The sequence below is a fragment of the Heptranchias perlo genome, chromosome 41 (genome assembly GCF_035084215.1).
Source record: "Heptranchias perlo isolate sHepPer1 chromosome 41, sHepPer1.hap1, whole genome shotgun sequence".
Lineage (NCBI taxonomy): Eukaryota > Metazoa > Chordata > Chondrichthyes > Hexanchiformes > Hexanchidae > Heptranchias > Heptranchias perlo.
In genome coordinates, this window is record NC_090365.1 from 12,726,073 (window position 1) to 12,857,235 (window position 131,163).

General features: G+C 43.7%; 2 protein-coding genes across 4 annotated transcripts; both read left to right on the forward strand.

The window, feature by feature from the left end:
* Nucleotides 1-24,652: 24,652 nt before the first annotated feature.
* Nucleotides 24,653-46,751, forward strand: LOC137306063 (THAP domain-containing protein 5-like). The gene is made up of 4 exons (XM_067975119.1): nucleotides 24,653-24,837; nucleotides 27,278-27,470; nucleotides 41,624-42,739; nucleotides 46,489-46,751. The coding sequence occupies exons 1-4, from the start codon at nucleotides 24,755-24,757 to the stop codon at nucleotides 46,612-46,614; spliced, it is 1,518 nt and encodes a 505-aa protein (XP_067831220.1). The 5' UTR covers nucleotides 24,653-24,754; the 3' UTR covers nucleotides 46,615-46,751.
* Nucleotides 46,752-50,371: 3,620 nt separating this feature from the next.
* LOC137306064 (uncharacterized) lies at nucleotides 50,372-120,019 on the forward strand. 3 transcript variants are annotated; one of them, XM_067975120.1, is made up of 29 exons: nucleotides 50,372-50,504; nucleotides 51,159-52,036; nucleotides 59,336-59,579; nucleotides 61,150-61,254; nucleotides 64,701-64,856; nucleotides 65,842-65,967; nucleotides 67,187-67,641; nucleotides 69,498-69,612; nucleotides 70,948-71,384; nucleotides 72,813-72,960; nucleotides 74,213-74,539; nucleotides 75,587-75,811; nucleotides 76,826-77,658; nucleotides 79,179-79,282; nucleotides 80,020-80,068; nucleotides 80,245-80,406; nucleotides 81,750-81,861; nucleotides 82,794-83,242; nucleotides 87,191-87,352; nucleotides 89,214-89,325; nucleotides 91,066-91,541; nucleotides 96,138-96,229; nucleotides 98,258-98,309; nucleotides 99,293-99,451; nucleotides 107,578-107,689; nucleotides 109,350-109,450; nucleotides 109,878-109,932; nucleotides 111,345-111,509; nucleotides 113,417-120,019. In XM_067975120.1, the coding sequence occupies exons 2-29, from the start codon at nucleotides 51,359-51,361 to the stop codon at nucleotides 114,289-114,291; spliced, it is 7,086 nt and encodes a 2,361-aa protein (XP_067831221.1). In that variant the 5' UTR covers nucleotides 50,372-50,504; nucleotides 51,159-51,358; the 3' UTR covers nucleotides 114,292-120,019. The 3 variants fall into 3 exon arrangements, with proteins under 3 accessions (XP_067831221.1, XP_067831222.1, XP_067831223.1); XM_067975121.1 differs by having other exon boundaries at nucleotides 109,353-109,450; XM_067975122.1 differs by having other exon boundaries at nucleotides 69,504-69,612.
* Nucleotides 120,020-131,163: the final 11,144 nt, after the last annotated feature.

Genomic DNA, 131,163 nt, shown 5'->3' on the forward strand with positions numbered 1-131,163 from the left:
TGCTGTGAAGGGTCGAGAACCAGAGGACACAGATTTAAGGTGATTGGCAAAAGAACCAAAAGCGACATGAGGAAAAACTATTTTACGCAGCGAGTAGTTATGATCTCGAATGCGCTGCCTGAAAGGGTGATGGAAGCAGATTCAGTTGTGGCTTTCAAAAAGGAATTGGATAAATATTTGAAGAGAAAAAAATTGCAGGGCTATGGGGAAAGAGCGGGGGAATGGGACCCACTGGATTGCTCTTACAAAGAGTTGGCACAGGCTCGATGGGCCAAATGGCCTCCTTCTGTGCTGTGACAATTCTATGATTTTATGTGTGCAAATTGGTCTGCGTTTCCTAAATTACAACAATGACTACCCTTCAAAAGTATTCAATTGGCTGTAAAGCGCTTTGGGACATCCTGAGGATGCGAAAGGCACTATATAAATGCAAATTCTTTCTTTCATTCCTTTAGTTAACCTTGAAGGGAGCTGTATACATCCCTTCCAGTTTTGTGATCGATCCATGCCACATTTTGTCATTGACACTGGGTACCTCTGTTTAGAGACGCCCAGCAGCTGGATGTGTGTTCCTGGAATTTTTTGTTTTTATTTCAGATTTCCAGCTTTTGCCGTTTCTTTTAATCTCAAGCTTCCTGATATGGGGTTAATAAACAGGTTGCACAAAATATTCCCAGTTCCTTCACACTAAACCTGAAACCTTGGTTCACCACATGCTGATACAGGCAAACCAGGAAACTGCATTGCAGCAGGAAACTGTTGCACTTATTCAGATACACCTTCTACTTAAAATTAATGCAACAAATGGAAAGGTTTCGAACCCTGAACAACTGTTTATAACAACTTGCATTTATATAGTATCTTTAACATAGTAAAACATTCCAAAACAGCTCGGTCACATCACCCCATAATCTTCAATACTCAAGGAAATACAAGCCAAGTCTATGCAACCTGTCCTCGTAATTTAACCCTTTTTAGCTCCAGTATCAGTCTGGTGAATCTGCACTACACCCGCTCAAAGGCCAATATATCCGTCCTGAGGTGCAGTGCCCAAAATTGAACACAGTAATCCAAACGCAGTTTAACCAGAGCTTTATACAACTGTAGCGCTTCTTCTAGGACCCGTGTTCCATTTTGGAAGGCCCCAGCGTTTCACTCGCCACGTGCTGACTTCACAGTGAGCGCATCGTGGCGCTAACCGGCAGGAAGGGCCCCTCACCAGCGTTATTCAAAGGCATCATGCAGGACTTAAGGCTAGTTGCTGGTTTAGTATTTCTGGCCACTGCTTGACTTCTGGGTATTTTTTGCTGTCTTGTATCATTCTGCAAAGTTCATTTTGTCTGCAGAGAGAGAGTGGTTTTGCTGCTTTTGCTCTGTTGATGCTCTTTGCCTCACAAACAGTCTGGCTGCAGACATGGGTGATCTGATAGGGCTGCCTTTGGGGCTGGAGGACGAGCAGGGAGAATCAATGAAGACATCACAGGCCAGGAGAAGCTGCTAGAAGAGGGAGGAAGAGGAGATGGGCACTCTACAGGAGGCCATATCCACAGCGGGTCTTCAGGGAGCACTTCTCCTACATCAACTTTACTGAAGTGCAGTGTATGAAGCGCCTTCGCTTTACCAAGGAGGTTGTCACTGAGCTATGAGACTTCCTGTAGCCACAACTCCAGGCTCAAACCAGGTGAAGGGATTCGCAAAATTTGACATGTTCCCCCCACCCTGAAGATTTATTGGAGTTATTAAAGAAACCCTGGTGTGACTGTTTTAAAAATCCAGGATCTTTCAAAATGGCTGCGGTCAGACTCATGGCCTAAAAAGCCTGCAGCATTCTCTAACAACTTGGCAGGCTTCGTGTCTCAGACAGGTTTCCTTGCACAATGCAGTTGCATTCAAGCCCTGAGGCAAGCCATCAACATGGCCGGCCTACACATCTGTAAACAATTTTACAACACCAAGTTATAGTCCAGCAATTTTATTTTAAATTCACAAGCTTTCGGAGGCTTCCTCCTTCGTCAGGTAAATGTTTACCTGACGAAGGAGGAAGCCTCCGAAAGCTTGTGAATTTAAAATAAAATTGCTGGACTATAACTTGGTGTTGTAAAATTGTTTACAATTGTCAACCCCAGTCCATCACCGGCATCTCCACATCAGGCCTACACATCAAAATTCGAGCAGGAAGTGATCGCAGGACAAAAGGTGAACCATCAAGGTACATTCGGAACAATGGTAAAGCAGTTATGGAACAGATCAATACAGGAACCGGCCATTATGTAAATGGGCCAGAGATGAGGTCCTTTGTCTTAAAGCAGTTATAACTCATCAATACAGGAACTGGCCATTAATGTAAATGGGCCAGAGATGGGGCCCTTTGTCTTACATTTTCGTGCTTAAATCAAACAATGAAGCAAGCTGATGAGGTATGAAAAAAACCTGTTACCAAGAGGGTATAACTGGGCTGCCCAGTATCTCTCTCTCTCTTCTCTCTTCGCCTGGTGGCCGTGGTCCTGCTGCTTGCTAGCAACCAAGAAGGAAGGCCATCCAGTAAACCTCGCAACCACATGTCGACGGCAGCAGCAGGGCACGGAGGCCAGGCCTTTTCATCTGTTTCACCGGTGAGCATTAATTTTCTGGCCGCCACAAGAAAATCTAGCTAGGTATAAGGGTGGGGGTTAAAGGGATATTGCTAAAATTGTGATTTTAGAATTTCCCCTTGATGTGTCCGTTTCTTCCACCCCTTAAAGTGTAAGACTGTATTGTATCTATAGCGATTTCTTTATCTTCTGTATAATACTGTTTACCTTGTAGTTTTAGTTTTCTTATTAATAAACATTGGTTTTCCTTGTACCAATCCACTGGTCTGTTCGTCTGTCTTTGTTACCGCCCGATAAGTCCTCAGCTCAGAATCAGGAAGGGGAAAGCGATTCGCAACCGCACAGCGGGCAGGGAAGCTCAGGAAAAACATAACTGGCTGACCTATAGTAAGCCCGAGAAACAGTAATAGAACCCCTTACACAGGGCATGGACAGCACTGCCTGTGGCTGTCAAAGTCACCATTGCACTGAACTTTTATGCCACGAGCTCCTTTTTCAGGTTGCAACAGGTAACCTCAGCAACACCAGTCCGCAGTATGCCGATGTACCAGGCAGGTCAGCAAGGCTCTCTACACCAGGAGAAACACATCTCCTTCCCTGTGGACAGAGCGAATCAGGACAAAAGAGCACCATGTTTCACATGCATGGCAGGCTTCCCCAGGATGCAGGGTGCCATTGACTGCACACAGATTGCCTTGCGTGCTCCCTATCACCAGCCTGGCATCTTTATCAATCAAAAGGGATTCCACTCCCTCAACGTACAGTTGGTATGCGACCATAGACAGTGCATCATGCAGGTCTGTGCCTGCTATCCGGGCAGCGGTCATGCCCCTTTCATCCTGCGCCAGTCCTCTGTGCTGCCTTTATCCATAGAATCATACAGCACAGAAGGAGGCCATTCAGCCCATCATGTCTGTGCCGGCTCTTTGAAAGAGCTATCCAATTGGTCCCACTCCCCTGCTCCTTCCCCACAGCCCTGCAAATTTTACCCCTTCAAGAATCTAACCAATTCTCTTTTGCTCAGTTTGCTTTCATAGAATCATAGAAAGGTTACAGCACGGAAGGAGGCCATTCGGCCCATCGAGTCCGCACCGGCTCTATGCAAGAGCAATCCAGCTAGTCCCACTCCCCCGCCCTATCCCTGTAGCCCTGCAAATTTTTTCCTTTCAAGTACTTATCCAGTTCCCATTTGAAGGCCATGATTGAATCTGCCTCCACCACCCCCTCGGGCAGTGCATTCCAGATCCTAACCACTCACTGTGTAAAAAAGTTTTTCCGCATGTCACCTTTGGTTCTTTTTCCAAACACCTTAAATCTATGCCCTCTGGTTCCTGACCCTTCTGCTAGTGGGAACAGTTACTCTCTATCTAGACCCTTCATGATTTTGAACACCTCTATCAAATCTCCTCGCAACCTTCTCTGTTCCAAGGAGAACAATCCCAGCCTCTCCAGTCTATTCACATAACTAAAGTCCCTCATCCCTGGAATCATTCCAGTAAATCTTTTCTGCACCCTCTCTAAGGCCTTCACATCTTTCCTAAAGTGCAGTGCCCAGAACTGGACACAATACTTCAGTAGTGGCCAAACCAGTGTTTTATAAAGGTTCATCATGACTTCCATACTTTTGTACCCTATCCCTCTGTAAAGCTCAGGATCCCATATGCTTTTTGAACCGCTTTCTCAACCTGCCCTGCCACCTTCAACAACTTGTGCACATATACCCCCAGATCTCTCTGTTCCTGTACCCCTTTTAGAGTTGTGCTCTCTAGTTTACATTGCCTCTCCTTGTTCTTTCGACCGAAAAGTATCACTTTGTATTTTTCTGCGTTAAATTTCACGTGTCCGCCCATGCCACCAGCCTGTCTATATCCTCTTGAAGTCTACCACTATCCTCCTCACTGTTTACTACCCTTCCAAGTTTTGTGTCATCTGCAAATTTTGAAATTGAACCTGTACACCCAGGTCCACGTAATTAATATGTATCAAGAAAAGCAGTGGTCCCAGCAACGACCACTGGGGAACATCACTGTACACCTCCCTCCAGTCCAAAAAACAACCGTTCACCACTACTCTCTGTCTCCTGTCACTTAGCCAATTCTGCATCCATGTTGTTGCTGCCCCTTTTATTCCATGGGCCGCAATCTTGATGATAAGTCTACCATGTGGCACTTTATCAAACGCCTTTTGAAAGTCCATATTCATCCCATCAACTGCATTGCCCTCATCTATCCTATCTGTTACCTCATCAAAAAACTCTATCAGGTTAGTTAAACATGATTTGCCTTTAACAAATCCATGCTGGCTTTCCCTCATCAATTTCTTTCTTTTTAATATTTCTCCTTTTCAAGTCTCCGATCCCAACCAGGCTATCAAGTTACCGACTGGCTATTGGGTGACAAGAGTTATCCCGTCAGGACATGGATCATGACTCCTGCTCATTGAGGAGTACTTCAACTAAATCAGCCCTCCCATTCCCCATTCACCAACAGTCCCACAATCCTTACCTCTTCTTGCGACCACCATCAGATTGCCTTCCTTCACTCCAAACTCACTGGTCTTGCCCTCACTTCACTACAAAGACAAATACCAGATCAAAAAACAAATTTATCAATAAAATTAAGACAGCTTTGACAGAAAAGAGTGACTCATCACCCTTGTGCAAGACCTTCATGCCTATCTTGTGTGCTCGTTTTCATATCCTGGTGCTCTTACAAGGTGCTTCCCCAGTGGCTACGAGAACACCCCGCTCCGACTGATCAATGTGTACGTCCCGACCCTCAGGAACGAGCGGATGGAGGTCTTCCAGCACCTCCCAAAACAGCTGGTGTCCTCCAGACCGATCGTTCTCGCCGAAGACTTCAACTGCATCATTGATGCGGCTGGATGATCCAGCAGGGGCAGGGTATCCTGGACACCACGTCCAAACTCCTGATAGAGGCGGTGAAAGACGCAAAGCTCTGTGACGTCTTCAGCCATCTTGCAGACAGTGCGCCGCAGAGATACACCGAGTCTATCCGATCCAGGATAGATGACGGTGGATAGGCAATGGCTAACATTTAAGGAACGAATGCATGAATTGCAACAGTTATACATTCCTTTCTGGTGCAAAAAGACAAAAGGAAAAGCTGCCCAACCATGGCTAACAAAAGAAATTAAGGATAGTATTAGATCCAAAGAGGAGTCATATAAAGTTGCCAGAAAAAGTAGCAAGCCTGAGGATTGGGAGCAGTTTAGAATTCAGCAAAAAAGGACCAAGAGATTGATTAAGAGGGGAAAAATAGAGTAAACTTGCAAAGAACATAAAAGTGGACTGTAAAAGCATCTACAAGTATGTAAAAAGAAAAAGATTAGTGAAGACAAATGTAGGTCCCTTACAGTCAGAAACAGGAGAATTTATAATGGGGAACAAGGAAATGTCAGAGCAATTAAACAAATACTTTGGTTCTGTCCTCACGGAAGAGGACACAAATAACTTCCCAGAAATGCTAGGGAACCAAGGGTCTAGTGAGAAGGAGGAATTAAAGGAAATTAGTATTAGTAAAAAAAATAGTGCTGGAGAAATTAATGGGACTGAAAGCCGATAAATCCCCAGGGCCTGATAATCTGCAACCCAGAGTACTAAAAGAGGTAGCCATGGAAATAGTGGATGCATTAGTTGTCATCTGCCAAAATTCTACAGATTATGGAACAGTTCCTACAGATTGGAGGGTGGCAAATGTAACCCCACTATTTGAAAAAGGAGAGAGAAAACAGGGAACTATAGACCGATTAGCCTAACATCAGTAGTAGGGAAAATGCTAGAGTATTATAAAGGAATGATGACAGGACACTTAGAAAATATCAATGGGATTAGACAAAGTCAACATGGATTTATGAAAGTGAAATCATGTTTGACAAACCTACTGGAGTTTTTTGAGGATGTAACTGGTAGAATAGATAAGGGAGAACCAGTGGATGAGGTTTATTTGGATTTTCAGAAGGCCTTTGATAAAGTTCCACATGAGAGGTTAGTGTGCAAAATTAAAGCACATGGGATTGGAGGTAATATACTGGCATGGATTGAAAATTGGTTAACAGACAAACAGAGAGTAGGAATAAATAGGTCTTTTTTGGAGTGGCAGGCAGTGGCTAGTGGGGTACCGCAGGGATCAGTGCTTGGGCCCCAGCTATTCACAATATATATCAGTGATTTGGATGAGGGAACCAAATGTAACATTTCCAAATTTGCTGACGACACAAAACTAGGTGGGATTATGAGTTGTGAGGAGGATGCAAAGAGGCTTCAAGGCGATTTAGACAAGTTGAGTGAGTGGACAAATACATGGCAGATGCAATATAATGTGGATAAATGTGAAGTTATCCACTTTGGAAGGAAAAACAGAAAGGCTGAGTATTATTTAAATGGTGATAGATTGGGAAATGTTCATGTACAAATAGACCTGGGTGTCCTTGTACACCAGTCACTGAAAGCAAACATGCAGGTGCAGCAAGCAGTTAGGAAGGCAAATGGTTTGTTGGTCTTCATTGCAAGAGGACTTGAGTACAGGAGCAAGGATGTCTTACTGCAGCTATACAGGGCCTTGGTGAGACCACACCTGGAGTATTGTGTGCAGTTTTGGTCTCCTTATCTAAGAAAGGATATACTTGCCATAGAGGGAGTGCAGCGAAGGTTCACCAGACTGATTCCTGGGATGGCAGGACTGTCATATGAGGAGACATTGGGTCGACTCGCCCTGTATTCACTCGAGTTTAGAAGAATGAGAGAGGATCTCATTGAAACATATAAAATTCTGACAGGGCTAGACAGACTGGATGCAGGGAGGATGTTTCCCCTGGCTGGGGGGGGGGTCCAGAACGAGGAGTCACAGTCTCAGGATACGGGGTAGGACATTTAGGACTGAGATGAGGAGAAATTTCTTCACTCAGAGGGTGGTGAACCTGTGGAATTCTCTGCCACAGAAGGCTGTGGAGGCCAAGTCACTGAATATATTTAAGAAGGAGCTAGATAGATTTCTAGTCACAGATGGCATCAAGAGGTATGGGGAGAGAGCGGGAATATGGTATTGAGATAGAGGATCAGCCATGATCATATTGAATGGTGGAGCAGTCTCGAAGGGCAGAATGGTCCTCCTATTTTCTATGTTTCTATGTAGAATTGCTCAAGGTCAGATCCACCGACATCCAGCCAGTGTTCTTCTCTGACCGCTGCCTCCTACTGGCCGACTCTCAATCGCAGGAGGACCAGAGAGCGGGCAGGGGGATATGGAAGCCGAACATGAGACTGTTGACCCCGGAGAACATCGAGGAACTAATGAGGGATTACACAGGTTGGAGAACCGTGAAACCCCTCTTCGACTCCACGGTGCACTGGTGGGAAGCGATCAAGGCCAACGTCAAGAGGTTCGTCTTCCTCAAAGGTGTTCAGAAGGCAAGAGAGAAACAGAGGGAAGTGTCACAGCTCGAGAAAAGCATGCAGGATCTGCTCCAGCCGCAGTCGATGGGGGTCAATGTCAGGGAGGAACTCCGAGAGGTGAAGGGCCAGCAAGGCTCGCTCTTCGCCTCCGAGGCCTCATAGATCATCTTCCGGTCCAGAGTCCGCTCTGTGCAGCAGGGCGAGAAATGCTCGCGCTTCTTCTTCCAAATGCTGCACAGAGAGACCTCTGTGATCAGCAGCCTGACAGAGGAAGATGGCTCGCTGACGTCCTCGCAGGCCGACATACTGAGGATCAGCAAATCCTTTTATGCTGGGCTGTACGACGCGTAGCCCACAGACAGCACGGCCTCCCAGTCCTTCCTGTCCTCTATCACGGAGGTCTTAGAGGACAGCGAGCGGGAGAGCATGGATCGGCCACTGACCTTGGACAAGCTGACAAAGGCAGTCCAGTCCCACAGGAAGAGACAGCTTACCAGTCGAATTGTACTCGGCTCTGTGAGACTGGATAGGCCCAGACCTACTGGAAGTGCACAGGGGTAAGCTTCTGGCAGGCAGCATGTCAGAGTCCATGAGGAAAGGCATCATCACCCTCATCTACAAGCGGAAGGGGGAGAGGGAAGAAATCAGAAATTGGCGACACAATTCCTTGCTAAATGTCGACTACAAGATTCTGTCTAAGGCCATCGCCAACAGGCTGAAGTCTGCTCTAGAGTGGGTGATCCACCCCGATCAGATCTGCACCGTACCCGGCAGGAAGATCTCCGATAGCCTTGCGCTGCTCAGGGATACGATCGCCTACGTACAGGACAGGGGGGTGAACACCTGCCTCATCAGCCTAGACCAGGAGAAGGCCTTTGACAGAATATCCCACACGTACATGATGGACATGCTCTCCAATATGGGTTTTGGTGAGGGAATCCGCAATTGGATCCGACTGCTCTAGGCGGACATCCATAGTCCAGTCCTAATCAACGTGTGGGAGTCAGAGAGCTTTCCGATCAGATCTGGAGTCAGGCAGGGCTGTCCTCTCTCCATGGTCTTGTTCGTATGTTGTATCGAGCCATTTGCCGCGTCCATCAGGAAGGACCCAGGTATAAGCGGGGGGTGGCGGTGGGGGGTGACGATCCCAGGCAGCGGAGGCTCTCAGTTTAAGGCTTCCCTGTACGTGGACAACGTCACCGTCTTCTGCTCTGACCAGCAGTCGGTCACACTGATGGGCATCTGCGACCATTTCGAGCTGGCCTCAGGGGCCAGAGTGAACTGAAATAAAAGCGAGGCCATGTTCTTTGGCAGGTGGGTGACCCAATTCTTTGTCCCCTTCACCATCAGATCCAACTACCTGAAGGTTCTGGGGATCTGGTTCAGGAGGCCCCAGGCCTGCACAAAGAACTGGGAGGAGCAGATTGCCAAGACCAAACAGAAGCTTGGTATGTGGGTAGGGCGATCCCGGCAGGAACCTGGTGATAAGGTCTGAGGTACTCGCAGTGTTGCTGTACGTGGGCAGGGTCTGGCCCATTCCCCACAACTCCGCCATCACAGTCACCCGAGCTATCTTCCACTTTGTCTGGAGGTCCAAGTTAGAACGAGTCCGCAGGGCCACCATGTACAAGCCCCCAGACAAAGAGGGGAAGAGCGTCCCCAACGCTGCTCTGATCCTGATGGCCACCTTTGTGTGTGGCTGCCTCGGGATGTATGTAGAGCCCCAGTACACAAACACCAAGTGTCACTTCGTGCTGCGTTTCTACCTGTCCAACACACTGAGAAGGCTGGGTCTGGCCACGCTGGCTGAGCAGGACATCCCGTCCAGCTGGACCGTCCCCACCCACCTGTCTCAGGTGGAGAAGATCCTGAGGAGGAACCCCTTCGACCACAAGGCCGTCAGACAGTGGCCGACACGAAACGTTCTCAGAGTCCTGCAAGGAACGGAGAGAGTGGACTCGATCAGTTTCTTCCCCGATCAGAAGGTCGATGCCATTTGTCAGAACATCTCGTTGCCGGAACTGACCAACAGGCACCAGATGTAGCCTGGACGGTGTTCAGAAAGGCCCTCCCAGTGCGGTCCTTCCAACATGCACGGAACCTCAGCGCCACCACGAGCTGCCCTCGAGGCTGCGGTAGGGAGGAGACTGTCGTCCACCTCCTGATGGGCTGCCCCTTCGCGCAGAGGGTGTTGCGTTGGTATCTGTTCCGGTTCATCCCAAACAGCTCGGTAACACAGGACACTGTGCTCTACGGACTATTCCCCGGGGCTCACACTGAGACGGACATCACCTGCGGATGGAAGACCATCAACTTGGTGAAGGAGGCCCTTTGGTCCGCCCAAAACCTGCTGGTCTTCCAGCTGAAGGAGCTGTCCACGACCGAGTGTTGCCGACTGGCACACTCCAAGGTCAAGGAGTACGTGCTGCGGGACGCACTGAAGCGAGGTGTGACCTACGCAAAGGCTCTATGGGGAAAGGCCACCGTGTAAAGTCACCCCACCTTGTATTGTACAGAATGTATTAGAAAATATGTACTGTGTTTTAAAACTGTAACAATAAGATCATAGTGTGTCTGATTTGCACTGTATTGTTTTGAAGTGCTGTGCTGCATTTTGTACCCTTTATTTGAACTGTTTGTAGACTGTGTGTATCTTTAAATTTTATGGAATAAAGTATATTTTGAAATTTGTAAAAAAGCTTCCCCAGTGGTTACAGCTTGTGAGGTGGAAGGCTACTCAGCTTCTATTGAGGACACTTCACATGGCCTTGGAGGACGACTTTGAGCAGCTGTGGGCCTAGAAGGCCCGGCTGTAGTATCTCAGCGTGGGTTGCAGCAGTCTGGTCCTGCTGACTGAGAGGCTGCAGCGGCGGAGTGTGTGCCAGGGGAGCAGGCAGTTTGTGCTGCTATGGAAGCCATCAGAGCTGTCATAAGAGGCTCCATCATAGCGGGTTCCACTGCGGTGTTGAAGGATCTGATCACTTGGTCCATGTTGGACAGAATGGTCTCCATGATCTGCGCAAATTCTTGAGACAAGTTGGAGTTGGACGCTTCCATGCTCTGAGACACTGTGCACAAACTCTCTGACAGGCTGCCCTGTGCACCAAGCATTTCTCAGTATATGTCCATCAGTCTCCTTCAATAATAAAAACAGAAAATCCTGGGAACGCTCTGCAGGTCAGGCAGCATCTGTGGAGAGAGAAACAGAGTTAACGTTTCAGGTCGATGACCTGTTCTGATGAAAGGTCATCGACCTGAAACGTTAACCGATGCTGCCTGACCTGCTGAGTGTTTCCAGCATTTTCTGTTTTCATTTCCAATTTCTAGCATGATAGTATTTTCGTTTCTGCAAATCTAGATGTTCTGTTTTCTTTGTTTGCTCTGCTTTCTGCTGTTCTGAGCTGCTTATCTTGCCTAGATTGCCCAATAGCGTCTAACAGCCTCTTTCTGTGCCGGCTCGCTGTGGAAGAGAGGGAGACTTTATCCTCCAGGTGAGGGAGATTTGAGCTGGCACAAAGGTCATGGTAACTGAGTGCATCGGCAAAGTGTCTTTGATTGTTGCCAGGAGTTTCATAAAGCTCGGTATTCAGATAGGGGATTTTTTTTTAAGTCAGTCTAACTGAGGGCTGACTCAAAACAGGAGAAGTATGGGTTTTGTTCCTGTTACATAAGAACATAAGAAATAGGAGCAGGAGTAGGCCATACAGCCCCTCGAGCCTGCTCCACCATCCAATCAGATCATGGCTGATCTTCCACCTCAACTCCACTTTCCCATCCTATCCCAATATCCCTTGATTCCCTTAGTGTCCAAAAATTTATTGATCTCAATCTTCAATATGCTCAATGACTGAGCATCCACAACCCTCTGGAGTGAAGAATTCCAAAGATTCACAACCCTCTGAGTGAAGAAATCTTTCCTCATCTCGGTCCTAAATGACTGACCCCTTATCGTGAGACTATGCCCCCTAGTTCTAGACTCTCCAGCCAGGGGAAACAGCCTCTCAGCAGCTACCCTGTCAAGCCCTCTAAGAATTTTAAACATTTCAAAGAGATCACCTTTCATTCTTTTAAACTCCAGAGAATATAGGCCCATGGTTTGGATTAGTCTCACCTATCCTCAATCTATGGTATCTGAACAAATCCCGAAAGACAAATGCTCCAAATAGTTATGTTGTTATATAGGGACAAACCTCCAGGAAACAGTTTCTTCTTCATGTATCCCTTTGTACCAAGCACTGCGGTAATTTACACTGCTAGTTAATGATTATCAGCAAACTCTCTAATCAATTTCCTGACACATGTGAAACAACATTAAGTGCAAATAATGGACTGTAATAGATGCTGAATAGCTCCCATTTGCTAGTCCCGTTTCACATAGAGTTGTGAAAATGATCAAATACCAATCTGCCAACGACGCTTGCATGTTAAAAACGTACTTTTTGGAGTTGATGTCAAGCTTTTGTCTCTGATCATGGCTACAAGGATAAATGGATGGAGTAGTTGTGAAAGGGTGCTATAGAGCTGTAGCTGCAATTAAACTCATTGAACAATAGATAAAGGATGTTCTGTGCAAGCAGTTGAGATTGGTAGGAAAGTTCAGGTCACAGGACAACAAAAGTCTGAATTTTCAGAGGGATCCGTACAAGAAGTTACTATCTAAAACTCAGTTGTGATATTGGAGGGAATCTTGTGGTGTGGCCAGTTGCATCTTGAGAGCTGTTTTTATATTTGATTTAGTGGCATGCCAATGCTGCTAACTCCGAATGCCCAGGTGTCAACAGCCGGAGGCAACCTCAAAGTAAACTTGCCGGATTTGCTAACCAGATCTTAGGAACATCGGAACTCCTGCGTAGGCCATTCAGCCCCTCGGGCCTACTCTGCCATTCAAAAATTCAAGGCTGATCTGTATCTCGACTTCATTTACCTGCCTTTGCTCCATATCCCTTGTTATCCTTACCTAACAAAAATCCAGTGCTCTCAGTCTTGAAAGCTCCAATTGACCCAGCATCCAACGCCCTCTGGGGGAGAGAATTCCAGATTTCTACTACCATTTGCATGAGAAAGTGCTTTGATTTTGCTCCTGAATGGCATGCTAATTTTAAGATGATGTCCCCTCATTCTTTATTCCCTCTGCAGAGGAAATAGTTTCTGTGTCTACCCTATCAAATCCTTTTTAACATTTTAAACTCTCTGATCAGATCAGCCTTCAATCTTATATACTCAAGGGAATACAAGCCAAGTTTATGCAACCTGTCCTCATAATTTAATCCTTTAAGCTCTGGTATCATTCTGGTGATTCTGCGCTGCACCCCAAGGCCAATATTTCCTTCAACAACAACAACTTGCATTTATATAGCACACTTAACGTAGTGAAACGTCGCAAGGTGCTTCACAGGAGCAATTATCGAAAAAAAATTCACACCGAGCCACATAAGGAGATATTAGGACAGGTGACCAAAAGCTTGGTCAAAATGGTAGGTTTTAAGGAGCATCTTAAAGGAGGAGAGAGAGGCGAAGAAGTTTAGGGAGGGAATTCCAGAGCTTAGGGTCTAGGCAGCTGAAGGCACGGCCGCCAATAGTGGTGCGATTAAAATCGGGGATGCGCAAGAGGCAAGAATTGGAGGAGCGCAGAGATCTCGGAGGGTTGTAGAGCTGGAGAATATTTTTTTTTTTTTTTTATTCGTTCACGGGATATGGGCGTCGCTGGCAAGGCCGGCATTTATTGCCCATCCCTAATTGCCCTCGAGAAGGTGGTGGTGAGCCGCCTTCTTGAACCGCTGCGGTCCGTGTGGTGACGGTTCTCCCACAGTGCTGTTAGGAAGGGAGTTCCAGGATTTTGACCCAGCGACAATGAAGGAACGGCGATATATTTCCAAGTCAGGATGGTGTGTGACTTGGAGGGGAACGTGCAGATGGTGTTGTTCCCATGCGCCTGCTGCCCTTGTCCTTCTAGGTGGTAGAGGTCGCGGGTTTGGGAGGTGCTGTCGAAGAAGCCTTGGCGAGTTGCTGCAGTGCAGCGACAGGGAGGGGTGAGGCCATGGAGGAATTTGAAAACAAGGATGAGAATTTTAAAATCAAGGTGTTGCTGGACCGTGAGCCGATGTGGGTCAGCGAACACAGGGGTGATGAGAGAACGGGATTTGGTGTGAGTTGGGATATGGGCAGCAGAGTTTTGGATGAGCTCAAGTTTATGGAGGGTGGAAGATGGGAGGTCAGCCAGGAGATCATTGGAATAGTCCAGCCTGGAGGTAACAAAGGCATGGTTGAGGGTTTCAGCACAGATGAGATGAAGCAGGGGCAGAGACAGGCGATGTCACGGAGGTGGAAGCAGGCGGTCTTGGTGATGGACCGGATATGTGGTCGGATTCTCATCTCAGGACGCCAAAGTTGCGAACGGTCTGTTCAGCCTCAGACAGTGGCCAGGAAGAGGGGTGGTGTCGGTGGCTAGGGAACAGAGTTTGAAGTGGGGACCAAAGACAATGGCTTCGGTCTTCCCAATATTTATTTGGAGGAAATGTTTGCTATATCGAACAAGCAATGTGACAAATGAGAGACAGTGGAGGGGTCGAGGGAGGTGGTTGTGAGGTCCTCGTAATTTAATCCTTTAAGCCCTGGTATCATTCTGGTGATTCTGCGCTGTACCCCCACCAAGGCCAATATATCCTTCCTGAGGTGCATTGCCCAAAACTGAACACAGTACCCAAGATGGGGTCTGACCAAGGCTCTGTACAACTGAAGTATAACTTCCTTCCCTTTATATTACAGCCCCTTTGAGAAAAAAACTAACATTTCAATAACTTTTTAATTGCTTTCTGTACCTGTCTACTAGCTTTTAATGAATTGAGTGTTTGGTCTCCCAAATCTCTTTGCTCCTCTACAGATCCTACTTTCTCACCATATTGAAAATACACCGAATTATCTTTCTTGGATCCAAAGGTCAGAGGCTGGGTATTCTGTGGCAAGTGACTCACCTCCTGACTCCCCAAAGCCTTTCCACCATCTACAAGGCACAAGTCGGGAGTGTGATGGAATACTCTCCACTTGCCTGGATGAGTGCAACTCCAACAATACTCAAGAAGCTCAATACCATCAAGGACAAAGCAGCCCACTTGATTGGCACCCCATCCACCACCCTAAACATTCACTCCCTTCACCACCGGCGCACTGTGGCTGCAGTGTGTACCATCCACAGGATGCACTGCAGCAACTCGCCAAGGCTTCTTCGACAGCACCTCCCAAACCCGTGACCTCTACCACCTAGAAGGACAAGAGCAGCAGGCACATGGGAACAACACCACCTGCACATTCCCCTCCAAGTCACACACCGTCCCGACTTGGAAATATATCGCCGTTCCTTCATCGTCGCTGGGTCAAAATCCTGGAACTCCCTTCCTAACAGCACTGTGGGAGAACCTTCACCACACGGACTGCAGCGGTTCAAGAAGGCGGCTCACCACCACCTTCTCAAGGGCAATTAGGGATGGGCAATAAATGCTGGCCTTGCCAGCGACAACCACATCCCATGAATGAATAAAAAAGTGAATGACCTCACACTTGCCCACATTGAACTCCCATCTGCCATAGTTTTGCCCACTCACTTAATCTGTCTGTGTCCCTCTGCAACTTCATGCTCCCACCTGCGCTACTTACTGATTTCTTAACTTTATGATATCTGAGAACTTGGATATACAACTCTATTCCTTCATCCAAATCATTAATAAGTATGGTGAAAAGTTGAGGCCTCAGAACAGATCCCCAGTTCTCAGGACTGTACTTCAATGTGAGATGATATTTGAAGTACTTTTGTGTTCTTTTGCAGTTATATTACTAAAGTTTGAAACTATATTTTTAAAAGATTTTTTTTTAAATACCAAATTATATTATTTATTTCTCGCTCTTTTTGAAGACAATGGGGGAGGGGAGGGAAGTTATATGGTGCCTATTATTGGGCGCGGATAGCGCGATCCACTATTAGCCCGTGCCCAATTGCCCCTATGCAGGCAGGCCAAGACTTTCCTGACGCCTGAGGACTTACCTTCAAGCAGCATTCCTAATCAGCGAGGACATGAGAATTCAATGCAATTTGCATTTTCCACCAATGGGGGAGCCCCAATCTCTTAAAGGCAGGCTGTCTCTTAAAAATCTCTTACAGGTAGCTGGTACCTGTTATTTGATGAAAATAACAGTCTGCTGTCAGCACGGAGATCAGACATCGCATATGCAAAACACTGATGCAACTCCCGTCCCTATGTTTACAAACTGTTGCGTTATGTTAATACATTGAATAAAGGTTGCGCACTATTATATCCCACATCCTCCAATCTGCACACCAGGCCTCACCAATCTGCCGATCTGAGTTTATACCAGGCCTGTGAGAGTGCATGCACCAAGGTTCTCTGCTGATACAGTCGAGGCCTTAGTGCAAGAGGTAGACAGAAGGAGGCACACCCTATAGCTGTGGGGTGGGGTGGGGTGAGGAGGAGAGGAGGGGAGGGGGCAAGACGCCCTCCAGACATATACCCAAAAGGCAGTGGGAGGCAGCGGGGGACGAAGTCAATGCCAGGCGCACAGCATCATGAACATTGATGCACTGCAGGAAGAAGTTCATTGCTTTGACATGAGTGGTCAAGGTGAGTGAGGTCAACTGTCAAGTGGTGTCTCCTACCAACTGCACCACTAGCCACATCCACTGCTCCACGCACTACACCCCCCATCACCCACATACCAACAAACTCTTTCCATCAGCGCTCAACTCTTCCAATCAGATGCTTCCTCTCACCCTTACACATTACCACTGTTGCAGGTCGCCCACCCACAACTCAGAGCCCACACACACTGGCAGCTATTTAACCATGACAGGCACATCACCCAGACATATGTCCCGCTTTCTTGCAGGAGACGGTGTCGCATATCAAGAGGCAGCAAGTGGCAGTGGCATTCAGCCCCTCGAGCCTGTTCCACCATTCAATGAGATCATGGTGGACCTGTGACCTAACTCCACATTCCCGCCTTAGCCCCATATCCCTTAATACCCTTGGTTCACAGAAATCTATCAATCTCAGATTTAGAATTCACAATTGAGTTAGCATCAACAGCCATTTGCAGAAGAGCTTTCCAAACTTCTCCCACCCTTTGCGTGTAGAAGCATTTCCTGACTTCACTCCTGCACATCCTGGCTCTAAATGTTAGGCTATGTCCCCACGTCCTAGTATTCAAGTTTAGGAGACCTCCAAAAACAGTTACAAATATCTCGACTGCCAGGAGCAATAATCCAGCTACTAATATGTAAATCCTTCATGGTCCCTTTAAATAGCGCTAGTGCGGCTCCTCCCGGCACTCTAGGACACGTTCAGATGGTCGGAGTTAAGACTGTACGTTAAGTTGAGCGTTATGTCCCAAAATGGTGTCTATCACTTCAAATCTGTGTGACACACTGACTGTATTTATTTTCTTCTTACTTTACATGCTTCAGGCGTTCGGTATTTGCGCCTGTGCTAACTCCTATACCAAGATGGCATCGGCACATGTCACGCTGGAAATGTGCGTGCGCAGCCAAGATGCCATCTTGGATGTTGGAGAGGCCGTGTAGCGCTGAAACAACGGGCGCTACACGGCCCAATTTAGCGCCCACTGACTTTTGCTTGGGTACAGTTACTGGCAGTTTGGTTCAATGATAGTACTTTTACCTCTTGAGTTGGAAAGTTATGGTTCAAGTCCCACTGCAGGACTTGATCACATGATCTAGGCCAATCATTCACTGGAGTACTGAGGAAATTCTTCATTGTAGGAGGTGCCAACTTTGAACAATGTGTTAAACTGAGGCCTCTCCTGCCTGTTAAGGAGAACACAAGATTCGAAGATTAGCAGGGAAGTTGTCTTGATGTCCTGGCCAACATTTATCCTTCAACAAACACCACCAAAACAGATTAACTGGCCATTCATCTCATTGTTGTTTGTGGGACCTTGCAGTATACAGATTGGCTGCTACACTTGCCTACACAACAACAGTGACTTCACTTCAAAGTATCTCATTGGTTGTGAAATGCTTCGAGACATGAAAGACGTTATATAAATGCAAGTTCTACCTCTTCTTTGATATCTCACCCAGATATTCATTCTTCTGCGAGAAAAGATGATGAATGCCAGAGGCTATTGCACCATGAAGGGCATTGCAGTTGAGCCTGGTTCTGATTTCACTGATAGCCACACACAGGGTGTACGTGCAAGGGTCCAAAAAGAGCAAAAGGGATGAGATAAATCAGGGTGTAGCAGGTGGATATAAACAATCCCGTGGTACTACCTGGTGTTCTGGCCAATATTTATCCCTCAACCAACACCACTATAACAGATTGTCTGGTCATTATCACATTGCTGTTTCTGGGATCTTACTGTGTGTGAATTGGCTGCCGCATTTCCTACATTACAACAGTGACTACACTTCAAAAGTACTTAATTGGTTGTAAAGAGCTTTGGGACTTCCTGAGGTTGCGAAAGGTGCTACCCACTGAGCCACGGCTGAAACCTAAGACATTGAAACTCTTCAAAAATTGCATTCATGCCAGTTTGGCTCAGTTGGTAGCACTCTCTGTGGGTTTAAGTCTTGCTCTGAGACACAGTGAAGCACTCCCTCGGTACTGCACTGGAGTGTCAGCCTGGGTTTTATCCTCAAGTCCCTGGAGTGGGGCTTGAACTCATGACCTTCTGACTCAGAAGCAAGAGTGCCACAGCTGACACCTGATTATGTCTAATGACTGAATGTTTGAGAGGATGCAGGCAAAATCTACACATTACACCCTTGTTCAAAAAAGGGTGTAAGGATAAACCCAGCAGCTATAGGCCAGTCAATTTAACCTCAGTGGTGGGTAAACTTTTAGAAATGATAATCCAGGACAGAATTAACAGTCACCTGGACGAGTGTGGCTTGATTAGGGAAAGCCAGCACGGATTTGTTAAAGGCAAATCGTGTTTAACTAACCTCGTAGAATTTTTTGATAAAGTAAGAGAGAGGGTAGATGAGGGCAATGCAGTTGATGTGGTGTATATGGACTTTCAAAAGGTGTTTGATAAAGTGCCGCATGGTAGGCTTGTCATCAAGGTTGTGGCCCATGGAATAAAGGGGGCAGTAGCAACATGGATACAAAATTGGCTAAGTGACAGGAAACAGAGAGTAGTGGTGAACGGTTGTTTTTTGGACTGGAGGGAGGTGTACAGTGGTGTTCCCCAGGGGTCGGTGCCAGGACCACTGCTTTTCTTGATATATATTAATGACTTGGACTTGGGTGTACAGGGCACAATTTCAAAATTTGCAGATGACACAAAATTTGGAAGGGTAGTGAACAGTGAGGAGGATAGTGATAGACTTCAAGAGAATATAGACAGGCTGGTGGCATGGGCGGACACGTGGCAGATGAAATTTAACGCAGAAAAATGCAAAGTGATACATTTCGGTAGGAAGAACTAGGAGAGGCAATATAAACTAGAGGGCACTACTCTAAAAGGGATACAGGAACAGAGAGATCTGGGGGTATATGTGCACAAATCATTAAGCTGGCAGGGCAGGTTGAGAAAGCGATTAAAAAAGCATACGGGATCTTGGGCTTTATAAATAGAGGCATAGAGTACAAAAGTATGGAAGTCATGATGAACCTTTATAAAACACTGGTTCGGCCACTACTGGAGTATTGTGTCCAGTTCTGGGCACCGCACTTTAGCAAAGATGTGAAGGCCTTAGAGAGGGTGCAGAAGAGATTTACTAGAATGATTCCAGGGATGAGGGACTTTAGTTACGCGGATAGACTGGAGAAGCTGGGATTGTTCTCCTTGGAACAGAGAAGATTGTGAGGAGATTTGATAGAGGTATTCAAAATCATGAAGGGTCTAGGCAGAGTAGATAGAGAGAAACTGTTCTCATTGGCGGAAGGATCAAGAACCAGAGGACATAGATTTAAGATGTTTGGCAAAAGAACCAAAGGTGACATGAGGAAAAGCTTTTTTACACAGCGAGTGGTTAGGATCTGGAATGCACTGCAGAGGGGGTGGTGGAGGCAGATTCAATCATGGCCTTCAAAAGGGAACTGGATAAGTACTTGAAAGGAAAAAATTTGCAGGACTACAGGGATAGGGCGGGGGAGTGGGACTAGCTGGATTGCTCTTGCATAGAGCTGGCGCGGACTCAATGGGCTGAATGGCCTCCTTCCATGCTGCAACCTTTCTATGATTCTATTAGCACATTGCCTTGCAGGTCGAAGATAAGTTTCTGTAATATGCGCACCCATATGTTTCTATTGCTGGGACATGTGCGATAAATTGCAAAGTCCCCTTTAAGAGGTACAATAAAACATTTATGCGTGTTATCGACCTTTGTCCTTAGCATCTGTGTGGTTTTATTCCTCGATAACAATCTCTTGTCACAGTTTCATCCTGATATTCAAATCTAATAGTTTAATCTGCAGCTTTGTCTGTGTTGCAAGTAGGAGATGTTTCCTGTAGAAATGTCACTCAATTCATAGCGAGTTGCCTTGTTCACCACAGACAATGTATCCAGTGATGTGAAACTTTTAGCTTCTTTGCTCACATAAAGCTACAAATAGATTTGATAAATGCAGGGCCATTGTCAAGTTAGATGTTAAAACAACAGCAACTCCCATTTATACAGCGCCTTTAACGTAGTAAAACGTCCCAAGGCGCTTCACAGGAGCGTAATCAGAGAAAATTTGACACCGAGTCACATAAGAAGGTATTAGGACAGGTGACCGACAGCTTGGTCAGAAGTAGGTTTTAATGAGCATCTTAAAGGAGGAGGAAGAGGCGGCGGTGTTTAGGGAGGGAATTCCAGAGCTTAGGACCTAGACAGCTGAAGGCACGGCTGCCAATAGTGAGATGATGAAAATCGGGGATGCGCAAGAGGCCAGAATTGGAGGAGCTCAGTGATCTCGGTGGGTTGTAGGGCTGGAGGAGGTTAGAGAGATAGGGAGGGGCGAGGCCAGGGAGGGATTTGAAAACAAGGAGATGAGAATTTTAAAATCGAGGCATTCCTGAGCCAATGTAGCACAGGGGTGATGGGTGACTGGGACTTGGTGCGAGTTAGCATACGGTCAGCAGAGTTTTGAATGAGCTGAAGTTTACAGAGGGTGGAAGATGGGAGGCCGGCCAGGAGAACATTGGAGTATTCGAGTCTGGAGGTAACAAAGCCATGGATGAGGGTTTCAGCAGCAGATGTAGGGGCGGAGACGGGCGATGTTACGGAGGTGGAAGTAGGCGGTCTTGGTGATGCAGTGGAAATGGGGTCAGAAGCTCAGCTCAGGGTTAAATAGGATATATAGATTGATAAGTGCTTTGAGACAGTCTGGTTATAGTCAAGTTGGATGATAAAACATCACCAGGCCGATCTTCCTCTCAGAGTCCCTGCTGGACGTGAGACAGGTGCAGTAAACCGGCTAAGGGAGAAGTGTGGCCAATTGTCCAACTCAGGCTCTTGGGAATGGGATCGGAGACAGGAGCAGCCAGAATTCTCGAGGCCAGAAGATCCACCTGCTAAACGAAGAAAAGGAACTTATCTTTGAGCCAGCTCCATCATCCGAGCTTTTTGGGGCACCTCCACTGTCTAGGAGACCCCCTGTTTGGGCACCCCACAATTTGGGACACCCCACTGTTTGGGCACTGCATGGTCTGGGCACCCAACCGTCTGGGACACCCCTACTGTCTGCAACACCCCCACTTTCTGGGACACCCCCACTATTTGGGACATCCCCACTGTCTGAAACACCCCCATTGGCTGGGCACCCTACTGTCAGGGCACCCTACTCTTTTGTCGCCTGTCAGAGGTGTTGTCTTTCGGATGAGATGTTAAACCGTGGGGAAAAAGCCCAGAGTCTGTGGCACTCGAACAAAATCCAGACATCTTTTATTTATTGATGCAACATATGGCCATCTGTTTCTTTTCCTTTCACTCAGAGGGTGGTGAATCTTTGGAATTCTCTATCCCAGAGTGCTGTGGAGACTCAGTCATTGAGTACATTCAAATCAAAGATCGATAGATTTCTAGATATTAAAGGCATCAAGGAATATGGGGATGGTGCAAGAAGATGGCGTTGAGGTAGAAGATCAGCCATGGTCTTGTTGAATAGTACAGCAGGCTCGAGGGGCTGAATGGCCTACCCCTGCTCCTATTTCTTATGTTCTTAAAGTTTTCCAAGTGAACACTGATATTTGATCTTTGCACAATGTTTAGTTTACCCGCTGCCTCATCCTTCACTCAGATTTGATTGGAGCAGGGTTCCTGAAATATTATTCTACGAGTTTATTTCCAACATGCATTGGAACCTGGTTACGGTAAGTCACCGGCCTTGTGTGGAATGGAGGCCTGCTCTCTGGTGGTAGGAGCTTTTCAATGCAATGCAAATATACATTGTTTTTTTCTCTCCTGAGGTTACTGATCCTTGTTGGGGTACAGCTCCATAAAGAAAGAACAAACTTGCATTTATATAGCATGTTTCACAACCTCAAGACATCCCAGAGAGCTTCACAACCAACAGATTACTTTTGAATTCCAGTCATTATTGTTATATAGGCAAACACAAGCGCCAATTTATAGAGTCATAGAGTCATAGAGTTATACAGCACGGATAGAGGCCCTTCGGCCCATCGTGTCCGCGCCGGCCATCAAGCCCTGTCTACTCTAATCCCATATTCCAGCATTTAGTCCGTAGCCTTGTATGCTATGGCATTTCAAGTGCTCATCCAAATGCTTCTTGAACAGCAATGTCCTGCAAATCACCTGTTTTCATTGTGGGCTAAATATTGGCCAGGACACTTGGAGGATTCTGTGTTCTTCTTCAAATGGTGCCATGGGATGAGTAGGCAGGTGGGGCCTCAGTCTAGCATCTGAAAGATAGCACCTCTGACAATGCGGCACTCCCTCAGAGCTGTACTGAAGTGTCAACCTAGATTATACACTCAAACTCCTGAACTTGGGCTTGAACTCACAACCTTCTAACTGAGCCAAGCTGACACTTCCACAGTACCAGAAACTCATTTAAGTGACCATTCTTCACGTGTAAGCTGATACAGGCTATTTGATTATGGAGGGCTCCAAGGTCAAGCACAATCTTGTCTTAAGGTGGATTCACACACAGCTGAGATCATTGGCAGGAATCAGAGGTGGGAAAGTGGCTGATACTTTTCTCCCACTTCCTAGCATACACAGGAACATAGGAACAGGAGTAGGCCATTCAGCCCCTCGAGCCTGCTCTGATAGTCAATCAGATCATGGCTGATCTGTACCACAACTCAATTTACCTTTGATCCATTTCTCTTCATACCCTTACCCAACAGAAATCTATTGATCTCAGCCTTGAAAGCAATAAACACAAAGCAGGAATTGGGAGAAATAAAGATTGAGGAGGCAAAGAGATAGTTGAAGAGGTAAGTTTTGAGAAAGCTTTAAAGATGGGTAAGTTATGTAGCAACGCAAAGGAATGGGGTTTAGGAAGAGAATACCAGATTGTAAAGACATGATGGCTGAAGACTCAGCTGCAAATGGTGAGACATCAAATGGTGAGGTAATGGAGGCTGAATGGGGCGAAGCCATGTAGGGATTTGTAAATGAGGATGAGGATATTGAATTCAAAAAAACACTGGGGAATGCAGAACTATTAGAGGTCAGTGAGTACTCAAGAACCTTTGAAACTGGGACCTTCTCAGTGTCAATCCCTGAACAGCACCATAGTCCATAACGATATCTGCTGAACAACATCAATAACTTTAACGAAGAAAAATCTCCCATGGCGCTTCACAGAGGCATAATCAGACAAAATTGGGCATCAAGCCAAAGGAGATATTAGGGCGACCAAAAGATTGGTCAAAGAGGTGGCTTTTAAGGAGGGCCTTAAAGGACAAGAGGGAGGTGGAGGGGCTTGGGAAGAAAATTCCAGAGCATGGGGCCCAGTTGGTTGAAGGCATGGCCACCAATTGTGGGACAACGGAATGTGGGGTTGCACAAACGGTCAGAGGCAGAGGAACAGAGAGTTGGGTAGGAGGTTGTAGGATTGGAAGAGGTTTCAGAGATAGGGAGGAGTGAGGTCACAAGGAATTCAAACACAAGGATGAGAATTTTAAATTGGAGATATTGAAGGAACAGGAGCCAATGTAGGCCAGCGAGCACAGGGGTGCTAAGTTAGCAGGGCTTGGTGCAGGATAGGATATTGATTTGGATAAGCTAAAATTTACAGAGGGTGGAGGATGGGAGGCCGGCTGGGAGAATAATCTGGAAATGACAAAGGCGTGAGTGAGAGTTTCAGCTGCAGCTGGGCTGAGGCAGGGACAGAGAAGGGTGATGTTACAGAGGTGAAAGTGGGCAGTGTGAGCTAGAGTTCAACATTATTTAAAAATTTTTAAAATCTGGTCTTATTTAGCATTATTCGTCAAGAATAAAACGCCACAATATGTTGTTCGGGTTAATTAAAGATCATTGCAACAATTAAAGTTTACTTTGTAAGATTGCGTAGCAACTAAAAAAATCGCCAGGATAAAGTATGGCGAGCCGATCGCCTGATGTGCTCCGCCACGGGCTGGGTGAGGGACACCGCCATATTTGATGCTGGCGTCTGGTACAGCGATGCGTTCGAGGTCACGTGGTGGTGGAGCTGCGAGGCGCGCGCTTGTTTATCCCCCGCCCCCCTGCGGTTTGAAAGCTGCCGTTAATTTGAATTTGCGAGAGAGGCGGTTCAGGCCGCCTGCTTCTCCCGGCGCGATGCCCAAGAACTGCGCGGTGACCGATTGCTCGCAGCACGCGGGCCAGCTGGCGGCGGACAACCGGAAGATCAGCTTCTACAAGTGAGTGTCGACCGGTTTGACGAGCGGCGGCGGCGGGCAGCGGCGGCGGCGGCTCGGTCCGGCCCGCGGTCAGTGTTGGGGTTTAGACCGGGCCGCTGTGTGGAGGTTTGCAGGCTCTCTGGCCCCGCCCTCGCTGCAAAGCGCACTGGGCCATGGCAACGGGAGGAGGCCATTCAGCCTCTCAAATCTGTTCCGCCATTCAGTTAGATCCCGGCGAATATTTTATCCCTCAACCAACGCCTTAAACAGATTGTCTGGTGATTTATTCAGTTGCTGTTTGTGGGATCTTGCTGTGCCTAAATTGGCTGCTGCGTTTCCTACATTACAACAGTGACTATACTTCAAAAGTATTGGCTGTAAAGTGTTTTGGGACGTCCTAAGGTGAAAGGTGCTCTATAAATGCAAGCTTATCCCTAATGTGCATGAGGCATATTGCAGTACCTGAAAAGTTGCCCTGCTTGATTCTGGATAAGCTTGCCAATCTTTACAGTGGCTTCAGGGTCTTGGAAAAAGCCCAGAATGTTCCCTCTTTCCTGCCTGCCCCATAGCTAGCCCTTGGTGCTGACTGACCAGCCTTGCTATCCAGTTTGAGGTACCAGTGGGATGCTGCTGGTGATGCCTTATGGCAGCATAAGTTGCTTATTATGCTGCTGCTTTGTAGGAAACTATATAAATAGGGGTGCATTCACAAATTTGGTTGATGTAATGAGAGCAGTCCAGGGAAATGTAGTGGGTGGACATTTTCCTGGATCTGCTTAGGCACACAGAATATTGGAAAATCAGATGGTGTATGCCTACAAAGGAAACAGCCTGATCTTCTGATATTTTGCTGCATCCAGGCAATCTGTGCACTGAGGATGGACTAAGGAAAATCTACCCATGTATCATCAGTTGAAGGTAGAGTAGGTTAGAAAGGAAGATGCATTTTTTAAAAATTCCTTCCAAAAATAAAGTGACCTATGTTTGAATTATTGTTTATGGAGATTTCTTTTTAACAACATTAGAACCTCAGTTATCCCCACTCCTTCTGTTCATCATCCTCATTATCCACCAGAACACTTTCCCAACAAACCTTGTGAATGACATTGTGCAACCTCATCTGTTTGTGTTCCATCTTAGTGACTAAAACTGCACAACATTTTTGCTGTTTGTATTGTACTGCTATTCATTCCCATGCATGGGGTATTGCTGTACCATATGTGTAAGAACAAAATTTGTAGATAATAGATTATGCACCAGTTCATTATCCATTGGAGCAGTCCCCTCTTATAAATACTGTATTTCCACTATACTAAGGTATTCCACACAAGTCTCTTTCTCTGAGCTATGTGAACTGGTTCTCTTAAACCACAGTTCTTCAGAGTCTGCGTGTGGTATTATTTACATACCATTGCAATGAATTTTGCATTTTTTTTTGTTGGAGTATAGGGCCAAGAACTAATTCAAGCAGAAGAAACTAATATGGTTTCACCTAAAGGATTGACTAACTGTCACCATGCACTCAAGAAGGATTGTTTGAGCCTGTCTTAAGTTGCCATGAAGTCACTTGAGCAAAGCAAGCCATTTCAACAGCACTAACACAGATCTTTTCCCTCTATAGCACTCAATTTACAAGTTCTATGGATGTTACAACTAAATTTTTACTCTTTGCGTCCAAGTATAGTACGGTCTCATTGTAAAGGTTACATATCACTGATTGTAGAGTGAAGTTATAATGGTGTGGTGAAATTGGAAACTGGGTGACCACTGCATGCAAATGCTCCAATGTAGAAGCTTACAACCCAGGAGGAAGCCTTTTGGCCCATTATGTCTGTGCTGGCTTTTGGCTAGAGCAGTTCAAAACTAATCCCATTGCCGTGTTCTCTCCCCATAACTCTGTACCTTCCTCTGCATCATATATTTATCCAATTTTCTGTTTAAAAGATGCAATGGCCTCTGCCTCAACTATTCCCTGTGGTAAAGTATTTGTTGCCATGACAACCCTCTGTGTAATTAAAATGTCACCTAACCCCTCTCACTTTTTGTGACTATTTGAAATTGATGATCCCTTTGTCACTGACTCTCCAACCAGAAGAAATAGTCCTTTTTTATTCACTCTATAAAATTCATCACAGTTTTAAAAACTGTTAAGTCTTGTCTTTCTCTGCTCTAGCGGAGATAGTTGCAGTATCCCAAGTCCTCAAGCTGGTTGATGGGCTGGTGCTTTTTCTTGGCCAAGTGTAGATTGGTGTTGAATCGTGGAGAAATCCTTGCTGCACTTGAATAATTTCCTAGCTGAAAACAAATGTGTAGTCATGAGAGCTCTGGAGGGTGGGAGTGGTAGAACTATTTAGAAAGTTACTTTAAAGGTTAGCATTGTGGACAAACTGTTATCTACAGTGTCAGGAGAAGTCCTGTGTTTTATTGAGTCTCACAGAAGCAACTTTTTGTTTTGATTGAGGTTTCCATCGAATGACAAAGAAAGACTCGTGCAATGGCTTTCAAATATGAAAAGGGAGAAGTGGGTTCCAACCCAGTACCAGTACATCTGCAGTGAACATTTTACTCCTGACAGCTTTGAATGGAGGTGGGGGACAAGATACTTGAAGGCAGATGCTGTACCTACATTTTTTTCTTTTCCGGAGCAGCCTACGGTACGTTTGCTCTCAATAGGTTTGGATTTTCCTCCATGTGTACTTTATCCCAATATCTGGAATAATGCTAGAAATAGGCCTAAAATTGCTTCATGTCTAGTACACAGTGCAGTAGGGCTCAAGTGACTTGGAGATGGAGATGGTAAAACCTTTGAGTATTCTGACCTGAGTAGCTAACTACAGTTATGGTAGCATTGTGGTTATGTTATTGGACGAGTAATCCAGAGGCCTGGATGAATAATAGAGAATGAGAGTTCAAATCCCACCATGGCAGTTTGAGAATTTGAAATCAGTTTTTTAAAATCTGGAAATTTAAATTTTTTTTTTAAAAAACTGCTACCAGTAAAACTGACCATGAAGCTGTTTGATTGTCTTAAAAATCCAAGTGGTTCACTAAATTTGGGGGAGTAAACCTGCTGTCCATACCCGGTCTGGCCTGTATGTGATTCCAGTCCCATAACAAGGTGGTTGACTCTTAACTGCCCTCTGGCCTATCAAGTCAATCTGTTTTAGGGATGGGCAATAAATAGTGGTCTTGCTAGAGACTCCAACAACCTGAGAATTAATTAGCTCACTGTGCTTTCAAATCTGGGCCCAGGTTTGCATGCAGCCCAAAGAGATATGATGATAAATCTTCCCTCACAGTTATAAGAGTCCAAAGTGAAAGGAGCTTGGTTAGTCTCAACCCATTAGTACAGAACACAAAGTGCATGTAACTCAACATTAATTCATTCACTTCTCCCATCTCTCCTTCCATGGCTCCGCACCTTGGTGTGGGACTGAAATCACATACAGGCCAGACTGGGTATGGACGGCAGGTTTACTTCCCCCAAATTTAGTGAACCACTTGGATTCTTAAGACAATCAGGCAGCTTCATGGCCAGTCTTACTGAATGAAGTGAGCAACCTAATTAGTGCTGAGGAATTTATATCCTAGACTAGGAGAATTTAGATATTTGCCCCTTTTTTTGGAGGGGGGGTGTGGAGGGATGATTTTAGCTTTTTGCGTTAAAGGATATCTGTTGGGAAATCGAATATTATTTGATTACTGTATAGCATCCAGCACACCAGAGTTGGGGAAGATATGGGTTAGATGCAAAGTAAAGCTTGCTCTACTTTGGCCTAACAATTTAATTAACACAAATGTCAGGAGAGAGTCTCCTGCTGCATCAGTGTGATGTTCCTGTTTCCTAAACTAGCCATCCTTGTGGCCTCTCCAAGATTGCCAATTAATCATAACTTACCTTTTTATATAGTACCTTTAACCTAGAACACATCCCAAAGTTCTGAAGAGTGAGGCAATGTGCGGAGCCGTGGAAGGAGAGATGGGAGAATTGAATGAATTAATGTTGAGTTACGTACACTTCGTGTTCTGTGGTAATGGGTTGAGATTAACCAAGCTCCTTTCACGTTGGACCCTTATAGCTGTGGGAGGGAGGATTTTCATCATATCTCTCTGATATGATATCTCTTTGAATGCAAACTTTGGCCCAGATGTGAAAGCGCAGTGAGCTAACTTACAGCACCAAGTCGGTAGAGTACAAGTCTGGGGGTGTCATGCTGAAGCTTTGTTTGGCGCTGACAGGCTGCACCTGAGTATTGTGTTAAGATCTGTTCTCTGAGGCACAAGGGAAACATCCAAGGCCTGGAAGTGATGTAGAAAACAGCCTGACTAGTGTAGGAGGACTGAATTGTGAGGAAAGGTTAGAAAAAACTTAGACTGTTCAACCTTGAAAGGAGGCACATAAGAGGGAATCTTATGTGATATTATGTGAATTAGAATTTCAAGTTAAACTACTGTAGTGGAAGACAACATAGGTGCAACCTAGTAAAAGTTAGTTCAGAACTGATGCCAGGAATCATCATGCAAAGAGTGATTAGTACCACAAATGATCTTCTGTGCCCAGAAACGCATGTGACAATTAATTTCTTCCATTACTTTTACATCCAACGGACCACGCTCTGCGTTGTTTCCATTAATAAAACCCGCATTTACGTGGACGTGTCAATGGCCTGACTTGACTCCCTACCAGGAGAACCGGCTAGATGCGATGGAGTTCACCACTCCACTCCCATCGGACATGAGTGCTCAGCTGGATGTCATCCCAGTATTCAGAGACTGCACTCGCCGGGGCTATCTGGAGTTGGGCTTAAACCCGTAACTTTCCGACTGAGGGAATGCTACCACTGAGCCAAGACTCACTCTTCCAGGAAATAGTATTAGTTTCTGAGAATGTATTTCCCTCGATGGACTAAGCAACTCACTTGCATAGAAGGGGGTGGACATATGAGGAGAGGTTGAGTAGATTGGGACTCTACTCATTGGAGTTCCGAAGAATGAGAGGCGATCTTATTGAAACATATAAGATTGTGAAGGGGCTTGATCGGGTGGATGCGGTAAGGATGTTCCCAAGGATGGGTGAAACTAGAACGAGGGGGCATAATCTTAGAATAAGGGGCTGCTCTTTCAAAACTGAGATGAGGAGAAACTTCTTCACTCAGAGGGTAGTAGGTCTGTGGAATTTGCTGCCCCAGGAAGCTGTGGAAGCTACATCATTAAATAAATTTAAAACAGAAATAGACAGTTTCCTAGAAGTAAAGGGAATTAGGGGTTACGGGGAGCGAGCAGGAAATTGGACATGAATTTAGATTTGAGGTTAGGATCAGATCAGCCATGATCTTATTGAATGGCGGAGCAGGCTCGAGGGGCTGATTGGCCTACTCCTGCTCCTATTTCTTATGTTCTTAATTGTCAGTATGACGTTGTAACCTAGACTGGTTGATTTGTATGCTCTTAGATTCAAACTTTCATAGTTATATAGTGTAATAGGATTCTGTGAGGTTGCATAATTTGGATTGGATCATTTGGTCTGGAGTAGAGTCACTCCAATACAAACAGTGGTGCTGAGGATTGTACATCCTCGTAGAAAAGGTCTGCAAATTTAGATGATAAAACAGAAAATGCTGGAAACACTCAGCAAGTCAGGCAGCATCTGTGCAGAGAGAAACAGTTAACATTTCAGATCAATGACCGGAACATTTTCTGTTTTTATTTCAGATTGCTAGCATGCATAGTATTTTTGTTTCTGCAAATCTAGATGTTCTGTGTTTTTTGTTAGGGCGAGGGAGAGAGGGGGGCGGGAGGGAAGGGCGAGGGAGAGAGGGGGGCGGGAGGGAAGGGCGAGGGAGAGAGGGGCGAGGGAGAGAGGGGGGCGGGAGGGAAGGGCGAGGGAGAGAGGGGGGCGGGAGGGAAGGGCGAGGGAGAGAGGGGGGCGGGAGGGAAGGGCGAGGGAGAGAGGGGGGCGGGAGGGAAGGGCGAGGGAGAGAGGGGGGCGGGAGGGAAGGGCGAGGGAGAGAGGGGGGCGGGAGGGAAGGGCGAGGGAGAGAGGGGGGCGGGAGGGAAGGGCGAGGGAGAGAGGGGGGCGGGAGGGAAGGGCGAGGGAGAGAGGGGGGCGGGAGGGAAGGGCGAGGGAGAGAGGGGGGCGGGAGGGAAGGGCGAGGGAGAGAGGGGGCGGGAGGGAAGGGCGAGGGAGAGAGGGGGGCGGGAGGGAAGGGCGAGGGAGAGAGGGGGGCGGGAGGGAAGGGCGAGGGAGAGAGGTGGGGGGGGGGGGAGAAGGGCGAGGAAGGGCGAGGGGGGGGGGAAGGGCGAGGGGGGGGGAAGGGCGAGGGTGGGGGGAAGGGCGAGGGTGGGGGGAAGGGCGAGGAGGGGGGGAAGGGCGGGCGAGGGTGGGGGGAAGGGCGAGGGGGGGGAGGGGCGGGCGAGGGGGGGGAGGGGCGGGCGAGGGGCGGGGGAGGGGCGGGCGAGGGGGGGAGGGGCGGGCGAGGGGGGGAGGGGCGGGCGAGGGGGGGAGGGGCGGGCGAGGGGCGGGCGAGGGGGGAGGGGCGGGCGAGGGGGGGAGGGGCGGGCGGGGGGGGGGAGGGGCGGGCGGAGGGGCGGGCGAGGGGGGAGGGGCGGGCGAGGGGGTGGGGGCGGGGGCGGGGGGGGCGGGTGGGGGGTGGCGAGGGCGGGGGTGGGGGGGGCGGCGGGCGAGGGGAGAGGAGCAGGGGAGGGGGGGAAGGAGGGGCAGGAAGAAGGGCGAGGGGGGAGGGGGGGCGGGACCGGACCAGGAGGAGGGGAGCGGGGGGGGGGGGGCGGGACTGGGAGGAGCGGAGGGGAAGGGAGGAGGGGTGCCTTGTAGATGGTGGAAAGGCTTTGGGGAGTCAGGTGAGTCACTCGCTGCAGAATACCCAGCCTCTGACCTGCTCTTGTAGCCACAGTATTACGTGGCTGATCCAGTTAAGTTTCTGGTCAATGGTGATCCCCAGGATGTTGATATGGGATTCGGCGATGGAAATGCCATTGACTGTCAAGGGGAGGTGGTCGTTGCCTGACACTTGTCTGGCGCGAATGTTACTGGCCACTTATGAGCCCAAGCCTGGATGTTGACCAGGTCTTGCTGCATGCGGGCATGGACTGCTTCATCGCCTGAGAGGTTGCGAATGGCACTGAACACTCTGCAATCATCAGCGAACATCCCCATTTCTGACCTTATGATGGAGGGAAGGTCATTGATGAAGCAACTGAAGATGGTTGGGCCTAAGACACTGCCCTGAGGAACTCCTGCAGCAATGTCCTGGGGCTGAGATGATTGGCCTCCAACAACCACTACCATCTTCCTTTGTGCTAGGTATGACTCCAGCCACTGGAGAGTTTTCCCCCTGATTTCCATTGACTTAAATTTTACTAGGGCTCCTTGGAGCCACACTTGGTCAAATGCTGCCTTGATGTCAAGGGCAGTCACTCTCACCTCACCTCTGGAATTCAGCTCTTTTGTCTATGTTTGGACCAAGGCTGTAATGAGGTCTGGTGCCGAGTGGTCCTGGCGGAACCCAAAAGTGAGTATCGATGAGCAGGTTATTAGTGAGTAAGTGCCGCTTGATGGCACTGTCGACGACACCTTCCATCACTTTGATGATTGAGAGTCGCCTGATGAGGCGGTAATTGGCCGGACTGGATTTGTCCTGCTTTTTGTGGACAGGACATACCTGGGCAATTTTCCACATTGTCTGGTAGATGCCAGTGTTGTAGCTGTACTGGAACAGCTTGGCTAGAAGCGCAGCTAGTTCTGGAGCACAAGTCTTCAGCACTACAGCCGGGATGTTGTCAGGGCCCATAGCCTTTGCTGTATCCAGTGCACTCAGCTGTTTCTTGATATCATGTGGAGTGAATCGAATTGGCTGAAGACTGGCTTCTGTGATGGTGGGGAGAAGGCCGAGATGGATCATCCATTCGGCACTTCTGGCTGAAGATGGTTGCAAACGCTTCAGCCTTGTCTTTTGCACTCACGTGCTGGACTCTGTCATCATTGAGGATGGGAGTGTTTACAGAGTCTACTCCTCCCGTTAGTTGTTTAATTGTCCACCACCATTCATGACTGGATGTGGCAGGACTGCAGAGCTTTGATCTGATCCGTTGGTTGTGGAATCGCTTAGCTCTGTCTATAGCATGTTGCTTCCGCTGTTCAGCATGCATGTAGTCCTGAGTTGTAGCTTCACCAGGTTGGCACCTCATTTTTAGGTACGCCTGGTGCTGCTCCTGGCATGCTCTTCTACACTCCTCATTGAACCAGGGTTGATCCCCTGGCTTGGTAATGGTAGGATGAGGAATTTGCTGGGCCATGAGATTACAGATTGTATCTGGAATACAATTCTGCTGCTGATGATGGCCCACAGCGCCTCATGGATGCCCAGTTTTGAGCTGCTAGATCTGTTCTGAATCTATCCCATTTAGCACGGTGATAGTGCCACACAACACGTTCGATGGTGTCCTCGGTGCGAAGACGGGACTTCGTCTCCACGAGGACTGTGCGGTGGTCACTCCTACCAATACTGTCGTGGACAGATGCATTTGCGACAGGTAGATTGGTGAGGATGAGGTCAAGTAAGTTTTTCCCTTATGTTGGTTCGCTCACCACCTGCTGCAGGCCCATTCTGGCAGCTATGTCCTTCAAGACTCGGCCAGCTCGGTCAGTAGTGGTGCTACGAGCCAGTCTTGGTGATGGACATTGAAGTCCCCCACCCAGACTACGTTCTGTGCCCCTTGCTACCCTCAGTGCTTCCTCCAAGTGGTGTTCAACATGGAGGAGGACTGATTCAGCAGTTGAAGGAGGGCGGTAGGTGGTAATCAGCAGGAGGTTTCCTTGTCCATGTTTGACCTGATGCCATGAGATTTCATGGGGTCCAGAGTCAATGTTGAGGACTCCCAGGGCCACTCCCTCCTGACTGTATATCACTGTACCGCCACCTCTAGTGGGTCTGTCCTGCTGGTGGGACAGAACATAACCAGGGATGGTGATGGAAGAGACTGAGATGTTGGCTGAAAGGTATGATTCTGTCAGGCTGTTGCTTGACTAGTCTGTGGGACAGCTCTCCCAATTTTGGCACAAGTCCCCAGATATTAGTGAGGACTTTGCAGGGTCGACTGGGCTTGGTTTGCCTTTGTTGTGTCCGGTGCCTAGTGGTCCAATGCCGGGTGGTCCGTCCAGTTTTATTCTTATGACTTTTTTTAAGCGAGATTGTACAACTGAGTGGCTTGCTAGGCCATTTCAGAATGCGATCCAGACCGGGGGGATGGGGATGGAGAATGAAAGGGAGAAGGTGGTCCAGTCAGGGAGATGGATCAGGTTCTCCTCCTCTCTTTTTCCTCCCTCCTCCCACCGCTGGACCTGGTTCACGCTCACTTCCTCCCTCACCGCTAGACCCAGCTCACGCTCTAGCATGATTTCTTGGACAGCTCGGCGCACGCGCGGCAAGTTATGTCATCGGACGCAGTGTCGCTATTCACTTTGTAATGTAAAACGTGACTGCGCCCCACTTTCTACCCAATAAACATGAAAACAATACATGGCCCGCCAGTCACTACAGCTCTCTCCCACAGTGTTTAGTTTGTCTGCAGTAATTGGTGACAGTGTGGGTACTTCCGTTTTTTGATCGACGCGTGAGCCGGGCCACCCAAAGAAGTCACTCGCAGCGCATACTAAACGGCTACGGCTCCGCTAGTGACATCACTTCCGATTACGTTACCCTTACCCGTTTTCGTTGAATGAAATGTGCCTCAAAATCAACCTTGCAGCTCAAATTATGTAAAAATAGTAAATGCTGTGGATTTGTCAAATTCAGCCTCAGAGAAACGCCTACAGCCCCCACATGATCTTGCAGTGCCTGTTCATGGGGCCACATATTTGAAAGAGCCAGCAAGTCAATTGCTGGGTTGGCCTGGCGTGGGGTGTTTTTAGAGTCAAAGCGAGGTAGGAGGCTGCTCAGTGTGGAGTCCTCACTCCTCCAGAGGACAGGGGAGTTTGGTGGGAGTTTTTATCAGATCATGCTGATAGCATTCGACAAGATTTCACATAAGAGACTGTTAACAAAAATGAGAGCACGTAGAATTGGAGACGTCCTATTGGCTTGCCCCTCCATACCTGTCTCCGAACCTGGACATCAGTTCGTTGATGCTCCAAGCAGACTCCACCCTATCTACGTCAACCTTATCCCACCACGGGACCTCTGACTTTAACTTTGGACTCCCTCCTATTGTCTCCTCTCTATTTCCTGTTTGTTACCAGGACATATCTTGCTATATAACCATGCCTGTGTAATTTGAGTTTCCCTGTGTACATTTGCGTGTGCGTTTTGGCTGCTGCTCCGGACTTGAGTCCGTTACTTTTTTTTTTACCCCTCCAAGGCCCTTCTCTCCTGTTGTCATGCCTCCTTTCACTTTTCCCCTCTGGAGTACTCTGCCCCCACAAATCCCTACCTCAAACCTTCAGCACTCCTCGATCTTCCTACTTTCCTGCTGCTGTCCCAGGCTTGACTCCCTCTTAGATAGGCCTGGAGGTTCCCTTTGTGTCTCTCTTGGCATCCTCAAAGGGCCCATCGAGGCACTCCTCACTGCCTCCTTACGAGCAGTAACCCCAACGGCCCCATCCTACGCTGTCTCACCGACTTTCCTGCCCAGCGTGGCCGCTGGGGGCTAATCTTGCCAACCTCCTTCCCGTCCCGCTGACCCTGTGGACTCTGCCAGCGGATCAGCTATCGCTGCCCTTCTCCACATCACCCTCCAGAATGTACGTTCACTTGTGAACAAGGCCCTTTCCACCCGTGAGCTTATTGTGGATGATTGCATCGATATCATGGCCTTGATGGAAAGCTGGGTGATGACCCCTTCCCCCTTAATAAAGTCTCCCTGCCTGGTTATATCTTCCACTACTTGCCCCACCCAGGTCGCCGCGGTGGTGATATGGCCCTTATCACCAAATCACACCTTGGTCTGTCCCCCTATTCCTCTGGCACCTTCTCTTCCTTTGAGCATCTCACCTTGTTCCTCCCCTCTCACCTCTCCTTTAAAATCCTGTTTCTCTACCTCCCACTCAAGTACCACACCAAGTTTCCCAACGAAATACCTTTACTGCTTTCTTTCCTCAGACTCTGCACCGAGCGACTTCTCATCCTCAGTGACTTCAGCCTCCATCTCAACTCATCATGCTCTCTCTCCTCTGAGTTCACTGCCCTCCTCTCCTCCCTTAATTTTTCCCTCCATATAAACTCCCCGACCCATATTCACAGCCACCCCCTCGACCTTGCCATCTCACATGGCCTCTCTAATCCCATTGTGTTAATCACGGATAAGGCCAGTTCTGATCTCTTCCTTGTATCCCTCTCCACCCACATCCCCCTTCCCTCCCCCAATCCCACTCGCGTCTGTGTTCGCCCCTGGAAAAAACTCTCCCCCAAGCCACTTACAGCTGGACTTTGAAATTCCCAACTATCTAGCCTTTGGTCTTCTATTCACCACGACATTTCTGCAGCTACCGATCTGCTCAATCGCACCCTCACCGCCATTTGGATGCCTTTGTCCCCATTAAAACCATTACCCTCACCCTGATCGTTCCTCTTGGTGCGGCCCTTATCTCTGCTCCCTTAACTCCAAGGGTCACAGACTTGAACGTTTATGGTGGACAATTGGTTTAGCCATTCATCACCAGATCTGGCTAGACCACATAAAGCATTGTCGGGTCCTGCTCTCCTCTGCCAAAACTGGTCACTATTCCAGGATCATCGTGGAATGCAAAGATAAGCCCCGGCTTCTCTTCACTACAAACCATCTTCTTAAACCACTCTTCACCTGCCCCCTCCACCCTCACCTCCAACAACAAATGCGAGGAGCTCATGGACTACTTTCGTCACTAAGATTGAGACCATCCATTCAGCTGCCTCTGTCGCTTCTCCCCCTTCCCCAGCCCACCAAGCTGTACTTCCCCTACAGTTCCCTCCTGCCCTAGCCCTGAACTTGCATCTTTCTGTAGTTTCTCTTCTATCTCTCCTCATGCCCTCTCCGAGCTCGTCTTGACCATGAGACCCACCTCCTGCTGCCTCGACTCTATTCCTACCAAACTGCTGACCACCCAACTTTCCTTCCTGGCCCTAAAGTTAGCTGATACTGTTAACTGTCCCCCTCTCCTTCAAATCTGCTGTCATCACCCACCACCTCAAAAAAAAAAACCCACCCTTGAACCCTCTGTCCTTGCAAACCTCCCTTTGTTCTCAAGTCCTTGACTGTGTTGTTGCCTCCCAAATCCATGCCCATCTTTCCCATATGTTTGAATCCCTCCAATCAGGTTTCTGCCCCTGCCACATGTGCTGAAAGAGCCCTTATCAAAGTCACAAATGACATCCTATGTGACTGTGACCGGGGTAAACTGTCGTTCCTCATTCCTTCTCGACCTATCTGCAGCCTTTGACACAGTTGACCACACCATCCTCCTCCAACGCCTCTCTTTTGTCGTTCAGCTGGGTGGGACAGTGCTCGCCTGGTTCCATTCTTATCTATCCAGTCATAGCCAGGGAATCACCTGCAATAGCTTCTCTTCCCACTCCCCCACAGTTACCTCTGGAGTCCCCCAAGGATCTATCCTTGGCCCCCCTCCCATTTCTTATCTACATGCTGCCCCTTGGTGACATCATCCGAAAGCACGACGTCAGGTTCCACACGTATGCTGACGACACCCAGCTCTACCTCATCACCACCTCCCTTGACCCCTCCACTGTCTCTGATTTGTCACGCTGCTGTTCCGACATTCAGTACTGGATGAACAAAAATTTCCTCCAACCAAGTATTGGGAAGACTGAAGCCATTGTCTTTAGTCCCCGTCACGAACTCCGTTCCCTAGCCCCCGACTCCATCCCTTCCCTTGGCCACTGCCTGAGGCTGAACCAGACCGACGGCAACCTTGGCATCCTATTTGACCCTGAGATCAGCTTCTGACCACGTATCTGCTCCACCACGAAGACCGCCTAATTGCACCTCCGTGACATCGTGCATCTCTGCCCCTGCCTCAGCTCATCTGTTGCTGAAACTCATTCATGCCTTTGTTACCTCTAGACTTGACTCTTCCAATGCTTTGATGGCCAGCCTCCCATCTTCCACTCTCAATATACTTGAGCTCATACAAAACTCTGCTGCACATATCCTAACTCGCAGCAAGTCTTGTTCACCCATTGCCCCTATGCTCACTGAACTACGTCGACTCCTGGTGCACCAACACTTTGATTTTAAAATTCTCCTCCATGTTGAAATCCCTCCATGGCCTCAAACCTCCTTATCTGAACTAGGTAGTGTCAGTGCCGTGCGTTCGCTGAACTCTGTAGCCTGCCTGACAATGACTGGATCAAATTACATGGTCCAGACAAAGGGTTGGGTGAGTTTTGTCCTCCCACATCCTGTCAGTGGTAATATCAGAATGTGCTATTGTCACCATAGTGGTCGTGTCTACTGCCACCATTATATTTAGGATTGGTCTGACCTATCCTCAATCTGTGGTATCTGAACAAATCCTGAAAGACAAATGCCCCAAATGTTATATAGGGACAAACCTCTAGGAAACAGTTTCTCCTTAATGTATCCCTTTGTACCAAGCATTGAATTAGCATTGTGGTAATTTACACTTCTAGTTAATGATGATCAGCAAACTCTCTAATCAATTACCTGACACATGTGAAAACAACATTAAGTGCAAATAATATTGCTAGTCCTGTTTCACATAGAATTGTGAAAATGATCAAATACCAATCTGCCAACGACGCTTGCATGTTAAAAACGTACTTTTTGGAGTTGATGTCAAGCTTTTGTCTCTGATCATGGCTACAAGGATAAATGGATGGAGTAGTTGTGAAAGGGTGCTATAGAGCTGTAGCTGCAATTAAACTCATTGAACAATAGATAAAGGATGTTCTGTGCAAGCAGTTGAGATTGGTAGGAAAGTTCAGGTCACAGGACAACAAAAGTCTGAATTTTCAGAGGGATCCGTACAAGAAGTTACTATCTAAAACTCAGTTGTGATATTGGAGGGAATCTTGTGGTGTGGCCAGTTGCATCTCGAGAGCTGTTTTGATTTAGTGGCATGCCAATGCTGCTAACTCCGAATGCCCAGGTGTCAACAGCCGGAGGCAACCTCAAAGTAAACTTGCCGGATTTGCTAACCAGATCTTAGGAACATAGGAACTCCTGCGTAGGCCATTCAGCCCCTCTGGCCTGCTCTGCCATTCAAAAGATCAAGGCTGATCTATATCTCGACTCCATTTACCTGCCTTTGCTCCATATCCCTTGCTATCCTTACCTAACAAAAATCCAGTGCTCTGTCTTGAAAGCTCCAATTGACCCAGCATCCACAGCCCTCTGGGGGAGAGAATTCCAGATTTCTACTACCATTTGCATGAGAAAGTACTTTGATTTTGCTCCTGAATGGCATGCTAATTTTAAGATGTCCCCTCATTCTTTATTCCCCATGCAGAGGAAATAGTTTCTGTGTCTACCCTATCAAATCCTTTTTAACATTTTAAACTCTTTGATCAGATCAGCCTTCAATCTTTTATTCTCAAGGGAATACAAGCCAAGTTTATGCAATCTGTCCTTGTAATTTAATCCTTTAAGCCCTGATATCATTCTGGTGATTCTGCATGGTACCCCCACCAAGGCCAATATATCCTTCCTGAGGTGCATTGCCCAAAACTCAACATAGTACTTCAGATGGGGTCTGACCAAGGCTGTGTAGAACTGAAGCACAACTTCCTTCCCTTTGTATTCCAGCCTCTGAGAAAAATGCCAACCTTCCATTGACCTTTTTAATTGCTTTCTGTACCTGTCTACTAGCTTTTAATGAATTGTCTATTTGGTCTCCTAAATCTCTTTGGTCCTCTACAGTTCCTAGTTTCTCACCATTTAGAAAATACTCCGATTTATCTTTCTTGGATCCAAAGTGAATGACCTCACACTTGCCCACATTGAACTCCCATCTGCCATAGTTTTGCCCACTCACTTAATCTCTGTGTCCCTCTGCAACTTCCTACTCCCAGTTGCACTACTTACTGTCCATCCTAACTTTGTTATGTGTGAACTTGGATATACAACTCTATACCTTCATCCAAGTCATTAATAAATATGGTGAAAAGTTGAGGCGTAGGAACAGATCTCTGGGGAACACCACTTGTCCCATCCTGCCAATCAGAGTACATGCCATTTATCCCCACTCTTGTCTCCTACCAACCAATTTCCAACCCAAGTCAAAAGGTTATCTTGTATTCCGTGCCTTCTTAGCCATCCGCCTTAGCATGCCACTAAACCTAATGTAAAAGAAGCTTCGGGGAACTGGCTTGCTACTTTAAATATTCCACTAGCAGGTAAATTGTCTTTTACTATTTCTAATTTCATAAATGTACCAATTCTCAGGATTGTACCTTACTGTGACATGATATTTTGAGCACTATTTTGGATTTATATAACGTCTTTCATGTCCTCAGGATGTCTCAAAGCATTTCACAACCAATGAGATACTTTGAAGTGAAGTCACTGTTGTTGTGTAGGCAAGTGTAGCAGCCAATCTGTATACTGCAAGGTCCCACAAACAACAACAATATTACTAAAAAAAATTTCTCGCTCCATCTGAGGACACTGACTTTTGCTTGGGTACAGTTACTGGCAGCTTGGTTCAATGATAGTACTTTTGCCTCTTGAGTTGGAAAGTTATGGTTCAAGTCCTGCTGCAGGACTTGAGCACATGATCTAGGCCGATCATTCACTGGAGTACTGAGGAAATTCTTCATTGTAGGAGGTGCCATCTTTGAACAATGTGTTAAACTGAGGCCTCTCCTGCCTGTTAAGGTGAACACAAGATTCCATGTAACTATTCGAAGATTAGTAGGGAAGTTGTCTTGATATCCTGGCCAACATTTATCCTTCAACAAACACCACCAAAACAGATTAACTGGCCATTCATCTCATTGTTGTTTGTTGGACCTTGCAGTATACAGATTGGCTGCTACACTTGCCTACACAACAACAGTGACTTCACTTCAAAGTATCTCATTAGTTGTGAAATGCTTTGAGACATCCTGAGGACATGAAAGACTTTATATAAATGCAAGTTCTATCTCTTTGATATCTCACCCAGATATTCATTCTTCTCTGAGCCAAGATGGTGAATGCCAGAGGCTATTTGACCATGAAGGGCATTGCAGTTGAGCTTGGTTCTGATTTCAATGGTAGCCACACACAATTTGGACCCTTGAGGGAACATCCTTGAGCAAAAGGGATGAGAGAAATTAGTGTGTAGCAGCCAGTAGCAGAAACTCTAGCTGATTTTTTTTCTCCCCCCCCCCCCCCCCCCTCCCTAGCCCAAAGGGTTGAGGCCAAATGTAGTGCCTCAGTTGTTGCCCTGGCTGAGATCAGCTAACTCAGCACAGGGTAGGAATCAAACCTGGACCTTTTGGTCCGTATGGCTTAGTGCTCTACCAGCATTAGTGCCTTTACTGACTAGGCCACCGGGGCAGCTTATGTAATGCTATTTGTGTAGATTTAGATTAGGAAACTTTTAAATGTCTAATGCCTAACGGAATTGAATTCATTGTCAGACCAACAATGGACAATTAGCTACTGTATGTAAATATGACTCTTGTGATAATTAGGACTACCTAGACAGAGTCCTGTGCATGTTTACTGTAAGTATGCACATATCACTGATACAATTTATCCTATAGAAACTATTTTAGTATCATCTGTAATTGTATCATTGACATTTTTGACTAAGGTTTCTAACTCTACAAAAAAAAAATACTTTCTGCAGAAAAGGAAAGCTCTTGCTCGATCAAATGGGAATAAACGGCAAAAAAAGGGGTTGGAAGCTCAAAGCAGTGAAGAAGACACTGTGCTGAAAATGGAAACTGTTCCAGTTCTGTCACCTGCATTGAATGAGCCAAATGCACTTGCAGTGCTCGCCATGGCAACTGAACCAACTCTATCAACTGAGACAACTATATCAGCTTCAGTGACTGAATTGGATAAGATAGCTATGTCTGCTGTCAGTGACTGTGTTGAATCTCTGTCTGAAGCGATAATACCGACTTCTGAGCCTTTACCGAATGTGGCAGTGGATTCCTTTGAGTCACTAGAGATAGATAAAGGCGGATCCTTTCAATCTGCACTAACCGAGTCATCTGCATTGCCATTTGAAAATGTTGCAGCTGTTGAAACTGTTCAACTTACACAGACACTGGCATCGGTTGAAACTGTAGGAGCTACTGCAATGTCGCCATCTGTTGAAACTTTACAGCTTGTGCCAACCCAGACGCGCGAGGAACCAGAACCCACATTAACGTCCATAGAAATTGTGCCCCCGGCACAGGCTGCGCAAGATATTGAAACCCTGTCATCTTTCCAGCCAGAACCTCCAACGCCAGTTCCTTCTACTCTAGCAACGTCAATCTTTGAGGACTTGCCTGCTTTAGCTGTAGTGTCAACTTATCAAACATTATCACCCACCAACATGTCTTCTCAGACATCAAACGTATTACTGACTGCAGCAACCGGATCTTTGAAAACAGTGTCTGGCTTCGAAACAGTACTGACGTTGCCCTCTGCGCTCATTGTGCCAATTATGTCAACTCTACCAATTGTGCAAAACCATACAGTTATGCCCCCTGAACCAGTCATTGCAGCTGTAGAAACAGTTATGACCACACTACCTGACACACCGGAAGTACAAGGCGAACATTCGTACTACAAAAATGATCTGACCATTGAGCAACTTGAAGAGATCATTACTAACCTACAGAAAAAGGTGAAAGTTATACAGCAGCGAGAAAGGAGGAATTCAGCCCGGCTGAAAGTCATGGAAAATCTTGTGGACCAACTGAAAAGGGAAAATGTTATTTCAGAGGAGAAGCTGAAAATAATGGAGATGGTAGGTAAAGGAATTCAATCTAGGTTTTTTTTTTGTTGAGAAACCTAGGTGAAGGCCTACAGTGCAGGAAGCTACCAAGGTTGGTAAAGTTAAGTGAGAACTTGGGTAAATCAAGTAGTAGCGATAAGGTGCAAGAGACTGGTTATCTGCCTGCTCTCTTGGCCAGTAAACTTCAGCTCCTCCATAACTCTGCTTCCTGTATCCTAACTCTCACCAAGTCCTGTTCACTCATCACCCCTGTGCTCGCTGACCTACGTTGTCCCAGTCCAGCAACATCTCGAATTTAAAATTCTCATCCTGTGTACAAATCCTCTCATGGCCTCGCCCCTCCCTATCTCTATAACCTTCTCCAACCCTACAGCCATCATAGATCTCTGCGCTCCTCCAATTCTGGCCTTTTGTGCAACCGCGATTTCCATCGCCCCACCATTGGCGGCCGTGCCTTCAGCTGTCTAGGCCCTAAGTTGTGGAATTCCCTCTCTAAACTTCTCCGCATCTCTGTCCTCCTTAAAACCTACCTCCTTCACCTGTCCTAATATCTCTTTATGTGGCTCATTGTCAAATTTTGTTTGATAACGCACCTGTGAAGTGCCTTGGGACGTTTTACTACATTAAAAGTGCTATACAAATGCAAGTTGTTTTTCTTTCCATTAGAGGGATAGAATTTTTTTTAAAAAAAGGTCTGGCAATCGCCTTGGCGCACTGGAGCATCCTTGTGGGACTTGATTTGGTTTAATATTGGCACTGTTAATTTGGATGCCTTAAGCTGGTTCACTGCGTTTACCCTGCTTCCCTTATCCCGATTGCGGACTCATAAGGAAGGTAGTAGTGGGCCGCTTTCCTGAACCATGATGTGATGATGCTCTAGATTTAGTAGTGTTAAACACTGGATGCTGGCTCGTGGATGCTGGAATTTGAATTCCAGTATAAAAGTAACTAGAGTATGAGAGGTGATGGTATTACCCCAGTCATCCAAGAAGATACCCCATCTGTTACATGTACAGGGATCAATCTGATTTTTACGGTTTAGAGTTTGTAGTTCCACTATATCTTGGGTAGAAGAGATGGATTTTCCTTTTTAAATTGATGTATTCAAATGCATTTTTGAGAATATAGACTGGAAAAAGAAATCATATTCCTGACTCTCTGAGCCACTATATAAGGATGTCAGACAATGTAGTAGTATCTGGATTAGGTTTGGACCTATGCATGGTACTAGATCCAGGTTGTGCATTGAAGTGTCACAATCTATCATCATTTATTCAAAGTAAAGCTGTCTAAAAGTAGATGTGGTTGAGTTCAAATCCAGCTTCAGGTGCAGTTTTTGCCCTACTCAGAATTCAGTTGCATTTATTATAATATCTATTTTACATGTAAACCTGACTGACTTACTTAATACATTTTTAGATCATAACTCAGTCTTTTTTCCACTCCCAGTTTTTCTTCTCCTTACCTGAAGGTGCCTGTGCCTTCTGTTATCTCACCCACGCGATCACTTTTCATGTGCTGGTGCAGATCCTGAATGTTAGCAGCCTGTCGTGACATCGCAGCTGATCCTGATCTTGTTCTTACCTGATATCCATAAACCTGCCCGTTTCAATTGAACCTATGCCTCTTGTAGAATCTGTGACTGTTAACCATAGAAGTTTATTTTTTCTATAGGAGCTTGAATACTTCAATAAGATCACCTCTGAGCCTTCTCTTCTGTGTAAACAATCCCAGCTTCTGCAGAGTCTTCTCAACTTGGGTGGCTCATCCCAATTATTAATTTAGTTTCCCTTCACTAACCCTAACCCCTCCAATGCCTGGGTATCTTTCTCATAATAAGTGACCAGATTGTACACAGTACTCCAGACCAGTACTCTAAAATTCAGAATCACTTCCTAATATCTGCTCCTCTTCTAGTTATACAGCCCAAGATCCTATTTACTTTCTCTACTGCACAGTGTGCTGAAATCTTCAGCAATGTAACAATACCCCCTACTCTCCTTTGTGTTGCCCTGTAGAATATATTTGGCTTATATTGCCACTGTTGAGCATCCTTTCTCAAGCTCGTGACTTTGCATTTTTCCCACATTAAATGACATCAGCCACTCATCAGCCCAGATTATACGATCTTTAGAAAGGACAGGGGAAATTGGAAAAGGAAGAGTAGCAATATTGATAAAGGACATGATTGCAGCATTAGAATGGATATCAGTAAGAGTGAGCAGGCAATAGAAATTCTGGGTAGAATTGAGGAATAGAAAAAGATGTAAGACTTTGGTGAGAGTTGTCTACAGACCTGTTGGAGTGATAAAGTAACGGGATGCATATATATGGAAATCAGAGAAGCTTGTTGCAAAAGCAGCGTTGTTATAATGAGACACTTTAATTTTCACATAGACTGGGAGAAGCAGAACAGCTCAAACCCCAAAGGCAGTGAATTTCTTGAGTGCAATTGAGACAGTTTTCTGGAACAATGTGATCTTGAACCAACAAGAGGACAGGCCATATTACATTTAGTGATGAATAATGAGCCAGAATAGTCAACAATCTAATGGTAAGGGAACACCTAGCCAACAGTGACCATAACATGATTAAATTCAATATTAGATTTGAGAGGGAGATGGGTGAGTCACGAACCAAGGTTTTAAATTTAGGTAAGACTGACTTTGAAGGGATGAGACAGAAATTGACCACAGTAGACTGGATAGAACAGTTAATGGATAAAACTACAGATGAACAATGGGAAGTGTTCAAAGAAGTATTTGGTACAATACAAGATCTGTACATGTCCCTAAAGAGCAAGAGCTCTGCTTGTGTAATTAAACAACCTTAGTCAACAAGAGGTGAGAGATAGTATAAAGCTAAAAGAAAGGGCTTCTACAAATACAAAGAATAGTGGAGATTTTGTGGACTGGGAGAGATATAAAGAACAGCAAATGGATACAAAGAAAGTAGTAAGAGCTTCAAAAAGGAATACAAGAAAAAACGTGAGGGATATTAAGGACAACACTAAAGGTTTTTTACAAGTATATTAAGAGAAAGAGAGTGATTGAGTAATCTGAACCCTTAAAGATAGACACATGTGATATTGTAATTGAAAATAAGGAAATAGCAGACTTGCTAAATAATTACTTTTTTGTATTAGTCTTAACAATTGAGGTAGTACCAGAGATATGAGGAAAACTAAAAATAAATCAAGGGGAGGAACTTACTAAATTTAATATAAGTTTTTTTTTAAAAAATGGTAATGGAGAAAATAATAAGACTGAAGATTGACAAATCTCCAGGACCCGATGCTTCCACCCCAGGGCATAAAAGAAGTAGGTGAGGAAATTGTAGATGCTTTAGTCATGATCTTCCAAAACTCTCCGTTCAGGAATTGTCCCCTTCCATTATTTTAAGAAGGGTGGGAGAGATAAACCAGGAAATTATAGACCTATTAGTTTAATATCTGTTGTGGGGAAGTTCCTAGAATCTGTTTTTAGAGACAGAGTGAAATGTGTTAGTTTGTGTACCATTACAGTGCAATTTACAATTCTGGGAGACCTCATGCCACAATTTTCCAACATGCGCAGACTGCATGTGAGACCGGACTGGTTGTGGGAGGAACTTGCAAAATTTACCCTTAAAATCTAAAGTGCGAAAAAACTTTAAATACTGAACTTCACAGACTGAAATTTTGATGTCTGCATGATCTGAATATCCTGAGGAAATTGTGATTTTTTTTTTAAGCTAACCATCTTTTTTGTTCCAATTTTCAGACCTGCTCACAGACAAATGCTCAGGTGATTAATCCCTCCAATACTGTAGCAGTTATTTGTGAAGACAATGGCACTATAATTTATGCAATTCAGTCATCAAATGAAGATGGTGAAGTTATTCTTTGAGGGAGATGTTCAGCTTCAAGGAGAACAACTGAGCTCCACCTACTAATCCCTGCAACAGTTATTGTTTTTTGTTTGTTCATGGAAAAACTTTGTAATATTTCTTTTAAATGAAAAGATTAAATTATGTTTTATTTCTACCATTGCTCTGTTACAAGCTTTCCTTAATGCAATCGCAGTGAGGACCAGACATTCTTGACTAGATTATGGAATGTGGTGCGCTTACTTATCCCAGAAAATCTAAGGATTTTTGTTTGAGTCCTACAAGAACAGTTGCACTGCTTGTGCCAATCTGTGTTCTCTTTACTGGATTTTCAGTACTTATAGAAATAATTGTCTTGAAAACCTACCTCAGTGTATGAGAAATATGATATTTGTGATATTTATTGTGCTGTTCCTCACATTTTAAAATGAACAGTAATGTTTATTTTTCTTTGACAATTTTCTCCTTTCCCCTCCTGCTGAAGGTCTTGAATGCTTCCTGAGCTACTCTGGTGCTCACTCAAGCACCCATTATTCATATGTGACCATGATAATGAGTATTGGCAGGTTATTTGAATACAAGGACATGCTGAGCTGTTATTGACCTCACCCGATGGCTATGAACAGGTACCTTCATCAAGAGTAAAACATGAGTGGGTATCTTGATTTTTCTCCCCCGCCTCCCCTTCCTTTTCCACCCCCCCACCCCCACCCCCACCCCAAAACCCAAGGTCAATGAATATGCAGTGCAACTGGCTCAAAAGATGATTAATGTGTTCTTGGACAAAGATAGTATTGAGGAAGGGTGGTAGATGTGGTTAATCTGTGAAACAAGGACAGGCTTGTTGGGCATATGCCCTTTTCCTTTTCCTGTTCCTGTGTCAGCCGTGGCTCAGTGGTGGCACTCTCGTCTTTTGAGTCAGAATGTTGTGGTCCCGTTCCAGAGAATTGAGCACATAATCTAGGCTGACACTCCAGAGCAGTACTGAGGGAGTGCTGCATTGACGGAGGTGCCGTCTTTCAGATGAGACATTAAACCGAGGCCCAGTCTACCCGCTCAGGAGGACGTAAAAGATCCCAGGGCATTATTTCGAAGAAAAGCTGGGGAGTTCTCCCCGGTGTCCGGCCAATATTTATCCCTCAACCAACATCACTGAAAACAGATTATCTGGTCATTATCACATTGCTGTTTGTGGGACCTTGCTGTGTGCAAATTGGCTGCTACGTTGCCCACACTTAAAAAAAAAACTTAATTAGCTGTGAAGCGCTTTGGGATGTCCTGAGGTTGTGAAAGGTGCTATATAAATGCAAGTCTTTCTTTCCTAAAAGTAATGATTTTTATGGCCCTACAGACTGGTAAGATTCCAAGTTTAATCTCTTGAGTTAGCCACTCAGCCTTGATGATGCAATAATTCATTGGGTGGGGAATTATCCATGATCCTGTCTCCTGATTGCTATCCAGTGACACTTGCTGGAAAGTGCACATATAGGCAGGATTGACCTTGGCTGTGATGCTCCCACAGTTGAATAGTCTATCAGCATTCACTGTCCAGATTCTCATGTGCAGAATGACTACTTGGACATGTTACTGCCAACACATCCTGGAGCAGTAGCCCAGCCTGAGTCATCTAAAAAAAAGAGGTAAGAAATATTGGGAATACTAAAGAAATTATGCATGAAAAATGTTGCCATCTGGTGAAGCTATTATGCAAAACCTACTAGTGGAAAATATGACAAAACTGCATTTTAAAGAATTCATAGCATTGCATTTTAATGTGTGTAATTGAATAATTAATGGTTTCACTAATCGATTAATATAATGATACAAGAAACTGATTTTATTAGCATGTTTGTAACATCAATGTAACTGCTGTGGCAGTCTATATCTTCCCACACTATCTCAAATTCAGGAAAAATACTCCTTCCATCTAAAAGAATTCATTTCTTTTGGGTGAACAACATCGCTGAGCAGGAAGAAGTAAAATATTTTGTACCTTAAAACAGCTGTATTGTATTGACCATCTTTTCTTATTCAGAAAAGAACTTTCATTTATATAGTGTCTTTCATGTCCCCCAGATGTACCAAAGTGCTTCATGGCCAGCAAAGAACTTGTGATTATCGCTCCTTTCAATTTAAAATAAGTTGTTGCTTATAAAATAAACAATGCCATGTGCTTTGCATTGTTTCCAATCTGTGTTGATGACCAGTGTTTCTCCTGCAGTTTGACAAATAACGTTGGCAGCTGCCATGTTTCAGGTTGATTGAAATTCACTCACTTTGTCCATTCAGCCACTTTTAAGATGTTGCATTCTTTGGAAAGCAATGTTAAGTTGGGTTGCTGAATTTCATGGCTACTTTTAGAATTTTCTATAGAACAACCAAAGTTTAAAATCTAATTTATATTAGATTAAATATTTGAAGAGAAATTTAAAAAATGAAGTAAGGGCAGGAGAATGGGACTAAGCTCTTGGCATGTCAGGCTCGATGGCCACCTTCTCTTGTAAAAATTCTATGATTCTACAATGGAACAGCTATCAAAGCACAAATTTACTCATTAAAGAAATCTCTAATTTGCAGTATTGGAGCAGGGCTGCTAACATGGGAATGTTAGAGAGATTTACAATCCCAAATGTATTGAAACAAGTTCTGTTCAATGAAAATGATTTATATTGAGTGGAATTCTGGGCTTGTTAAACCATTTGGGGAATCCTATTCTGCAATTCCACCCAAGTGATGCCATTGGTTTATAAGTGACTGAAATGATATTCTGTTTTTATGATACAGGATTTAGGATTGTTCCTGGTCTTTTGTGAATTGAATGATGCAATTCTATCAATTTTCAGTGAAAACCATACATTGGTAGCCTATTTCGTTTCAAGAGTGATGGGCATCAAAATGTTTCTAAATCTACTCCCCCTCGAAGAGGGTTGTAGTTAGAAAACTACATTTTGCCACAATAGAGTTACCTTGTTTTACTGTTGTGTGCTCTGTTCATCAGGTTTATTTTCTAATATCGTGTACAGAAACTAAGTTTTATATTGAATTTTACCTGAGGCTGGTAGAATGGTTTAGTGAAAGAGTAAATGACAAGAACTTCACCCTACGCAAAACAAATTTAAACCTTTAATATTAGTTCCGTTGTGTTTCTCAGTAAACCGCCTAGTCAAACGCAGTGTCAGATGTGAAAACTGCTGATGGCTGCAAGAGGTGCTTAATTCCCCCCACCCTTTAGTGTACATTTCTATTTCTGCGGGCGGAGGTGTGAAATCTAACAGGTAGGAAACGGCCAGGTTGAATTTGGGCCATTATCACCTCCGTGGTGAGAAATAGAAGTTAGCTGGCAAATTCAGCTGTTTCCTTCCTCTGCGATTCAGCATAGGCGAAATTTGGCTCTAGACCCTCAATAAATCTACACCATGCTAACAGGCCTGCCGGTGTCCATTCGCCTGAAGGTGGTGAGTAATGGAGTAAGATTGTTTGCTTGCTAAGGGCCTCCTACTATTTTGGTTATGCTTCATATGGTGAGTCTAGACACCTGTTCAATGGGGCGGCAGCGGGCGGGTGGGGGAATTGCACCTGAAGCTACTCATGTTCCAGCCGGACACACCTGCCCACCTCTTAGGCGGAGTCAGACTAGCAGGTTGGTGCTAATTCAATGGGGGGGAAGCGTGTATGGTAAGAACTGGGCCTGGCAGCACCATCCAGTGCCAGCGCCACCACGTGGCCCCTCTGGAGGAAGGGGGGGAGGGTAGGCGAGTCACGTGGTGCGGCCGGCCGATGCGTGTTATTTAGAGGCCTGGCGGCGGGCTCCATCACCTCAGCGTGAACGAACGGACACCCGCGGGTGTGGTGGTGATGAAGGAAGGGGGCTGCCGCCAACGCGCCCGCTAACGGCTCCGAGTGGTTTGAGGTGAAGAAGAAAAAAAATAACCAAACGGCGCCCGCGTGTGTGAGGGGTGGGGGGGAAGGTTGGGGGCGCAGGAGCGGCGGGAGGAGGCCGCACCGGAGGTAGGAGAGAAAAAGGGCGAAGGGTGTTCGCACTCGAGGCCGAGGCGCCTTTTGTTCGGTTGCGGAGCGCGGGCTGCGGCCTTGCTTCGGTCGTCCGCGCATCCTCCTCCTCCTCACTCGTTTTCTAAACGTTTCAGTGAGAAAAAATTAACGGAGGCGGTTGGAGGGAGGGGAGTTGTCGGCACCGAGAGCGGCCTGAACTTGGCCCGGCCCGGCCCGGTGCAGGGGGAGCCGGGCTGCCCGGCCGCCTCACAATGGAGAACAATCACATGTCCGGCTCGGTGCCGCTGAGCTGAGCGGTTCGGTCCCATTGTTCGCGAATCTCGGGCTTTTCACATGAAAACATGAGGCATTTCACACATTTAAAAAGGAAATGGATATTTTAAACGATTTTTTTAATTTTAAAATCTGAATTTTAAAAAGAGAAACAAATCAGGGATTTAACGCACTCGTTTCACGGCGGCCAAGTTCACATGGAGCGTCTTCGCACCAGATTTTTTTTTTCCTCTTTGAATCATTTCGTTAATAATCGGAGTTTCTTTTTCTTTCCTTCCAGGATGTTCTTCCCGAGCCGAGCGTGGAGTGGCCGCCTCACCCCCGGCGATGGCTGACGACGAGCAGGAGCTGACGGGCTTCTCTCGCCCCTCTTTTTGATTCCATGGCCGTGCATTGATCGAGGCGTCGCTGCGAACTGCAAGCTGCCGACTGGATTGCAAACACTCACATACACGCACACACCACACACACACTTCGAGCATGGACGGAGCAGCCCCTGCAGCCATCACCACTAGCCATGTCCGCCGAGTAGAAGGCAACGACATGATGAAGTCCCCTCCATCCTGCCTCAAGTCTGGGAACGTCAAGGTCTACCTGAAAAAATGGAGCATCTGGGACAAATTTTACAACTTGGGCACCGAGATGAGAATGTCCAAACGAGGAAGGTTTATGTTTCCATACTGTGAATATTCCGTCTCTGGGCTGGATCCCGAGAAAAACTACATCATGGCAATGGATATCTCTCCAGTAGACAACTATCGCTATAGATACAATGGATGCAAATGGCAGATAAATGGGAAAGCAACACCACATGTGATGGGGAGGCTTTATTTCCACCCAAATGGTAGTGTTTCTGGGAGAGAGTGGATGGTCAAGCCAGTGTCTTTTGCCAAACTCAGATTAACTAACTGCCCTAGTGCAGAAGAAGGTAATGCAATCCTTCATTCAATGCATCGATATGTACCCCAACTGCACATCATTGTGGCTGATGGAATTATTGAGAAGCTAAACCTGAATGATCCCAGGGTTTATACATTTGTCTTTCAACAGACTGAGTTCTTTGCTGTGACAAAGTATGAAAACAAATTTATCAGGCAGCTAAAACACTTCTATAATCCTTATGGCACTGCACTGCGAGACGTAAAGACCTCAAAACAGGTAAATGATCGGCTATAGTTTTTTTTTTGGGGGGTGGGGGGAGAATGGTAATTTTAAAAAATGGTGGCCAAGGGCCTTGCTAATGGAAGCCCAATGAATTTAGTCAAGCATGTAGTTATTAGACAATAGTTAGCTTATCATAATTGGCTGTAATAACATTGTAAAATTCTTGAAACTTACACTCAATGCTGATTTAATCATCTTTGATTTACAACTCACCGCATGCTTTGCCTGGTCCAGGCAAAACTATTCAAATTAAGAAACCTAGACACCACCATAGTTTATGTTTCTGGCGTTGTTGTGAATCAGACCAGTGATCTCCAAATGTGTGGATTCATTCAATGGATCTGTCCTGTGTAGTTAAATCATTAGAATATAATCCACATTTATAAATTTATCTTGGTTTCTACAAGCTTTGATTTTTATCTGTAATCGAATTATTGTAAACCTACATTTTGATCCATTCTACATTTACTGAAGGCTGTAGGATAATGTTCCCACATCAAAGTATATTTTCCCAACTGTAGCCCGCTTCACCATGATACTTCGGCAGCTATTGATTTGGCTCAGTCACACCCTCCCCTCTGCCATTAATGCTCAACCCCAATAAAACCCTTACTCTTTTTCCCTCCCTCTCTTCCCCCCCCCCCCCCACTCAAAATCGCTTCCCCTGATATGTCCCTCATCTTTGTTCCCACCTTGGTATGGCTCCCATCTTTGCTCCATTAAATACAAGGGCACAGACTTGAACATATATGGTGCTCAACTGGTTTAGCCATTCATCATCAGATTTAGCAGGACCACATCAAGCACTGTTGGACCCTGTTCTCCTCTGCCAAAACTACTCACGACTCCAGGATCATCCCCAGAATCAACTACCAACCGTCTCCTTAAATATCCCTTCCATCCTCCCCTCCAACAACAAGAGCGAGAAACTCATGGACTTGCAAAAGAACCAAAGGTGATATGAGGAAAAACTTTTTTACATAGCGAATGGTTAGGATCTGGAATGAGCTGCCCGTGGGGGTGGTGGAGGTAGATTCAAAAGGGAACTGGATAAGTACTCGGAAGGAAAAAATTTGCAGGGCTACGGGGAAAGAGCGGGGAGTGGGACTAGCTGGATTGCTCTTGCATGGAGCCGGTGCAGATGCGATGGGCTGAATGGCCTCCTTCCATACTGTAACCTTTCTATGATTCTAAGATTGAGACCATCCGTTCAGCTGCTTATGATGCATCCCTCCCTTTCCCCATTCCCACCAAGCCAAGGTTCCCCCCCTGCCCTAGACCTACACTTGCTAGTTTCTCTCCTTATGCCCTCTCCAAGCTCATCTAGTCCATAAGACTTACCTGCTCCTTTCACCCAAATTCCCGTTAGCTGATATTGTAAATGGTTCTCTCTCCTCAGGTACTGCCCCCCCCTCCCTTTCAAATCTGCCATCATCAACCCCCTCAAAATACCCACCCTTCTCCCACCTCCCTCTCCTCTCATGTCTTTGAACATGTTGTCGCCTCCCAAATCCATGCCCATCTTTCCTACAACTCCATGTTTGAGTCTCTCCAATTATGTTTCCGCCACTGCCGCACCACTGAAACGACCTGAATCAAAGTCACAAATTATCCTCTATGACTACCATAGTGCACTGTTCCTCCTCGTCCTTCTCGACCTGTCCTGCAGCCTTTGACATTGTTGACCACACCATTCTTCTCCCAATGTTTCTCCGTTCTTCAGCTGAGTGAGACAGCCCTCGCCTGGTTCCACTCTTACCTATCCAATCATAACTAGAGAATCTCTATGCAATGGTCAGTCTTTTCACCCACACACCATTGCCTCTATAGTCTCCCGAGGATCTATCCTTGGCCCCTCCTATTTCTCATCTACGTGTTGCCCCTCGACAACATCATCCGAGAACACAACGTTGGGTTCCACTTGTATGCTGATGACACCCAGCTCTACCTCACCACCACCTCCCTCGAACCCTCCACTGTCTCTGATTTGTCACACTGCTTATTGATACCCAGTACTAGATGAGCAAAAATTCCCACCACAAACTCCATTCCCTAGCCACCGACTCCATCCTTCTCCCTGACCACTGTCTGAGGCCGAACCAGACCATTCGCAAACAATGCGTCTATTTGACCCTGAGATGAGTTTCGAGCCACATCTGCTCCATCACCAAGACCGCCTACTTTCACCTCTAACATCGCCCGTCTCTGCCCCTACCTCGGCTCATCTGCTGAAACCCTCATCCATGTCTTTGATACCTCTAGACTTGACTATTCCAATGTTCTCCTGGCCGGCCTCCTGTTTTCCACCCTCCATAAACTTGAGCTCATAAACTCTGCTGCCCGTATCCTAACTCGCACCAAGTCCCGTTCACCTATCACCCCCTGTGTTCGCTGACCTACATTGGCTTCCAGTCCGGGAATGCCTCAATTTAAAAATTCTCATCCTTGTTTTCAAATCCCTCCATGGCCTCGCCCCTCCCTATCTCTGTAACCTCCTCCAGCCCTATAACTTGCCGAGATCTCTGAGCTCCTCCAATTCTTGCCTCTTGCTCATCCCAGATTTTAATTGGGTGGCTGTGCCTTCATCTACTTACGCCGTAAGCTCTGGAATTCCCTCCCTAAACCTCTTTTAAGACTCTCCTTAAAACCTACCTCTTTGACCAAGCTTTTGGCCACCTGTCTTAATATCGTATGTGGCTTGGTGTCAAATTTTGTTTCATAACGCTCCTGTGAAGCACCTTGGGACATTTTACTGCATTAAAGATGCTATATAAATGCAAGTTGTTGTTGCTGCTGTTGCTCACTGACTTACATTGGCTCCTGGTCCACCAACAACTCAATTTTTAAAATTCTCATCCTCGTGTTCAAATCGCTTCATGGCCTCTCCCCTCCTTATCTCTGTAACCTCCTACGACCCTCCAAGAACTCTGTATTTCTCCATCTCTGGATTCTTGTGCGTCTCGACTCCTTTCGCACCACCATTGACTGCCGTGCCTTCAGCAGTCTGGACCCCATGCTCTGTGCTTCCCTCCCTAAACCTCTCTGGCTTTCTACCTCTCTCTCCTCCTTGTAAGACCCTCCTTACCTCTTTGACCAAGCTTTTGGTCACTTGTCCTAATATCTTTTTCCTTGTCTTCCATTCCTGTGAAGCGCCGTGGGAAGTTTTACTACATTAAAAGCGCTATATAAATGCAAAATGATGTTAATGAAACTTACAGGACGTAGAAACAAAATACTGGACCAACTTACTGAGCAGTCACTACCTGTTATGAGGAAGCAGTTGACTCTCCCCATGCACTGCCATGGGAAGGAGGATTTATTCTGGTTTGATGTCTGGAATAGTATTCCAAGCTGATAACTAATTAGTTAAGTTTGGATTGGATACATTTCAGAAGTTGGATGCAGTTTGAGGGGCATAGAATATGTCCATTTTTGAAATGTCAACATGATTCACTGTGGCTTAATCCAACTCTTAAAAATTAACCATCAAACATGGGAACAGGAGTAGGCCATTTAGCCCCACGAGCCTGTTCTGCCATTCATTGAGATCGTAGCTGATCTGTGCCACAGCTCCATATTCCTTGATACCCTTTGGTTAACAAAAATCTATGAATCTCAGACTTAAAATTAACAATTCAGCTAGCATCAACTGCCGTTTGCGGAAGAGAGTTCCAAACTTCTACCACCCTTGCGTGTAGAAGTGTTTCCTAATTTTACTTTTGAGAGTCCTAGCCCCCTAATTTTTAGGCTATGTCCCCTATTCCTAGACTCCCAACCAGTGGAAATAGGGTAGATAGTTTCTCTCTATCAGTTCCCGTTAATATCGCGAAAACATCGATCAAATCGCCCCGTAATCTACTAAATTCCAGGGAATACAGCCGTAGTTTGTGTAATCGCTCATTCCGGTAAATGATACCTGGAGTTCGGCTGGAGTCATAACTAGCACAAAGGAAGATGGTAGCGGTTGTTGGAGGCCAATCATTTCAGCCCCAGGACATTGCTGCAGGAGTTTCTCAGGGCAGTGTCCTAAGCCCAACCATCTTCAGCTGCTTTATCAATGACCTTTTCCCCCCCCCCCCCCCCCCCTCCCCCAATCATAAGGTCAGAAACGGGGATGTTCGCTGATGATTTCACAGTGTTCAGTTCCATTCACAACCCCTCAGATAATGAAGCAGTCCATGCCCATATGCAGCAAGACCTGGACAACATCCAGGCTTGGGCTGATAAGTGGCAAGTAACGTTCGTGCCAGGCAATGACCATCTCCAACACGAGAGAGTCCAACCACCTCCCCATGACATTCAATGACATTACCATCACCGAATCCCCCGCCATCAACATCCTGGGGATCACCATTGACCAGAAACTTAACTGGACCAGCCATATAAGTACCGTGGCTACAAGAGCAGGTCAGAGGCTGGGTATTCTGTGGAGAGTGACTCACCTCCTGACTCCCCAAAGCCATTCCACCATCTCCAAGCACAAGTCAGGAGTGTGATGGAATACTCTCCACTTGCCTGGATGAGTGCAGCTCCAACAACACTCAAGAAGCTCAACACCATCCAGGACAAAGCATCCTACTTGATTGGCACCCCATCCACCACCCTAAACATTCACTTCCTTCACCACCGGCGCACTGTGGCTGCAGTGTGTACCATCCACAGGATGCACTGCAGCAACTCGCCAAGGCTTCTTCAACAGCACCCCCCAAACCCGCAACCTCTACCACCTAGAAGGACAAGGGCAGCAGGCACATGGGAACAACGCCACCTGCACGTTCCCCTCCAAGTCACACACCATCCCGACTTGGAAATATATCGCCGTTCCATCATCGTCGCTGGGTCAAAATCCTGGAACTCCCTACCGAACAGCACCGTGGGAGAACTTTCACCACATGGACTGCAGCGGCTCACCACCACCTTCTCGAGGGCAATTAGCGATGGCCAATAAATGCTGGCCTTGTCAGTGACACCCACATCCCATGAACGAATAAAAAAAAATCTACGCTGCACTCCCTTCAAGGCCAGTATATCCTTCCTGAGGTGCAGTGCTCAGAACTGAATAAGTACTCCAGGTGTGGTCTAACCAGGGCTTTCTATTTAAATCCTCTAGATATAAAGGCCAGCATTCCATTAGCCTTTTTGATTATTTTCTGTACCTGTCCATGACATTTTAATGATCTATGTACGTGGACCAAGTCTCTTCGGGCCTCCATTGTTTCAAGCCTTTCACCATTTAGAAAGTACTCTGATCTTTTCTTTATAGGTCCAAAGTGGATGACCTCACACTTGCCTACATTGAAATCCATTTGCCACAGTTTTGCCCATTCACTTAAAATTACAGGGAGATATTAATAGATTATGCTTCCATCTACACTGCTTACAATGTGTCATCGGCAAACTTGGATATGTGGCTCTTTATTCCGTCATCTAAGTCGTTCATAAATGCAGTGAATAGCTGAGGCCCCAACACAGATCCTTGTGCAACACCACTAGTCACATCCTGCCAATTTGGGTACCTGCCCATTATCCCTACTCTCTGTCTCCAGCTGCTCAGCCATTTTCCTAACCAGGTCAATAATTTGCCCTCAATTCCATGAGCTTCAACTTTAGCTGACAGCCTCTTTGTGAGGGATTTTATTGAATGCTTTCTGGAAGTCCATATAAACAACATCCATAGGCATTCCCCTGTCCACTTCCTTAGTCATTCAAAAAATTGAATCCGGTTCGTAAGGCATGACCCACCCTTTACAAACCCATGCTGGCTTTCTCTGATCAGCTGAAAATTTTCAAGATGTTCAGTCACTCTATCCTTAATTTTAGACACTAGTAATTTCCTGACAACAGATGTTAGGCTAACTGGTCTATAATTCTCTAGTTTCCCTCTCTCACCTTTCTTAAATAGCAGAGTGACGTGCAATTTTCCAATCTAAAGGAACGGTTCCTGAATTGAGAGAACTTTGGAAGATTATAGTTAGGGTTTCTGCAATGTTCTCACTCACTTCCTTTAAAGCCCTGGGATGGAAACCACCTGGTCCTGGGGATTTGTCCCTCTTTAGTGCCATTATTTTCTTCACTACTGTTAATTTGCTTACATTAATTATGGTGAGTCTCTGTCCCCGATTCAAACTTAGTTTTCTTGGGGTGTCCGGCATTGCTATCCTCTTTACTTTGCATCAGTATTTACAGTAATTATTTAACATGTCCACCATTTTCTTATTTTCATTTACAATATCACCATTGTGCCTGAGTTGGTTTTCCTTTCCCCACCCACCCACCAAACTGGTTGAAGTTGTAAGTAGACATTCTTGTCTGAGGGCCTGTGCTGGTTTAAGAACCCCATTTGAAGGTTTACAAAAACAACCTGTAGGTGACTCACTTAAATTATTGGCTCTTCTATTGAGGAATTGTTTATCCTCCCAATGCCGGGACGGCTGAATCAATAACTTGACTTACAAGGAATTGTGGCTACAAACCTTTTTTTTGCCGGTCTGGTGTGCCACTGAATTTCATATGTTGCCAAATCCTTTCTCTGTATGGACAAGTAATGGGAGGATGTTCTCTGCACCCCGCCCCCCCCCCCCCCACCCCCCGCCTTTTGCGACAATTTTTTTCTAGCTCCCCTCCTGAAGGTGGTGGTGACTACTTTGCAGGACTACAGTTCTATGGGCTTTAGCAACATTGACATACTGTGCCCAAATGGCTATTCTTGTGATACCAGTCAGTGATGTTGGCAAGTTATTCTAATATGGGAGTTGGCCTAATCTCACCAAACTAATCCTGCCCTTTCAGCATCCAATGCAGCATTTCCAGGAGGAGCTGTTGGTTAGCTGTCATAGGTAGAAACCCTAGATATTTCCCCTCACCCCCCCACCCCCTTTCCAAACGAGGGGGCCTGAGACCGATAGACCAGCTGCAATTAGCTGATCTGCAGATTTCTCGTTTCTGAGCCTGTAGGGAAGTGAAGCCACCCCCTCCGTTATTCTCTTTCAGGTTTGTTTCACTTTGAGGGGGGGTGAGCAGGTGAGTTGTTCTTGGGCTTTGTCAGTGATACTTTGTACCTGCAGAAGTTCTTGAGTGGCCTTAAACATACATTTTTTTTCTGAGTCTTGTTTCCTTTTGGAAAATACCTAATTCTGGTTCTCTTTTCATAGCATGGTTGAAATTGGGGAATTGCTGTATGGAAAATTGAGTACTAACCAAGTGCATGAATGTTCCAGCATGGTATGCCATTTCTTGTAGTTTCTCCATGCTCAGCATTGAATGAATAGTGTTTACTTTATTATTTCTTCACAGGATGGTGCAAATAGCCGAAGGCCTAGGAAACGATGTGAAAAAAAGCCTCTCTTCAATGCGGTAAAAATCCATGGTGCCACGAATGATCAAGAGTCTAAGCAGGAATTGAAGGAAATTATTCCCATAAAGGATGGTGCAATAAAAATCCAGGACTGTATGAATAATCAAGGGCCTATGAAAGAAATGAGAGAAGTTGTGCCTGTAGAAAATGTATTGCAAATAAAACAGTCATTCAGTTTTAAAGGTCAGTAACAAATGTGCAGTTTTATATTCACAGACTACTCCTGCGTGTCTACTAATTAAGTTGCCTGAATGATATTGATGGTTGTTTAAATCTTCACTTTTCTTAATCTGGTTATTGCAATTTGTTTCTTGTCCACTCCAGTTTTCTCCCCACTTCTAAAGCTCCTGACTCTTGTTGGAGCATAGTTTCACGGGTACTGGTTGTCATGCAGTACCTCCTTCAAGTGGCCATTCTTCATGTATGAGCTGATGATGTGTTGGCAGGCTATTTGACAACGACTGGCATCATGGTCAAATCCTGCCATTGACTTGTGTCCACATGCACCCTTCCCAGCAGAGATAGTAATAAGGACCGGCAACCCTGTTTTCATCCCCCCCCCCCCCCCCCCTCTAATTCAGGGGCATTGAGGTTAATTGTACCAGAAAAACCTTTACTGATGCTAACTGACCCTCTAGCATTTTCTGTTCATACCAACCTGACTGCTGATTTGGCTGAGATCAGCCACAGATTGCGGATTTCTTTGGCTCAGCATCAAACTGGGCAGTGGATTTAGCTACCTGGCTGCTGGAGAAACTGAATACTTTTTTTCAAAACCTTCCAGAGCCAATTTGTTACCTGTACCTTTTTTAATGAAAGCATTGCTGTCGGTTGGAAGCAAAACAGTGTTTTCATTTTAAAGTGCATTGTATTACACATTAGTTAGATTTCTTAGAATCTGGTATGGTATGTTTCATGTAATTGAGCAGATCTCCTGTTGTTATGAAGTCCCATTCAACGTGGAGCTTGAATTCAGGCTTGTATAAGCTAATCGGTGCCCCAATTAGATGCGTTTTAAAAGGAGTTTCATCGAAAGGAATGGTATGGATGCAGGAAATATTTTTGTCATATTTCCATAAGCATCTGTTGTAGTTACAGCACTTGAATACTTTTTGAAATGTATTAGTCAGAGCAGGAAACTTGGAATCATATAGAATATCATTTTTTGTTGATAACATTGGTTGTGTGTTTGTTAAGGACCTTTTGAAACTTTATCCTATATCACTATTCATGTTACTTCATTGCAACAACTGACAGCAGTAAGATTTACCTACTGGAGGTTACCTGAACCTCTTGGGTTGAAATGGTTATGGGAAAGAACAAAAGAGAATTGAGGAAGAAATTTCCCTGCTCCTACTGACTTAATACTGCATTTAACTGGGCTCCCCTTTGAAGAACTTTGCATGCTGGGATATTTGCAACTAATGTTGAGGACGAAATTAGTGGCACAAACTGGTGGAGAGACACAAAAATTGGGGAGGCTGATGAAAGACAGCCCAGAGCAGAGTCCGCGGGATGGGGCTATTACAGAAGTTACAAGACTCTGGGAGGGGGGTGGGGGGAGGGAAAACAAATGTCTGGCGTTCCAGTGCACAAACTTGAAAAACTGGTTGAAGAATTTCCTGTAGATTCTTGGACGGAGTTGAAGATCCAAGTAGGAGTTTCTTCCAAAACTCTGCTTTCTGAAATCCAGAAGATGCTTTCTTGCCATGCAGGTAGCTTCTGACACTTAACTGTAAAACTCTCAAAACAGGTTCTCTGGGAGGCATAGTGGAGATTGAAAAGCTTGAGCAGAAGCTACGTGACGATCTGAGATGGAATGGGTCACGTGAAATACTACATCCAGCACTACAGAAATGTTAGTACATTTTTGCTTTTGTATTTGTGATTCTTTTGTTAAACTTCCTTTCCTCCTCAATCCTTTCACTCAACCTCTGCAAAAATCCACAAAGGTGGCCAAAAGTCCACATAGCATTTCAGATCTGGGTTAAATTCCAACCTAGACTTAGGATTCAACTGTTTCTGTCTGCTGTGAAAGCATTTCCTATTGTGGGGAGGCCCGCAGTGCAATATTGCCACTAATATTTTATGTTATGTTGTAGAGAAAGACTTCCTCAAGCGATTTAAGGATTTTGCAGTGTTCTATCTGGTGATTCAGCTGACATGGTAAATAGTAAGTAGTAAAAGGGCAGTATAAATAATAAAAGGGTATTCAGAGGAGGGGTGGGGGCAATCAGGGACCAAAAAGGAGATCATCTTGTGGAGGCAGAGGGCCTGGTTGAGATACTAAATGAGTACTTTATATCTGTCTTCACTGGAGAAGAGGATGCTGCCAATGTTGCAGCAAAGGAGGAGGTAGTAGCAATATTAGATAGGATAAAAAGTTTGGCAGCACTCAAAGTAGAAAAGTCACCTGGTCCGGATGGGATGTGTCCGAGGTTACTGAAGGAAGTAAGGGTGGAAATTGCAGAGGCTTCGGCCACAATCTTTCAATCCTCCTTCGATATGGGGTGGTGCCAGAGGACTGGAGGATTGCAATGTTGCACCGCTGTTCAAAAAAGGGGAGAGGGATAAACCCGGCAATTACAGGCCAGTCAGCCTAACGTCGGTAGTGGGGAAACTTTGAGACAATAATCTGGGACAAAATTAATTGGCACTTGGAAAAGTATGGGTTAATAAATGAAAGTCAGCACAGATTTGTAAAAGGCAATTCATGTTTGACTAAATCAAAAGCAAAAAAACTGGATGCTGGAAATCAAATAAAAAGAAGTTAGTCAAACATGAATAAAAACAAAATTTTGGAATGGTCATCGACCTGAAATGTTAACTATTTCTCGCTCCACAGATGCTGCCTGACCTGCGTATTTCCAGCATTTTCTGTTTTTGTTCGTGTTTGATTAACTTAATTGAGTTCTTTGAAGTATCAGAGAGGGTTGATGAGGGTAGTGCAGCTGATGTGTATATGGACATTCAAAAGTACCACATAATAGACTCATTAGCAGAATTAAAGCCCATGGAATTGAAGGGACAGTGGCAACATGGATCCAAAATTGGCTAAGGGACAGAAAGCAAAGAATTGTGGTGAACAGTTGTTTTTCAGTCTGGTGGGAAGTTTACAGTGGTCATCCCCAGCGGTCGGTATTAGGACCACTTTTTGATATATATTAATGATCTGGACTTGGGTATACATGGCATAATTTCAAAGTTTGCAGATGACCTGAAACTCAGAATTGTAGTAAACAATGAGGAGGATAGTAACAGACTTCAGGAGGACATAAACACACTGGTGAAATGGGCAGATACACAGATGAAATTTAACGCAGAGAAGTGGGAAGTGATGCATTTTGGTAGGAAGAATGAGGAGAGGCAATATAAACTAAATAGTACAATTTTAAAGGGAGTGCAGGAACAGCGAGACTTGGGGGTGTATGTACACAAATCTTTGAAGGTGAGGAGGCTTTTAAAAAAGCATATGGGATCGTTGGCTTTATTAATAAAGCCATAGAGTACAAAAGCAAGGAAGTTATGCTAAACTTTTACAGAACACTGGTTAGGCCTCAGCTGGAGTATTGTTAAATTCTGGGCACCGCACTTTAGGAAGGATGTTGAGGCTTAGACAGGGTGCAGAAGAGATTTACTAGAATGGTACCAGGGATGAGGGACTCTGTCATGTAGATAGACTGGAGAAGGTGGGGCTGTTCTCTTTAGAGCAGAGAAGGTTAAGAGGAGATTTGATCGAGGTGTTCAAAATCATGAATTGTTTTGATAGAGAAAAGGAGAAACTGCTTCCAGTGGCAGAAGGGGCGGTAACCAGAGGAGACAGATTTTAAGGTGATTGGCAAAAGAACCAGAGGCGACATGAGGGGATAAAATGTTTATGCAGCGAGTTGTTGTGATCTGGAATGCGCTGCCTGAAAAGGTGGTGGAAGAAGATTCAATAGTAACTTTCAAAAGGGAATTGGATAAATACTTGAAGGGGAAAAAATTTACAGGGCTGTGGGGAAAGAGCTGGGGCTTGGGAATAATTAGATAGCTCTACCCAATGAGCAGGCACAGGCTGGATGGCCTCTTTCTGTGCCATATCATTCTATGATTCTATGGTAAAACTTAACCAGTGTAGGAGAAGTGAATGTTTGTAGTTTGAGTCTAATCTAATATGAAATATTCCATATTAGGCAATATTGTAAAGAGAACTTGGAACCAATCCTGTTGCACACGTTCCTCACCTGACCTTCATTCTCCCCTAGATCATGAGAAGCAAGTGGCCTAGAACTCCTGCCAATGAGAAATTGCAGTAGAGGCCCTGGGGATAATGTGTGGGTGAATGTTTCTGTTTCTGCTGACTGTATTGAAGTGTGTTGGGTTCTTGGAAAGCCACAGTTTCTTCCCATGCACCGCCCTATTCTGCTAATTGTAGTTTTGCTCCCTGTAGATAACTCAGTATCATATTAATGTCAGCTGTGGCTCAGTGGTAGCACTTGCTCCTCTTCAGTTAGAAAGTTGTGGATTCAAGTCCCACTCCAGAGACTTGAGCACATAAAATCTAGGCTGACACTCCAGCACAGTACTGAGGGAGTGCTACACTGTCAGAGGTGCCATCTTTCGGATGAGGCATTGAACCGAGGCCCCGTCTGCCCCTTCAGGTGGACATAAAAGATCCCACGGCACAATTTTGAAGAGGAGCAGGGGAGTTCTCCCCGATGACCTGGCCAATATTTATTCCTCAACCAACATCACTAAAACAGATGATCTGGTCGTTATCACGTTGCGGGTTTGTAGGACCTTGTGTGCAAATTGGCTTCCGCATTTCCTACAGTGACTACACTTTAAAAGTACTTAATTGGCTGTAAAGAGCTTTGGGACTTTCTGAGGTTGTTAAAGGCACTGTATAAAAGCAAGTCTTTTTTGCTTTAATTTGGAATATGTTTTTCTTCCATTTTTAGCCAGACTCCTTTTTTAAGGATTTATTTATTTCCTCCTCCTCCCTGCCCAACTTCTTTGTATTTCCCCAGGCCATCTGTACTCTCAGACAAAGTGTCTTGAAGTGTGCCCTAGAAAGTAGGTAAAAGTGGGCCTACGTTGTCTGTCTCCTTGTGCACACCTCGAGTGGCATAACTGAAATCAGGAAGTTCAGCACATGTGGATCACTGGCATGAACCCATATGCCACTCTGTAGCACCATACATTGGTGCTCCAAGTTGCTGACCCATAGTATACTTTTGGAACTATTCTTAAACTGAGGCTGAATGATCCTAATATAATCTCTAAAATTGTTATGCTTTGTGCTTATATATTTTTTTCTAGCTGGAATAAAGCTAAGTGGTCTTCAACCCACCGAATGGCTAAACCTGAAGCATTTAGGACTGGCTCTGTATCATGGGCACTCCGTTCCCAGTTCTGTGCAAAATATTGAATTGAATTATTCTTCTTTTCCTGTAAATGAGTCACATGGAATTCGAGGTAAGGGTTCCATCTGTAGTTCTGAAGTATTGTAAGGAGAGGATTTGACCTAAAACTAGCTATATGGTCTGTTGGTGTGCTGTCGAAAGATTCCATTCTTGCGTTACCCATCTGTGTCGGTCAGGTTAACTAAACGGTTGCATTGATGATTTCGTTGGCAATGTTTGCATGGTGGAGCTTCTGACCAAGAAGGATCCTGTAGACCAGGAGTGTCTAAGCATTTTATCCTTATGGGCTACTTGGTGCATCTTATGGAGCCTTAAGCCACCTATACATTTTAAAATGTATAATATTCCCATGAATTTGCATATACCACAAGCTGCTGATAACCAATCACAATGTTTGGCTTAGCATTTATCCACCAATGAGGCAGCAGCACCAAGAACAGCCCTCTCTGAACCACCATGAAACACAAACAAGACAAACCAGCAAGTGAGAAATAAAAGTGCAAGTAGAACTGTGTTGCCTGGGCCTCGTGGTTAGATTTCCAGAATCCACGGGCCATAGTTCGGACTAACTTGCTGGAGATGCTTTGAGGAGGGGAAAAAAGAAGGAAAATTGAAATGGGAGAAAATTGATGGAAAGGTCTTTTATAATATTTGTAATTGTAATTCTGTGGTTCAAGCCAACCCATACTTGTACTAAGTGAATGCTTAGTGTGGACCTTGAGGACTTATCCTGTGGGTGACCATTTATGTGAAACTGCAAACAAAAGACTTATCTTAATGTATTACCTAGACACAGTATACATATTTATCTGAAAAACTTCATTTTGTTCAGTGTATGATGTGCAGAACCACATAACTCCATCTAGTCTGAACCTATTCTCATGTTTACTTCAGTTCCTGATTACAGTAGTGCTTTGCAAATGAATATTGATACTGAGCCATATTGGGAAAATCTCCAAATGCAATAAGTCCCCATAGCTAAGCAAGTGACTTTCCCTTATGAAAGTTTAAGTACCTTGTGAATTATTTTCTTGCAGAAACTGGGATTCCGTTTATCTCGCGGACAGGAAAAACAAATGATCTCACCAAGATTAAGGGTTGGAAACACAAATTTAATCTGCAGCCTGGGTCACCCGATGACAAACTAAGTCCATCACCTTCAAGTAAACAAGAATGTTCATGGTTTTTTTCTTTTGTGATTCTTGGGTGTGTGCATGTTTGGAAAAACTCAGAGCTGGAAGAACATTATTCCAAGTTACTAGTCCAATATCAGTACAAAGGAAAAAAATCCTAAGCAACTTTTGGAGATTCATGTAGATTAATGCTTTTAAAAATGTGTATTAAACTGTTTAAGCCATAGTTCTATGCACTTGAAACCATTTGTGAATGTAATAGATTTTATACTGTCCCATCTTTCCTCCCCTTCTGTACCTTCTCCTTTTCCCAAGTTTGCACAGCTACTATCAAATTTCCTCCCTTCTAAGATTAGTCCAGGACCAATACCAGTGCTGGACCATTGACGGCCTCTGTAGGTCAGGACTATTGGCTCTAGCAGTAAAGCATTGGAGCCTCAAACGTTGCATTATGATTTCAAATCCTAGCCCTGAATTAACTACTTGTTTTTACTCAGAGTATCCATTTGGCCTGTTAAATTGAGTGCCCCGTGGGAAAGGGTGGAGGGAAAAATAAATTATTCCTGCTTGTTGAAATCCTGTTATGTTGTGCCTTGTACTGGGGGTGTCAGAGTTGTCGTGGGTATAGAAAGATCAACAGCTTTGGTTATCCTACTTTCCCAACTGAAGAAAATTCCATTGGCAGCAAGATGTCCTCAAAGAAAGAGTTTAATAAAAATTCTGAACCCCTGAATAAAGAATGATGGTGTTAATGTCTATATTGTGCAGAGATTTTTTTAAAAATATGCTACTGTGTAGCATCCATTTGCATTGAAAGCTTTTGATGCTGGTTTTTAAGCCATTGGCTTAGTCATTGAGTATAAATTTACATTATACTAAACAATATTTCTATTTTCTCTTTGCCTGTGTAGTACTTAGTGTTTTTTTTCTTTGCGGCTTTGCGGTAATTTTTTCCCCTTTTTTTCTACATTTTGACTTCCTCTTTAATCGTGGCAGGAAATGTGGTAAACTTTAATATTGGTGCAGGGATGATTCCCATTATTGGGCAACATTCTGAGCAGACATGTTCTCAGTTTCTGCACTAAGTAACAAGAATCTGGGCACTACCAACAATTAGCCTCCCTGGTCCAGCCTAGTGGAAATTTTGATTTGTGCAAATTGGGTTTATTTATGTAATATTTCAACAACATTGTCATTGGATCCCGCACAATTTGGTAGTTATTGAAATATCCATGCTCCCTTTTAATAGGTGCCAGCACTGCAGTTATTAAGAATAGATCAGCATTTGTTAGCGACTTGCTTGATGAATATCTGGAAAAAGAAGGGAAGATCATTGAGCAGCAATCTCTACTGTATGACTATGAGCTGCCTGAGATTGGTTGTCAAACTCCTAACATGTTGGATCCGTCATGCAATACTCAACAAAACACTACCCGTTCACCGGACTTTGCTACACCGCTGAAAAATAAACCTTCGCATTTGGAAATGTCTCCTGTGTTAGAGAAGCACTTCAGTGTTACAAACAAAGGGATTTTCATCAGAGATGTGCAAGGTGCCAGCATGGGTGTGAAGGCTGGGTGTAGAACACGGAAGAACTGCAACTCTGCTGTTAAAAAGTCCAATATACCCAGTCCATATGAGAACACTTCAGGATTATCCGATAACAATAAACTGTCTGGTTTTTATGCCACGTCCCCACAGAAGGTGAGACCTGTAATATTGATGTATGTGCTTTATTTACTTTTGATGAATTCGTACGGACATACAAAATTGACGGGCAGGAAAAGGCCAGCTGGTCCATCAAGCCTACACCATACGAGGTGAGGGATGCCAGGAATGGAAAACTCTTGGATCAGTTACTGCAGAGTAAAGCTTGTGTGCTTCCCCAACAGTGTGTCTCAGCCCTGACTTCAGAAGATCGCTTTCTGATGCACCAGTGTGACAATTTTGCATTCCCAATGCCAGCCATCTCTGAATGGGATTGCCAAATTAAATTTGTACTGTGAAATTGGGCTGGATTAAGACTGAAAATCTCTTTTCCACTTGGGTCACTTTCATCCTATTAGCCTGGGCAGCTGCTTTTTAGTTGGGTGGTGGAGTTTATAATTATCTGGAACAAAATGTGTAAATCCCCCTTTTTTATTTGAGGACCAGAAAGGTCACTTTTGTAGGATTCAGCTCAACTACGACAGTGAGAATTTTTGTAGATATCTTGATTTGTGAATTTATTCGGGTTAGAATCCAAGCAGCATAAACGGACGAGAAGAATTAATTGTTAAAAGTACAGTAAGCTGTCTTGGATTTCATGGTGTGGCTTCAGTAATGAAGCGCTAAGTACTGCATGTCGAGATTTGCTGTATCAAAGTGTTGCTCCAGTGTGTCATACCACTTAGAACCAGCTCTTTTAATTTTGGTCAAAAAGATTGAAAGTATCTGAACATAAAATGGTCCCTTTTTTAGAAGGGAAAAGAGGAATGATCAGAACGTAGCTTGCCGTATGAAGCCATAACTGTAGGCTTGTTCTGGCAGTTGCTCCCCTCCTATTGACAGAATAAGTTTTAATCAGTGTTGCTGTTAGATTGAAATCTTTTGGCCACAGGTGTAATGCTACATTGAGTTTTGGGCACCCCATTTTGCAATGCAATAGGATGATACTGGGGATGAGGATATGGTTTACAATGGACTTGGAAAAAAAAAGCTGCATTCACTGAAGAAGGTGAAAGGAGGATCTGAGAAGTGTTCGGAATTGAAGTTAAATATTGAAAGAGTATTCCCAATGGTGGTGGATCGGTACGAAGGGGTATAAACTTAGCATTACTACTGGAAGTATAAAGGGGAAGGTTAGAAGAATTTTTTCATGCTTAAAGGATTGTTGGAATATGGAATGCATTGCCAAGTTAAGTACATCATTTAAAGAAAGAATTAGATAAATAGGAAGAAAAATATTAAACAGATATGGAGAAGAGCAGGGAATTGGGATTAGTGTAAATTTTTTTTATTCGTTCATGGGATGTGGGCGTCGCTGGCAAGGCCGGCATTTACTGCCCATCCCTAATTGCCCTTGAGAAGGTGGTGGTGAGCCGCCGCCTTGAACCGCTGCAGTCCGTGTGGTGAAGGTTCTCCCACAGTGCTGTTAGGAAGGGAGTTCCAGGATTTTGACCCAGCGACGATGAAGGAACGGCGATATATTTCCAAGTTGGGATGGTGTGAGACTTGGAGGAGAACGTGCAGGTGGTGTTCCCACGTGTCTGCTGCCCTTGTCCTTCTAGGTGGTAGAGGTCGTGGGTTTGGGAGGTGCTGTCGAAGAAGCCTTGGTGAGTTGCTGCAGTGCATCCTGTAGATGGTACGCACTGCAGCCACGGTGTGTCGGTGGTGAAGGGAGTGAATGTTTAGGGTGGTGGATGAAGTGCCAATCAAGTGGGCTGCTTTGTCCTGTCCTAATATGGACTAAAGCTGGCACAGGTACAGTGAGCCAAATGGTCTCCTGTCCTTTAAATATGCTTCTTTGAACTCAGAATATAGTGTAACGGAACTTTTTACTGTTTTAATGTTTTTCCAAGAAACAGCTGAAACCAGGTTCTACAAGCCTCAAGATCGTGCATGTGGTATCAAGTCCCAAAGGTGGAAAGAAATCTGACATTTCAGGAAATCAAAATGAAGCAATATACATTTCAGGTGAGGACAATGAAATTTCACTAGATATAAGAAATCTAGATGGCCATATCTTAAATTACCAGCGTTGTCTTTAAACAGTGAAATTAAAAGTGGAAACCTGGAACAATCATGAAACTTGCTAGTGTTTCTCAGCTTGTGTGTTGATTCTTCTTATCAAAGGCTGTAGTAGTTGTAGAGTATGTCCTGAGCCTGACCTGACTCTAGTAAAGGGGAGTAAGACCCCCTCCTCTAGATCCTGGCTGTACTCTGTACTGACCGTTGTAGTGTAAATGCAGCATCGATATTTCTCTGAGAAATCTGGATTTGATGTTTGGACATTAATTTGGGTTGAAGTGTTCCTCCCAAGAACCAGAAATTTTACCAGAGCCTCTAGACTTTCACAAGCCAGGCACACATACTTTGTATAGTTGAGCATGAGAACGAACAGTGATAATCTGAGAGCTAGATTTGGTTCTTTTAGTTTCTGTAATTTCTGTCACAAGGGAGAAAAAAAGAAATATCAGGAAAATCTGATTTTTCTTGAAGTAGTCACCCAATACCCTGTGGATATGTAACCTTGCTCTTGGTTAGCTACTTCAGTTTTGTCTTCTCTTATTGGTTCACTTTCTGGATATATCTTCCACATCATAGTTATAAATATATCTACATACACATTTTAGTTGAAGGACCTTTACGTATAATGTGTGTGTGTACATTTTTTCAAATTAAACCTGAGCCTGATTCTCATTGATTCTTTACTAGTTTTTTTTGGAAGGGGGGAGAAACTGCTGCTGACAGGAGGCAACTGATTCTTGGACGTTTTTCTATTTCCACCCATAAGTGTTGCCCTCCTCATACAAAATTTCCATCCAATCTCCCCTCACTCCTTGCACCCTGTTTTCACCATTTCTGAAATCAGTGTTTTGGATTTGATTTTAACAACCTATGCTTCTTTCTGCCCCCTTTAGGGGGTAGAAAAATTAACTGAAGTGGATATACAGCGAGGTTTGCTTATGAATTGGAAGTTGGTGACACCGTACTAAACAAATATGTCACTATAACCACCCCCCTGTCGCCCACCCATCAATAGTCTAAGGACTGTAGTGTATGGAGGGCAGCCCTGTTTGAAGAATAGCACCCCTCAAGGGTGGGTAATCATTTCATATTTGTATCTTCTCTGTACTTGCAGTGTCTGAAAAATGATCCCTTCATTTTGTAATAGAGATGGTCCAAGGCAAAAAGTTCAGAACTTTGTTTAGTGCTTTTTTTTGTTCCAATCCAGTTATACTTCTCTCTACCTCTGCCCTAAATAGTTTCCTTTTTATATATGTTTTTCTCTTCCTCTGTTCACCCCAGATTATAAGAATACTGAAGAGCTAGAACCAAGATACATCCGAGTGGAATCTGGTTCCCAAGGCACACTTGAGCCATCTTCAGGAGTGGAGCATCCACCGTCAACAGCAAATCGATCAGCTGCTTCAAAAACTGTTGAGATAATCTCCTACTGTGCTTGGAATGAAAGTCGGGTTAAGATAATTAAGCTAATTGCTGAGTGTGCTATGGCCAATAAACTTCCCTCAACACAGCGTTTAGACAAGTACGAGATTCATTTGGAAAAAAGAGAGGGGACTTTGTTGTTTCCACCTAAGAAGCATGTTGATGTGAGGGCAACCATCCAGAATTTCTCAGACTCTGAATGTGCATTTGACAAGCCATTGGTACAGACTATGGTGATTGAGGCTGTGGTTGGCAACTCTGCTTTCAAAACAAAGCTGAATCATTTAATATCCAAGGTGAGAGCTTTACGTTTTACACATATCCTCCCAGTGCCAATCGGTGGATCTGTGATTTCCATAAGTGAGGTGGGCGGAGAAAAGTGAATTGGTTCCAGTAGGTTTCTCCCTTCCCCTGCCTCCTTTTTAAAAAAAAATAGGCTCAGCTGTCTTGCAATGTTTCATTCAGTGAGCTGGTCAAAAATTGGCAAGACTCTCTTTGTAGGAGCTTGAGCGAGGACTTCTAAACTTATTGTTGGTTGGTGACTTGGTGACCTAGGAGTGCAGTGCACCTTTTATTATTGGGGCTAGAATTGCAGAGCTGCCAAGTTGGCTGATTATTGACCGTTGTGTTTGATAGAATTGATTTAATCAATGGAGGTGATTTTAAGTAGTTTTTTTGCAATAATTGGCAATTTAGGAATTAAAACCTTTTTTATAGAAGATGTTTCCTTATGGATTTCCTCTGCAAAACAGAATATATTTAAATACTGCAGAGTAGCACACTTACTTTAAGAACACCTACATACAGCAACTTACATTTATATAGCGCCTTTAACTTCACGAGTGATTTATCAAACAAAATTTGACTCTGAGCCATGTAACAAGATATTAGGACAGGTGACCAAAAGCTTGATGAGTTGGGTAGGTTTTAAGGAGTGTCTTAAAGGAGGAGAAAGCTTAGTGCCTGGGCAGATGAAGGCACGGCTACCACTGGCAAAGAAAATTGGGGATGTGCAAGAGGCCAGAATTGGAGGAGCGCAGAGATCTCAGAGTTGTAGGGCCTGGAGGAGGTTCAGAGATGGGGAGGGGTGAGGCCATGGAGAGATTTGAAAACAAGGATGAGAATTTTAAATACAAGGTGTTGTCTGACCGGGAGCCAACGCAGGTCAGCGAGCACAGAGGTGATGAGTGAACGGGACTTGGTGTTAGTTAAATACGGGCAGTAGAGTTTTGGATACAGCGGTGATGGAGTGAATAGGTTCTGCACCATTGCAGAGTGGTACAGTGGAGGCTCACCGAGAGAGGAAACCTGACTGCAGCTAGTTGTAGAATCTCCACATCAGTTGTAGAATGGTTAGTGATGACCGTGACTTAGGAGCACAGAACGGTGTGTGGTTGACGAGGGGGGAGAAAACTTAAATTTCACCAGGTCTGTAGTATAAAATGGCAGAATTCAGATGGTTACAGAGGATTAGAAGTTCATTAATCAAACTTAGAAAAGTTTATGGTGCCTTTGCCAATAGAAACTGTTTGTCTGCCACATTTCTGAACCTTGTCCCCCTGCTGTGGAGAATTCTTTGCTTCTCCTTTTGCAATACATTCAGGATGGAATGAATTGAGTGTGCCATTTGCAGAGATTTTCTCCAGTTTTAGGTCCCCTTTCACCTCTAGTGTTTAACTAGATTTTCTAATTTCCATTTTTGTGTTCCATATATTGTGCCTTAGGTTTCCAAGAACAGTTCCAACCAAACAAACGTAGAACAGTTTAATTCACCAGTTCATGTTGTAATGGATTTAGAGAAAAGTGTCTCCTCACCAGAAAAGTGCCCGAGTGAAACCAGTTGCACTACTACCCTGTCCAACAGACTGACAGGTAAGAGAATGCACATTGGGCGCAATACCTGAATTTGAATGCACTCAACCCTATTTTCACCTGTTTTGATTGCTTACAACGACGTCAATTTATATGGCACCTTTTAAAAAGTAGAGAAACATCCCAGGATGCTTCAGGAATCTACATGCCAGCACAGGCACAATAGGCCGAATGGCCGCCTTCTGTGCTGTATCATTCTATGTTTCTATAAGCGGTTCATTTGGCTTAATTACACCTGCTGAGTTAGAAGGTTGAGATAAAGCTTTGCAATGGACTTGAGCTGACACTTCAGTGCAGTACCGAAGAGGTGCTCTGTTGTTGGAGGTGCCACCTTTAGGATGAGACTTTCAACTGCAGCCCTGCCTGCTCAGGTCAATGTAAACAATCCCATGGCACTATTCGAAGAGGAGCTGGGCGTTTTCCTAGGATCCTGCCCAACATTTATCCCTCATCCAACACCAGAGAAAAGTTTTTTTTTGGTGATTCATCTCATTTGCTATTTTATTGATCTTGCTGTGAGCATGTTGGCTGCAAGTATTTGCCTATGTAACAACAAAAGTTACTAGTTTGGGTATCCATGTTATATGTACAATCAATCTTAAAAACGGAGGTATTTTGCAACATGAGCAATTTAAACTAAAAATTAAAAGCACTAGTTACATTTGGAGCTCAAAATCGTAGGCTCAAAACAGTTAAGCACTGCGAGTACTTAATCCTTTAAACTACTAATTCTGTTGCGACAGTACAGAATGACTTTTTTTCTCGTGTGATCTGCCTTATATTTCATTGGCAATCCTTTCAGTTTTGCCTGTCTGTTTCTATCTTTCGGTGGTGGTTTTTTTTTATGGAAGCAAATTCTGTTAGCAAATTCAAGAGCGGACTGGATGGATATTTGATAAGGGAGGTGGTTGAGAGATATGACGACAATGTGAGATTTTTTTGGACCTTAGGACTAGCATGATCGACTGCAATGGTTTCTTTCTAGTCCTATATATACGTTTATGTTTCTCATTTTCTGCATGAACATTGTGTTCATCTATGTAATTGACAAGTTGTCAGGAAACATAACACCACCATCAATCATGCCCCTGCCACTAACATTTGTACATCAATAGTGCATCAGTTCCATGTTGCATCCTTTTAACATGAATCGAGCCACTATATATAGTAGCATTACATATGTAATTAAATCAGTTCGCTACTGCAAAAGATTATAATGTTAATAACCTGGTATTACGTGCTTTTCCATCAGATTCCATTTTTTCTGCAACAGAAGATAAAGCTCATTCGTTTCCTACGACTACAGCCCAGAAAAGGGAACAAGGTGTCTCCACTGCAACTACTGACGCTACTGTAAAAAATGTGTCCAAAGCCCCCTCTCCTTGTATTAGATCTGCAATCACAACATTCCAGAAAATTGGGGCTTTGAGTACATTGGTGACCAATACAACTCCAACTCCAACTCCAACTCCAAGCTGCTTTGTGAGTCCTGTTGCATCTCAAAACAAAACTGAGACTCCATCTACTCCTCCAACCCGTTACCTATTATGCAAGACCAATTCTTCTGGATTGTCATTAGGTAAGTTTAACATTAGAGGATTTCTGGTCAGAACCATCTGTGACCTTGGTTTTTTGTGTGCGCATTTTTATTATGCTAAGCTCAATAGGCCAGATGGTATAGAATTAGCAAGATATGGAAAATGGTATTGGAGGGGGTTGAAGAGGAGATTCAGTTGGAAGTGTCCTGTCTGAATCAGCAGCAGCATGAAACCCATCTGAAATGCTACCATTTCAAATAGACTCATCAATTCAGCCAAAATATACCTTGATACCTGAATTAAAACCAATATTTTGAGCGAGAGTAGTGAAGAAAACAATGTACCATTTTCATTGTGATATCAATTTTGATGAACAACTCGAAAGAAAGACTTGCATTTCTATAGCGCCTTTCATGATGTCAGGATGTCCCAAAGCGCTTTACAGCCAATTAAGTGCTTTTGAAGTGTTGGTCTCTGTTACAATGTAGGAAACACAGCAGCCAATTTGCGCACAGCAAGGTCCCGCACAGCAATGTGATAATGACCAGATAATTTTTTTTTAAGTGATGTTGGTTGTGGGATAAATATCGGCCAGGACACCGGGGAGAACTCCCCTGCTCTTAGAAATAGTGCCATGAGATCTTTTACATCCACCTGAGAGGGCAGACGGGACCTCGGTTTAACGTCTCATCCGAAAGACAGCACCTCCATCAGTGCAGCACTCCCTCAGTACTGCACTGGAGTGTCAGTCTGGATTTTTGTGCTCAAGTCCCTGGAATGGGACTTGAACCCTCAACTGGCTGATTCAGAGGCAAGAGTGCTACCCACTGAGCCATGGCTGACCTCATGCATTTATATATAGCTTTGTTTGTGCGAACCCTGAATTAAAATACATTGAGTGGCTCCATCACCGATGTCATTGCTATCACTATCTAAGAAAATGGATTGTATGGCAGTAGCAAGCAAAAGTCGATTTAAAAAAAAAATGTTTATTTTTGTAGACAGCTCTGAATTAGGTTGAATGGTATGGATCATCTGCTTGTTATACAAGATTTGGTTAAGTTTTTTACGGGTCGCCTTTTTGTCAGGACCAACTGACTCTTTGGATCGGGATGGCCGTCGGCACTGTATTGCAGTCCCAAACACCTTGAAGTTACAGCCAGGAGACAACCTAATGCTTCAGCCTATTAAGGCTGCTGATGGCCGACAGTTATACAAACACTCCAGTGGGAAGATATTCCAGCTAGTTTACACAAAGACTCCAGAACAAACTCCAGTGCAACAGCACGACATTCCTCGATCATCCATTCTAGGTATGGTATCTAGAAGCAAGCTGAATATTCAGCACTAGTGATCCTACTTCTCTAGTAAAATGTAATTACTGTGTATGTTTGGTATTCAAAGTCTGTGTATTTGCCACCCAACTTAAATCTTATCGCAATAATGAAGGGCCATGGAGCTTGTGCAAACTGTGATCGGAGGAATGAAGGATATCATAATTGCAGTTTTGATTTTTAATCTCCCAACCAACACTAACTATGAGATTGCAGATACACTTCTGAGTCTGGAAAGGGTTTCCTAAACTAATTTTACGTGAGATCTTTACAGGCCATGGATGGCCTGATGACCTTACGCCTAGCAGTCTGGGTGCAGTGAAGCCTGGGCCCAAGAAGTGAAAGGGCACTGATGGTAATTAATTGATATGCTCTGAGGGAATATGTAACCATTGATAATCTTGGCTTTATTGTTACGTTACACAAAACGTAGTGTCCTTGTTACTGGATAAGTTATTGTTGGATCTTTTATATTTAAAAAAAACGTATTCATGCTTTGTGCCTTCAAGCTGGTGAACTTTTCTTTTCTACTCTGCTTGGAGATTTGAAACTTGTATCTGATCATTCTTGTTATACTGCACTCTGATTTGGTGACATGCTTATGAGATTTTAAAAATAAGTTTAATATAATGGTATCCCCCTCACAACTAGAAGTTCCAAAAGTTGGTCCAGCTTAAGATACTGAGATTAGGTGAGTTAAGTGTTTTTTTAAAATGATGACCGGATCAAGGAGCACTTCACAGTTGCCGAACAGAAATGTCTTTCAGTAAGAAGCTTTGCAGCATCGTTCCATTTTTTTTGAGTGGTTCACATGAAACCCTCTTTGTTATGATGACTGCGGTTCAACTTTTTTTTTAAAAAGAAAAAATCTTGCAATTCTTCGTAAAGGCTAGGTGAAAATTCTGGATACTATTGAAAAAGGAATTCCTTTTTAACCTGTATAATGTATGAGAAATGATTTTGAAGATTAATGTAATACTATTTTAATTACAGGAACATCTCCACTAGTCGAAGTCCTTGCACCTACAGCTACTACTTTGGTAGGTGATGCTAACACTCCTCATTGTAACACAACTGCTACAAGTTCAGAATCGTGCTGCAAAACTGGTTCATCAGAAACAAGTGTTGGGACAGGTTTGCGCACTTCCACACCTCTGTGTGACATTGTCACCTGTGGTACGACAAAGCCACAACTTCAAAGTAGTCCTACAACTTGGAAATTGGTGGATCAAGTTTCTCCACTCCAGTCACTACATATCTTTCCAGATACCACCACGCAGGAGGTTGGACAACTCAACAGACCATATAGTATCATTCCTTTGACTGATTGCCACTCAAAACCAAATACTGATGAATTAAACAATGACATGCTTGATGTAAAAATGGTAATGGATCTAATGAAATCTCCTGAGCCAGAAGAATACGATCAAAGCATTGGTACCGTTAGAACCTTGCCTATCAAAAATAAGAGCCTTACGGTCACTGGAGCTTACGAAACAAAATGGCTATCAGAGAACAGCAGATTTGCAGAGCATCACAAAAGGGCAGATTGCACAGAACAATTTAAATGTGAGCTTAACGTACACAAGCCCAGTGAAGCCCATATTAAAGTAGAGAGACAATTGTCGGAAATAAATGCCCGTGAGCTGGTTGATCCCGACGGCCCTGAAATCTGCACTGTAACCATAAAAGACGAGCCTTTGAATGACGAGGAAGGCAGTGGCTTTACTGCATTGAGAGAAGAATCCTTTAGAAGCTCCAAGTTCTGGAACCGTTCATTCAATTTAAATACGGAAGCTGTGACTGAAGCAGAGTTAGGTGTGCAGGTATGTATGGAATAATTAAAGACTGTAAAGAAATAATTTTTTGTGGATCATTGACTTTTCCAAAAATTGAAGTGGAGATATAAAACCCAGAAAGTAAACTAACTGACACTTTCAAGATTAGGATTTACAGTCCCATTATAATGCCCATAACCAAAAGTGGTCCATTGCATTAAGCAGTCAGATATGATATGGCTTGTTCCCTGCTCAAAAAAGTTATTTTGGTACATTGGCCAAAGGCTAAAAGCTTTAAATTATTTCTTCAGTTAGTTTTGTTGATCGTTAAACAGAGCCTAGGTCCATCCTTTGGTGATTTTTTTTTTTTTTGCCCTCCCGTCTGGAAAAAATGTTACAGCGGAGAATAGGCCATTTGGTCAGTCATGTCTGCGCTGGTGTTCTTCTCCATGAGCCTCCTAGTCGAATCCTGGTCTTCTGCTTGATCCCTGTTCCATTTAGTAGTCATCTTTTTCAAGCAACTATCATAAACAGAGTTCCTTAACGGAGTGAGTTCTTCAAAGCTTACCCTAAATACCCGTGGTGTGTAGGATACTCAACTTGACAGAGAAACTAAACCTGGAACAATATTTTTAGATACACCAGGGCAAGAAAGTGGTAGAGAGTCATGGTTAGGACAGATCTCAGAAACTATTTATTTTACACATAAGCATAATCAGTAGCTGGAATGGTTTACCAGGACACTGAATGTATTTAAGAAACAACTGGGTATTCTAATGGCAAGACAGGGTTAGGTCATCAAAGGAAGGAATCAAGTAGAGATAATAGCTTTTGGGAGGGAAACCAAAGGAATGGTCAGACCAGGCTGTCATTCTGTAAACTTAAGGGTTACTTACAGAGTAGAGTTAACAAAAGCTTAGGACAGGATTATCTTGGAGAATGGAACATTCTTCATTCGGTCAACTTCCACATTTGTACAAATAGGAAGTGTTGGTGGAGAAGATCACCAGGGACTCGGTTCACTTCAAGAATTTGTAACTTGTGGGTGGGATGTGTTCTCATAGAATAACAGTTCTCTGCAGTAAGTAACCTGGATGGTGAAGTTGGTGCACACTGTCCATCTGGGTCAGTGTGGCCACCCAGCTTTTCCTAGGAACCTGGATCTGATTTTTATGGGCCGTATTAGCCGAGCATTGAAGTTGCTGCAACAGACAGCCATGTATGTCTTGGCCATCAGTGCCTGTTGTCCAGCTTTGCGTGGCTTAACAACCTGAGGGTTTCCACCCAATCTCCCTTTTATCAGGCAAAAAAAATGTTCAGGGAGCAGATTGGGCGATGCTGAAGAAATGCTGGCAGAATGACACTTGTTTTCTGCTATCGAGGAATGCCTGACTTCTGTCTCTCAAATGTTGCCATAACTGGTTTGAAACTTGCTATGCAAGCATACTGATGCCCTACTGCTCCAAGGGACCATTTGTCATTTTTAAGATGGTCTTCCACCTGATGAGATGCTATTTTTCTACCACTTCTGTAATTATTGTAAGACTTCTGTTTCTTTTTCCTTGCAGACACATTCAAATAGTAGAAGTGGAGATGGGTTTGGAAATCTGGTATCAAAATCAAGAATTCCAAGAAATTCATTAATTGACAATAAACTCTATGTACCACACAGGTCAGTAATAATTAACGAAGCAGTAAAAACGTACCCTAAATACCCACAATATGTAGGATACTTGATAGAGAAAGTAAACCTGGAAAATATTTTCAGATACACTGGGGCAGGAAGGTAAAGAATCGTAATTGTAAGGGACAAGTTTAGGACAGACATCAAAGTATTTCTTTACAAAAAGCATAATCAGTAGCTGGAAAGGGTTACCAAGACAATTGACTAATTTAAGAAAGAACTAGGTGCTGTAATGCAAGACAGTAGGGTTGGTATTGTCGAGAATTGCTCATAAACGCATCCTTTTACTTAAGATTTATTTATCTGAGGAAGTTGCACTGTTAAAGTTCTACCTTCACCCTCACGGTTGAAAGGAAATGTTACTTGGCTGATGCAGGCAGGGCTGTAATCTATGTAGACAGGTTGATCAGATGTCATTGATCTAGGCATTGCCTCTTTTGGAAACAATGCCCTGGGTAAATCCATTAGTAATTTGAAATTTGCAAAATGTATAGCAGTGACTCTTTTTTCCTCCTCCCAATGGATATTTAACATAATCTAACTTTTGCATGAATTTTGGAAATGCAAGCTTGTGAACATGTAGCATTTGCAATTCAGTATTTTCCTTTATTTCACTGTAGTGTTGTTACACACTCATCTGTTAATATTCGAGGTCTGCTTCACTTACACCAATAAATCGTTACAATACATTACAGATGACTGTACAAATTATTCCTGTTTTCTAGGGGATTTTTCCAGAATTCACAATCATTCAGCCACTCAACTAAAAAAAAGGTGAGTGTAAGTATATGTTTAGTTTTGTTGCATGGTGATTTAAATACACTTACTTCAAACTTAGTTCCTAAGTAGTCAGGTTGCTCATTGTGTCTCTAACACTGCTGATAGCTGGACAGCTCAATGACGCTCAGCTACATTCTTAATGGTTGCAGTTATGACTTTATTATTCTTAGGCATTTGAACCTTCTGTACTATGTGAAGCTAGAAAGAAGGCAATATTGCACAACATGAGAGAACGAGAGTCACGCAGGATGATGGAAAATCGTTTTAAAGTACTGAAGAACAAACTTTTTGATGACAAGCAAATTGCTTCAAAAGGTGCCATCCTTGATGAGGTTTGTGAATAGTTCACTTGTGTTCAGTGTCAGAAGTGCCAAGAATTTCCCCATCAATTTTTCAATCAATATTTTTGCACTTTATTTTCCAGTACATATTGTTCCCTTTTAAGGAGCAAACAGATTTTTCTGGAATTTTTCCCATGTTTGGTACAGTCATAAAACTAATCGTTGAATTAAAAGTCAGATCTCATTTTGTTGCTGAAATAGTAAAATATTTGACTCACTTGGCCATTTCAAACACTAATGGCCGTATAAATCTCATGGCAAATAGTATAGTCTATTCATTTTAGTTTTTCTCAAATAATTGTCATTATTCAGCAGTACAAATGATATTTTTAATAAAACAGCACAGGGTGCATCTTTTCCCCCACCAATTCAAATGTAGCGACTTTGAATTAAGAATAGGCAGTATTGTGGTTGAAACGATAGCAAGTGATCAGACACAGGGATGGAGTGAAAATCTGGAGAAGAGCTGTAAATCCAATACTTGAAATGTACAGCACCCACAGTTATGTGGAGCTTTGAACCCTTCCTCGGATATAGAAATATGTCAAACCCTCCAGCAATATTTTTTTTTTGTTCGTTCATGGGATGTGGGCGTCGCTGGCAAGGCCGGCATTTATTGCCCATTCCTAATTGTCCTGGAGAAGGTGGTGGTGAGCCGCCTTCTTGAACCGCTGCAGTCTGTGTGGTGAAGGTTCTCCCACAGTGCTTTAAGGAAGGGAGTTCCAGGATTTTGACCCAGTGACGATGAAGGAACGGCGATATATTACCAAGTCAGGATGGTGTGTGACTTGGAGGGGAACCTGCAGGTGGTGGTGTTCCCATGTGCCTGCTGCTCTTGACCTTCTAGGTGGTAGAGGTCGCGGGTTTGGGAGGTGCTGTCGAAGAAGCCTTGGCGAGTTGTTACAGTGCATCCTGTGGATGGTGCACACTGCAGCCACAGTGTGCCGGTGGTGAAGGAAGTGAATGTTTAGGGTGGTGGATGGGGTGCCAATCAAGTGGGCTGCTTAGTCTTGGATGGTGTCGAGCTTCTTGAGTGTTGTTGGAGCTGCACTCATCCAGGCAAGTGGAGAGTATTCCATCACACTCCTGACTTGTGCCTTGTAGATGGTGGAAAGGCTTTGGGGAGTCAGGAGGTGAGTCACTCGCCGTAGAATACCCAGCCTCTGACCTGCTCTTGTAGCCACAGTATTTATATGGCTGGTCCAGTTAAGTTTCTGGTCAATGGTGACCCCCGAGGATGTTGATGGTGGGGGATTCGGCGATGGTAATGCCGTTGAATGTCAAGGCTAAGGTGTCTATTTTTTGTATTTCATGATTTTACCTATATTCCACAGGCCATTGATGTAATCACTAACTTGGATAGGCAGTCCAAAAATCTAACAATGGAGAAAGAACTACTTTTGGGAAAACAAAAGATCCTGTTGGAAAAGATCTCATTATTATCTGGTAAGACTTTTCCTGTTTAGTACTAAGGAACATTTGTGCCTTAATGTGACTTGGAATATGTAGTATTATCCTCCTTTGGGGCAAGAGCAGCAGTCCCACTACAGGAATCAAGATTATTTAGCCTTTAAACTGCTGACAGGTACAGAGACTGGAGAAACTGGGATTGTTCTCCTTAGAGCAGAGAAGGTTAGGGGAGACTTAATAGAGGTGCTCAAAATTATGAGTGGTTTTGATAGAATAAATAAGGAGAAATTGTTTCTGCTAGCAGGAGGCTTGATAACCAGAGGGGACAGATGTACGGTAATTGTCAAAAGAACCAGAGGGGAAATTAGGAGAATTTTTTTTTAATGCAGCGATTTTGTTGTTATCTGGAATGCACTGCCTGAAATGGTGATGGAAGCAAATTCAGTAGTAACTTTCGAAAGGGAATTGCATATATACTTGAAAAGGAAATAGTTGCTGGGCTATGGGGAAAGAGCAGGGTTACGGGACTAATAGGATAGCTCTTTCAAAGAGCCGGCACAGGCACGATGGGCCGAATGGCCTCCTGTGCTGTATCATTTTATGATTCTTAGTTCAGGAAAACTCCTGCCTCCCTGGACTGACCAGATTTGCTGGTGTTTTAGTAATGGTGGTGGGGGGAACACACCACCATTACTAAAATACTAATTAGTTACTCAAAACATCAAATACATTACTGTATTAACCATAAGCTGCTAAATAGGCACCCAAACATTAAATATGCATTAATCCATGGAATTTGCATCATATGGATTTCACCAGCTGTGGTAATGCACCATGGGTTTGGAAATGGTTTGCTGTAGTTACTGTTTGCCTTTTTCAGCACATTGTAGCAGAAAATGTAATTATGCTTTATAGTTGATTTACCAACAACTTGGATAGCAACTGAGTAGCTGTGTCTTCCCCAGCAGAAATGGGACCTATTTTGACACAAGACGGCATTGAAGCAGGTGAAATAATTGAAACCGGTGAGGCTTTGAGTTTCTCAAGTGGGAGAGATTCCTCTTCTCAGAATTCCTTTGGAATGAAATGGTTCCCAGAAGATGGTCCTTTGGATGCTGTGGCTGATCACGGGGTAGATTGCGGAGTAACTGTAAAATATGAGGTGAATTCGACCAGTTCCGACGATATAGTTGCTGTTAAGGTCGGCGAATACTTCAGTGAGAAATATAGCAGTCAACTGGACTATCCTGATGGCACTAACGCCTTTGCTGTGAAAAGAGAAGAGAATCTTAGTGAAGAGGAATGTTCCACCTTCAATTCAGTAAAGGAAGAATGTTTTGGAAGTGCCGAGTTCTGTAGCTTTTCAAATTTTAACCCAGACATGGAAGCTTTGAATAAAATGAGCATGGACGTACTGGTATGTATAAAAGTGAACTTTATATAATTGCAGAAAGTTATTCTGAACAGAACCGTGCTCAATCAGTTTGTATTCTGAAGAAATTGCCATTTTATCTTTGTTTTGAGGTGCAAATAATTTTTCAATACAGTGGGAACCTTTTTTCACATGGCAGAGCTTTGCATGAGATGTGGCCTCATGCATGGCTTCTCTTGTTTCTATTTCCTTACCTTTTCCCTTGCTGATTAAAATTCCATTGTTTTTTTGTTATTCTTTCCCATGCTGAGGGTATTGTGCCAAATTTGGGTACTCGCAATTATTTGCTGATTTCCATTATCTACCGGGGCATTATGACGGCTAATGGGGGTTTGACTATAATTATTTTCACCAAATAGGGCTGGGGGTTGGGGGGGGGTATGTGTATACAGGGGTGCTACTGGAGTTTAACCTGCATACCAGCAAGAGTAGTGGTAATCTTCCTGCTGCTTGTTCTTACCCGTTAGGGCATTATTTGTAGGGTTATCTGTGGCCGAGTGGGAAGAATCCCAACCTTGAGTGACAGGTCTACTCCGTCAGGACCAACTAGTGAGGCAGGCTAGCTGGTCAGTCGTACTGTGGACTAGCCCAGTTCAGGTGTTCGATTACTTGCCCTTGTTCTGAACTTCCATCACTGGGTATGTCATCTTGGAACATCATCTACTCTGGAAACCCCACTTGTCTCTTCCTTCCTCCTCTTTCCCCTGCCCCTCCTCCTCTTCCTAATTGGTCGTCAGAAAACTGATCACATTTGGGAGCCTCGCTTGGGAGATGGCAAGTGCCAGGAGTTCCTTGCAAGCTGTGTGGTAAATAGTACAATTCACCAAAAATCATTAGAGTGCTTTGTTCCTATCCTGAATACAGCATGGACACACACCTTTTGGAGGTGCAGAGCTGCAGCTTACTTCTCTGCAGCCCAGTCTTGGTATGTACCATCTACTCCTGGATATATGAGCTTGTTTTCTTATACCATTAAAGTTAACATGCAGGTACAGCAAGCAATTTGGAAGGCAAATGGTATGTTAGCCTTTATTGCAAGGGGGTGGGAGTATAAGAGTAAGGAGGTCTTGCTGCAATTATATAGGGCTCTGGTGAGACTGCACCTGAATTACTGTGTACAGTTTTGGTCTCCTTACCTAAGGAGCCTTACCTTAGAGGGGATGTAACAAAGGTTAACTAGATTGATTCCTGGGATAAAAGGGTTGTCCTGTGAGGAGAGATTGAGTAGAATGGGCCTATATTCTCTGGCGTTTAGAAGAATGAGAGGTGATCTCATTGATGCGTTTAAAATTCTTAGAGGGCTTGACAGGGTAGATGGTGTGAGGCTGTTTTCCCCTGGCTGGAGAGTCTAGAACTAGAGGTCACGGTCACAAGATAAGAGGTCGGCCATTTAGGACCGAGATATGAGAAATTTTCTTCACTCGCGGTTGTGAATCTTTGGAATTCTCTATCCCAGAGGGCTGTGGATGCTCAGTCGTTGAGTATATTCAAGACTGAGATCGATAGATTTTTGAACACTAATGGAATCGAGGGATATGGGGATAGGGCAGGAAAGTGGAGTTGACGTAGAAGATCAGCCATGATCTTCGGGCCAGGACCTACTCCGTTAAGGTAGGGCGTTGGGGAGAGTTATAGAACAAAGAGATCTAGGAGTACAGATTCATAGCTCCTTGAAAGTGGAGTCACAGGTGGATAGGGTGGTGAAGAAGGCATTCAGCATGCTTGGTTTCATTGGTCAGAACATTGAATGCAGGAGTTGGGATGTCTTGTTGAAGTTGTACAGGGCATTGGTGAGGCCACACTTGGAGTACTGTGTACAGTTCTGGTCACCCTATTATAGAAAGGATATTATTAAACTAGAAAGAGTGCAGAAAAGATTTACTAGGATGCTACCGGGACTTGATGGTTTGACTTACAGGGAGAGGTTAGACAGACTGGGACTTTATTCCCTGGAGAGTAGGAGGTTAAGGGGTGATCTTATAGAAGTCTATAAAATAATGAGGGGCATAGATAAGGTCGATAGTCAAAATCTTTTCCCAAAGGTAGGGGAGTCTATAACGAGGGGGCACAGATTTAAGGTGAGAGGGGAGAGATACAAAAGGATCCAGAGGGGCAATTTTTTCACTCAAAGGGTGGTGAGTGTCTGGAACGAGCTGCCAGAGGCAGTAGTAGAGGCGGGTACAATTTTGTCTTTTAAAAAGCATTTGGACAGTTACATGGGGAAGATGGGTATCGAGGGATATGGGCCAAGTGCAGGCAATTGGGACTAGCTTAGTGGTATAAACTGGGCGACATGGACATGTTGGGCCGAAGGGCCTGTTTCCATGTTGTAACTTCTATGATTCTATGATTCTATGATCATATTGAATGGCAGAGCAGGCTCGAGGGGCCGTATGGCCTACTCCTAGTTCTTATGTGTTATGTACCAAGCCTCAGGTAATGTCTTTCGGCAGCTATTGTCCCAAGCCTCCTGAGTTTTTGTTTGTCAGTTATGCAACAAACATCTGCTTTCAGCATGGTGAAAGGACTTGCATAGGGCAGGTTGCAATGTGCCAGCCACCTTGATGAAAATTGATTAGATTTTGCCAGGTGAGACAGCTAGGTAATAAATGACAGCTAGCTAAATTGGTGCGTTTTAAAGTGCTGGTATTTACAATGCTGTATCTCCCAAGTATGGTGAGCAGGTACATGCATTAAAACTAGTACAGTTTAAAATTAGAAGTGTCTCCTAGCATAGTTCAAGGGTTGATGAACCCAGAGCTTATTGACATCGTAACTAGCTGGTGTTGCATTCAACAGTATATACTTGCCTGGTTTAATGTGCCAGTGAGCCATTACATTGTAACATTGTAATCTTAAACAGAGGAGGAGAAACTAATGCTGATGTGTTTACCATGCTAGGGGACATAATTTGTAAATGATGTACATCCCATTTCAGTATTTACAACACAGAGGCTGCATTCAGAACTTCTGCAAAAACCAGGTAGTTAAGAAGCTGAGATCACCAGGACTCACTACTTGAGTGGTCTGCTTAGCATGTGAGGCCATCATCAAGCTGCAAATCGATGGGAATTGGAAGGCTGGTGTCTACTGTGGTTGGGAACACCGGCTATTCATTCTAATACAATTACAGGGGAAAGAGTGAAAAAAGGCAAAATATGTATTGGCCTAATCCTCAAATTCCCTTCAAATGAGCTGATCCTCTAATAATTATCAATAATCAAAAATGGGTCAGGAGACTGTGCTCCCATTACCCTCCTGGGAGGCACCTCCCAATCCCAGTTCTCCGATGGATGTAGTGGTTCTGCATATCGTGGAACAGCATTTGCGGATAAGTGGTTTGGGTCTTTGCTTAAGCTGAATGGCGTTTTGTAACCCAGGAAAGACAAACTAGATAATTTCTGTAGATATCGAAGGGATTGAGCCTCGAGGCTTTTGTCGGAGATAAGAGGGAAGGGAGAGAAAATGTGTTCGGGGCATACAGGAAGAAAAGAGAGTGAGTGAGATGAACGAAATGAAAGAGACGAACTGAAATGGCCCGGACACGATCGGCCAAATGGCCGCCTCCTGTGCAGTAACTTTCTATGATTCCATGAAATGCCTACAGAAGAGGGGAGAATGAGTCAGAGAAAGAGAAATGAAATTTTCGAGGCATAGAGAGAAGTGGGAGATGAACAGACAAATATTATTTTTGTCCTTGAACTGTTAACGGTTAAAATTTATATCTCCAAGAATCCCCAATGGTAAATAATCATTGATCAATTATTACAATCTAATGTCCAGAAAATTCAAGCTGAATAGTAACCCATTTGAGAACTACAACTGCAGTGTTCATCAATGGTATGCAGAAGTGTTTTACCTGGCAGTAATTGTCCAGTTTTACTGTATTTACACTTCGCCATAATTTGGTACTTTTTGATTTTAATTCTGCAGGAGCACAGTGAGGCACCTAGGGGTTGGAGAGCCAAGAAGAAGGCGACACCGCATACACTGAGAGAAAGGGAATCTCGCAAGTTGATGGAAAATCGTTTTAAATTACTGGAGAGCACAGTTTTCAATGACAAAAAGGCCCCAAAAGGTGCCATTCTCATTAAGGTTTGTTCAGATGAATTTTGAGGATTATTTTATTTGTATAAAGAAGGCACATTGCATTTATATAGCGTCTTTCGTGACCTCAGGACATCTCAAAGTGCGTCACAGCCAATAAAGTACTTTTGAAGTGTAGTCACTTGTCATGTAGGGAAACATAGCAGCCAATTTGCACACGGCAAGGTCCCACAAATAGCAGTGAGATAAATGACCAGATAATCTGTTTTAGTGATGTTGGTTGAGGGATAAATATTGGCCAAGATACCGGGGAGAACTCCCCTGCTCCTCTTTTTGAATAGTGCCACAGGATCTTTTACATCTACCCGAGAGGGCAGACTTGGTTTAATGTCTCATCGGAAAGTCTCATCCCTCAGTACCACACTGAAGTGTCAGCCAAGATCAAGTCTTTGTAATGGGGCTTGAACATATGACCTTCTGACTCAGGCAAGAGTGCTACTGTTGAGCCAAGGCTAACACCTAGGCAGGAAGATAAAGGACCAAAATGCTAAAATCCGTGACAAAAGGTCGTTAACTGAGGTCTTAAACATGATTTTTGGGTTTATGTGTGTGTTCAATTATATATTAGATAATGGACTACTGCAAAGAGTCAGTAGATTTTATGTTCTGAGTCTATGGAACAATAAGCAGGCTTAAGAAAAGATGTAGTAAAGGTATACAAAACCAGCATAACTAATGTGGGATGCATTGCAAGATAGGTTGAAGGGATGTTGGCTGAGTAAATTTATCCAGTGAATAGTTTGTCTATTTGGACCAGGAATATAAACATTTGTGCTGTTAACTGATATTAAACTGGAGTAGAGGTAGGGTTAACTGATATTAAACTGGAGTAGAGGTACAGTTGACCGGCATCAACGGGTTAAGAGGGAGGGAGGGAGAAATAATCCAGGGCCTCTGATCGCTATCTAGCGACCTCACCCTCCACCCCCTAAACAGGAAGAATCTGCATGTAGCCTGTGATGCCCTGTGTGATAGAATAGTTGAACACACTCACTCCAGGCTTATCCATGAATAATTGCCACTTGGGTGACATACCTGCACCAGTGGAACCTTGCTTTAGTGATGCCTTCAGGAAGGGGGAACATAAGTGAAGAAAAAAGTGGTTGAAAGGAAGAGGATGATGATAAGAAGATAGAGGTTGCGTTTAAACAGTTTTAGGGGTAGACTGGCAGAGTACGGTAATGATTTGTCGTGACACAACATTCTGTGACAAATACTGTGATATTTGCACTACCACTCCTCCCCTTCCTCCAATCATTCCCTCTATACTGACACTCTAAAACACACACTCATTAAAATTAGAGTCTGAATTAGGGTTGGTGAGTAGAGTGGAGCTGAGTGAATGTTGAGTCTCTTGACTACGTGGAGATTTCCTTCACTTAAGCAGGTGGAGAGAGACAGAACAGTGACAAAACATAATGATTAAAATACTGGTGAGGGAAGAACCTGACCAGGACTGACCACTTCCCAAGTCTGTTTTGGTTGATTTTATACTTCTAGTTTCAGTGGGAGTACAAAAATACACCACAACAATTATGAAAGAATTAAAATTTAAATACTTCATAAATAAATGTGGCTCTGAGCATTTGAGCAAATATTATGGTGAAACTGCTCCAGTACAAATGGGGCAGCTTCACCAACTGGATTAATTGCTTGCTTCTGTTGGTATGGTTAAATCATTTTGTTGCAATGTTCTACTCCACTAGAAGTACCCATGAAAACCTCCCTTGGTGCTGTCAGGAGGCTTCCTACAATATGGTCTATCGCAGGATTGATGGCATGATTTTTGCCTGTAGTAATATCTAGTAATATTTTAGTATGCATTTTTGTCTTGGTTTTATCTTCACAGGCCATTAATGTAATCAGCGACTTGGATATACAATCAGAAAAACTGTTCATTGAAAAGGAACTGTTAATGAAAAAACAAAAGAAATTGCTAGAGGAAATTTCACATCTATCGGGTAAGACTCTCTTCTGCTTTGATTTGAAGAAAGGACAATCAGTGCTTAATGTGAATCGAGAAATAATTCAGATTCTTGTGTCTTTGGTCTGTCAGATACGTCACAATTTTTGGCCCGAGTGTAGAACTGTACTACATTTTGTGACTCGGGTGCTACTGTGTCTTGAAGGTCATTGAAGATATTTTATTTTGTATATTTGTGGGTATGATGGCCAAACTAGATGATTTTTTTTGGGGATGTGGAAGAAAAAATCTGAAAAGTGCCTTTTCCTTTGGCTGGAACGCGTGTTCCAGAATGAAAGAACACTAATTGTTCATTGGTGCTGCCACAATTAGGGCAAAAATACTTGGAAGGGAATTCAACACGGGTATGGTAGCATAGTGATTATGTTAATAGACTAATGATCCAGACAACGTGAGTTCAAATCCCACCATGGCAGTTTGAGAATTTGAATTCAGTTTAAAAGAAAATGTGGAATGGTAGCAGTAAAAGTGACCATGAAGCTGTTGGACTGTTTAAAAACCCAACTGATTCACTAATGTCCTTTAGAGAAGGAAACCTACTGCCCTTACCCAATCTGGCCAATAAGTGACTCCAATCTCACACCAACGTGGTTGACTCTTAACTGCCCTCTAAAGTGGCCTAGCAAGGTGCTCAGTTGTAACAATAACCGCTACAAAGAATACCATAGGGACTGCAGTGTTTGAAGAAGGCAGCCCACCACCACCTCGGTGTAGCTAGGGCTGGGCAATAAATGCTGGCCTTACCAGCGATGCTCACATCCTGAGAATGAAAAAACAACATACACTAGTTGTTGATCAGGTCTTTTTTCCCAATAGTATCCATGCTGACATTGCTCAACTGCAAGCAGAGCTGTGTGTGTGTGTGTGTGTGTGTGTGTGTGTGTGTGTGCGCGCGCGCGCGTCTGTCCATCACGTGTGATGGCTACGCATCGGTAGTGGTGCGACAGACGTATAGTCGTTCTCCCCTCTTCCACTTCCCCTGAAATATTTGTGGGCAGTGTCACTCATCGTTCCAATGGACAGACTTTCATAGTGTGCCGTGCCATTTTAGATGACTGTTCAGTTGGATCTGGCTGTTTTCAGGCCACGATTTGTCTGAGTCTTGTTTTATTAGCTGCACATGGTATGTCCTGTTTGCATCCATTTCAAGAATTTTCGTTCCAATTAATTTTACCATTTTCTATAACTTGTGCCCTTTGAAATATTAAATTACAAAATCATAAACCAAAGTACCTTTTAAACAGATTTTGTTTTGTACAATCTGATTTCATAAAAGTGAAAAAACATTGTTCAGGTTTTGTTGCATCTTTGCAGGAACATCTTCTTCATTGGTAACCCCATATAAATCACCTACGACCATTTCTTTGCTGGGTTGTGCTCTTCATTATTACACAGCTGCTGAAATATCCAGTTCCTCTGAATCTTGTTGGTAGCGCTTCATCAAAAACTCCAGAGTGTTGTTGCAGGTCCACACACTTTTGCATCTCTTGTGTTATAATGTCACTTAAGTACACCAACTAATGCAACAGATCCACAGAAGAGCCTTAAAAGTTGGAAATCAATACACCCAGTTACTTCATCCATTCAGTGAGGGTTATGCCAGACACCACCACACAGGAGGTGGGGCAGCACAATAGACCAGAAAACCACAACATTCTCACAACAGTAAGCAGTCAGCTACTTGCAGAGATGAACTGATCAACTGTCTCCTTTGTAGATACGATGTCTGATGCAACTGAGGACCGAGTGGAAGATGGACCGTTCGTTGGTGCTAAGAAGGTCTCGGATGCGCGAGCCTTAACTTTTCAGAAACCTTTTGAAACACAGTGGCTTCAAAATAATAATCCTTCCGATGCTGCAGTAAGAAAAGGAAGCACAGATTCTGTTGTGTCCAAAGTGTCAGAACATCTCGGTGAAGATTGCACAGAAGGAGTTAAATGGGAGCTAGATGAGCTAAAGGCCAACAGTCTAGTTACAGTCAAGATAGCAGGAGACTTCAAAGAGAATTACCAGGAACTTGGAAACCCCGACAGTTACGACCTCTCCGCAGTAAGAAAAAAGACTTGCAATGGTAAAGATGAAGATGCCCTTACTGTAGGAAAAGAGTCGTCCATTGGGAGCTCTGACTTTGGCAGTCATTCAGATTTCGATCTAAATATGGACGAAGTGAACGAAATTGACGTGGAAATACTGGTATGTATTGAGAAGCTATTCAAATGAACTTGCTGATTAAAGTTGTGAATTGGAGATTTATTTCTTAATTCATATTCCCAAGAAATCAGCTTTTAAAATTGGTTAACTACAGCTCTCCCAATGGCTCAGTTACTCGCTGGATAAACCCACTGAGCCGTACACAGAAGAGAGTACACTGCTCTCAGCTGGGCCGGCAGTAGGAGTGCTACAATTGGTTCAAGTGCCCCTCGTTCAAGAAAACGAAAATTGGCCAGGGTGGTTCTTTTAGCTGTACTGTGAGCCTGAGGGAAGGCTTGGCTGTGCTGTCCCTGCCACCGTTTGCTGTGTAGGCTCATGCAGGAAGAGCAGCCACTCAGGTGAGGTAATGAAGGATGATGTCCAAGGAGCCATACCCCACCGTGCATCGGTGAACTACACCACAAAATGTATTGGTGCCTTTGGTAGGGGTAGAGCAAAATAAGGAGGGGATAAATTTGTACTAGGAATTGATTACCATTGAAGTTTATAGTCTGTATGCATAATAACTTTAATAATACTGCCTGGCCCAATCTTTTCTAGGATATGTAGGAAACTTGGGTTTGAATGGGAAGGATTAAATCTATTCTCTGCTTGCCTCCATGAGGCACTTAAACTCTGAGGGGGTTATCCCGCTCTGAGAAACTTTTTTTCCCTCCTCTTTCTCCCCCCTCCATTAGCTGATATTCACAAATGGCTTGAGGGGAAGTAGGGGTTAGGGTGCAAGCCGTTCTAACTGAAACATGAAGGTATGGAGTGGTATAAAGGCAAGAATGTGCAGGGAAAATGAATAATAATGGCACCGTTTCCTATTGCAGTAATTTATAACAGCTGAGTTTTACTGTGTGATGATGTCACATAACTAGAAGCTATTCAATGAGGCTACTAAATATACACAGAATCACACAGTCTGGCATTATCATTTTGTGTTTGAAGTTAAGACTTGTCTTGGTGTTGAGCAATGCACCATCTTTGTTCATGCTCCAAGGCCTCTACCAATGCTGGTCTAAAACAAGCTGCTAAAAGATGTATGAAAACATCCTCAGGGTGTCGGTCCTACCCCTCGCCCCTCTGTAGGAAAGTTAGCTTCTATCTGGTATCTACCCAGGATGGCAAAGCTGGTCAGGAACTTGATGTATAGAGAATCACTGGTGTAAACTGCAGTGTTCCACTCTGATGTAGAACACTACAGTACACTGCCCCACAGGATTCTTCTATAGTTATCTGACAGGTCAGAACTTTTTAACCTCTGAGTCTCATAAATTCTTAAGCGATTCATAGATTCTTATTCACTATAGTGAATAATTTTCACATTTAGTATTACCTGCCTTTCTTTCTGTTATGAGGATAGTTAAGAGTATGCTTTACTCGTTCTTATTTAGTAATTACTATTTAATAAAAACAGAAGACCAAACAGCCCACTGAATCTTGTTCCTTTTGAAAGCCCTTAATGTTTTCATCTCTACTACTGCCAGATTATTCCAGACACTTTGAAGAACTTCTTCCTAATATTTATAAATGTTTGCCCTTTGGCCCCGCTAGTCTGTCCTACTGTGAAGTAATATTTTAGCTTAATACCCCTTAACCAACATCTCTCTAGGCTGTGGCGATTCAGCTTTTGCAGTACTGCTTTTTGAGTAATTACATCAAAATTACAAGACGGAAACAGGTCACTCAGCCCAACCAGTGCACATTGGTGTTCATCCTCCACACGGGCAGTAGTTCTAATCCGATGTGCCCACCCTGTTCCTATATCCTATTATTCCCTTTCTAATCATCACTCGTAACTCGTCCCTCGTAACTCTGTCCCTGTTACACTTGGAATTATTTTGGAGCTCTTCTCAGTATCCACCCCAATGCATCAACATCCTTTGCACAGTGTGTCAACCAGAATTGAACACTGTACTCCATGTGATCTGGCTGCTGCATTGTACAGCCTTGCCATAACCTCTAGAGAGTTGTATATATCCTGATCCTGATATAACCTGGTTACATGTCCTGATTTTATTAGCTTTTATTAATTGTCTCGCCCCATTGTCTGGACATGGACAATGACCAGTCTACCCTAACTCATTCTAATCCTTCTCTGCTGATTGTATGATATTCAGTTCAACTTGTTTTGCACATTTCTGTTTAATTTACAAAACTTTACACTTATAAGTATTAAGCTTAATTTGTGGTTTGTTTGGCTTGGAATTTTATACACATTCCCTTTATTGGTTTATTTGCTTTACCTCGTGAGGGTGTCATAGATGACCAATTTGAAGTTGGTGTTGAGCAATCCCAGATCAGATGCAGTGTAAAGATTTCCTTGGGTCATAACTAGGGCCATTTTATAATTTGAATTCAGTTTTTAAAAAAAAAAATCTGGAAATACAAAGCTGGTATTGGTAAAAGTAACCATTTCTCATTTTCTATTTTTAAAAAACTGGTTCTCTAATGTCCTTTTTTAAGGAAGGAAACCTGCCGGTCTGGCCTACATGTGACTCCAGTCCCACATCAGCATGGTTGACTCTTAACTGCCTTCTGAAGTGACCTACCAAGCCACTCCATTGTATCACCACCTTCTCTGCAATTAAGGATGGGCAATAAATGCCGGCCTCGCCAGCAACGCCCATCTCCCGAGAAGGAATTAAAAAACATGCTGGAACTCTCTTAAACCCTTCCTCCTTGCTATATCTCTCCCCACCTTCAAAACCCTCCTCAAAACCTACTTCAATCATGTTTTCGTCACCACCTCACACTCTCCTGATACTCCTGTGTCTGTTTTTCCACAGCTGTGAAGCACCATGGGATGTTTTACTATGTTGGAGATGATCTATAAATTCATGTGTTCTTATTGCACTTGAGTGTCTGACCCTTAGGGAGAGTGCTACCATCTGGGCCTGTCTAATTGTCAGTAAAAAAAAATCTGGTACATGTATTGTGCAAATATACACTTGGTTATTTGTGCATCAATATGTAGAAAGTGTATGCTGTCCTGATCTAAACAAATCCCTGGCAATGTAGTTATTGCAGAGGGTAGTTCTCAATATGGCTGGGAACTTCTGTCAAACAGGATTCTATAACATTTCTCCTTGCAGCTGTTTTCAACACTTTCCAGCTCAAGTAGGACAAAAAATATTTAAAATTTCTATTCGAGTTAGAATTCTAACAGAATATGCTTGTCCTGATGTACCTGCTGCTGAGTTGCAACAAATATGTAGTGCATCCATTGGTCAATTCCAACCCTTAGAAAAGCCTTGACTGGCAACTTTATAATTTCCCTGACTTGTCATTCTTAGGTGCCATTAGCCACCTGGCCACTGTAAATAGTTATTCAGCTACTTTAGAAAACAGAAAGCAGAGTTTTACATTTTTAAAAAAAAATAATTTAAAATGCTAATGTTATGGAGCTATGAAGCATAATTAGAGAAGCTTAAACTCTAAATCACTTGGTAATCCAGCCCGCAAAGCCCAGGCAACTCGGTCCAATTTGCATTTCTATTTCTTATTCACTAGTTTTTCCTGTTTTGAATTTTGTGTGGCTGAAGCTTTGGAAAGGGCTTTTTTTTAAGCTTTGATGCCTCATTTGGTGAATAAATCCTAAATCAGAATACCAAGATCTATTCGTATCAGCAGCTTGAGTTGTATGCAAACTAACCGGACTGCTGATTTTAAATTTTGTGTCCTGAAATTCCATGGAACCCACCTATGAAAGCTTGGACTCTCCTGGTATAGAAAAGGTGCACCGGGAATATTAATTCAAGGCGAGTCAGATCAGTGGGACAAGAGAACACACATTTAAATTAGCAAAAAAGGAAATTCAAAATGGATCTTAGAAAAAAACATGCTTTTACACTGAGTGATCAACTGTTTGGAACAATCTACCACATAAATTGGTGGAGTTAAAGACTGGGGAGTTCTGAATGCAGTGACTCACCTCCTGACTCCCCAAAGCCTTTCCACCATCTAAAAGGCACAAGTCAGGAGTGTGATGGAATACTCTCCACTTGCCTGGATGAGTGTAGCTCCAACAACACTCAAGAAGCTCAATACCATCCAGGACAAAGCAGCCCGCTTGATTGGCACCCCATCCACCACCCTAAACATTCGCTCCCTCCACCACCGGCGCACAGTGGCTGCAGTGTGTACCATCCACAGGATGCACTGCAGCAACTCGCCAAAACTTCTTCAACAGCACCTCCCAAATCCATGACCTCTACCACCTAGAAGGACAAGGGCAGCAGGCCATGGGAACAACACCACCTGCACGTTCCCCTCCAAGTCACATACCATCCTGACTTGAAAATATATCGCCGTTCCTTCATCGTCGCTGGGTCAAAATCCTGCAACTCCCTTCCTCACAGCACTGTGGGAGAACCTTCACCACACAGTCTGCAGTGGCTCACCATCACCTTCTCGAGGGCAATTAGGGATGGGCAATAAATGCTGGCCTTGCCAGCGATGCCCACATCCCACGAACGAATTTTTAAAAAAAGATGCTTGGCTGGGTGAATTGGATTATATGGGGAATAAGCCTGATGGGTCAGATGTCCTTTTCTCACCCATACCCTTTTGTGTTCATAATAACCCACACAGACTCATTCAGAGAGCGAATATGTAGATTTTGAGATGGAAGATGGTGAAGTAGACGATGGAACTTCAGCTGAGAAATTATGTGCACCTCCCAGGTCAGTTACAGATTATTTCAAAAATTGTCATCATTTTGCATTATAAAGAATGCTTTGTAATCAAGTTTATACATTTCCTGCACAGAGCCAAGGTAACTGTTCCTTCAGTGTCTCTCCCCTTCTGTGCCTGTGGGCAGGCACCTAGTCTCTGCTGATCGCTTCGCCTCAGTGATTGAGGTGGGAAGTTACTATCGAGAATGAAGGGTGCACACCCACGTTTTGCCACTGTGTTGCCTTCCCGTAAACATTATTAAAATGCTTATCTGTTGCCTGATTTTGCTATTTTTAAAAAGCTGTTGTAATTTGCAGCCGCTGGCATTTAGTGAAAGTGGCATTTTACTGCTGCTAGATGTCACAAATGTGCTTTGTAGTTTCTGTATAGTAAAATATTAACAAATCATAAAATCAACATTTGGTAGACAATTAAACATCTCCCCTACTGCAACTTTCCTTCTGGTGTCCCTAGGGTGAGTAATCTGTTCCCAGACTTGTGTTCTGGAGAGGACCATTGGGGGATGTGGAAGAGCAGCCCAATGACAACTTTTTTTCCCTCTATATAGAAGGTGCATAATCTCTCTTTCTCCCTATAATGACATGGCACGGAATGAGAATGTAGGCATCAGATCGTTCTGCTTATCTAGGTCCCTCTTTTCTCCTCTGCTGAAGGTGCTGACTCTTGTTAAGCTTTGATTCCACAGATGGTGGCTTTCCATTACCTTGCCCAAGTTGCCGTTCTGCAAGTAAGAGTCCAGATATGGCTCACCAGTGGGTGATTCATCCACAGAGGGCACCACAGGTTGAATCCTGACCGTCTGCCATTCACAAATAAAATAAGACTTGCATTTATAGGGCCCCTTTCAGGACGTCCCAAAGTGCCTTATAGCCAATTTTGAAGTGTTGTCACTGTTGTAATGTAGGAAACACGGCAGCCAATTTAAGCACAACAAGGTCCTACAAACAGCAATGAGATAATGACCAGATAATCTATTTTAGGGGTGTTGGTTGAGAGATAAATATTGGCCAGGACACTGGGGAGAACTCTCCTGCTCTTCTAAATATTGGAACAGGAGTAGGCCATTCAATTAAATAATGTCTGATCTGTATCTTAACTCGATTTACCAACATTTGGTTCCATATACCATAATACCCTTGCCTAACAAAAAACGAGCAATCTCAGCTTTGACATTTTCAATTGACCCCCAGCCTCAACAGCTTTTGGGGGAGAGAGTTCCAGATTTCCACTACCCTTTGTGTGAGGAAGTGCTTCCTGACATCACCCCTGAACATTCTAGCTCTAATTTTAAGGTTATACCCCCTTGTTCTGGACCCCCCCACCAGAGGAAATAGGGTAGATGGAGACAAACTATCAACTGCTTTAATCATCTTAAACACCTCAATTACATCACCCCTTAATCATCTATACTCAAGGGAATATAAGACTAGTCTACGCTGCAGCAGCCCCCCCCCCCCACAACCAAAGCCAATATATCCTTCCTGCGGTGCGGAGCCCAGAACTGAGAACTTCTCTAAATGGGTCTAATTAACTTTATATAACTAATGTAACTTCCAGCCCCCTTGAGATAAAGGTTAACATTCCATTCGCCTTTATAGTGCCATGGGATCTTTTGCGTTCACCTGCTGGGGCAGGTGGGGCCTTGGTTTAAGCTGTCTCCTGAAAGGCGGCACCTCCATTAGTGCAGCGCTCTTTCAGTACTGCATCGGAGTGTTGGCCTAAATGTTCTGCTCAAGTCTCTGGAGTGGAACATTGATGTAAGTTGAAAAAGGGGATAGCAATCGGGGGTAGTTTTTTTTTCTTCTCGCTCCAACCCAGGTGTGTTGAGGTGAACTGTTGTTAGCTGAACCAGCTAACTGCATGTACCGAGTATTGGACTTAGGACCTTTTGGAATCACTGGTCTATATGGCAACAAGTGCATTTACCCAGGGTAATTTTTGTAAAAAAAAATGATTTCCACCTGTTGTCTCCTGTCCCATGTACATATTGACGAATAATTGAATCCTTTTTTTAGGTGGCATTTTCACAATTATTCGCAATCTCGCAAGTTTTCACTTAAGAGAAAGGTAAGCCATGACATGCAGCATTGATTTAATCCTGTACTTGTATCAATAGAATTCCACTCTTGCATTCATGTGAGAGCTGTGTATTCTGATAGGATATTAATAATTCTATGAAATGTGGTTTTAGAAGCAGAACTATAGAATCAGATTGTTACAGCACTAAATCAGGCCATCTTGCCCAATTGGTCTTTGACATTGTTTTTCTCCAATTTATCTAATTCCACTGTCCCACCTGCTCCCCTTATTTATTAGCGAAAATTCTGCATTCTAAACACCTGCTGTGTAAAATAATTTTTTCCAATCTCCCCTTTAATTCTTTTTGTGATGATCTTAAGTTTGCGTGCTCCCATTACTGTCTTGCCAATCAATGCAAATAATCTGTTGCTATTTGCTTTATAACCTTTCATAGTCTCAAATGCATTTATCAGGCACCCGTTAACCTATGGTAACATCTTTAAGACCTTGGCGCCCAACCACACCATATTGGATCTGAAAGCTTATTGGTTTTCAGAGCTATTTCTTCTAAAGATTCTTCCTTTTTGGGTTGGTCTTGACTGATAAATGATGGTCCCAGCAGTCCCCTGATTTATCCTGTACCTGATAAGTTTGTGCTCTTGGTGCCAATTAGCCTAGTCTCATCAGCCTGTCTCATAGCTCTTCAAATAATGTTATAGTCTCATAAACCACTACACCAAAAATCTTTCCCCGTGGTACCAGAATTTGCAAAGTAGTGCAGATCCTAGATGATTAGTGGGACCTATTGGGCCCAGGTCTTAAACTAGTCCTTTGCTCTGTAGTATGTAATCCCTCATTCTTGTCAGTGCCCTGGTTTACTTTCTCCCAGTTTTTAATGGTAAGTTTCTGTTGTCATTCATACCAGAAAAACTTTAATCTTTTTACTGGTTTCCTGTTGGAAGCAATTGCAGCTTTCTCCTACAGTCATGAGCTTGTATGTCTATGCAACAAGTAATCTTTTTGTTTTAAAGATCTACAGTGCATCTGAGCTGAGGAAGAGTAGAAAGAATCCACTGTTGCATACCATGAGAGAACGAGAGTGGCGCAAACTGATGCAGACACGTTTCAACGAGTTGAGGGAACTGCTGTTTGAGGATGAACGGGTTTCTAAGCGTGCCATTCTTGATGAGGTTTGTTAAAGAATTACCCCAGTGTTTTGTTTCTTTTATTTGCTAAGAATCTTCACCAAATTTTTCACTCTTTCCTTCAAGGGTATGTTTTACTTTCCTAAATTAACATAAATTACAGAATGAGAAAAGGCCTTTCAGCCCATCAACCTCGCTCCTTCCACAGGTCATATACAACGTGCCCCCATCACAGACTCTGCCCCACCTATTTAATCTCCCAAGGGAAGGTTCTGCACAAATAGTCCCTATATTCTAGGATAATGGAGTGAAACACCAGAATCTGGACAAACATATGAAATTGACAGGCAGGAAAAGACCAGATGCACTATCAAGCCTGCCCCACACTCTCAATGGCTGGAACATCATGACCAGACACTCTTTTCACCCCACCCCCCATCCAAAGCCATGTAATCTCCTGGGAGAGGCAAAAATACTCTGGAAAATTCCACTGCCTGCCCCCCCCCCACCGAGGCAATGGAAATCAGTCCAGGAGATCACATGGGCCATTTGTTATCTATAAAGACACTTACCTACTATATGATGCGATTTTTGCCCCAGTCAACAATCGGTCTAGCTCCCTCTTGAAGGCAGAGCGTCATCGTCCACCACACCAGCCGACAGTACATTCCAGAGGCTGACTACTCTCTGGGAAAAGGAGAACCGCCTAACACCCCGTCTATTCCTACTCTTCCGAAGTTTAAACTTGTGTTCCCTAGTCCTCCCCAATCTGATAAACTGGAATAATCTATCAATAGGAATGCAATCTTGCCCTTCAATTATTTTATAGGTCTCTTATCAGGTCACCTCTACGTCTACGCTGTTCTAAAGTAAATATGATGTGGAGATGCCGGTGATGGACTGGGGTTGACAATTGTAAACAATTTTACAACACCAAGTTATAGTCCAACAAATTTATTTTAGATTTCACAAGCTTTCGGAGGCTTCCTCCTTCCTCAGGTGAATGGTGTGGAAATGAAATTTTCGAATCCTTCGCATTTGTAAATCACAGAACAATGCCTGGTGGTTACTGCCCGTTGCCAAGGCAATCACAGTGAGCAGACAGAGAGGTGTCACCTAAAAGGCCACTGAATATACAAACCCCCCCAAAAAAAAGAGAGAGAGAGAGAGAAGGAAGACAGTCAATAACCCGTTATATTAAAAACAGATAACATTTGTTCGCTGGTGGGGTTACGTGTAGTGTGACATGAACCCAAGATCCCGGTTGAGGCCGTCCTCATGGGTGCGGAACTTGGCTATCAATTTTTGCTCGACGATTTTGCGTTGTCGTGTGTCTCGAAGGCCGCCTTGGAGTATGCTTACCCGAAGGTCGGTGGCTGAATGTCCATGACTGCTGAAGTGTTCCCCGACAGAGAGAGAACCCTCCTGTTTGGCGATTGTTGCGCGGTGTCCGTTCATCCGTTGTCGCAGCGTCTGCATGGTCTCGCCAATGTACCATGCTCTGGGGCATCCTTTCCGCAACCAACGGAGTACCCTTCGTCGTCCAGTACTTCCCCGGAGCGGAGAAACTACGCCATGTTCTCCGCAGCCTTCAACATGTCATCAATGATGACGAACACCTCGCTATGGCCATCCCCACACCTCCACTACTCGCCTTTAAACAGCCACCCAACTTCAAACAAACCATCGTTCGCAGCAAATTACCCAGCTTTCAGGAGAACAGCGTCCACGACACCACACAACCCTGCCACGGTAACCTCTGCAAGACATGCCAGATCATCGACACAGATACCACCATCACACGAGAGGACACCACCCACCAGGTGCACGGTTCATACTCCTGTGACTCGGAAAGGATGCCGCGCAACAATCGCCAAACAGGAGGGTTCTCTCCCTGTCGGGGAACACTCAGCAGTCATGGACATTCAGCCACCGACCTTCGGGTAAGCATACTCCAAGGCGGCCTTCGAGACACACGACAACGCAAAATCGTCGAGCAAAAATTGATAGCCAAGTTCCGCACCCATGAGGACGGCCTCAACCGGGATCTTGGGTTCATGTCACACTACACGTAACCCCACCAGCGAACAAATGTTATCTGTTTTTAATATAACGGGTCATTGACTGTCTTCCTTCTCTCTTTTTTGGGGGTTTGTATATGCGGTGGCCTTTTAGGTGACACCTCTCTGTCTGCTCACTGTGATTGCCTTGGCAACGGGCAGTAATCACCAGGCATTGTTCTGTGATTTACAAATGCGAAGGATTCGAAAATTTCATTTCCACACCATTCACCTGAGGAAGGAGGAAGCCTCCGAAAGCTTGTGAAATCTAAAATAAATTTGTTGGACTATAACTTGGTGTTGTAAAATTGTTTACTAAAGTAAATAAACCAAGGTCCATAAGCCTATCTGAGTAGCTGAGGTTCTTTAAGCTGGAAATAATTCATGCAGCTCTCCTCTGGATCTTTTCCAAGGCCACCTTATCACCCACCATGTGGGGGGACCAAAACTGAGCCCAGTACTCCAGATGCGGTATGACCACCGACCTGTATAGTGTCAAATTTGATTTGTTTGATTTATACTGAAAGGGTTGATACTAATAATACAACCCAATACCCTGTTAAGTTTTAGTTCCAGTTTTGCTACATTGGTCATGAACCTTTAGTGATCTGTATAATATGCCTAGATCTTTTTCTCTCTCAACCACTTTAGTATTGTTCCCTGCAAATGATGTGGATATTCTGTGTTGGCCCTACCAATATGCATGACACTGCATTTGCCAATGTGTGGCCCAGTCCCCTAGATATCTAAATCTTTTTGGATTTGATTACTGTCTTAATGCTTGCACAGATTTTGGTGTCATCTGCAAACTTAATACCGTACTCCCAACACCACTTATTCGTTCATGGGATGTGGGCGTCGCTGGCGAGGCCGGCATTTATTGCCCATCCCTAATTGCCCTTGAGAAGGTGGTGGTGAGCCGCTTTCTTGAACCGCTGCAGTCCGTGTGGTGAAGGTTCTCCCACAGTGCTGTGAGGAAGGGAGTTCCAGGATTTTGACCCAGAGACGACGACGAAGGAACGGCGATATATTTCCAAGTCGCGATGGTGTGTGACTTGGAGGGGAACGTGCAGGTGATGTTGTTCCCATGTACCTGCTGCTCTTGTCCTTCTAGGTGGTAGAGGTCGCGGGTTTGGGAGGTGCTGTCGAAGAAGCCTTGGTGAGTTGCTGCAGTGCATCCTGTGGATGGTACACGCTGCAGCCACTGTGCGCCGGTGGTGAAGGGAGTGAATGTTTAGGGTGGTAGATGGGGTGCCAATCAAGCGGGCTGCTTTGTCCTGGATGGTGTCGAGCTTCTTGAGTGTTGTTGGAGCTACACTCATCCAGGCAAGTGGAGAGTATTCCATCACACTCCTGACTTGTGCCTTGTAGATGGTGGAAAGGCTTTGGGGAGTCAGGAGGTGAGTCACTCGCCGCAGAATACCCAGCCTCTGACCTGCTCTTGTAGCCACAGTATTTATATGGCTGGTCCAGTTAAATTTCTGGTTAATGGTGACCCCCAGGATGTTGATGGTGGGGGATTCGGCGATGATAATGCCGTTGAATGTCAAGGGGAGGTGGTTAGACTCTCTTGTTGGAGTTGGTCATTGCCTGGCACTTGTCTGACGTGAATGTTACTTGCCCCTTATCAGCTCAAGCCTGGATGTTATCCAGGTCTTGCTGCATGCGGGCACAGACTGCTTCATTATCTGAGGGGTTGCGAATGGAACTGAACACTGCAATCATCAGCGAACATCCCCATTTCTGACCTTATGATGGAGGGAAGGTCATTGATGAAGCAGCTGAAGATGGTTGGGCCCAGGACACTGCCTTGAGGAACTCCTGCAGCAATGTCCTGGGGCTGAGATGATTGGCCACCAACAACCACTACCATCTTCCTTTGTGCTAGGTATAACTCCAGCCACTGGAGAGTTTTCCCCCTGATTCCCATTGACTTCAATTTTACTCAGGCTCCATGGCGCCACACTCGGTCAAATGCTGTCTTGATGTCAAGGGCAGTCACTCTCACCTCACCTCTGGAATTCAGCTCTTTTGTCCACGTTTTGGACCAAGGCTGTAATGAAGACTGGAGTCGAGTGGTCCTGACGGAACCCAAACTGAGCATCGTGAGCAGGTTATTGGTGAGTGAATGCCGCTTGATAGCACTGTTGACGACACCTTCCATCACTTTGCTGATGATTGAGAGTAGACTGATGGGGCGGTAATTGGCCGGATTGGATTTGTCCTGTTTTTTGTGGACAGGACATACCTGGGCAATTTTCCACATTGTCTGGTAGATGCCGGTGTTGTAGCTGTACTGGAACAGCTTGGCTAGAGGCGCAGCTAGTTCTGGAGCACAAGCCTTCAGCACTACAGCTGGGATGTTGTCGGGGCCCATAGCCTTTGCTGTATCCAGTGCGCTCAGCCGTTTCTTGATATCACGTGGAGTGAATCGAATTGGCCGAAGATTGGCTTCTGTGATGGTGGGGATATCCGGAGGCGGCCGAGATGGATCATCCACTCAGCACTTCTGGCTGAAGATGGTTGCAAACGCTTCAGCCTTGTCTTTTGCACTCACGTGCTGGACTCTGCCATCGTTGGGGATGGGGATGTTTACAGAGCCTCCTCCTCCCGTTAGTTGTTTAATTGTCCACCACCATTCATGACTGGATGTGGCAGGACTGCAGAGCTTTGATCTGATCTGTTGGTTGTGGAATCGCTTAGCTCTGTCTATAGCATGTTGCTTCCGCTGTTTAGCATGCATGTAGTCCTGAGTTATAGCTTCACCAGGTTGGTACCTCATTTTTAGGTATGCCTGGTGCTGCTCCTGGCATGCTCTTCTACACTCCTCATTGAACCAGGGTTGATCTCCTGGCTTGTTGGTAATGGTAGAGTGAGGAATATGCCGGGCCATGAGGTTACAGATTGTGCTGGAATACAGTTCTGCTGCTGCTGATGGCCCACAGCGCCTCATGGATGCCTAGTTTTGAGCTACTAGATCTGTTCTGAATCTATCCCATTTAGCACGGTGGTAGTGCCACACAACACGTTGGATGGTGTCCTCAGTGCAAAGACAGGACTTCATCTCCACGAGGACTGTGCTGTGGTCTCTCCTACCAATACTGTCATGGAGAGATGCATCTGCGACAGGTAGGTTGGTGAGGACGAGGTCAAGTAAGTTTTTCCCTCATGTTGGTTCGCTCACCATCTGCCGCAGGCCCAGTCTAGCTGCTATGTCCTTCAGGACTCGGCCAGCTCGGTCAGTAGTAGTGCTACCGAGCCACTCTTGGTGATGGACATTGAAGTCCCCCACACAGAGTACATTCTGTGCCCTTGCTACCCTCAGTGCTTCCTCCAAGTGGTGTTCAACATGGAGGAGGATTGATTCATCAGCTGAGGGAGGGTGGTAGGTGGTAATCAGCAGGAGGTTTCCTTGCCCATGTTTAACCTGCTGCCATGAGATTTCATGGGGTCCAGAATCAATGTTGAGGACTCCCAGGGCCACTCCCTCCTGACTGTATATCACCTTACCGCCACCTCTGGTCGGTCTGTCCTGCCGGTGGGACAGGACATACCCAGGGATAGTGATGGAAGAGTCTGGGATGTTGGCTGAAAGGTATGATTCTGTGAGTATGGCTGTGTCAGGCTGTTGCTTGACTAGTCTGTGGGACAGCTCTCCCAATTTTGGCACAAGTCCCCAGATGTTAGTGAGGGGGACTTTGCAGGGTCGACTGGGCTTGGTTTGCCTTTGTCGTGTCCGGTGCCTAGTGGTCCGATGCCGGGTGGTTCGTCCGGTTTTATTCTTATTGTGACTTTTAGCGAGATTTTACAACTGAGTGGCTTGCTAGGCCATTTCAGAGGGCAATTAAGAATCAATCACATTGCCGTGGGCCTGGAGTCACATATAGGCCAGACCGGGTAAGGACGCCAGGTTTCTGTCCCTAAAGGGCATTAGTGAACCAGATTGGTTCCGTGAAGAGTAGTGGGCCTAGAACCAATCCCTGGGGGACACCACTAGTAACATGTCTCCATGCTGAACCACATCTGTTAACTGCAACTTTTTGGCTGCAGAATTGGAGCCGATTCCTAATCCAGTGTTTCAAAGACGCACTGATACTACAAGGTTCTATCTCGTGAAGTAACCTAGTGTGAGGTACCTTAACTAACAAAAGGCTTTCTGAAAGCCCAAGTAGATAATGTCTGCTGGATTTCCCTCATTCACGACCCTAGTGACTTCCTCAAAAAAAAACTATCAAATCGGCATGACCTATTTTTACAGAAGTCATGTTGTGAATTTCTAATTGCCCTTTACCTTTCCCAGTGATCATAAAGGGCATCTTTTACAATCCCTTCTGGCAGCAAGTAAATCCATCCCTGTGTCTCCACTATTCAACCCTCACCTACTACCCCTCACAAACGGTCCCCCAACCCAGTGTCTTCTCCCTTTCCTCCCTAAGCCCAACAACACATCATGTCTCCTGGAGCACTTATTGTTGTACGATATGTACCATGGTCGGTGTACAACTTGTGAATTTTTTGCCGTTACCACTTCTGAAGATGATGGTTGATGCTGGACTATGGTTTCATAGGTGCTGTCAAACCCTCTACTACTCTACCTGAGCAATTTTTCATGTGCAATCTCTGCTGAGATTGCTGCCTTGTGGAGTACAACGCCATGAGGTGCGAGCAACCTTTCATTACCTCGCCTAAGGGATCGTTCTTCCTGTACAAACCTCACCAGTGCAGATTGTTTGATCCTGGGTATGATTGCAGGCCAAACCTCCCATGTAGTTCATCTATTCCTCCCCAGCCTCCCTCTTCTCCCTTTTTGGAAATACTTAGTCTGGTTAATTGTTGCCTCACAGAATGTATGCATTAGTCAATAATTTTTTTTACAGCTCGGCAAACTTTGTTGCATCGTCCTATTACCATAAATGTAAAATAACTCCTAAATTACAAGTTTTGCACTGCAGGGTTTATATCTGCTGGCTTCCATTTTGTTTTCGAAGTAGTAAATGTGTGTTTTATGAAGTGGGACTATTTCTCTTAACTGCCTCCAGTGTTTTCGGTATTGTCTGATAGTTTTTAAACAAGAATATGACCAACGTTGTAATGGTATCTACTGACCTAGCAAGTAGTAGACCCATCTACAGGGAGGGAGAGAATCACACTACTGTACGCACAGATAAGATACTTAGCCAGGAGTGTTACAAGGGTCATAGGGTACAAATCTGAAGTACAAGTAGTCCAGTGGTAGACTAGCACTCCAGCTGAATCAGAGACCCCTGGCTTGAAAAACAGCCCTCCAAGTTTTATTTGTAATATATAAGGACGATTCTTTCTGCAGGAGTAAATTGAGAAATGCTTATTAAGAAATCGTAACAGAGTGCCAACAGAATAGAATTGCATATGTCAGTAGGGAAATGATAAAAAATACATATTGCAAATCTGCTTTGAATTAGGATGGTTTTCTTGTGTTTTTTTTTAAGAAGAATGTTAGTTTAAGATTTAATTCTCTCAAATGTTTCAAATCACTTTTTACCCAATTATGAAACATTAGGAGCTTGTTGGCTGAAGCAAGTCAAATAGTTGTGTACAACCACACCAGCCTAAAGCAAGAATGGCTATGCCAGAACAAATTGAAATGGGAGATTTCAGAGGAACCCATTTAGAAGTCAAAGGAATTGTGATTTGATTCAATTGACTTCAAATAGGGGGGGAAAGAAAACATCAGTTGTTTTAATATTTTTGTCTGACCGATAATTGCTGATTATTTTATCAGGGGTACCAGCTTGGTTACTAGCTTGAAGGTGTGAGTAAGCTGAATTTGTGCAGATAGTCATTAGGCTGGAGTGCTTTAGAACCTACTATGCTAATTCAGCATGCGCTCCATGTAGAATTTGGGAACCCTCACAAGCCATTAATGACACACCCCTTTTCCATATTTCAGCACTCATTATTTGAACAAGAATATTAAAATGATGAAAAATCAAGGCAAAAGGTTATTAATTACAATGTTTTGTAACTTTTTTTGGTCTTTAAATGTTCATGTAACCGTTGGACGATTGCTGCTTGGTAACATTACTCCATGCAGAGAGCTTTTTATTATTTAACTTTTTTTTATCCTCACAGGGCATCAGTGAAATCCAGAACTTGTGTCAACAAGGCCAAAAACTCTATATGGAGAAAAAGCTGCTGATGAAAAAACACAAGGCGTTGTTAAAAATAATCTCAGTCCTCTCTGGTGAGGCTCATTTTTTGTCTTTAATGTAAATGTTAATTTTAGTGATTTCCTTGAAGTGGTTGAAAAACAGACTGGTTTGAGTAGCCTTTTCTTTTTGTACCATTTTGTTTATACATTAATCACTAGTCCTGTAAAACTGTAAATGTTCAAATGTGATGCACCCATTTTCCATTACCTATCTACAGAATTTGTATTTGCCTGAAGCAACCCTTACAGTCAATGCAAGAAAGATTTGCCTTTTTAAAAAAAAACCTTCAAATCTAAAATAAAAACAGAAAATGCTGGAAATATACAGTAAGCCTGTCAACATCTGAGAAAAGATCATTCAATGTTTGTTATAACCCAAATTTCCATTTTGTAGTGCATTACCACGTCTCTCAAACAGACCAAAACACTTCATGAATTACTTTGTAACACACTAACTTCAGAATTGTGGTTAGTGCTTTGGGGAGGAAAGTGCTAATATTCATTTCAGGTTTTTAAAGAATAGTTAATTGCTTTTGGTTACCGAGCATTCATCTTAGACTATCAAACGGCAAGCTATATCTAAGTGAACCATTAAGAGCTTACTGAGTGTAATGCCTGTGACTAGTGCCAGAGGGAGCTCCTTAAATACTGGATCTAATCTAGCAAGTGGTTTATTTATTTATTTGTTTGTTTGTTTTGTATAACACAAGTTTGCAGCTGCAGAAATTGTTTCTGTGGGTATATCTTGGAGAAATTTACCCTGCCGCTCCTGAATGATGGTATAACTATTTTGAGGGGGGAGGAAGTGGAGGAGGAAAAGTTTAATAAAGAGCTTAACGAACTTATATGAACTTAAACCCATAATCTTCTAAGAGGCAAGTGCTACCAACAGCCAAGCTGTTACTAATGCAAGCTTATAATGAGGTTAGTGTGTATCTTGTGTTACATGACTGATTGAAGCCAAGAACAACTGCAGCAATGACTAGTATCTTAAATTTCACCGTGGTGCTTACTGGAAGCACAAAGATTGGAGAAATTGGCGTACTAGTTGGCAGGAAATCAACACTTTCTGTAGCTAATGCAAGTCTCGGCAAACCTGGTCAACAAATTATGCTTAAACCTGTTTTTGAACTTACAAATACAAGGGACAGAGTTCTAAACAAAGGTATGAAGCTTTGTCTCTGGCACATTCTGTTTGGATGTTCGATACAGCTGACATAGCTCTTATGGTCCTGCTGTATATCATAGTAATGGAGATAGTATCTCTCAATTCTATTTCTTTTCCCCCCCCTCCCCCATCAATCGCTGACTTTTGCTGGGGTGCTTGCCTCTGTCACAGCTGAGCTCAGTCCTATGTCTCTGAGTCTGTCTCCTGCTTTCTGTGTCTCTTTCTCCTAACCACCACCACCCCCGCACACCTCCCCCCCCAACCCAACCATCTCACTCACTCAATGTGTGTCTCTCTGTCTCCACACTTTCCAGAAGAAGTCACTGGTTAACAATTAAAAGTAGAGACCCTGGCTGAGTGTCTTTCACCTTCCTGGCCCAGGAATGCTGAGGCTGAGATCAGCTAAGTCTGTACAGATCAAGAGTCAAACCTGGGACCTTTTGCTTTCAATTCTTAGTATTATAATGTCTGGTGCCTGCACTCCATGTTTGCAGATTAGATATGAATTTCATGTATGTTATACAGCAGAGAAGAAACTTAAAAATCAGAAAAGTGGTGCTGCAGTTTGTGAGAAGAATAGTGAGGACTGTGATCAGAATGAAACTCCTATTTCTCCAGGCCAGTCTGTAAGTATGAAGTGTTTTACTTGCTTTTGAATTGATCCACAGACCAATGTAATGGGGTGTTTTAACACTCGTCCAGCACAGTATTTTCCTCTTAACCTGACCCCGGACTAAGGCTGTACTGTCATCCAATTGAGCAAGTGAAGAAGGGACGTTCAACTCACTGCCTGAAAGGGTGGTAGAGGCAGAAACCCTCATCGCATTTAAAAAGTACTTGGATATGCGCTTGAAGTGCCGTAACCTACAAGGCTACGGACCAAGAGCTGGAAAGTGGGATTAGGCTAGATAGCTCTTTTTTCGGTTGGCACAGACACGATGGGCCAAATGGCCTCCTGTGCCGTAAATTTCTATGAACTGTAAAAATGACCAAAGACTGTCAAATTTTATGCATTAAATTTAAAATATGTTTGCCGGTACTTTGCATTTTCAGCTATTGTCTGCTGTAAAGGGGAACAATGAAGAATCCACACTGGTGCCAATAGCTGGTAAGATTTCTTTCATGCTTCATTCAGTGTAATAAAACTGTGCAACTATTTATATTCTCGACAATGCTGATGTTTGGAAACCAACTCTTATCCAAGAGAGATAATTAATGGTCTGAAATGAGGAAGAAGTGCTTTTCCATCTGCTATGAATTGCAGCACCCCCCGCCCCCCATAAAACTCAAAGAAGCAAATATTCCCCCCCCCCCCCCCCACCCAGAAACCCCTTCCTGAAAAATATAGAAGTGCTAGCAGATAATCCATTAGTGGTCCTTTAGTTGCAGTGTGGTATGTTCAAATTTTCAGGTCAAAGAGCAACAAGAACCTTTTGCTTTGTTTGTTTTTCTGTGGTGACGGATGTGGAGAAATGGTGTTCTAATCAGACCCTCTTTATCTGGCTGTTCAAGGTTGCAAGTTACAACAATCAAGCTTTCTGTATTTGTAGTGGGAATTGAATAACTGGTCTGAGGTTGTAGGGGGTTGTTGCAGGGTCATTATCATCTACTTAGCACACTGGACGATAGATAATATCCAGTTTATTACGAGTGGAGAGAAGGTCATTAAGTGATGCGTGACTATTACAAGTTGTGAACTGCCACCAAATTCACCAGCGCGACACCTGGCAGTCAGTATTGTTCTGGTCTCTAAAAACAGGAGCAGCAACATAAAAGCAATTGCCTCCACCCATATTGTATCACCACAACAACAACAGCTTGCATTTATACAGCACCTTTAATGTAGTAAAACCTCCCAAGGCGCTTCACAGGAGTGTCATCAGACAGAATTTGACACCGAACTACATAGAACAGGCCAAAGAGGTAAGTTTTAAGGAGGAGAGAGAGGTAGAGGCGGAGAGGTTTAGGGATGGAATTCCAGAGCTTAGGGCCTGGGCAGCTGAAGGCACGGCTGCCAGTGGTGAGGCGATAGAAATCGGGAATGCATAAGAGGCCAGAATTGGAGGAGGTTAAAGATAGGGAGGGGCAAGGCCATGGAGGGATTTAAATTCGAGGCATTGCTAAAGAAAGAAAGAATTAATTCGCGTTTATATAGCACCTCATCAATGACCTGGTGTTGGTTGAGGGAGGAATGTAAGTCATGACATCGGGAGAACTCCCTGCCATATGCCATCCAAAAGAAAATCCAGCACTGCACTCGAGTGTCTGGATTGAACCTGCTGACACAGAGGGGAGTGCTACCAACCGAGCCAAAATGACCCTCTACAAAAAGTACTTGTGTGCTGCCAAATAAAATGGGAAGAACAGTACATTACTGTGAAAGTGCATCCAGCCCCAAAATCTCTCTATTTTTGATACGTCATCTTTTTTTAAATACCAGTGTTTAAAATCTGACATTTTGGTAACCTTTTTTAAAAAGTTTTTAATTTTAACTTTTTAAAAAAAATCTATTTGCCGCAGGAACTCCTTTTCACCTTCTCCTCGAGAAAATTGCAGTTTCCCCACATGGTGAGGAGCTTGGAAGATACAGTCCCATTCTTCAGACGGAAGCACGTGGCACAAAGGGACTAATGCCAGGGAGTGCTGTCATACCCCAGCCAGAGGAGGCACATTTAGCTTTTTCAGGTATAGTAGCTCCAAACAAAAAATGTCGAGATAGTCTTAGATTATTTCTAAGTTAAAGGATGTTGGGAATGTGCATGCTAAGGTGCAGTGAGGTTACTCGGGGAGGTAGACTGCAACCCACCTCCTCTTCCAGGAGAGAAAAGGTTAACACTTGACTGCTCCCGAGTACCTTCCAGTGGCCACTTACTGACTGGAGGTCGATTACCTGCTCACCTTTTGGGAAAGATTATGGTGTATGAAGATTGGCCATGATCTTATTGAATGGCAGAGCAGGCTCGAGGGGCTGTATGGCCTACTCTTGCTCCTATTTCTTATGGCACTGGGGCAGAAGAGAAAAATTGAACACAGCTAAGATTTCATGGTGCTCTGCAATTTTATCTGTCAGAGTACAGTTTCTGTACATTCTACTGCAGGTGGTTTTTTTTTTAAGAAGTTCTGTAAATTGAAATGACTCATTGCAAACAAAACATTGTGACCTTATGTTTGTGCCCTTTGGTGTGTGCCAACTACACGTCTCCTCTCCTTTAGGTCCAACTTAATCATTTACAGGGGTCAAATTTGACTTGGTAACAAATGGAGATGGAAATGTTCTGTCCGTGCACCAGTGATCTTCTTCCACCGTGAGGGCAAAATCAGCTTTGCGGCTGTAGTACAGGGAAGACCATGAAAAGGAATCTGCTACTTCTGAAAGTAAAGCAGAACGGAAGAAAAGAACTTGCATTTACATAACAGGTTTCACGATCTCACGACATCCCAAAGCGTTTTACAGCCAATTAAGTACTTTCAAAGCGTAGCACTGTTGTAACATAGGAAACACGGCAGCTAAGTTGCATACAGCAAGGTCCCACAAGCAGCAATGAGATAATGACCAAATAATCTATTTTAGTGATGTTGGATGAGGGATAAATATTGGCGAGGACACCGGGGAGAACTCCCCCTGTCCTTTGAATAGTGCCATGGGATCTTTTACGTCAACCGGAGAGGGCAGACGGGGCCTCGGTTTAACGTCTCATCCAAAGGACAGCACCTCTGACAGTGCAGCATTCCCTCAGTGCTGCACTGTAGTTTCAGCCAAGATTATATGCTCAAGTCTCTGGAGTGGAACTTGAACCCACCGCCTTTTGATGCTGAGGTGAGAGTGCTACCCACTGAGCCACGGCTGTCACTTGACCCGTAAGACAAACACACTCAGCGAGTGAAGAAAGCTGAACTTCTGTATGTTGCAGAAAAGTACACTATTGCTTTAGTAGGGGAATATGAGGGGGTGGGAAAGGAAAGGAAATAAGTTTCTTACTGCACAAGGAAAGCTACTGTAATTGGCTTTTGCGTACAACGGTTTTGACATCTTTACAGCAATATTCTATTTTGAAATTCTTGTCCTTTTTTTAAAAAGGGTAGTTAATGTTGTCAATCACCAGTGTAGGTTTTTATAAAATCTTCCAACTTTTAGGAGAACAATATTAATATAGCTTTAGCTGGTGGCTCTGAGGAACCTGACATTCTGAGTCAGGTGGAGGCCATGGTTCCCACTAAGTGACCAGCTGACTCTGCAGGCAGCTGCACTGAGAGAACGAGACTTGGCATCCTTTGGTTGCCTGGGTGTTGTTCCAGTGCAGACTTTCCCTAAGGCAGTAGTAGCTGACATGGCATCAACCGCTACTGAGTTAGCAAATCCGTGTCCCATCTCAAATGAAATACTGCGATATATTTGGAACTGGCCACCAGGCCTCGGCTGTGTGTGAACATGGTACGGATTTTAAGCTTTGTGTGTATTCACGTTGCCTTTTTGTAGGTATGTTAATAAAATGCAATTTTAGTGTTTTTTGGCTACTTTTAAACGTCCTGAATAAATGGTAACTGGTGCTTTTAGAGTGTAGTAAAATTTCTCTTTATGTTTTTTGATGTAGAGGGCTATTCACAGTCCAGAGAGGAAACGGTCATGCAGAAGCTTCCAGAAAAATTAGGAACCGTCCCTGGTACAATATCAACAGCGATTAATGTAGCATTGAGGAACCTCAAGACTGTGCAGGATGGGGAACAGCATGTGAATGCCATGGGGCAGAATTTCAAATCCACGAAAGACCTGCCATCAACTGGAGGCCAATCTGTTGGTTTTGAAAAAGCAACACAGGATGAATTGTATTGGGCAAAGTCAACAAGCAAAGACTCTACTGCAGAAAAAACCAGGGAGGGAACGGAAATAGCTAAAAATGTCAAACCGACTTTGGTAGCTGCATTGGATTTCGAGCCTCTGGGAAAGGGTCAAACAGATTCTTCAAGATCAGCAGTAAAAGGGAAACTGCAGGTTATCAGATCAACAAAAGGGCAGGACATTCTACAAAAACTGGCTAAGAAGGTGCAAGAGGCTGGAATAAAACCATGGACATGGAAATCAAAACGAGAAGATTCGGAAAATGTCCCGCACAACTTGTTTGACAGTGCGAGTAAGTCAATGCTGTGTTTCCAAAAGGCTTCCACCTCTGTTAGTGAGACCCCCATTGCCCAGTGTGTGTATACAGAGACAACTAAACCCCTTGTGAAGGGCAAAAGCTTGCACAGTCTTCTGCCAGACCAAACGTTGAAGCAGAGCCCATCATTGAACAAAGGGGGAGCAGGGCATATGGAGGCTGAGCTAGACATGGATTCAGTCTCTTCAGATGGCTCTACAACAGCAGCACATGCAGTCAGAGAGCCCAAAATATTTATATCTTCCGTAGACATTCATTCGGCCAATGAAGCAAATGCAAACGGAGGCTACTTGCTGCTGGATTCCACACAGTAGAGTATGAAAGGTTCCTAAGCGGAGGAGCTCTGACTGTAACGCATGTTACTGTCTTCTCTCTTTCACTTCCTCTTCCACTGCTGTGTTGATGACCTCTCCACGCCTTAATGGAAAGACTGGCTGAGCAACATGTTGCAGAAGGCCAGAAAAGCTGGGCAGTTTTTTGAATAACTGAGCCCGTACTGGGATTAGACTCAGCCTGAGGCAAGTTTTTGAAACTAACAGCAGGGACTGTACCCCATGCTAATATTGGATTTGATCGACTCAATGTTTACACACCTTTTTTTAAGCTGTTCAAGAAAGTCTTGCTATGCTGCTTCCTCGGCTGAACAAAGACCAAGTTCTCTCTACTCTTTCTTTCCTCCCACTCCCCCACCACCATCAAGGTTACTGTCCTTCCAGCAGGAAACATGTGAAGAGAGGAGTAGCTCCATGAGCGAATAGAACTGAAAGTTGTACAGTTGTTGACTTTGCTGTAATATTGGCACTTACACAATAAGTATGTGTGGGGAGGGGGGAGAGGAATCAAACCAGAGTGAAATTGCAATGATTTATTGGCAGAACACATCCCAGAAAGTTAGAATATATGTCAGAATGTTTGTATTTGTGGAGAATCAACAGTAATAAACTCACTGCTCCGTCCCATCCCACGTAGGTCAGTACTAGAGGCAATCAACAAAGAATGTTTTTTAATGTCTGCCTTATTAGGGTAACAAAAAGTTATTGCAGGCTTGGAGAGAATGAGTTCACTTCACATGTTAAAATCTGAATTTCTGAAGACTGGGTCCCTACCACAGTAAATATTGAAATGTTTGCTGTGAGTCAGTGGATGAATGCTTAATATTAAAAAGTGCATAGCTTTTTCTAAAGTGGATTTTGTACTTCACAGTACAGGTTGGAACTTCAGTCCAGTTTTTAAACATGGTCTTGCGTGGAATTAATACATTTGCACAAAAACGTGCACATATGGTATTTTTTCCTTGTGTAGCTATTGTTTTTCAGAAGTGCAGCACTTAGCAATTGTCTTTGACTTGTATTTTTAACTCCAGATTTTCAGTCTGTATTTAAAAAGTTTTGAAATCTTACAATAATGTTAAAATGGCTGAGAGGAGAGAGTCTTTAAGATAATTTTGGTCTGTAATCGAAAGAACTAAAACGGTTGGGGCGGTTAGGCACTATAAGGTGCACCATTACAGTAACATCACTAGCGCTATATCATGGAATGCTTGTACCACTCTCTGAACAGCCCTCCATAGGGCAATACATGAACACTTTGTTCAAATGTACTTGCACTTGATTGTGAGATGAGTCATTTTGTTATAATACTGAGTGCAAAGATTTGAAAATAATTTCCTGGCTGCGAGCTGATTCATATCCTGCATCCACACCTCTACTGATGGTCTGAAACTGACTGATCATGGAATGGACTCCCAGATAGAGTAGTGAAGGTGAAACCCCTGAGATCACTTAACAACCAATTGGTTTTCTGCAATGGGTGGACTTTAGGGTCATTCTGGATAAATGAATTAAGTTGAGCCCAAATAGTCATCCTCATCCATAATTACCTTGTGACTGATCAGGTGTGCCTGATGACTTTAGATGAAGTGCTCTGATTTTTCTTCCTCCTTCTTCTGAAGTAACTAGTGGCTTCCTTGTGGCAACTCCACTAATGGGATCACTACTGCGCTCTAGATGTGAATTGTAAGTATAAAAACCCACTTCCTTCCACTGTGGTGTATAGAGACTTAGACCTCGTGCCCTGCAAGTTTACAAACCTGTTTCAACTGCTACTGTGATGTCCCTCCTGTGCCCCTATCTCTGGTAGTCCAGCACTTGTAGCTCATACAATTCAGTCTGTTTTGCACTTCTGTTTCTTATTTGTTGGTTTTCTGTTTGGAGTTTGTGGGTCTGGAGGTTTGCAAAGGGCTGTTCTTAACACTGTTACCTCAGTGATGGACAAATCTTAAATCAGATCACCAAGACCAGCTATAAACAACTTCATATATGCAAATTAATGAGAACCTGGATTTAACCTTTATTTGTGTCCCTGAGGCTCCCTGCTATGTATTTATACAGTCCAGAAAGACACGCTGGAACATCCCTGGGTGTTATGATTTGGTTCTACAATTCGTAATGAGTGCTGCTCATTTATATTTAGTACAAGTGATTGTGGGAACTAGGCAGGAAAATTGTTTCAGATGTTAAATTAGGATATTGTTTTGGAAAAATCCAGTTTGATTTTTCAATTTCCCTTCATGGCACATCTCACTGTGTTGTGTGCAGGTGGATATACTTCACTATATATTGTATGCACATTTCTAGTACTGTATCTTTCACTGTATACTTTAGATTGCTATATGTGATGCATATTTTGTCATATAATAGATTTGAAGGGCCATTAATCTGTTCTACCTCCTCATAATTTGGCCTTGCACTGCCATGAGGATAGTCCCTCAAACACTTTTCTGTTTGTGGTCCAGATCTGCAACACATCTGGACCACAATAGCTCATTTTTAAGTTCTTTGTGCATGGCCTTTTTGATTATTGGTATTTGTTGTATTTCACGTTCTGTCTCGAATACTTTGAAATTGCCAGCCTGACTTGACAGTGGTGGCTTTAATGCATTGAAGTGGAGATATGACAAGTTGTGGAATATGTAAGACTTTAAAAAAGAAATCAGGGCTCCATGTATAGTTTCTACAGTTCTGTTGTACATAATATCTGATCTTCAGACAGGAAGATGACTGCAGAAAAAGCAAGACTGGCAGAATTCAGCCATTCTGATGGGACCACTACAGTAGAGATGCTGCATTGAATAGATTTGTATCACCATCCACAACACTACTTTCTTTAAATCCTAGTCTCCATGTTCTCTCTGGTTGAATGTGCACTACACTAAGGATTTGTCGTCTGTAACGGTTTGAGTGTTTAGCAATTGCTTCGATTATTTAAGCAAGAACTGAACCAGTGGCATGATTTAGGAACACCAGTTTTTAAAAGAAAGTAAGTTGGAAACTTTCTAACTTTTTTTAAAAGGAGAGGAGAATTGTATCAGTTTTCTTAATATCAACTGACCATTTACTAACCATCCTCTGCCAAGTGATCTGAGCCATAACCAGTTAATGTTATAGAATCCAGCTTGGTATTTGGTGAAAGGGAGGAGAGACTCTCATGTGTTTCATGCTCTGTATTGTGGGAAGGGTGGCAACTGATCACTGGTTTGTAAAGGTGCTTTAGGACTGCAGAGATTTCTGGTACATGAAAAAAGTTCTGCAGAACAATTTTTTACACAATAGCTCTGTTCCTTCCTCTCCTAACTAAAACTACACAATAAGCTGGTTACAGATTCCATTCTTACCAGAATACATTGCATGAAACAAGGAATGCTTCCTTCCTGATTTGGGTGGGGGGGATGCATTTGTTACAATGAAAATGTAAAAAGATCCCCTCCTCCCCCATGTTGGAAATCTGAATTAAAAACAGAAAATGTTGGAAATGCAAATCAGGTGCATCAGGATCTAAAAAGGGAAAAGACAGGTTAATGTTTTGGGCGTGACTGTAAATTGAACTCTATTTGTTACTGATTGATTTCTGTACAGTGAAGAAATCAATATATAAACCAGCACACCACTGAAATTTAGGCCTTGTATCTAGAACAACTAGATCCAAAAACAATCTGTCATTGGTATCTTACAGGCCTGAGAAAGCAGAACTACTGGCTGAAAATAATCCTTCCTGGTCACTACTGTTCCATCACTACAAATTAAAACCTTGTTCATGTTTTTAATGTGATGTTTTGGAAAGATATTGTAGGTATGCCCCTCAAAAGCTGTCCCCACTGCCCCATCCCTCCTGTATTATTCCATGCCTCGATTTACCCATTGAGTCTATATATCTGCTGTTGGAAGACCAAGTTGTATAAGATGAGGAGTATCATCTGGGACAGCCCAGGATTGGGTATTTGCTTTTACACCCTGATTGAATTTGAGCTGCTTCTGGTGAAACTTACAATAAAGTTGCGGTTTAATATGGCTGTGCAGTTCAGAATGAGATCCTCTCTCAAAACTAGGGCCCAAGTTATCCTTATTTCCCATAATAGTGTTCTGCTGTGCAGTGGTATGCTCGTGTTCTGGAGTTGTAGGATTGGGACAGTTCCTGATCTTGTGGGCAAGTGGTCCCCCCTAGCAGGGAAAGAGGGTCAGTCCACATCATCTCTGCACACCTTCTACTTGACAGCTCAAATGAAACTTTTCATAAACTGCTTTTTCAATTGCCTTGTGCTTCCTTTGGGCCTTGTAGCATTCCCAGGTTTCCAGCCCTTTACTGTTGCTTATGCAGCCTGGATTTTTCATTTATCCATTTCCTTTCGTTTGGATAAAGTGTTGAGTCTCACTGTGCGACTCGAGGAATACTCAAAAGATTAGAACATAGCAGCTTGAGAAAACTTGGATGCCAGGCTCGTACAGAAGCAAAATGTAACTTTCTATGCACTGCGGCAGTCCAGTCCACCTTCGGTAGTTATTTTTAAAAAGTTTTTAGTTTTTTATTTTTAAAGCCTGTCTTCACCATCTGGACTTCACAGATTGCTTAGTCTGCTGGCTGAGAAAATGAACACATCATGAAAGATCTCAGTCATCTGCACCAGTGATTGGCCAGTGGGGGAATTTGGGTTGGAATGTGTTTTCAGATTGCTTTCGCTTGTGATCTGATGACTGTAGTTGGAATTCAGCCTACTCGCCTGGTCCGTAGAACAGCGCACTCTCATATCTAATGCTGCGTTGGCAGGGTACTAGAGTTCCATATGGTTGTTTAATCCTGAACATATGACTATTTCAGGAATGTCATTGAAGGAAAGTAAGGATATGATGGTTTTGGCTTGGCTCAGGTGGTAACATTCGTCTGAGTCAGAAGGCTTAAACCCCACTTTAAGACTTGAGCCCATTATCTAGTCTAACCCTCCATTGCATTATTGATGGAGTTGGCATTCTTTAGATAAGGTGTTAAGCAAGGTACCATTTGCCTGTTGAAGTAGACGTCCGAATCCTGTGCGAGAGCAGAGAGATCGCACTCTGTCCTGGCTAACATTCCTCCCTCAACCAGAAACTGTTTAACTGGCCATTCATCTCATTGTTGCTTGTGGGAACTTTTGCCCAAAATGGCTGCTTTGTTTGCCTACATAACAATCACTGCATTTCCAAAATAATTGAAAGTGTGAAGCGCTTTGAGACATTGAAAAGATGTAATAAAGCGCTATATGAATGCAAATTTTTTATAATTGTAACATACAAGGTATTTATCAGTGTAACTAATTTGTGTGTTGCAAGAATTCTGTGAAGAGAAGTGGATATAAGCTGGGCAGTGTGAAAGCTCCAGAGCATGATTGAATTGTTTAATGAGGAAAAAGCAGATGTTGCTCCTTATCGTTACTTCATAAAAGCTATAGAAGACACGACTTTCATTATTTTACTGTGTTAAAGTGCTCGTCTGCATAAGGAAAGTTTTTCTTTCACATTGTCGTAGTTCATTGTGACTAAGGAATGACTATCTCATGCTTTTTTTTTAGCAAATATTGATTTGCTGATGAATTTATCTGAACCTGTTTGTAAAGTAAAATCAGTGTTATTTGTATTTTTAATATTTTTCAATGAAAGGTGCATCACCTAACAATTGGTGAGAATTATTTTTAGTACGAATACTCTGTAAATACAGCAAACTGTTGTAATTAAAAAGCATGTTTGCTGCAAAGTGAGTTTTTTTGGCTAGATGTTGAACTTATTCACATCCAAATGGCAGTGGTCATGATCAAGACAAGATAAATCTTGGCATCTGATGGGAAATCTACCTCACCTCAAGCCTTCAATCTGTCCTCTCTTCAAGCTTTGAACCTCCTTCCCTTCCATTCCCCCTCCCCCCATTACAGCCTTTATACGTCTCCCCCTCATCAACATTATTAAACTTTCCAATATGCTCTTTCCACTTACTACATCTTCACTGTTGCCTTTTCTCCCCTGTGTGCGCTGACAATGACTTGTCCTGTGGTCCAATCCCACGATCACCTGCTTTGTTTGAGTACAAGGATGAAGAATGCAAATTTGAAATGTGTCATCTATAGTAGTTTCAGGACTGAAGTCAGCTCTTCGTTGGCTATAAAGTGAAGATCATTTAAAAGTTTTTACTGTTGCTGAAGTTGGATTTGTTTAAAGTTCAAACTTTAGAGGCGTTTAATCTTTATCTGTTTCCTGAACACTTTAGCAAATCCATTCAGGTAGGTGTTAAGTGAACACTATAAACTTTGTATATTACAGATGTCAGCTCTCACCTGAGTCAGATGGGTGTGGGTTCAAGTCCCACTCCAGAGCCTTGAACACAAAAGCCAGGCTGACACTTCAGTGCAGTACTGAGGGAATGCTGCACTGTTGGATGAGACGTTAAACTGAGGTCCTATTTGCCCCCTCAGATGAACATAAAAGATCCCATGGTACTAACTAGAAGAGCAGGGGAGTTCTCCCTGGTGTCCTGGCCAATATTTTTATTCCTTAACCAACATCACTTAAAAAAAAATTATCTAGTCATTATCACATTGCTGATTGGTTGCTGCGTTGCCTACATTACAACAGTGACTACACTTCAAAAAGTACTTCACTTGTAAAGCACTTTGGGATGTTGTGAAAAGTGCTATATAAATGCAAGTCTTCAGGGCATGTGCACAGAGCAGGACACTAGTGATGAATCATTACAAGTATCACTAACCAATGCCCCCCAAAAAGCGCACACATTTACCCTTTCCACACTTTCTGGTGAAGGCAGAGAGTTAACATAGCTTTTACTAGGTTGGTAGCTAACAGACCCATAAAAGGTGACAACTTCACAAGTGCACTGAATCAAAGCTTATGACATGAAAGTGAATCATTACATTGAAAGTGCAGTGGGACACTGACTTCTAAAAACTGTAGCTGTACCAAATGTTCCTTCACTCCTGGTAAATGTTGAAGTCACCAGATTTATTTTCAGTGGGGACACTTTATTTAATTTCTTTTCTAATATTTTGAAATCTAAAGAATGTAGGCAGTGCAGTTTTTTTTCATCTAAAGAGATGGGATTTTTGCTCAACTTTATTGAAATTGCCCTTTTTGCGAATGAGTTTTTTTTCCTTCATATTGGAAGAAAGACAGTTCAAATAACAGCAAATAACTTATTAGTGGGAGATTTTTTTAAATTGCCTGATGAATAGGGGATTCAACACAGTTTTATTGATCAGTCGGGGGTGGAGGTAGGAGGTTCAAACTGGAACAGTCCTCCAATGCTCCCTCTTCCCCTTCCAACTGTGAGTACATTTTTGGGGCTATGCTCCCCTAGAAAATTTAGATTTTTTTTTTACATTACAAATGGTGCATTCTTGTTTAAACACTTTTACTCCACTTACGAGTTTTTAATCTTAGGAAAAGGAAAAGCAAAGTCAGTTCGGTTTGCAACTTTTCTTTTTCCTGCCAGTGTCACTCTCACTCCCCCAACTTCTCTCCATCCCAAGGCACTGCTCCTGGCTTTTCAAAAGCTGACAACTCATAAAATCCCTGAATATAACCTTTATGACACATGAAGACAAGAAGTTGGACTGAGTGCCGTGGGACACTGGCTTGTCATAGCTTAAGCAGCAGGTATACTTGACATTCAATCACTTTTTTGTCAGGGAATAAACCTAAAGCCCACGAGCGCAGTTTGTAGTAGTGATGAATTTAGAAATTACAGTAGGGAAATGTGAATACTGAATGCAGGAAACTTACTTTCTGAAGGGATCTGGGAGCAAAAACTACCAGATAGTTTTGATTTTTGACACTGGGGCACTACTTTGTTCTGGGGTGGAAATATTTGGGGGAAAGAAATGAATACTCCTATACCTAACTGTGCAGCTGGGAGGATATGGTGCAGCAGTAAATGGCAGTGAAAGGTTGCAGCACCAGTACAGAAAGGAGCAGAAGAAGGGTCCTGGGCATTCAGCCTGATGATAGCCATGGTTAGATTTATGTTACATTGATTATGGCTCCCAGCCAATCTTTAGTGGAAGGAACATGAAGACTTCTGGGGATTCAGAAGCTACTAAAAGTTGCTGCATCTCAAAGTTTTGTTTACTACTTTACAATGGCATAAGTAGAACCCTGTCTTAATTTGCGACTGCAGAGGTGGTACTGGTTGTCTATACTTTACCAGTATTGGGCCCTAGGTGTCGGCCTTGCCTCTCAGCCCTACACCAGAGACTTGAACGTGTAATCTAAACTATACTTCAGTGCAGTATTGAGGGAGTGCTGTGCTGTCTTTCAGATGAGATATTGAACTGAGATTCTGGCTACCCTCTCAGATGGATATAAAAGATCCTGTGGCATGATTTGATAAGGTAGATAGAAACTATTTCCGCTGGTGGGGGAATCCAGAACAAGGGGGCATAAATTTTCAAATTAGAGCTAGGCCATTCAGGAGTAAAATCAGGAAGTACTTCACAGAGAATAGTAGAAATCTGGAACGCTCTATAACTCTATATAACTCTATGACTCTATAAATGCTGGAATATGGGATTAGAGTAGACAGGGCTGATGGCCGGTGCGGACACGATGGGCCGAAGGGCCTCTATCCGTGCTGTATAACTCTATGACTCTATGACTCTTCCCTTAAATGGCTGTGGATGCTGGGTCAACGAAGCTTTGAAGACTGATAGTGATAGATTTTTGTTAGGTAAGGGTATCAAGGGATATGGAGCAAAGGCTGGTAAATGAGGTACAGATCAGCCATCATCTAATTGAATGGTGGAATGGGCTAGAGAGGCTGAATGGCCTACTGTTGATATGTTTTTAAAAGTCCATAGGCATATTGAATTAAAAGCAAGGAATTGAAGTGAATTTGCATATGAAAAGTCTTTTTAAAAAGACAGACAAAATGGAGCAGCCTTGATGATAAAGGATGATATAAGGACAGTGGTGCGAAAGAATCTTGGCTCAGAAGATCAGGAAATAGAATCAGTATGGATGGAGATAAGAAATAACAAGGGGCAGAAAACACTGGTGGGAGTAGTTTATAGGCCCCCTAACAGGAGTTATAGTGTTGGATAGAGTATTAATCAAGAAATAGGAGGAGCTTGTAACAAAATTAATGCAATAATCATGGGGGCTTTAATCTTCATATAGTCTGAGCAAATCAAATTGGCAAAAGTAGTTTGGAGGATGAGTTCATGGAATGCATTCAAGACAGTTTCCTAGAACAGTATATTGTGGAACCAACCAGGGAACAGGCTATTTTAGATCTAGTCTTGTGTAATGAGACAGGGTTAATTAGTAATTGTATACTAAGGGATCCTTTGAGGAAGAGTGATCATTTATATGATTGAATTTCACATTGGATACAAGAGTGATGTACTTAAGTCCAAAACTAGACTCTTAAACTTAAACAAAGCCAATTAGCTAAGGTTGATTGGGAAATTAGATTAAAAGATATGAGGGTAGATAAGCAATGATGAACATTTAAAGAAATATTTCATAATTCTCAACAAGTATATATTCCATTGAGAAACAAAAGCTCCATGGAAAAAGTAATCCATTGCTAACTAAAGTTGTTAAGGATTGGGAGAGTTTCAGAAACCAGCAAAGGCTGACCAAAAAATTGATAGAGGGAGAAAATAGAATGAGAGTAATCTAGCAAGAAATATAGAAGCAAATTGTAAGAGCTTCTACAAGTATGTAAAGGAAGAGAGTAGCAAAAATAAACATGGGTCCCTTAGAGGCTGAGACAGGAGAAATTATAATGGGGAATAAGAAAATGGCAGAGATGTTAACCAAATATTTTGTATCTGTCTTCACAGTAGAAAACACAAAAAAATACCAGAAATAGTGGGGAGCCAAGGGTCTAATGAGAGTGATGAACTTAAAGTAATTAATATTAGTAAAGAAAAAGTACTGGAGAAATTAATGGGACTAAAAGCCGGCAAATCCCCTGGACCCAATGGCCTACATCCTAGGGTTCTAAAAGAGGTGGCTGCAGAGATAGTGGATGCATTGGTTGTGATCTTCCAAAATTCCCTAGATTCTAAAACAGTCCCTGTGGATTGGAAGGTAGCAAATGTAACACCACTATTCAAGAAAGGATGGAGAGAGAAAGCCAGGAACTACAGGCCAGTTAGCCTGACATCAGTCATCGGGAAAATGCTGGAATCCATTATTAAGGACGTGGTAACGGCATTTAGAAAATCATAATATGATTAGGCAGAGTCAACATGGTTTTATGAAAGGGAAATCGTGTTTGATACGATTAGAGTTTTTTGAGGATGTAACTAGCAGGGTAGATAAAGGGGAACCAGTGGATAAAGCATATTTGGATTTTCAAAAGGCATTCGATAAGGTGCCACACGAAAGACTGTTACACAAGATTAGGACTCCTGGGGTTGTGGGTAATATATTAGCATGGATAGAGGATTGATTAACGGACAGAAAACAGAGTAGGAATAAACGGGTTATTTTCAGGTTGGCAGGCTGTAACTAGTGGGGTGACGCAGGGATCAGTGCTTGGGCCTCAGCTACTTACAATCTATATTAATGACTTAGAAGAAGGAACTGAGTTTGCTGACAATAAAAAGCTACGTAGGAAAATAAGCTGTGAGGAGGACACAGAGTCTGCAAAGGGATGTCGACAGGTTAAGTGAGTAGGCAAGAAGGTGGCAGATGGAGTATAATGTGGGGAAATGTGAGGTTTTTGGTAAGAAGACTAGAAAAACAATTTTTTAAATGGTTAGAAACTATTAAATGTTGGAGTTCAGAGGTATTTGGGTATTTGTACATGAAACATAGAAAGTTAACATGCAGGTACAGCAAGCAATTAGGAAGGCAAATGGTATGTTGGCCTTTATTGCAAGGGCGTCATAGTACAAGAGTAAGGAAGTCTTGCTGCAATTGTACAGGGCTTTGGTGAGACCATACCTGGAGTACTGTGTACAGTTTGGTCTCCTCACCTAAGGAAGGATATACTTGCCTTAGAGGCGGTACAACAAAAGTTCAATGGATTGATTCCTCATAGGACAACTCTCTCATCCCAGGAAAGATTGAGTAGAACAGGCCTATACTCTCTGGAGTTTAGAACAATGAGAGGTGATCTCATTGAAACATATAAAATTCTGAGAGGGCTTGAAAGGATAGATGCTGAGAGGCTGGAAAGTCTAGAACTAGGGGGCATAGTCTCAGGATAAGGGGTCGGCCATTTAGGACTGAGAAGAGGAGAAATTTATTCACTGAGGGTTGTGAATCTTTGGAATTCTCTATCTCAGAGGGCTGTGGATGCTCAGTTGTTGAATATATTGAAGGCTGAGATCGATGGATTTTTGGACTCTTAAGGGAATCGAGGGATTATGCGGATCGGGTGGGAAAGTGGAGTTGAGGTCGAAGATCAGCCATGATCTTATTGAATGGTGGAGCAGGCTCGAGGGGCCATAGGCCTACTCCTGCTCCTACTTCTTATGACATAGGTTGGGCCAGGGCTGGAGTATTGGATGCAGTTCTGGGCACCCTATTATAGGAAAGATATTACAGTCATGGAAAAGATACAGTGGAGATTCACGAACACCAGAAATGAGAGGTTATAGTTATGAAGAAAGGCTTGATAACAGGAGATTTTCTCTGCAGCGGAGAAGATTGAGGGATATATTAGAGATTATGAAAGATTTTGAAAAGATAAATTGTGAAGGATTATTTCCAATGGCTGACCGGTAACAAGGGGCATGGACTTGAGAGCAGTGCTGGAAGAACAAAGAGGCAAGTTAGAAGAAATATTTTCACTCAGATGACTATTAGAACTTGGAATGCTTTACTACAAGTGGCTACTGAGGCAGAGACCAACATAACTGAGACGAGGACTGCATAGGTATTCAAAAAGGAAGAACGCAAGAGGATATGGGGAAAGGGCAGAGAAATAGAATTAGAGTCGCCAGCTCTAGTTGAAGAGCTAGCACAGGCCTGCTGTGCTGTAAATTTTTTTACCCCTTTGAGCTTTTGCTCGATTTGTTTGGGGGGAGAAATGTCAGGGTCCTGTCTTCTTGGAGGCTTTGCCTGTAATTCTTTAACTTGCTCAGAAAATAAAGTAAGTGAAGGGATATCATATAAGTGTAAATCCTGGAAAGAGTGGACTTGATGGGTCCTAATGGTCTTTCAAAGTGAGTATTGACACCACTGTGTCAGAACATTAAATAAGAAATAGGAGCAGGAGTAGGCCATCCGGCCCCTCGAGCCTGCTCCACCATTTAACAAGATCGTGGCTAATCTTCTACCTCAACTCCACTTTCCCACCCTTTCTCCACATCCCTTGATTCTGCCAGTGTCCAAAAATCTATCCATCTCAGCCTTGAATATATTCAATGACTTAGCATCCACAGCCCTCTGGGGTAGAGAATTCTAAAGATTCACAACCCCCTGAGTAAAGGCATTTTTCCTCATCTTGGTCCTAAATAGCCGATCCCTTATTTTGAGACTATGACCTCTAGTTCTAGACTCCAGTCAGGGGAAACAGCCTCTCAGCATCTACCCTGCCAAACCCTCTCAGAATTTTATATGTTTCAATGAGATCACCTCTTATTCTTCCAAACTCCAGAGAATATAGGCCTAGTCTACTCAATCTCTCCTCAAAGAACAACCCTCTCATCCCAGGAATCAATTTAGTGAACCATTGTTGCACTGCCTCCAAGGCAAGTATATCCTTCCTTAGCCAATGAATCACTATATACAGACGTCTTCTTTTCACTCCTCGCTTTAAGGCATGTGATTGTGAGATGTACTTCAGTGCCTTATCACTAGATGGAGCACCAGTGCAGACCAGTGCACAAGATCCATTACTTATGGATGAGGAAGGTCATTTGGCCCCTTAATTCAACTATCCAGAAAGCCTCTTTAGGGTTTCCCATGTGGGATTAAAACTAAAGATGGTCACTTTAAGGGAGAGGTTAGGAGTCTTTCTTTTACTATATTTTTTATATATATATATATAATGTGTGCGTGTGTGCAGACGGTTGTTAGGGCAGAAAGTGTCCTACCAGACACAGTGATGCAAGCAGAATATGTAATAACTTTTAAAAGAGAAATGGATAAATATTTGAAAAATAAACATTTAAAAGGGTATGGGGAAAGAGCAGGGAAATGGCACTAAGTGGCGAGCTCTTTCAGAGAGCCAGCACAGGCTCGGTGGGCCAAATGGCCTCCTGTGCTGTAAAGTTCTACGTTTCTCCAATGTAATTTTTAACCAATGTGAGCTGATCTGTTTCTGTTATCTGTGTGAAGATTGTTCATTATTTTGGAAATATCTTGGGTTGGAATAGGATAATTTTGGTATTTGCAGTTCTATATCATAGAATCATAGAAAGTTACGGCACAGAAGGAGGCCATTTGGCCCATCATGTCCGTGCCAGCCAAAAAAAGAGCTATACAGCTTAATCCCACTTTCCAGCACTTGGTCGGTAGCCCCGTAGGTTGCAGCACTTCAAGTGCTCATCCAAGTACTTTTTAAATGCGATGAGGGTTTCTGCCTCTACCACCCTTTTGGGTAAAAAAATTTGTCCTCAGCTCCCTTCTAATCCTTCTACCGATTACTTTAAATCTATGTCCCCTGGTCACTGATCCCTCTGCTAAGGGAAATAGGTCCTCCCTATCCTCTCTATCTAGTCCAGTCATAATTTTGTTTACTTCAATTAAATCTCCCCTCAGCCTCCTTTTGTTCCAAAGAAAACAACCCCAGCCTATCCTATCTTTTCTCATAGCTAAAATTCTCCAGCCCTGGCAACATCCTCGTAAATCTCCTCTGTACCCTCTCTAGTGCAGTTTACATCTTTCCTGTAATGTGGTGACCAGAACTGTACACAGTATTCAAGCATAGCCTAACCAATGTTTTATGCAGTTCTAGCATAACCTCTCTGCTCTTATATTCTCTGCCTCAGCTAATAAAGGAAAGTATCCCTTATGCCTTTTTAACCACCTTATCTACCTTCTATCTTCATGGATCTGTGGACATGCACTCCAAGGTCCCTTTGTTCCTCTACACCTCTCAGTATCCTTCCATTTATTGTGTATTCCCTTGCCTTGTTTGCTCTCCACAAATGCCATTACCTCACACTTCTCTGGATTGAATTCCATTTGCCACTTTTCTGCCCACCTGACCAGTGCATTGATATCTTCCTGTAGTCTATAGCTTTCCTCCTCACTATCAATCACACTGCCAATTTTTATATCATCTGCAAACTTCTTGATCAAGCCCCCCACATTCAAGTCCAAATCATTAATATATACCACAAAAAGCAAGGGACCTAGTACTGAGCCTTGTGGGACCCCACTGGAAACAGCCTTCCAGTTACAAAAACACCCGTCAACCGTTACCCTTTGCTTCCTGCCACTGAGCCAATTTTGGATCCAACTAGCCACTTTCCCTTGGATCCCATGGGCTTTTACTTTTTTGACCAGTCTGCCATGTGGGATCTTGTCAAAAGTCTTGCTAAAATCCATGTACACTAAATCCAACACTTCTTGTTACCTGTTTGAAGAATCCAATCAAGTTAGTCAGACATGACCTTCCCTTAACAAATCCATGCTGAATATCCTTAATTAACCCGTGCCTTTCTAAATGACAATTTATGCTAACCCTCAGAATCGATTCCAATAATTTGCCCACCACCGAAGTTAGACTGACTGGCCTATAATTACTCGGTCTATCTCTTTCTCCCTTTTTAAATAACGGTACAAAATGAGCAGTCCTCCAATCCTCTGGCACCACGCCTGTAGCCAGGGAGGATTGCAAAATGATGGTCAAAGCCTCTGCTATTTCCTCCCTTGTTTCTCTTAACAACCTGGGATATATTTCATCCGGGCCTGGTGATTTATCTACGTTCAAAGATACTAATTCCCTTAATACTTCCTCTCTCACTATGTTTATCCCATCCAATATTTCACATTCCTCCTCCTTAACTACAATCTCTGCATCGTCCTCCTCTTTTGTGAAGACAGATGCAAAGTATTCAGTAAGAACCATACCCACATCTTCCACCTCCACACATAGGTTACCGTTTTGGTCTCTAATAGGCCCTACTCTTTCCGTAGTTATCCTTTTGCTCTTTATGTATTTATAAAACATTTTTGGGTTTTCCTTAATTTTACTTGCCAGTATTTTTCCATGCCCTCTCTTTGCTTTCCTAAATATGAATTTTTACTTCTTTACTGGTTTCCCCCTTTGAATTTTATGGGTCTGGAGGTGTGCAAAGGGGCTGGTGCCTCATTGGTGGGTAAATCCTAAATCTGCAACTTGAGATATATGTGAATTAAGAGAAATAGGGATTTAATCTAATGACCCCAAAGTGCCATAGTGCACACTGATGCAGCCCAGACAGGCAAAGGGTTGAACACCCCTACACCAACCCATTGCACCATCCAGCCCCCTCAGGCATTTAGATTTAAAGGAAAATTAAGTGACCCCAATGAATGCAGCAACTATTGTAAACTGATGTACTGGTTTAAAAGTAATGCATGTGAGGAGGGATTTTTTTTAATGTTATGAATTTTGCACTCAGTTGAGGTGAGAAGATGTTAGAGTTTACTGTTCCTCTCAGTTCTCCTGACAGACTGTGTCACAGCAAGTGGTGACTCATGGGACTCCAGAACTGGAAGAACAAGCTCACCTGCCAGAAAACAGCAGTCTCTCCCCACCACCAACTTGAATTCCATCATTTTCTGAGCAATGGAGCACTTTCCCATTTCAGGCACCTAGTGTTGGCATCACGCACTCCCCACTCACATTTTACAGGCAGAAGCTTCCTCTCCCGTCTTTCAGATGAGATGTTAAACTGAGGCCCCATCTGCTGTCTCAGGTGGAACTATTTAAAGAAGAGCAAGGGAGTTCTCCCTGGTCTCCTGGCCAATATTCATCCCTCAACCAACATCACTAAAAAAACAGATGATCTGGTCATTACCACATGGCCGTTTGTGGGATCTTGCTGCGAATTGGTTGCCGTGTTTCCTACATTACAACAGTGGCTACACTTCAAAAAATAGTACTTTATTGGTTGTAAAGCTCTTTGGCAAATCCAGAGGTTGTGAAAAGCACCATATAATTGCAATTCTGTTTGTCTCTCTAACATTAGAAAAGCTTCCCCTGCTGCACCAGTGAGACATTCTTTTTCCATTTCTCACTGCAGCCCGAGGCTAACAATGAGCGCCAAATTAAGGGGCACTTTTGTATCATGGCCTGTTGCCCAATGGGGACTATCCAAACTTATTCCATGTAGGACTCTTGCAGTTAAAGGAGACCTTCATTCATCAGTCTGAGCTGGATTTGAACCCAGGTCCCACAGGCAAAGGGTAAAATCACTAACCCAGGGTTTGAACCTGTGACTCTGACACCCAGTGACAGGGCCCTCAAACCACAGGCAACTCAATTTCTATCTGCACTTATATTGTCTATTCACTGGTTTGTCCTGTTTGAATTTCATAGGCTTTGAGGTTAGTCTGGAGCTGTTCTTAGTGGTTACCTCATTGGTGGATAAATCCAAAATCAGACACCAAGATCTGTCAGTGTCAGCAACGTGAGATGGTTCATTCTTAATTCAAATTATATAATAATTTATATTTTTGGACTAAATTCCTACTTTGCTGTGATATTTACGTTGCTTAATTCAAATGATTGGATAATTTGAATTTTTAGTGCAAAAGAAATGACTTTGAATTATCAGTTGAGTGTATATGCAAATAGATGGGAATATTGGGTAAACTTCATATACAACAAGATTGGACGCCTGCCATTAACCCACTACACCATCCAGTTCCCAAACTTTAAAAAGAAAAAAAACATTGTGAGCTCATTGATTGTGGCAA

Excerpts from the sequence above, each read along its gene's own strand:
- LOC137306063 (XM_067975119.1), top strand. The coding sequence starts at position 24,755 with ATGCCCAAGAACTGCGCGGTGACCGATTGCTCGCAGCACGCGGGCCAG. Across the intron at positions 27,471-41,623 it reads CTTTTCCGGAGCAGCCTACG|AAAAGGAAAGCTCTTGCTCG; the intron begins GTACGTTTGCTC and ends TACTTTCTGCAG. Across the intron at positions 42,740-46,488 it reads AGCTGAAAATAATGGAGATG|ACCTGCTCACAGACAAATGC; the intron begins GTAGGTAAAGGA and ends TCCAATTTTCAG.
- LOC137306064 (XM_067975120.1), top strand. The coding sequence starts at position 51,359 with ATGGACGGAGCAGCCCCTGCAGCCATCACCACTAGCCATGTCCGCCGA. Across the intron at positions 65,968-67,186 it reads ACTAAGTCCATCACCTTCAA|GTGCCAGCACTGCAGTTATT; the intron begins GTAAACAAGAAT and ends CCCTTTTAATAG. Across the intron at positions 96,230-98,257 it reads AAATTATGTGCACCTCCCAG|GTGGCATTTTCACAATTATT; the intron begins GTCAGTTACAGA and ends TCCTTTTTTTAG.